Raw genomic sequence first — 113,294 nt, forward strand, 5'->3', positions numbered from 1 at the left:
GTGGGGAATTTAGGGCCCAAACACAAGTCTCTTTTTAAGAGATCAAGTCAACAAATGTTTATTGAACCCTCTATTAGGTACCATGTAGTTAAAATGTGAGAAATAGCAACTAATGACCCGAGGTAATTGTGAAGTTATTTTCTAGAAACTACAACAGCCTTATCCAGATGGATAATAATTGCTACGGGAGTTCAGAGAAAAGGGGGCAGTTGTATGAGTGCCCACAGGAATGTAGGTGTCCACACCACCCAGCACAGAGGGCTGATGGCTGGAGGGGGCTCCTTGCTTCTGTGGGAAGGGGGATGCTTGGGCAGCCCTCACATGCAGCATCATGGGAGGTGTCCTGCCCTACTTTGCTGGGAATCCTTCTCTGCTTGCAAACCAAATGTGTTTGTGACTCTGCATGCTCACAAATTGTCTCCCTCACCATACTGGGTGCCTCAGGAAACAAGGAGATCTGCTCACTACTGCATTTCCGTAGAGGAGTCATTTACAAAGAAGTTGGAAATTATGACAAGATTTTCACTGTTAATTCCAAGCAGTAGAGAAAACGGGCATTTGGTAGGAAACCGTTGTCAGTATATTACAGCTGCCACCTAAGTAATTTTTTCCCTTTAACTTCTTTTATTGTTATGTCAATCACCATACATTACAATATTAGTTTTTGATGTAGTGTTCCATGATTCATTGTTTGTGCATAACACCCAGGGCTCCACGCAGAATGTGCCCTCTTTAATACCCATCACCAGGCTAACCCATCCCCCACCTCCCTCCCCTCTAGAACCCTCAGTTTGTTTTTCAGAGTCCATTGTCTCTCATGGTTCGTCTCCCCCTCCAACTTACTCCCCTTCATTCTTCCCCTCCTGCTATCGTCTTCTTTTTTTTTTCTTAACATATATTGCATTATTTGTTTCAGAGATACAGATCTGTGATTCAATAGTCTTGCACAATTCACAGCGCTCACCATAGCACATACCCTCCCCAACATCTATCACCGAGCCACCCCATCCCTCCCACCCCCCAACCACTCCAGCAAACCTCAGTTTGTTTCCTGAGATTAAGAATTCCTCATATCAGTGAGGTCATATGATACATGTCTTTCTCTGATTGACTTATTTCACTCAGCATAATACCCTCCAGTTCCATCCACGTCGTTGCAAATGGCAAGATCTCATTCCTTTTGATGGCTGCATAATATTCCATTGTGTATATATACCACCTCTTCTTTATCCATTCATCTGTCGATGGACATCTTGGCTCTTTCCACAGTTTGGCTATTGTGGACATTGCTGCTATGAACATCGGGGTGCATGTACCCCTTCGGATCCCTACATTTGTATATTTGGGGTCAATACCCAGTAGTGCAATTGCTGGGTCATAGGGTAGCTCTATTTACAACTTTTTGAGGAACCTCCATACTGTTTTTCAGAGGGGTTGCACCAGCTTGCATTCCCACCAACAGTGTAGGAGGGTTCCCCTTTCTCCGCATGCCCGCCAACATTTGTCATTTCCTGACTTGTTAATTCTAGCCATTCTGACGGGTGTGAGGTGGTATCTCATTGAGGTTTTGATTTGTATTTCCCTGATGCCGAGCGATGTTGAGCACTTTTTCATGTGTCTGTTGGCCATTTGGATGTCTTTGGAAAAATGTCTGTTCATGTCGTCTGCCCATTTCCTGATTGGATTATTTGTTCTTTGGATGTTGAGTTTGGTAAGTTCTTTATAGATTTTGGATACTACCCCTTTATCTGATAGGTCATTTGCACATATTTCTCCCATTCTGTTGGTTGTCTTTTGATTTTGTTGACTGTTTCTTTTGCTGTGCAAAAGCTTTTTATCTTGATGAAATCCCAATAGTTCATTTTTGCCCTTGCTTCCCTTGCCTTTGGCGATGTTTCTAGGAAGAAGTTGCTGCGGCTGAGGTCAAAGAGGTTGCTGCCTGTGTTCTCCTTTAGGGTGTTAATGGACTCCTGTCTCACATTGAGGTCTTTCAACCATTTGGAGTCTATTTTTGTGTGTGGTGTAAGGAAATGGTCCAGTTTCAGTCTTCTGCTTGTGGCTGTCCAATTTTCCCAACACCATTTGTTGAAGAGATTTTCTTTTTTCCATTGGACATTCTTTCCTGCTTTGTCAAAGATTAGTTGACCATAGAGTTGAGGGTCCATTTCTGGGCTCTCGATTCTGTTCCATTGATCTATGTGTCTGTTTTTGTGCCACTACCATACTGTCTTGATGATGACAGCTTTGTAATAGAGCTGGAAGTCTGGAATTGTGATGCCGCCAGCTTTGCTTTTCTTTTTCAACATTCCTCTGGCTATTCGGGGTCTCTTCTGGTTCCATACAAATTTTAGGATTATTTGTTCCATTTCTTTGAAAAAAGTGGACGGTATTTTGATGGGGATTGCATTGAATGTGTAGATTGCTGTAGGTAGCATAGACATCTTCACAATGCTTGTTCTTCCAATCCAAGAGCATGGAACATTTTTCCATTTCTTTGTGTCTTCCTCAATTTTTTCATGAGTATTTTATAGTTTTCTGAGTACAGATCCTTTGCCTCTTTGGTTAGATTTATTCCTAAGTATCTTATGGTTTTGGGTGCAACTGTAAATGGGATCGACTCCTTAATTTGTCTCTCTTCTGTCTTCTTGTTGGTGTATAGGAATGCCACTGATTTCTGTGCATTGATTTTATATCCTGCCACTTTACTGAATTCCTGTATGAGTTCTAGCAGTTTTGGGGTGGAATCTTTTGGGTTTTCCACATAAAGTATCATATCATCTGCAAAGAGTGAGAGTTTGACTTCCTCTTTGCTGATTTGGATGCCTTTGATTTCTTTTTGTTGTCTGATTGCCGCGGCTAGGACTTCTGATACTTATGTTGAATAGCAGTGGTGATAGTGGACATCCTTGCTGTGTTCCTGACCTTAGGAGGAAAGCTCTCAGCTTTTCCCCATTGAGAATGATATTCGCTGTAGGTTTTTCATAGATGGCTTTTATGATATTGGGGTATGTACCCTCTATCCCTATACTCTGAAGAGCTTTGATCAAGAAAGGATGCTGTACTTTGTCAAATGCTTTTTCTGCATCTATTGAGAGGATCATAGGATTCTTGTTCTTTCTTTTGTTAATGTATTGTATCACATTGATTGATTTACGGATATTGAACCAACCTTGCAGCCCAGGGATAAATCCCACTTGGTCATGGTGAATAATCCTTTTAATGTACTGTTGGATCCTATTGGCTAGTATTTTGGTGAGAATTTTTGCATCTGTGTTCATCAAGAATATTGGTCTGTAATTCTCCTTTTTGATGGGGTCTTTGTCTGGTTTTGGGATCAAGGTAATGCTGGCCTCATAAAATGAGTTTGGAAGTTTTCCTTCCATTTCTATTTTTTGGAACTGTTTCAGGAGAATAGGTATTAATTCTTCTTGAAATGTTTCATAGAATTCCCCTGGGAAGCCATCTGGCCCTGGGCTTTTGTTTGTTGGGAGATTTTTGATGACTGCTTCAATTTCCTTAGTGGTTATAGGTCTGTTCTGGTTTTCTATTTCTTCCTGGTTCAATTTTGGTAGTTGATACATCTCTAGGAATGCACCCATTTCTTCCAGGTTATCTAATTTGCTGGCATAGAGTTGCTCAAAATATGTTCTTATAATTGTTTGTATTTCTTTGGTGTTGGTTGTGATCTCTCCTCTTTCCTTCATGATTTTGTTGATTTGGGTCATTTCTCTTTTCTTTTTGATAAGTCTGGCCAGGGGTTTATCAATCTTGTTAATTCTTTCAAAGAACCAGCTCCTAGTTTTGTTGATCTTTTCTACTCTTCTTTTGATTTCTATTTCATTGATTTCTGCTCTGATCTTTATTATTTCTCTTCTCCTGCTGGGTTTAGGCTTTATTTGCTGTTTTTTCTCTAGCTCCCTTAGGTGTAGGGTTAGGTTGTGTATTTGAGACCTTTCTTGTTTCTTGAGAAAGGCTTATATTGCTATATACTTTCCTCTTAGGACTGCCTTTGCTGTATCCCAAAGATTTTGAACAGTTGTGTTTTCATTTTCATTGGTTTCCATGAATTTTTTAAATTATTCTTTAATTTCCTGGTTGACCCATTCATTCCTTAGTAGGATGCTCTTTAGCCTCCATGTGATTGAGTTCTAGTTTCAAAGCATTGTGGTCTGAAAATATGCAGGGAATAATCCCAGTCTTTTTGTACCGGTTGAAACCTGATTTGTGACCTAGGATGTGATCTATTCTGGAGAATGTTCCATGGGCACTAGAGAAGAATGTGTATTCCATTGCTTTGGGATGGAATGTTCTGAATATGTCTGTGAAGTCCATTTGGTCCAGTGTGTCATTTGAAGTCCTTATATCCTTGTTAATCTTTTGCTTAGATGATCTGTCCATTTCAGTGAGGGGGTTGTTAAAGTCCCCCACTATTATTGTATTGTTGTTAATGTGTTTCTTTGCTTTTGTTATTAATTGCCTTATATAATTGGCTGCTCGCATGTTAGGGGCATAGATTTTTACAATTGTTAGATCTTCTTGTTGGATAGACCCTTTAAGTAGGATATAGTGTCCTTCCTCATCTCTTATTACAGTCTTTGTTTTAAAATCTAGTTTGTCTGATATAAGGATTGCCACCCCAGCTTTCTTTTGGTGTCCATTAGCATAGTAAATGGTTTTCCACCCCCTCACTTTCAATGTGGGGGTGTCTTTGGGTCTAAAATGACTCTCTTGCAGACAGCATATGGATGGGTCTGGTTTTTTAATCCAGTCTGATAGCCTGTGTCTTTTGATTGGGGCATTTAGCCCATTCACATGCAGGGTAACTATTGAAAGATATGAATTTAGTGCCATTGTATTGCCTGTAAGGTGACTGTGACTGTATATTGTCTGTGTTCCTTTCTGGTCTATGTTGCTTTTAGGCTCTCTCTTTGCTTAGAGGACCCCTTTCAATATTTCTTGTAGGGCTGGTTTCGTGTTTGCAAATTCCTTTAGTTTTTGTTTGTCCTGGAAGCTTTTTATCTCTCCTTCTATTTTCAATGACAGCCTAGCTGGATATAGTATTCTTGGCTGCATATTTTTCTCGTTTAGTGCTCTGAAGATATCATGCCAGTCCCTTCTGGCCTGCCAGGTCTCTGTGGATAGGTGTGTTGCCAATCTAATGTTTCTACCATTATAGTTTACATATCTCTTCTCCTGAGCTGCTTTCAAGATTTTCTCTTTGTCTCTGAGACTCATAAGTTTTACTATTAGATGTCGGGGTGTTGACCTATTTTTATTGATTTTGAGAGGGGTTCTCTGTGCCTCCTGCATTTTGCTGCCTGGTTCCTTCCCCACATTAGGGAAGTTCTCTGCTATAATTTGCTCCAATATACCTTCTGCCCCTCTCTCTCTTTCTTCTTCTTCTGGGATCCTAATTATTCTAATGTTGTTTCATCTTATCGTATCGCTGGACATGGGTTTGAGGATCTGGAAAGGAGACACCTCTCTTCTGGGAAGCCTGCTGCCAAACCTGCAAAGCACAGAGCAGACGCTGGCAAACAGGGCCCATCCAGCTTGACCTGCGGTTCCCCAACTCTAAGCACAGGCAGAAGTGGCCTACATTGGCATTCATCTTCGCCGCCGCTGCCCAAGTCTCTGGCAGTTGCTCTCCCGGCCCTCAACCCTCTTGGTCAAACTTCACATTTATACATGGGCCTGTTGTTGTTAGTCATTTCGACCTGAATTTCAGTGTGCTTTTTTTAAAATTTGCCGTGAAATACAACCAAAGGCAACCATTGTTCTGCATTAAAGAAGCATCCTACATCCTTGAACACAAGAGGAAGGTATTTTTTGGAGACAGGATGCTGTTGACAAAGGGAAGGAATGCGATGCACCCCTCTCCTGGCAATGGGCCATCTAATCTAACAACTGTTTTCATATAGCATGACACTTTCGCATTACCCTCTCATCAAAAGGACGTTTCTCTCCAGCTTCAGCTACTCTTTTCCTGAGAAAGAGAAAAACCGAGAAACAGAGAAGTTGAGCAATTTGTCCAGGGTCACACAAGCTAAAATGTGGCAGAGCTCTGGTGAGAGCCTGGAACCTGTGGTGCTAGAGTGTAGGGGAGGGAGGAAGATGGAAATTGCAGACGGGGATCCTGGGTCCCCCACTCCAGGCTGAAATCACAGGGTAGGGGTGAGGTGATGAGGGCAAAGGGCCAGGAGCTGCAGAGACACAGAGAGACAGAGACAGGAAGGCAGCCAAGGGACTATTCCCATCAGATGGTGGCTTCCTAAGTATGCAAGTACCAACATGAGTGGCCACTGGATAAAAGAAGGCAGTGCCTGCAAGTCTCCCCAGGTGCCTTGGTGGTGTGGAAAAGGTGACCTTCCAGCATGACTTCCATGGAGGAGCCTGGGACCGCTGTTGGCCACCATGGTGAGGCAGGGTAGCCCACCAGCCATGGCTATGGGTAGGCAGCCCACACCCAAGGGGAGGGGACAGTTGGAGGATGCACAGCATCTGTGAGAACCCAGGGGACCAGTGACAGCAGGGGTGGAAGGGACAGACCCTGGATTTGCCAGTCTTATTCCAGTAGCAGGAGGCAGGCAAAACCCAGGGAGCTGGAGGCTTACAAGGAAGTTCGGATCAACTGTAAAACATAGAGGAAGCTATTGGTTTATTGTACAATTTGAGGGTGGCATGTAAGCTAAATACCAACGTGGGTTATTTTCAGCTACTTGTGAGCTCTCATGGAAGCAGCGTTAGAAAAGAACCTCAGCTTTGGAGTCAGGCAGACCTGGTTCCAGATGAGAAGTTACCACAAGTCTTTTTGTGAGATGAAAGAAAACCTCACTTTCCCTTGTTGCAAGCTGGAAATTCAATGCCTGCCTCCCTGAGCTTAGGGCGTGGGAGGATTAAATAAGACAACTGAAGGATCACTCCAGTGTCTGGCTTCTCCATTATAAACTGATCTGCAGTTTGCTAAGCAAATAAAGGAAGGAGAGTCATTTCTGATCAACTAGAGGGTTCATAAAACATCCTTGAAAGAAAAGTGTCACACAGGTGAAGAATGAAGTGTGGGGACTCCAGCCAAAAATGTTCTACCTGTAAAGGGTGGAGACACTTCAGGCATTTTCCTAATTGACTATAGAAATCACAAATTTGACTTGAAAATTTTTTCTTCCTTGTAAATTCCCCTGCGTGTTAGATGTGTCTTTGGAGTCTTCTCAGGAAGGCTTCCAAGTGTTCAAAATCATCTTTAGAAATTATTCAAAGCCTCAAATCTTATTATTTTTGTACCCAAACTGCATATGCTTAAAACTAACAGGTAGGTGTTCCTATTAAAATGCTTCTCATTTTCACCTCTCTCAACTCAACATGAGATTTCAAATATTCTAAAGAGCCAGAGGTGTTTCTTCCTTTTTTAAAGTAGGAAGTTGGTAGCTATCTTTGAAATGTTAAAAAAAGCAGGTGAAAATTTGTGAACAGTGATTGTCTCTGGGTAAGGGCGGGGGTTAGGTGGAACTTTATGCCCTGTGTTATTTAACTTAGTGGGGGGCCCAGATTGCTTCAGTAAGTTTTCATAAGCATTTACAAAGCAGGGTGGAATTCTGACATCTGAATCTATTCTTCCCGTTTAAACATATTGGTCCCAGGAACACTTGCAAATCTGTGAATTCTATGTGTGAGAGGATAAGGAACAGAGCCCTGGAGATAGCCAGTTCTTCTGGCCCTGATCTGTGATCTGTGGTGAGAAAAAAGCTGTGTTGAGAATCTAACATCTGTTTCTGACTCCACAGTTGCGGGGCTGAGAGGCCGGGCAGAATTACCCAAGTCCAGTGGATCCAGACAAATCTCCCTCTTTACTGGCTGAGAGTCTAAGGTCTGCACCATTGCTCAGCAATTAGAGTTCAGCTTTAAGATTTGGCTGAATCCCTGCCCCCTTGAGCAGGAGGTTGCTCTTTTCTCCTCTGCTGATAGTTTGCCAAAAGCAAAAATTACCTGTTACAACAACAACAGGTAATGGGTGGGTGGCAGCCAAAGGTAGGCTGTTGTGCAGAGAACTTGATGGTGGCACCCCAAATGACCTCACATAAAAACAAATAAAATAGTGGTAATAGTCCTTGATGTGGACCACAGATGCAGTTCTAATTTCAAGAAACATCTTTAGAAAACCGTGTGGAGTTTATGGACCTGTAACGTGCAATCTGAGTAAGAACAGGGTGCTGGCTGGCAAGTGCAGCCTCAAGACCAGTCCCACCTTCTTCCCAGCCCTCTTTCCCACAGTGGCTGCTCAGAAGTCTCTCCTAGGCTCCAGTCCCTGACTTGTCCCTGGTCGGCCCCCCCAGGGTTTTCCCGACCACACCCTCTGGCACAGCCACTGCCTGCTCAGAACACAGCTTAGAAAGGGAATCAGGCAGGGGCTGGGCAGGTGACTCACATGACATAACATACGGTCCTTAAGCCCAGTGGCCCAACCTGTTTCTTTGTGTGGATTGCTTTACAGTTTTTGTAAATGCATAAAAGCTGACTTTCAGAAAACATCCCCAACTACCCATTTGCTCACCAAGCTATCTGAGCATGTGGTTTAAATCGTGTCTCTAATCTCTGGCCAGAGAGGAGGGCCAGTGAAGCGCCCCACTGGCCAGTCTCGGGCAGCAGGGAATGTCTGCATTGGCTGCCAGGAACCAGCAAGACCCTGGGCAGTGGAACCAGATACTGGCATCTTCCCATGTGTCCTTGGAAAATGGAAACCAGATAACCAGTAGGTTGGTTAGAAGGGCACACTCATTAGGGCGCAGGACTGATGGACATGATACCACAAGGGCAAACACAAATTCTGTGTATCTGCACAGCTGCCTCCACCAACGGAGGCTCCCTGGGGCCAGGCACAGTGCCTTTCTGCATCCCCTGTGCACGACCTAGCCCACAGAATATGTCCAGTGAGTAGGTGACGATGGTGGACTCTGCCCTATGCCTGTCCTTGTGAAATGTTTCCTTCCTCCATACACTTGCTCAGGCTGATCCTATACCTGAAGCACCTTTTCATTTCATCCTAAACATCTGTTAAGGTACAGCTGCAGCCCCACCTCCTTCACAGCTCTATCAGTATCCATCGTGTCACCCGCGGCCCCTCACACATGTGTGCTCATTCAGGCTTGTGTCCATCTCACAAATGGGAAGCCGACTCAGAGGCATTTAATGACAAGTCCAAGGTCACACTGCCGTTAGATGGCAAAGCAAGAACTCAAACCCAGTTCATCTGATTCCAGGCTCTCTGCTCCCTATATTTCATGGATTGCTTGAGACTCTTCTCTGAGGCTTTTCAAAGGGTTTTATGGCCCTCCCTGCCCCATCTTAGGAATGAGCAGGAAGATCTGTGTTTGATGGCATGATTACTGACACTAAAAGTTAACCTTCAACACCAGGAAGTGGCCCTTCCCTGATGGGAGTTTCCTGCTCTGACCACCGAGGCTAGCGCCAGGAGTTCCCAGGGCTGGGCATTTAATAGCTCTGTGTGCTACAGTTCACTAAATACTCTCACCTTCTCGAAAAGCTGTTTTTTTCCTCTTGGGAGCGGCTGACTCTACCCTTTATGAGAATTCCAAGGCTGCTGGTGCCCTGCCCATTGGGAAACACCTTACTGTATCACCCTATAAACATCTGAGGTGGCCCTAGGAGGACCTTTGCGGCACAGCTGTCTCCCCACGACGTGAGGTTCCAGCCACCCCACCATGAGGTTTCTAGTCGTCTCCAGGCTGCTCTGCATCTGGCTCCTCTGCTTCTCCATCTTCTTCGTGGAAGGTAGGGCCATCTCCCGGGGTGCTGGCTCTCGAGGAGAATGTAGGGCCTGGGAAGGTTGGAATCAGGAAATGTGGGAGGGCAGGACCCCCAGGAGGCAGTCCTGGGCCTGGGAAGACAGGCTATCACTCCTAAATCTGTAGCACCTCTTTCCACAGTGGCAGCACCCCCCAATCTACATCTACAGCCCCAGCTCCCCTAAACACACACACAAGCTATGTAGAAAGTGATGTGTTTACCGCAAGCATACAACCTCCCGGCAAGATTGATTTGTGCACCTGAATCCTACCAAGCTAGAAACGCTGGAGCCACTCTCGTGTAGGTGTATCATGCTTGCAGGACAGTACATTTGCGTTGAGTAAATGAATGAATGAATTAGTAGACTGAGTCTGAACATCCCCAGATCTTATGTGCAGCAACCACGTGCAGCCAATGCAGCAGACCGGGTTAGCATGTGTGTGTTTGCAAATAGGGGAGATATTCCTTGCACCTCTGTGGATATGAGTATTTAGCTCTTCTGCCTTTATTGTTTCAAGTAGCTATTTTGAGCTTTTTCTCTTGCCTACCCCTCTAGACATTGCCCATTTATTATTATTATTGCTATTATTATTTTTAGCAATTATGGTGATTTTAACATTTATTGGAGTGGGAGATATGGACATAGGTGGGGCGAAAAACACCTGTACTTTCATGACTCAAGAATAACCATGTTCAACATTTTATTTCTTTTTATATTGCAGGCAAGCATTTTTTTGAAATTAATATATCTCTATATGTTCAATGTTGTATCTCTTTGTTTATCACTGTATTATTATAATCACCAAAAATACTTATGACTGAAATTATCCTGGAAGCATTTACACCAGAATGTCAACAGCAATCATCTCTGAGCTGTAAGATTATAGGAAGTATTTGTTTTCTAAAGTTTCTGTCATGAACATTTGCTGCATATGTAATATGGAAAACAGTGATTAGAATTCCTCATCAACACAGTCCAAAGCAGCGCAATCTGTCAGACCTCTAATTTGGGGACATTGTGAGAGGTTGCCACTATTACCTTAATGACAACTCATTGAAGATAAATACTTTTCTGCATAAAGTTTCCAATCCATTTAGGAATGTCCCTGGCATAGGCTTCAACGTAGTGTTATTTTAGTAATATTTTAAGTAATATTTTGAGATATAACTTGCCATCAAGTGAATGTGCTATGATGAATTTCATGCTTAGACATTTAGATGGTTCACAACGTTGCGCTATTTTAAGCATGTAGTAAAAAAGCATATGTGTATATAAAACACGTCTTGTATTTAAGATTATTTCCTTAGGCTAGATTGCCAAAGGGAGATTACTAGGTCAACAGGCATAGACACTTTGAGTGACGGTGCTGTATTTTGGAGGAAGGAACGTGAGGAAGACAGGATCTGCCCACACTAACTTTGTTATTTCTGGAAAAAAAAAAATCACCTCCAGGCCCACCCTTCCCCCTACCCCCCACCTCCGCCCAGCTCTCCCCTAGCCTGGCGCATGCTGAGTTTCCTTGAATAAATACTCCTGACCCCAGCATCCTGGGAGCAGAGGCTCATTCAAGTCATTCCTTCACAGACCCAACCCCATGGTGTCCCCAGACTTGCTAAGGAAGGGTCTCTGCCCCTCTGTGTCCACCCTCAGGGAGAAAGAATTCTAGTCATCTTAGCAAGCCCAGGAAACGCAGGCTCTGCTGTTCCCGAGTTCCTAGCCCTGCCCTGACGACCCAGAAAGGTAAGCACCGCACCCTGTCCAGATGGTAAGAAGACGTTCTGGGGGGGCCGTGGGACAGGTGGTATATGCGGGTCAGCCCCCAGCCGTGCCTGACACGGAGGGGCCACAGCAGATGTGACCTTGGCCTCATGGAACTTCCAGTCTAATGGGGGGAACCGGCCCCTCCCCCCCAAAACAAAGTCAAAGAAGTAATCATTTTAAACCAAATACTTTCTGTCGAGAGAAAGAACAGAATGAGATTTGAAAATGTTACTGGGAACACCCCCTACCCTGGGTGGGAGGCGTCGGGGGAGGCCACATTTGAGACCTGAAGAAAGGCAAGGAGCCAGAAGGAGGAATGTGGAGGGGAGGGTTCGGGCAGGGGAAGCAGCAGGCGTAGGGGCCTGAGATGGGCAAGAGGGGGCCATGGAAGACAGAGAGGCTGGTGAGTCATCGGGAGGTGTTCACGGAAGCTACTAACCAAGGCAGGACTGGCCTCGTGAGTTGGCACATGAGGAAAGGGGACCAATACAGGGATGGAACTCACAGGTTCAGAGAGTCCCAGGATGCAGGCAGTCAGCACGAGTCCCAGTAGCCCGGCTGGAGGAGGAGAGCTGGGCTCCATACCAGGGTGAGACCTGGAGGAACAAGACTGCCCTCTCCCACAAGGCCTGGGCGGAATGGGGGCACTGGATGCTGAGGGAGACAGGCTCAAGGGGGGCTGCACGCCCCCAGTTCCCAGCACTGACCTAGGCTGGGGGCCTGCTGGAGCATGAGAATTGCCTGGCCCAGGTGTGAAGTTAGCATTCCTACACTTTTACTCGCCTTTGGTAGGAGGGCCCTACAGCCTGGGGCAGGCAGACCCCCTGGGGAAAGCTGCTGAGCCTTGAGCCAGCAGGCCTGATACTAATCCAGGGCCCCTGCCCCCCACTGTCTGCAGCCTAAGGCCCCTCCCAGGGGTCTGAGAAGGCCCCAGCCATGCTGGCTCCTCTGGGACCATGGTGCAGGGAGCCCACGACCAGAGTCAGAGCCTCCAACCTGCCCCCCAGCCAACTACTGGAGTCCTGTGCCAGGGGAGCTTGGGTATGAAGGAGAGGAAGGGAGGGAGACAGCACAGCTTAGCCTCAGGCCTCTTCTCTGGAGAAGCTAACAGCCCCTCCTTCCAAACTGGCATCACATCCAGCTGGGGCAGGATAAAAATAACCAGTTCTCACACACTGGACCCAGGTGCGAAGCACCCGCCCAGGACAGGTGAGAGTAAGTCACTGACTGACTGACTGGAGCTCTGCTCCCTGCTGAGACCCCAGCCCCATGGAGGAGGGGCAGTGTTTCCATGAAATAAATAAGGCAAAACTGTAGGCAGAGAGAGGTAGAGTCCCTCCCTGCTGAGTGAGTTTATCCACAAACCCTTCCCCAGGATGGACTCACTCACAGGCAGTAAAAAGAAGTTAAGGATGTGCACACACATGTGCACACATACACACACACACGCACACATGTGCACGCACACACACAGTTCCTAGGAAACACAGCCAGGTTAACTCCTTGTGCACAGTACAAAGGCAGCTGTTTCGTTAGTCACTCAACACTTTAAAATAATCTAGGTGCGAGACTTCCATGTTGACCCCAGATTTCCTTTAGTGTGTGTGTGTGTGTGTGTGTGTGTGTGTGTGTGTGTACACACATATATATATTTTAAATTTTATTATATATATATCTATTTTAATTCAATTGCAGAAACTTGCAAATAACTTTGAACGAAAAGAGCAAAACAAACCTTTTTATTGGGTCCTTATTATATAATCTCATTTAAATCCTTGGAACCACCTCCAGGGAAACATTGTCCCCATTTTACAGATTAGGAAACTGAGGCTCAGAAAGACTCTGACGCAGAGCCAGGAGCTCGGATCTGTCCACCTCTTTCCACTGCAACAAACTGCCTCCTGCATAGAGAGCAGGTTTCCTGTGGCGAGCTTAGGAAGACACGTGCATGCCCAAGACCTCAGATTTCCCCAAAGCAGAGCACCTTCTGGGTTGGAATCCCAGCTCCACCACCTGCTAGCTGCGTGCTCTTGAGCAGGTCACCCAGCTCTGCTAAGCCTCAGTCTCCTCACCTGTGAAAGGGTATGATACTAGAATCTACCATGCCAGGCTCTGGCAAGGTCGTGACTATAAAGCCAGGTGTTAGCCTGGCACCGAGTACCCCATAAACACATGCTGCTCTTGCTATGGAGGAAGGCAGAGCCCTGCCAGCGCACCTGAAGCAGGAGGCCAGTGACTTCCACGCTGAAAACCAAAGCCTAAGCCCAAGCTTGGTGGTTCCACCCGCCATTTTCCCCGGCCTGATCTTGGGACTTACTCAATGCCACGTAATCAACAGCAGAGGGGCTGGGGGTGCCAAGCTCGGGGAATTTGGCCTCTGTACTCAGGTTCCCTGATATATAAGAGCGTCTGTACACCTGTCTGTCCAAAGAGAAAATAACCGAGTGTACCTAGAGGATGTCCCCGAGCTGACACACTCAGCTACGACACACATACACCAGCACGACGACTCTTGAATCTCACATGTCTTTCCGGAGCCTAGCTTCGTATGCAAGTGCAGTGCTAGGCCCGTGGGCATGACGGAAAGTGGCAGGCACAGGACTCTGGGTCAGTTCCACAAAACCAACACCCAAAAATCAATGGGCTGAATGAATGGCCAATTTGCTGAATTTACCACATTTACCAATTTGCTAAAAAAAAAAAAACTTTTCCAAAGTATCTGAAAAGTGTGTATAAATCTCTATAGCAACATGTCACAGCAGCATTTTTTTTCTTTTTATAGCAGCATTATTTTTTTAATGGAGTGTTCAATTTGTGAACTCTGTTCGCACTTGAGGGGCATCAGGGTGAGGCAGGGGGCAGAATGACAGTTGTTTAGGACCCACCTGGGGCCTTTGTCATGTCACCTTCCATCCAAGTGTCCTGAGGTGGTTGGTAAGGAAGCTCTGGGGAAGGCTGGGAGGTCTTTTTAGAAGACCCCTGGAGCCTGAGCGTGTACCTGCCCCTCCCACAGACTGCCTGGGACCCAAGAGCTGCACGCCACCCTCCCTATTTTGAAGACAAACAAAATTACTTGACCCAGAGTGGGAGACGGGGTGGAAGGGGCCCAGAGAGATTTCTCCCCTACCATGGGGTTGTCCTCGTCTTCTGGAAGGGGCCCAAACCACAGAGACAAAGATTACCCATTGAGGACCACCAGTGTGATGACTTGAGCGTTGTGGCAACTTTGGGTGACACCTGGGTGGATAGAGCCAGTATCATGGACCGTGGAAGGGAGGAGGTGAAGAGGGTGCCCCGTCCATCCTGTCCAGTGGGTCAATCAGTCAGAGGCTCTCATATCAGTAGCCTCACTCCTTGGGATTATATTCATTAGCCATAGCTGCATAACAAAACACTCCCAGAGCGCCTGGGTGGCTCAGTGGGTTAAGTGTCTGCCTTCGGCTCAGGTCATGATTTCCAAGTCTTAGGATCAAGCCCCGCATGGGGCTCCCTGCTCAGTGGGGAGCCAGCTTCTCCCTCTCCCACTGGCCCCAACCCTTGCTCATGCTCTCTCTCACTATCTCTCCCTCAAATAAATAAAATCTTAAAAACAAAACAAAACAGGGCGCCTGGGTGGCTCAGTTGGTTAAGCGACTGCCTTCGGCACAGGTCATAATCCTGGAGTCCCGGGATCGAGCCCCACATCGGGCTCCCTGCTCAGCGGGGAGTCGGCTCCCTCTGACCCTCTCCCCTCTCATGCTCTCTCTCTATCTCATTCTCTCTCTCAAATAAATAAATAAAATCTTTAAAAACAACAACAACAACAAAAAAAAAAAAACCACTCCCAACTTCAGTGACCCTAAGCAACATGTATTTCTTATTTGCCATGAATCGACAGGTCAGCTGAGCAGTTCTTCAACTATTAGCTGGGCTTATTCATTCTTCCAAGGGTTGGATACACCACTCTGCTGATCTTGGCTGGGCTCTCTCACATGTTTAGGGGTCAGTGATCTGCAAGGCTGGGATGGTCTCAGTCAGGCACCTGGACCCTCTTCCACCTGGTCTCTTGTCCTCCAACAGGCTAGCCCAAACTTGTTCACAGAAGCTGCAGGGTTCCACCTATGTGAGTGAGAGCACCCAAGGCCTCTCAAGGCCTCAGAACTGGCCCACCTTTATCTCCACGGCATTCAATTGGCCAAAGCAAGTCACCAGGACAGCCCAGATTGAAGGAGCAGAGAAATAGACCCCATATCTTGGTGGGAGCAGCTACAAATTTGCATTGCAAAAACAGGGTGGAGAAAAGAAGACATCCAAATGGCCAACAGACACATGAAAAAGTGCTCAACATCACTCGGCGTCGGGGAAATCCAAATCAAAACCTCAATGAGATACCACCCCACACCAGTCAGAATGGCTAAAATTAACAAGTCAGGAAATGACAGATGTTGGCGGGGATGCGGAGAAAGGGGAACCCTCCTACACTGTTGGTGGGAATGCAAGCTGGTGCAGCCACTCTGGAAAACAGTATGGAGGTTCCTCAAACAGTTGTAAATAGAGCTACCCTATGACCCAGCAATTGCACTACTGAGTATTTACCCCAAAGATATAAATGTAGGGATCCGCAGGGGTACATGCACCCCGATGTTCATAGCAGCAATGTCCACAATAGCCAAACTGTGGAAAGAGCCATCCATCGGCAGATGAATGGATAAAGAAAATATGGTATATATACACAATGGAATATTAGGCAGCCATCAAAAGGAATAAGATCTTGCCATTTGCAACGACGTGGATGGAACTGGAAGGTGTTATGCTGAGCGAAATAAGTCAATCAGAGAAAGACATGTATCATATGACCTCACTGATATGAGGAATTCTTAATCTCAGGAAACAAACTGAGGGTTGCTGGAGTGGGGGTGGGGTGGGAGGGATGGGGTGGCTGGGTGATAGACGTTGGGGAGGGTATGTGCTATGGTGAGCGCTGTGAATTGTGCAAGACTGTTGAATCACAGATCTGTATCTCTGAAATAAATAATGCAATATATGTTAAGAAAAAAAAAGAAGATAGCAGGAGGCGAAGAATGAAGGGGGGGAAATCGGAGGGGGAGAGGAACCATGAGAGACGATGGACTCTGAAAAACAAACTGAGGGTTCTAGAGGGGAGGGGGGTGGGGGGATGGGTTAGCCTGGTGGTGGGTATTAAAGAGGGCACGTTCTGCGTGGAGCACTGGGTGTTATGCACAAACAATGAATCATGGAACACTACATCAAAAACTAATGATGTAATGTATGGTGATTAACATAACAATTAAAAAATTTAAAGGGGAAAAAAAAAACAGGGTGGAGAATTGCAACTATATTTGCAATAAGTCAACTGCTGTATTTGTTGTAGGAGCCAGAGAAGAGAGTCTTAGGGATCTGAGGGGCGCAGACAGGGGGTGGAAGCAGGGTTGAGGAAATCATGGTCCTTCATCAGAAACACTGATGAAAAAAGCTTGCAACATGATATTAATAGAAAAGAGTACTTTATACTGTATACTACTGTGACAATTCTATTTGGAAGATGAAAGCACTTTCAAATAGGAAGAAAAAAGCCACACCAATACTAGCACTGATTTATGATTAAGACATGAGGCCATTAATAAGTTATGATAATTAAATTTAATTTTATAGCCAGTTGTTATACAGCAATTATTGTATAGCACTTATATCTGCTAACTCAACAATAATCTTAAGAGTTAGATACTAATACTGCCCCCATTTTTACAGATGAGGAGCCAAAGCACAGAGAGGTTAAGTCACTGGTTGAAGGTCACCCAGCTGGTAAGTGGTAGAGTTGGGCTTTGAATCCAAACACTCTCGTTCCAGATTCTGCGTTGTCAACTCTCACACCACCTTGCACATAGTAATAATCTGGAAACAGAAGGAGAAAAAAAGAGTAATCTCATCACAGCAATTTAGTAACTCTCCCCATTCATTTGTGTTTCTTTTTTTTAATGCAGCCATGTTTTATTTTTATTGTATCTCATTTTTTATGTTAAAATTAACATTACACCCTGAGTATTTTTCTTCCTGTTGCTACCTAGTCTTCATAATCACAGGTTTTATCACTGCTAACCATTTTCCATCATAAGATACCATTATTAACTTACTATTTCTCCACCATAGAATATTCAGCTTGTTTTCAGAAATTTGTTTCTGGTATCCAAAACCAAACTATAAAGAACAGTTTGATGCATGCAGGGTTTTTTCTTGTGGATTATTCCTCCCATAAGTGGGACTGATCTGTCAAGATGTAAACATAGCTTTGAGACACACATTGTCTGCAACATGCTCTCTGGGAGGAGACAGCCCGAGGGGTCTGAGGGTCTGCGAGGACATGTGGGCAGACCCTCCTACCGTAGCCATCAAAAACAGGCCTCCCAAACCCCTCAAATTTAGTGGACTGTGCTCTTGACAGAGCTAGTTTAGGGCATAAGCCACCTTCCCTCCATCTTCTGCCGGTAAATCAGATTTCTTCCTGATGGGACTAAAATAAACTGAGCCAATCATGTTTGCCATGAAAGGTCTCCTTCTGGGTCTCCAGGAAGGAGATAAGCTCTGATTCTCGCCTTGATTTTTAAAAACTCTTTGTGCCTAGAAATGAACCTTAATTGTGTTCTCTCCATTCTCCACCCCCACTCTGCCTGCCCCTCTGGCTCTTGTCTTGTCTGCCCCTTCCCAGGGCGCCATGTGAAGATCTGCAGACTGTGTAAGTTCAAGCCAGAGTCCCGCATTTGGGTGGTACCTGGGGCTCTCCCTCAAGTTTAATACTCTCCAGACAAGGCTGCACACAGCTGAGACCCTCATGCCCAGTGCCCGAGGCATCCAGAAGTCTCAGGTTCTGCCAGGATGCTCCTCTTGAAGCTGGGGGTGATGGCAAAGATGTCAAGAGCTTTGGCCCATGGAAGCTTCTGTCCATGAACCATGAGTCTCTTCTCTTAAAAGACACAACATTTCTTGCCCGCCGTGTTGACTGTGCTCATTCTGCCTTTTAGAAAAGCCTGAACCAGAATTTTCTGAAAACCACAACATGAATACAAAGGTCAAAACTCTGGAATGCCTGTCTTGCTGTGGGGCCTTGAACAAGTAAGTTAGCTTCTCTGGGTTCATGCTGACTTCAGAGATGTAAAGTTCAGAGAGAAAAAACCCTCCAGGGAAAACCCTGGCATCAGTGGGTTTCACTACCCTTTTCAACCTTCATGGCAATGAACTGGGAGGTTGGAGGGCTTCACCTTGGGCAGGAAGGGCCCTGAGAAAGTTCTGGAATTCCAGATGCCAGTCCCAATCGTGCCACCAACTTTCAGAATTATTCAGGCTCAGCCCACTAGTCTCAGTTCCCACCTGACCCCTACAGTGCTGACGGTCAAAATTCCACTGTAACATGTGGCAGCTGCAAGTCCAGACACTTCCGAGCCTACTAGGGTGCAGGATAACAGGCCCCCAAGAGCAGCGACCAAGTCTGTAGAGGCTCAGTTGTCCCGAGATACACAGAACCTCTAACCGTTCCATGTCTGATGGTCCCTGAAGGAACCCCTTCCTAACTTCCTGATGTGGGTCTGCTGGAAAGAACACTCAAGCACACAAATAATAAATAAGAAGATACACAAAATGTGTGGCACATCCCAGTTTGAGAAAGTCAGCAATGGGGGTCTGAGCCACAACTTTCTGCTAGAGGAGACCCGTGCCCCGAAGCCCCTGCTGCAGGCTGCCCTTCATCACAGCAAAATCTAACTCTGAGAAGGGGATCTGGGCACTACTAACAATAATAGCAAAGGTCCTGGTCCGACACACCAGGACTCAAGTCCCAGGCCTACCCGGGATTTTCTGTGTGACCTGGGCAAGTCAGTTACCTTTTCTATAAAATGCAGAGCCCAGGACCCATTCAGAGGGCTGACATGGGGCTCCCGCACACAAATGGATGTAAAGGGCCCACAAAGGGCACACAGAGGGGCTCGGTTCAAGAAGTCCCTGTCTTCCCTGCCCTCCCCCCGGGGCTGAGCTTCTGCCCACGATGAGCCAGGGCTGCGGGGCTGTGGCTCAGAGGCAACAGATGGCCCAGGTCTAAGAGGCTTATCTCTCTGTAAAGCTACCTTCTTAGCTGATTCTCCCAGCAAGGTGAGAAGCCCCTCCCCACGCCGCCCCCAGCACCGTGTCTGCGAGTGCCAGGCCAACCAGGAGCAAGGCTGGTGGGCAGAGGTTCTCTGGCACGGGGCTTTGGGGACAGCAGTCCCAGGGCCAGCCAGAGCCCTTACCTTGTTGTCGGCCAAATCTTCCACTTCCATTCAGAGGCTGCGTTCATGGGCTGGCTCGTTCACTCACTCACCCACTCCCAGGGGGAGGACGGTGGTCAGACAGTGCTAGGTTCTGAGGCTCAGACATGTACAAATGCGGTCCCTGAGGGCTAAGAAGCACCGGGGTGTGAGCACCAGGGCAGAAACAGAGGGCCAGACACAGGAGAGGGAGGGAAAAGATGAGCTGACGCTTGAGCTGAGTTAGGGGAGAGTTCCAGCTGGAGAAGACATATTTGCAAGCAGGAGGGAATGCAGATAGGAAGGGCCACGAGGAGGAGATGGAATGAGCTAGAACTAAGGCAGAGCCATGGGCAAGGCACAGAGGAGAGGAATTAGAGGGGTTCTGAGCAGCAGTGGAGTGGCCTTAGAGACTCGGTGGCTGGGTGGACTATGGAGACAGGTCCACGGTGAACATTCCCGTGCTGGGTCAGACCCTCACCAGGAACTCCCTCGGCAAGGGGCAGCATGACCAGCAGCGGGACCGCTGAGTATTCCACATCCTCGTCCCCAGTACTTCTCCTTCCACCCCACCCTGCAACACACAGACAGAAAAGGCAAAGAAAACACTCACACCTAACTAAACATGCGTGCTTGAGGGTCAGCCAGGAAGAACAATTCAGAGGCTGTGTGTCCGACCACTGAACCACGTCTAGCCTTATGCTCAGGAAAGCAGGAGCCTCAGCTTCTTTGTGGGCAGGAAAGACCTGTCACTTAATATACACAAATAAAAGGACACAGCCAGCCGTTGGGAAAAGGAGGAGGCTGTCTGTGGGGCAGGAATGCAGTCCCTGCAGCTCGCAGCCCCTGGCTACGGGGGACCAGCCTCAGGTAGGACAGGCAATGATGCAAAGGGACCTTCCAGGGACACCAGCCCCTCGGAGCAGCCCAGGCCAAAGGTGGGAGGCACAAAAGGGAGCCGAGGACCCTGCTCCTGCCTGCCCCCCAACCCCGCCCCATCTCTCTTCCCTCTGGGAAGTGAGGGAAAGCCTGAGACCCGCTCCCAAGCAGAGATTCCCATGCAGAGCTGGAGGCTGGCCAAAGGCCAAAACCTTTCCTTCCCACTCTCTCCCCTGTGGAATGTCACCTCCAGAAGTTGCAACACGAGCTTTTAAATTTGGTGGAAGAACTTTACCCTCGAAGGGTAGATTGGGTCTACAGGGAACGTCCGATGCATAAGTTTATTCAAGGCTACTGAGGATCCCATGAGGATTCCATACATCTAGAAGTGACTTGAATTTATAAAACTTGAACTCGTAGTTTGCCCTTAATTGACTCCCTGAAGAACCTAGACCGGGTGGCAGCTGGCTCTGGTGTCACTAGGGAAAGTATACGGTCCCCATGGCAACACCCTGGCTGCGTGGGACACGTGGCGTAGGTGACAGAGCACAGGCTTCACAGATGTGGGTTCAAATGAGGGGCCTGTCAGGTGCCTACTGGGTGATATCGGGGAGGTCAGGTGACCTCCTGGAGCCCCAGATTCCCCACCTGTAAAATGAGGCTCACTGCCTGACTGCCAGTGGGCTACTGGGGAGACTAATAAAACGAGAAGTGCCTGGCTCTGAAATAGAAGCCGAATTGTGGTCACAGATCCGCTTCCACCAAACTAGACGGATCCAGGTCTCTCCCCCGTCCCCACCGCCATTCAGGATTGGGCCCTCCTGGACTGATTTCATCCCCAGCTATCCACATGCACTCTACAGCGCTGCGTGCTCACCTGTTCTGCTGACTCAGCTCCGAGCTGATTTCTGGGCAAACTGGGCAGAATAGACAACTTTCTGGTACACTGCAGAGGCCATGCCCTGGCTGGATAATGGTCACATAAGAACCCCCCACATGACTCCCCTGACTGACTCCACAGCCCTTTTCCCCCGCCTTGGAAGCATCATAAAACTTCTAGGGTAGGAATGTGTCCAGGGTTCTAGTCTGCTGCCCCAAGCAGTGGCTGGACCTTGCCTGTTTACTAACAGCCTTGTACCACGTGGACAGGTCCAGAGGCATCTGGCAGACTTGTTATCAACAGCTCCATCTCTGGAAAAGATCTTTGGCTCATGGGTTGTTTAGTCTGCCAAACTGCACTGCCCCTCAGGATTTGCAAAGTGTGAACCAGAAGATGGGAGGTGTCAAGTCACAAGAGAGCAGAACAGAAAAATAGGTTCTTTTCCAGATCAAAAGGCAGCCATTTTGCTTGTTGTACTCAGTGTTTCGAGACACTGTGGATATGAACATGTATCCATGTGCGGCAGTCTCCACCACTCCCTGCTGCCTGTCACTCAGCCTCTTGACACACACTAGCCTCCTGCCTGGCTCAGCAGGCATTTCAGTGGATGGCCCTTGGCTACTCCAGTCTCTCAGCTTAAGGAAGGATGGAGTGGGGAGGAAGCATGTCAAAGGCATGCAGAGGATTAGTTGCTGACTAGGACCAGGAAGCAAGACTCATGACATCATCAGGGACCTCTTCATGCATTCATTTATTCAGTTACACCTTCAGCTGGTCAACAACTACCCACTGAGGACCTACTATGTGACAAGCCCTATGTAGATACTGAAGAAACCTATGCATGACATGGTCTCTGCCCTAAATGGTTCACTCGGCAGGAGATACCAAAGCAGACAGATTGAAGCACTAAAGTCTTTTAAAGACCCTGTCAATGTCCCAATCAGGGACCACTTTCACTTGGGGACAGAAGATGCCCGAGGAAAAAACCCTTCTGGAGGAGAAGACATTCTTTGCTGTGTCCCCTACCTAGACTCAGCCAGGAGGCAGGCTGGATGACAAAGGAGAGTACTATGGGGTGAAGACAGGCAACATCGGGTTGGAGCTTCTGCCGAGTGTCACTGACCAAGAGCCAGCATCACAACCCAGGAGTCCGAACAAGTGGGTACTAGTGCCAACTAGATGGGTACTGGAAAACAGTTGTCAGCCCCAGACTCGTGCCTAGTACCTCGGTTAGGGGGACAGGCAGCGCCTTAGACAGATAGGGGAGGAATCCCATCTACATGTCAGAGGAAACAGAGACAGCCACCCTACACCTGGCCTGGACAGAGCAAGGGGACAGGGAAGGCCACATTTCAGAGTAGATGGTGTCCCAGGCTCCCAGGCCCCTTAGCCACTAACCCCAGAGCCCACTGCTGTGGCAAGAGATTCCCAACTTCCAGCCAGGTGGGTATACCCTGAGGCCCACAACCACAGAGGACAGTCGTCCGGACCTTACCTGGGCTGGGATAAATGGGCCTCACAGTCACGTCCAGAGAGTGTACATCCAGCCCTACTGGGATTCCCCTGACCCTATGCCTTCATGCTCTGTACCAAATCCCACCCTGGACAAGGGCTGCTCTCTCACGAACAGTTGTTCTGGAACTCAGCAACTGGACAGAACAGTTCAGGATGCCCAGTACTGGGGCAGAGGTCAGTCTGCAAGATGGTCTTATCTCAGACAGCTAGGGCAGAATCAGAGTGCTGGAGACCTGTCCTTTCCTCCTCCCGGGTCAGGGTCCTTAGGAAGATGAGCCTGAATAGCAGGCACCTGCTGTTCCCCACATCCTCAGCACTAGGGGCCTGGAGAGCTCCTTGCCCTACTTCTCCTGGTGCAGGTGTGCATGTGCTGGGCATGCATGTTTACACAAGGAGATGGGAACGGATTCACACATAGATGGTCTACATGCATGAGTGTGCAAATGGGACCAGAACTTGTGTGTGTGTGTGCAGCTGTCTAAGTGTGTGCATGAGCAAGCAAGGCACCATGGGTTAGCACATTCAGGTAGATCAGACAGGGGCAAAGAGGTTCTGAGAGCTTGAGTTGGTGTGGTGGCAGCTGGAGGAAGAACACACTCACATGCCAGGCTGGCAGCTGACACTTGAATTCCCACGTACTGACAGCTGGACCAGCTGTTGTCAGTCTACGTGAGGAAACGCTGTCAGACCTGACCGAGAGGTGAAACTGATTTGGTGTTTCACTACAGGTGCCATGGCTCTAGGAGGCCTTAGAAGAGGGGGCTTGTCACCCTGCAGGGGTAATAGACATGTGGAGGATAGGCTGACATGTGTCTGAGGCTGCCCAGGGTCTGCAGGTGAGGGCCAAGCTCTGTGTCTCACAGGAGGTGAGCCCTTCCCAGCTTATGATACACTGAGCCCTCCACAGAGCCTCTCATTCCTCCGCGCTAAAGGTCAAGACCATGGTGAGAATCTCCGCGAAGAACTGCTGTTCTCCCGGGTTCTCAAATGCTTTGTGGACAGGGATAGATCTACAGTGGCCCGCTTGTCCCAGTTTACCCCAGACCTTCCTAGTTTTAGCACTGAATGTCCCACATCCCTGGAAACCCCCAGGCAAACCAGGACAGCTAGTCATTCTAGCAGATCTGAGCCTGTACAATTGAAGGGGGATGGCCCCTTTAAGGAAAAAAATATATATATATAAACTGCAAATAAAATTAAGGCTACAGAAGAGACGTGTCAGCCAGGGTCCCAGGCCCTGAAGCTTCAGTAGCTTCATGGTCATCTCCCTCTGCCACCAAAAGTTTCAACTTTTTATGCAGCAGACCCAAACTGGATGTGACTCTAGGCTCTGTCCCTCACTGGCTGTGTGAAGCTGGACAAGTGACTTACCCTCTCTGTGCTTTACTTCTTCTTTTCCAAAGCAGAGACAATCGCATCAGAAGAGATCATACTGCTCACACGAGATAATAGAGGTGACAACACACACACATACACACACACACACACACACACACACGGCATGTGGGGGTACTCCTTCAGTATCCCTCTCCAGTGCAAGTCTGTTGACTGAACTGAGGCCAGAGAAGTCAAGTGATAAGGAAGTAGGCAGACAGGACACAGGGAAAGCTCAGCCCACTGGCAAGATGTTTGCCCCAGGACACCGTTGCTGCCTCCAGCACACTGAGTGATCCACAGAAAGCCTCAGTCTCCTTATCTCTATGGAGACCTGTGGAAACTTGCTTTGGCCTTGTCCCAGCCTTTTGTGACAGAAAGATACAGAAATGTCTGTGCAATTTAATGTGCATTTTCCAGGGTCACCTGGGTGGCTCAGTTAGTTAAGCATCTGACTCTTGGTTTTGGCTCAGGCTGTGATTTCAGGGTCCTGATCTCAGGGTCCTGAGATGGAGACCCAGGTAGCAGTCGGCTCCATGTTCAGCAGGAAGTCTGCTCATCTCAGTCTGCCTCTCCCCCAGCTTGCCCACACATGCGTGCTCTCTCTCAAATAATCTCTATCTCTTGCTAACAGTAGATCAGGGAGGGCTGGCCCAGGGGCATAGGTGACGTTCTGCTCTGATGAAGGCCCCCGCGGAGGAATATCAAGACCCCAGGCAGGGAGGCCTCTCCAGGAGGCACACAAAGGGTCTCCTCGGTCTGTGAACACACCCTTCCAAGACCATCCTGGGACATGATCAAGCTTGGGCCTGAAGTGACCTCCTTGTGCCCCCTGTGAGTAGAAGGGACCAGGATGCTTCTCCATTCAACCAAACTCCAATATCAGAGCAAGAGAATGAGGGTCCAGTCCAGGGAAATCTACCAACCACCAAGAAGGTTTCTAAGCTTACCTGCTTCTCCTACTTTTTAGCATCCAGGGCCCCCATAGCAGCACCTTGCTTTGACTAAATATCCTTCGGGGATAGGGAGCTCACCCCTCCCGGGGGCAGTCCATATGTGTGCTGGCCAGCTCTGCTGGCAAGTCTGTCCCAGGGAGGGGCTTGATTCTGCCTTCAGGCCATTCATCCTTCCTTACAAGGCTTGAGTGGGTCTGCTACTTCTCCCTTGGCACCCACTGGACACTGGGAGTGACAATGGGGATTGAGACCAACCTGCTACCTGATAACTTCTGCCTCCCACCTTAGTGGTGACTTGAACACACACCCCCACCCCTGCTGCCTACCACATATGTGGACCCCCACTAATGATCACACTAGCTAACTACCCCACTCGCTAGGACAGCTGGCTTGGCCTGGGGGGGCAGGACAGGAAAGAGTTGGGGTCCCAGTGAGGTGGGCCTGACAACCGCTCCCCATCTGCTCCTCACCCTACAACAACCCTCCTCTCTGTCTCACCCCCACCCCAAGCCTTCAGAGGCACTACCCCTGGAACCCCACCCCCCCGCCAGTGGATCCACCCCCTTCTGCACATTCCGCCTCTAGGGAGGGACCCCTCTAGACTCAGGCTGGGCTGTTCCCTGCCAAACTCCCTCAAAGTCACAGTGGAAGATCATAAAAAGGGAAACCTCCTGGGAAGCCCAGGCCCACCAGAACTTGGAGACCCCGAGAAGCCCCAATTTTCCAGTGCCCTGCTCAGGGCCCCCTCCCCAGTGGTCCTCCGGGCTGCGGAGCTGGGGACCCCTCGGCGCCTGCGCTCCAGACCTGGGCAGAGGGGGGCGTGGTAGGGAGAGGAGTTCGCCGCCACCACCCCTCCCGGCGCCTCCCGCGGCTGAGAGCCGGTGCCCTCACCTCCGCGCGCACTAATTGGTCTCATCTGGCGGCCAGCGGGAGCGCTCCAGCCGCGCGGATCCTAGCGGTGTCATCCGCTTAGCGCCCTCGCGCCACCCAGCGCCCCCGCCCCGCGCCCCTCCCGCCGCCGCCGCCGCCGCCGCCGCCCCCGCCGTGGGTCGTCTCTGCCCTCCGCGCGGCCCGGGGCATGCTCCGCGCTCCTGCGCCCGGCCGGGCTGCGGCGAGCGACACTCTCGGCCCGCGGAGACATGAGGCGCGGCCCAGGGGCCGCCCTGGCCCTGGGGCTGCTGCGCCTCTGCCTGGGTGAGTGGCCGCGGGCCCCCGAGCGCCGGGTCGGGGCGATGCGCGGGTGCCGGCACTGCCCGGGTGGCCGGCCGAGGGAGAGCTCCGGTCCGCTCACTTCCACTGTGGGACTCGGGCGTGCGGGGGGCGGGGGGGGGGGACGGACGGGGCGGGGTGGGGTGATCCTTCCAGCTGCCGGGCTTGGCAGGTACCCTGGAGACCCCCGATTTGGGGCCAGGACCCCCGCTGCCCTCGGCTTCTTCAGAAGCAGGGTGGGAGGTTTGGTGGCTGCTCTGAAGGCTGCTGGGGCAGAGGAGGGTGTCCCAGCTCCCAGTGTGACCTTGGCCAGGGCATGGTCCCTCTCTGGGCGCGGGGTTCCCAGTCTGTCCATTGGTGGGTTGAGATTGGCCGCTGCCTGGGTTCTAAGTGCCCCAGATGGTGCAAGCCCCTGACAAGCCCGAGCCAAGCCTGAGCGGGAGGAGGTGGTGGTGGAGAGACCCTCTCCGCAGCTCCCAGCCCAGTCTGTCGGTGTGCTGGGGTTGGGGAGGAGACTGCCAGCCTGGGCAGACTAAGACCAGACATGTGACCATGCAGGTGTGAAGCTGTCCCACCCTGTGTCCGTGCTTCTGCCTGTTCTCTTCCTAGCCCAGGCCAATTTCGCCCCGCACTTCTTCGACAATGGGGTGGGCAGCACCAACGGAAACATGGCCCTGTTCAGCCTCCCGGAGGACACCCCTGTAGGTGAGTAGCCCTGGCCCTGGCCCTGGCCCCCTATTGGTTTCCCGGAGGATGGCCCACATTCCCCTGGACGCAAGGACTGAACCCGTGACTCCTCTGAGCCTATGGAGACACCCAGTGCCAGGCTGTGGGCCCTCCCGGGGCACCCTGTTTGTGCTCTGAATTCCCCAGGGCAGTTGCAGGAAAGGAGGTCACGGCTGTCATGGAGACTTAAGCCGAGCCAGTCCTGGAGACCCGGCTGTGGGCCCAGAGACAGGGCCACCCCCAGACAGCAGGTAGCAGTTGGCAGTGTGATGATAACCCCTAGGCTTGGCCACAGCACTGCCCCTTACTCACTGTTGTGACCTTGAGCAAATATACTTACCTCCTGGAGCTTGGGAGCTTCGAAGGCTTTAAACAGGCCTAAGAACCTCCAGCTTGCTGGGATATGCGTGAGAAAGGGCGAAGGGGAAAGAGGAGATTCTCCCTGCTTCCCTCTCTCTCTCTCTCTCTCTCTCTCTGGGTTGGGACCCCTGAGCAGAGGATAGCAGTGTAAAAGACACACCTACTCAGAAGTCCCTGAAGAACCAATCCAGACATGGGGGCACAATGCTGCATCATGGGTCACCCCTCCTGCCTTAATGCTGCCTCCCTTTTGTCCCATCCCCCATACCCAGGGAAGCCTAGTCTCGGCTCCTGGGACAGGAATCGATACTAGACAGAGGCCCTGGAGTTAGGCACAGCAGACCTGAAGCTCCTCTATAATCTGTATTATGGATTACAATCCGTACAGTGGCTGATACTAACATCTCACCGACAGTTATGTAGAATAATGATAGAGGGTGGGAAGCAGCCCACAGGGGTGAGGCCTGCAGCCAATGCTCACTCCGGGGCGGGACTTTTAGCACTGGATTGAATACCCACCTTATAAACAGCTGAATCCTTGGTCCCGAACAGATGCCACTTTTAGGAAAAGTTGGGTCCCAGATTCTAGTCTCCCCTTCTGTGTCTCCTTCCAGGTTCTCATGTATATACTCTAAATGGGACAGACCCCGAGGGAGACCCTGTCTCCTACCACATCAGCTTTGACCCCAGCACTAGAAGTGTCTTTTCTGTTGACCCCAATTTCGGAAACGTCACCTTGGTTGAAGAGCTGGACAGAGAGGTATGGAGAGGTGTGGGAAGTGCTGTCTCCCAGGTGTGCAGACAAACCTCTGTGGGCTGGAAGTTTCCCTAGAGGTCATCCCTGGAGAGGTCCTGTAAGCCACAGAAAACTGACAGCAGATCAGGGCTAGAAAGAGTCTTTTTTTTTTTTTTTTTTTTTTTTAATATAAGCTCTACATCAAACACGGGGCTCGAACTCATGACCCCAGGATAAAGAGTCGCATGTTCTACTGACTGAACCAGCCTGGGAAAGAGTGGTTTAGAGAGTGGGTCTGAGTTTGGTAAACCTCCACTCCTCCATCGCTCTGCACCTTTCTGAACCTACGGGTGCCAGGGCCTGAGCTACGTTTCTCTTTTGAGACCCCACACCAGGCTGCTGGGCCTCGCGGACCACATAACTGGACCTCCACCATGGGCTTACCTCCAGCTCTGGTCCGATGGCCGACTCCACCTGCTGCAGGCCAGGGTAGAGAAAGGAAAGGTGGGTCTCAGAGGCTGCTGTAGGGACCCCGAAGTGGAAGTGTCATCGTGTACCCCTCCCCGGCACCCCGGGGGCCTGCTGATCTCAATACCCTCCTCACTGAGGTCCCACCATGGGCTAGGGAGTGCTTGAGATACTGCAGACCTGGACCGTGGAATACAGAGAGAGGTGTGGGAGAGATGAGGAGAAGGAAGAAAAAAAGGAAACCCCAGCTCCCTGGGGCGTCCAGCACACTAGATTAGCATCTGTCCTCATTCTAGCAGTGGAACATTCTCTCTCAGTGCCTCAATACTACTGTGGATTTATGAGAACCTCTGATGGGCTGAGACCCTCTGATGGGCTGAGACAAGGTCTCAAGCACAGCCAGAGGCAGCTTTTGGTCACCCTGCCTTGCACCGGGGCTCCTTTGAAATGCCCAGGTCTGCTCTGGTGGGCTCCATGGGGGCAGGGAGAGCCTCCCCCCCCCCCAGCCTCAGGGTCCCCAGGTCCATCAGACTCCCAGGCACTCACTCAATCCTTATGCTTTACAGAGGGAGGATGAGATCGAAGCCATCATCAGCATTTCGGATGGCGTGAATCTGGTAAGTGCACCCCTGAGCCAGCCCCCTGGCAGTACTCACTCCCTGGGCTTGCCCACAGTTCCTTCTCCGTCCTAGGGGCTCTCTGGCAAATCTAAGCCGAGGCCCATGAAGATCTGCTCCAACATGCCCCCAGGACAGGGCTGCACCAGGGGAGGCAGTGGGGATGCTTTCCCGTCTGCCTCCTCCGACCAGCTCCTGCCCAGTCACCCAGACCTGGCTGCCCCTTTACCTCCTTCCCCACAGACACCACTTCTGCCCGGCCCTCATCACTGCTTGCCAGGGTGAGTGATCTCAAGGGTTCCCCAGCTTCCAGGCTACCTGACCCCAATCCATCTCTGAAGTTCAGCCAGAGCCATCACCATGAAACGTTAGACCTGGCCAGAGCCGGCTGTGAAAATACTCACAGCAGGCCCCACTGCCCTCGGGATGTAGTCCAAGCCCTAGTTCGGCACTCAGGGCCTCCGCATTCGTCACTATCTGCCTTGCCCACCTTCTCTCCCATATTCACCCTCCCAACCATCTAGCCCCAGATCTGCTTATGTCCTCTGAACTCGCCACACATATCACTCCTCTTTGCCTTTGCATGTGCTGTTCCTTCTTCCTGGCATACCTTTCCACCTCTTTCCCTCTCTCCTGACAAACTCCTGCAGAGCTTAAATCTCACTCCTCTGTGAAGCCTCCCTGCTGTCCCAACCACTGGCTGGGCTAGATGCCTCTTCTCGGGGCCTCTGGAGACAGCCTCCTAAACCATGTACCCACAAACCTAAGGGGTGCATTTACCTAGGCCATAGTGCCCCCAGAGTCATATAGCACAGGGGCCCTGCCCACAGTGCCTGGCATGCCACTGTTAGCACCCTGCATGAGATCACCACCTTTCTTTTATATGAGGATTTGTTCCACCATCCCATTCTGCAAAACACACACCATCAGATCGTGTGTTCTGTCTCTGGGGCGGACCACAGTGCTTGGCACCAAGTGGTTGCTTCATAGTGTTTGTTGCATGAATGAATAAAAGGAGGAAGGAAGGAGGGAAGGAAGGGATGAAGAAGGAGAGACACCAGGCAGAGACATACACCTGGGGTATTAGAGGCCACTGTGCCTGTATTGCCCAGAAAGTCTCACTGCCCCAGCTCCTGTCCGCTTTGCCCCTTCTCAGGTGGCAGAAAAAGTCACGATCCTGGTGACGGATGCCAATGATGAGGCCCCCAGTTTCATCCAGGAGCCCTATGTGGCCCAGGTTCCCGAGGTAAGCAAGAGGCCCCGAGGTGGAGCCCGTGCCTTCCCGCCCTGACGCCCTCCCGACCCTCTGGGCTGCCCTGTGACCTGCCCCAGGAGGCCGGCCCCAGCGTGAAGAGCACCTGCTCACTGCCCTCCGGGGGGCCCTCCCCTTCATGTCCTCCCCTCACCTCTGCCGCCATCCCCTCACACATCCATTTTTATCCACAGGGGTGTCCATTTACCGTTTTCCATTTAAAACCATAATGTATGTTTATGGTGGAAATGTGAAATATATAGAAGAGTAGCAAAAAAACGAGTTTCAAAAATCACCCTCCATCCCTCCAGCTTGAGACAACATTGTCAAATTTTGGTGCTGTTCTTTTGAGTCATTGTGGGATTACTGGATTCATTTTGTTTGTTTTATTTGCATAACTGTGATGATACTAAACATACGCTTTCTGTATGCTGTTTTTCGCTTAATTTACAACATAAGCATTTCCTCAGTGATTGTAAAGTTTAGGTAACTGTCATTTTAATAGCTTCCATTTAGTGCATATTCCATCATTGACTGAACTAGTCCTCTACATTTGGACATTTAAGATGCTTTACATTTTTGCTGTCATAAGAAACGTAAAATTCTGAACATTAACATAAAACCTCCATATAGCTAATTAGAATGATTTCCTTAAGATCTGGTCCAAGATGTGAAATGACAAGGCTGAGAGCATGAGCTGCCTTAGTAGCCCTTGCTGGCTCTCTCCCCTAGGATGTGGGAGGGGCTTTGTCTCCCCATCCCTGACCAACATTGGGGAGTCTCGAATTTTTTAATGTTTGCTGATTGAGTAGGAGAAATATACTTCATTTTGGCTCTGAATGGTATGTACGTGATCCCTGGTTATGTGGAATGTGTCTATTAACCATTTCTCCATTTCATATTTAAACCCTTTGTCTATTTGGAGTCTTCGTTTTGGAGGATGGAGGATGTCCGTTTGTCCCTTTCTTTCCCCTTTCCTTCTTCCCTGAACCCACTGTGACTTTGGCACGTCTCCTCCACGGCTGCCTCTCCCCAGTGGGGTGCTCCCTGGTTAATCATCACCTTTTCACCTCTTTTTAGCCCTTCACTCCCTGGCTCCACCTCTCTATGGCTCCCTTACCCCCAGTCCCCTGAGCATTGTGTCACTGCCCTGGGCCTGACCCCACCCCCCACTATGGCTGTGACCTCTCAGGACATACCTGCTGGGAGCAGCATCATTAAGGTGCATGCAGTGGACAAGGACGCAGGCTCTGGAGGGGCTGTCACCTACTTCTTGCAGGTAAGGTCCCTACCAGAGACCTGGGCTAGAGGGGACACCTGGAGGGCCACCACCTCCATCACCAAGGCCCTGAGTCAGCCTCCACTATTCCCGAAGATTGTGAAAGACGTCACTTCAGCTCCACCGGGACATGAGAGGAGCGTGGGTGGAAGCCGTCTTCCCTTGACCGGCCCACCCTGGCTCCCTCTCGGTTCCCTGCCACCTTCTCCCTGGGTCTCCAGGACCCTCAACTCTCTCCCCCGAAACCCCTTCCCCAGGAGAGGGCTGGGCGCATTGCACCCACACAGGGTGGAAAAACTTCCCTGGGCCTAGAATTGTGGAGAGGAGAAAGGGCAGAGGGGGATCTGTCAGGAGGAACAGAGCAGTGACACACGCGCCCCAACCCCGTCAAAGGCAGAGACCCCCTGCCCGCACCTCGTCCTCCTCTCTGGGCTCCTCAGGAACCCGCCGTGCCTCTCACAGCTGCGCCCCCGTGGCTGCTCCTCAGCCCTCCGAGCTTAGTCCCAGGCTCTCACAACTGTCAAGGCAGTACCGCCTGGTGGCTGACAACAGGGGTTCTGGAGAAATCCCTGGGCTCCACCTGTACTGGAAAGATTCCGCCACCTCCTCGTGGGGCCTTCAGCCCCTCATCTAGCTCTCCCAACTCTCCTTCCTCACGTGCCGAACGGGAAAGGCACAAGCCCATCCTCATGGGTTCTTCTGGGGATTAAATACACGTAAAGCTCCACAACAGCTCGTGACGCACAGTAACCCCTTTTCCAGCTTGAGGGTCACCCCCTGTCCCCACCCACCCTCCACCACCCCCCAAGCTGCCTGTGACTGGCCCGTAGTCCCTTACTTGCTGGGGTGGGAAGATCCTGAAGGCTGTCTCCACCACTGTGGCTTCTGAGCCCCCACTGCCTCTCTGCTGCTAAGTCTACCTGCTAGAAAGTCCAGGCCAGAGCTGAGCTGGAAGCTGGGCAGCAAGAAGCCGGGGCCCTGCCGGGAGCACGCTGAGGGATGGGAGGGGGACCCGAGGGCCAGGGTTCCTGCGACAAAGGACGGTGAAGACCCCCTGTCAGTAAGCAAAGCGGCCTTTCCTGGTCTGGCCTGGGTCCCCCTCCGAGGACCAGCCTGCCCCTCACTCTTACAGAATGTGCAAGCCACCAGATTTGCCCTGGACCGCCACAGTGGCGTGCTGCGCCTCCGGGCTGGGGCCACGCTGGACTACGAGAAGGCCCGGGCCCATTTTGTCACCGTGGTTGCCAAGGTAACAGAGAGGGAGGAAGGCGGAGCATCTGATCTTTCTTCAGCCTTTGTCAAGGGAAGCTGCCCTGCGGCTGGAACAGAGTTCGGTTCTGTAAGGGAGTGGGGGCGCTTTGGAGGGCTGAAGGTGTGATGGCAGTGGGGGTGGGGGTGCAGCTGATCAGAACCTCTGTTGATGTGGACCCTGCCAGGACATGGACATAGTCTCCAGGGACGCTGGAGTGCGTGGGCTGGAGAGGGCATATTCCCTCCTGGAAGAGGGTGTACGCCCCATGAGGACTGACAGGCCAGCTTCCCCTTCGGAGGACCAGGCGGCCATGGCCTAGAGACCCATGCTCCCTCACATCCCCCACAGCCTGGCCTCTGGGCACCTCCCTGTCTCTGCCTGGGCTTGCTCACCTCACCTGTTCCTCTCTGTGATCCTTGGCTTCCTTATCTGCCCACCTGTGAGGCTGAGCTGAGTTCCTCAGACTTCTAAAGTGCGTCGTATGGGATCTGCAAGTCAGCAGGTGCTCAGCCAAGGTGGCCGCTCTGTCCCCTGAGGGCGGGAAACCCCAGCTGTCCCTCTGGGCCCAACATTCTCTTTTCCAGGAAAAGAAAGGCCCTCGCTGGTCACATATTGGCCACAGGCCAGCCCCCTGCGGCCTGTAGCCCCTGCCCGATAAGCCACGGGGGCCGGGCTCGCTGGGCACACACCTGCATCACGCAGGCTCAGGCGTGGGCCCAGGTCGTGCTCTTAGTAGGTTCCCAGGAGGTGTTTGAGGCTTGGCTCCTGGTAGGTGGGAGAATGTTCTGACCCCCTCCTCCTCTGCCATGGTTTCCCTGGAGTGAGAATTCACTCTTTTTTTTCCAAAGGAACACTTTTGAGTGAGCTGACTAAAACCTCCATGCATCCTCTCATTAAAATAACCCCTATGAGGCGGAAATGATCTCCAGGTGACACAGGGCCAAACAGAAATCAGAGAGGGCAGCTGGTCTCAAGGCCAGGACGTGGCAGAAGCCAAATCGCACCGGGGGCCACCCAGAGCCCGACCCCCCTTCACTCTCTGATTCTTCCTCCAGGATGGCGGAGGGAGGCTGCGAGGGGCTGACGTGGTATTCTCCACCACCACCACGGTCACAGTCAACGTGGAGGACGTGCAGGACATGGCCCCTATCTTCTTGGGCATACCCTACTATGGCTATGTATATGAGGACACCCTTCCGGTGGGTGGCTGGCCCCTCAGCCCAGCGTCCCCTCCAGACACCACGGCCCCGGGATCCCCTGTGGCTTGGCCCTGGGTCACCCTCATCACATGGCTGGCTCAGGCTCAGTGCATGAGCTTGTCCTTTTGCCAGTGGGAGTGTAAGGGAGAAGAAGCAGGTCCTGGGGTGTGGAGCACCTGCTGGGCGCCAAGACTGTGACAGGCATTTCTTCACTCATTCAGACTTACTCTCATCCAGCTGCCAGTGTTCTGCCCCTCAAAAGGGCTGAGAAGAGAGGCTGGAAGGTGGTCCATTGCTTTTGGGTGGGGTGGGGCTTTTTCTACACCTTGTGTGGACGAAGAGGGTGAGGTTCCTTTACGCCTCCCCAGCTCCAAGCTCATAGCCTGGGGTTGCTCAGACCAGTAGTTGTCCCGCAGGCCCAGTTCCAAGGATGGCCTCAGCTTCCTCCCCCTCAGTGCAGTCTTTGCCTCTGGTGTTGTGGTGACTATGCTTGTCTTCAGGCCTCTCAGGGAAGGTCCTATCCCTAGGACTGGCATCTAAGGCCCGGCCTCCCCTCCACCCCTGAGTCCTCACCAGCCTCCAAGCACCCAGCCCATGTCCCCACTGTGTCCTTAGCCTTTGCCTGAGACCGTCCCGCGGGCCTGACGCTCCTTGCCCTTGTCAGGCCAGCCCAGGCACTGTTTTCCTTGACATCTTTGGTTGAGATGGGAGCGCTCTTCTCCGTTCCCACGCTATGCACACCCCTCCTTGGGGTGCACCCACGTATTTACATGCCCCCTCACCTCGGGCAGACCTTGAGCTCCCCGGAGGCCGAGACCAGGCTGGAAGCAGACTTCACACAGCCACGGCTCAAGGACTCTGTGGAACTGAATTGCATTATCAATTTTCCTTTCCCTGAGTCTGATGATTCTAGACTTGATGAGATAATGAAAGCACTTACTGAGGACCGCTTACATGCTGGGCCCAAGCTATGATACTGCTTCTCCAGAAGCTGATGGCTGAGAGGTAGAGATGAGCACAGAGTGAGGGAGAAATGGCGGGCTCCTCTGGTGGGGGCCGAAGGCAGGGCTCGGGGGAGGCCAGCTGTCCTGCCAGGAGCTAAGAGTGGAAAGCGTTGCTGAAGGAGAGCAGGCAGCACTTGGACAGACAGGAAGCAGCCACGAGTGTGGATAAGCCGAGGAGAAGCGCCCTAGTAGGGGGCTTAGGAGGGCACGGGCAGGCTGACGTGGAGCAGGCTTGTCAGTTGTGCCATCCCTGCCCAAACCCTTCGAACAGCACCCCAGCCGGAGGCCCCAGGAAAACATCCTCGTTCCTGGACTTCACACTGGACCCCTCTGTGCCCAGCCCCTCTCCCACCTGTCTCTGACTCCCTCCCTGTACCTCTGAAGGCAAAAGGTGGATGAGGCAGTGAGGGTGAGGTTTGTTGGGGGCCAGACAGCGGAGGCCAGAGCTGAGTGTGGTGTGTGGGAAAGGAGGGGTGTGAGGGGGAGGCCCACTTGGGGGGGCCTGAGTGTCCCTGGGCGGCCATGTGTGAACCGATGTGGTGGGGAGAAGCCGGGCTCAGGCTGTCCCTCCAGCCCTGGGAGCCAGTGGGTGCTCCGGTCTCCCTGTAGAGCAGGTGTGGGGCCACACAGAGGCCTGGCCCTTTTCTTGGGTGGCAGTGGCACCTCCCCTCTGATGGGGGCAAGTATCTGGGGAAGGGAGAGCCCCAGCATCACCCACTGGCCTCAGGCAGCTGCTTCTGTCCCCCCGAAGGGCTCGGAGGTACTGATGGTGGTTGCCATGGATGGAGATCGAGGCAAACCCAACCCGATTCTCTACAGCCTCTTGAATGGTGAGTCTGGGGCAACTTTGGGGACAGGCCCATCGCTGGGCTAAAGCTCCTCCTTGCTGGGTGACCAGAGTGACCTGCCCAGACCTCTCTGGGTCCCCGTTTCCTCATTGGTAAAGCCAGAAGTACAAGATGTATTGGGGGGGGTGCTGGGCCCCTCCAGGAGGTGACAAGTCTTCTTGGGCATGTGCTCTGGCTCCTGCTTGTCACTATGTCTAGCAACAGGGAGACAAGCATGGAGTGGGGGCACCGACTCATGTCGCTTCACCCTGGGCACACACCAGTTAACAAGAGGGGGTGGCAATGTGTCTTACACTTTTTAAAGTTACTGGTTTTTTTTTTCTCATTACTTTTTTGGGGGGAGGGTAGGGGCAGAGGGAGAGGGAGAGAGAGAATCCTAAGCAGGCTCCACACCCAGCACAGAGCCCGGCATGGGGCTCGATCCCGTGACCCTGAGATCATGACCTGAGCAAAAACCAGGAGTCGGACGCTTAACTGACTGAGCCATGTAGGCACCCCTCTCATTCTTTCACGCTTCTGGCCTAGAGCATATGGCTGAATTAAAAGAATTAAATGCAACGATGATACGACATTTCCTACTATTAGCCCTATATACGGATGAGAAAACTGAGCCTCAGAGAAGCTAAAGGGCCATCCCACATTCCCATTGGATTTGAACCTAAGTCTTCTGGCTCCAAGACTGTGTTCTTTGCACAACTGAGCAGCAACTGAGCAGGTCACGGTGGCCCCGGGTGGGTTCTGTGGCCCCCAGGAGCCAGTCCCCACAGGGTGGTTGCCTGATCACAGTCGTGCTCACGTCTGTGTGCTCTCATTCAGACCCCATCGCCTCTCCGGCCCTATCCCTAGGATATGCCTTGTGCACACTGTCCCTCCAGCAGCTCACGCATGCATGAATGTGGCACCATCACAAGCAGGCTCCTTTCCGCAGGCACACAGACCCCCCCTTGACGGCTCCCCATCCCCACCCCTCCACCTCTGCAGCCTTCCCACAATTACCCAGCACCCACCATCCCCATCTCTTCTCTCCTCTCCCTCTTCTGTTCCTCCTCCTGCAGCCTCTGCCTCTTTCTTCCCTCCCTCCCTTTCTCGCCTCTCTCTCCCCCTCCTTCTCTCCCTGCCTGTGTGGCTGTTTGTCCCTCTTTCTTGGCCATCGCACACACAGGGCACATAAGAGAAGCCAGTTCTATGAAACCTGAAAGCCAGAGTCAGAAGTGAGTTTAAATCCCGGCTCTACACACGCTGTGTAATCGTAGACAAATAACTTAGCCCCTCTGAAACTCAGTTTCCTCATTGGCAAGATCCAGATGATAGAATTACATTCTATAGAGCCTTCAGTGAGGGAATGCCTGAGGAGCATGAGGCCGCCTGCCTGGCCTGGCTCCCCTGCGCCTCCCATGGCTGTGTGTGCAACTGCAGGGCACATCTTTCCCCCTTGCCAGGGAGTGATGGAGACTTCGAAATTAATGAGACGTCTGGAGTCATCTCTGTCATGCAGAGCGCTGCCCAGCTCAGGAGAGAGGTGTATGAGCTGCATGTACAGGTACCTCTAGCTTGGCTTTCCTTCCTACCCTCCGGCTCTGGGAGATTCCAAAGGTGATGAGACCCAGCCCACTCCTACCACCCACCTTCCACCCAGGGAGGGAGCTAGATGTTGCTCCAAAGAGCACCTGCCTCACATAGCCTGTGTGAATCCTGCAGCAGACGCACACAAAGCCCCTGGCAAGGGGAGATGTGAATTCACAAGGAGGTAGGACTGAAGAAGCAAGGTCTTGAACATGGGTAGGACCCAGCAGGTGGAGATTGGTGGTGGGGGTGAGGGCGGACTGGAGGCAGCGTGGGCTAGGAAAGCCCCATGAGCCAAGGCTGGAGGGGAGAGCACATTGATGTACTAGGGTAACAGCAAGGAATCATGGGGCTAGAGCAAAGGGTCCACAGGCAGTGTGTAGACAGAGAAATGGTTGGATCTAGGCTGGGGCCAGAGGAGTGAAAGCCCTGAATATGAGATATAGTTTTTTTTTCCTGGAACAGGGACAGTTTTATGGGCATGTGGTCTATGTAATTACACAGGCATCACCATTAGAAGGGTCCCATGCTGGGCATAATGCTCTGCTCTTGCTGTCTTGAAATTCTTGATAATTTTTTAACAAGATTTTAAAACAATTTTTAACAAATTTTTTGTTAAAAAATATTTTCATTTTTCACTGGGTCTGCAAATTATGTAGCTGGTCCTGCCCAAGAGCAGTAAAGAGCCATTGAAGGGTTTTGAACATGATTAGAGTCTTGTTAAAAAACTCATTCTGTGTGCTTTAGACTGGCGGGGAAGGGGGCAGGGAGGGTTCTCAGATTTAAAGAGTTTGGCAAACAAAGATTTCCGGGACCTGGTCCTGGCGACAGGAAGTTAGTGTGTCTGGGAGAAACCCAGGACTCTGCACATTCTGAGCTCCCAAGTGATTCTGTGCACCAGTCCCAGCCTAGGGTTTGAGAACGCATGTCCCAACTTGAGTTTGGAGGGAACTGGACGAGAAGCAGGGAGGCAGAGCTATTAGTCAAGGTGATAAATCAAGAGGGCCCTTGGGGAGGAGGGGAGGTGGAACAGTAGAAACAGAGAAATTGCAAAATATGGAGGAGGCTGACACCACAGAATGTGGCTGTGCGGGGTGAGGGAAGGGACAGGGCTGGGGCGTCTGGGGCGGTACCATGACATCAGGAGCACAGGAGAGGAGGCAGTCTGGGTAGGACGGGCCCAGAGAGTTTGGGTATACAGGTTTGGAGCCTGGGGAGACAGTGTCAGCATACGGCGGCTGTGGAAGCGTGGGTTTGGGTAATGGGATCACCCCGAGGATGGCTGTGGGGACACAGGAGCACTCGCTGAGGACACAGCTGTGGGCTCATTGAGGCTGAGTGAGGAGAGGGGTGGGAGCAGGTGAAGCAGACCCGGGAGAGATCAAGGAGGTAGAGAGGAGCCCGCACAGAGCAAAGTCACATTAGCAGAGGACACTCAGGAAGGCGAAGGAGGTGACAGTGCTGCATGCAGCATGGAAATTAGTGTGAAGTATCTCAGTTGGGGATGGGCTGAGAACTGAGTAGGAATTAGGAAAAATAGGGGTGTAGGCTTCTGAGAAGGGCTTCAGGACAGCAGCTAGGCTGTGACGGAGTGGTGTCCGGGGAGCAGGAGTTTTAGAATAGGTAAGGCCAGAGCATGCTTATGGAACAAGGGGAGGGAGGTCCTTGATGGTATCTGTCACAGGGAGTGGTTCACATGGAGCCTGTGGATTCTCGGCCCCGGCTTTGTAGCCCCCCTTCCCTGCAGCCTTCCCACAGCTAAATGGACACTGGACAGAATGTGGCAGAGCTGGGATTTGAACCCATATCTGTCTGGCTGCAAAGAGGGGCCATTGTGGGGAGATGGAAAGAGTGCTGATTAAGGAATCAGACACACCTGAATTCTTCCTGTTCCAGCTCTGCTACTCACTAGCTGTGTGACCCCAGGTGACTACTTCACCCCTCTGTGCCTCATCTGTGAAATGGGATCGGTACTAGCACTGTATTGTTGCCTGTGGCTGTTGTAACATTCCCACAAACTTAGTGACTTAAAACAGTACACATTTATATCTCACAGTGGCCGTGGGTCAGGATTCCAGCCTCAGCTTAGCTGGGTCCTCAGGTTCAAGGTCTCTCATGTAGCTGCCATCAAATTGTCAACTGGGCCTGGGTTCTCATCTGAAGACTCGATAGGGGAAAGATCAGCTTCCAGGCTCACAGGGTTATGGGCAGGATTTAGTTCCTAGTGTGCTGTTGGCTAGAGGTTCACCATTAGCTCCTTGAGACATGAAGCCTCTCCAACATAGCTACTCATTTCATCAGAGCCAGCAAGGGGAAGAGTCTGCTAGAAAACAGAAGTTACAATCTACGTGGTCTAATCACTAAGTATGTCTCATCACCTTTGCCATGTGCTATCAGAAGTAAGTTGCTAGGGCAGGCCCCACTGAAAGAGAGGAAATTATACAAGAGGATGAATACCTCGAGGCGGTGATCCGTGGGGCCATCTTGGAGTCTCCTGCCACACAGCAATAGCCACCTGTCCCCACCCCAGGTGACTGAGGTCAGCTCTTCAGGGATCCCAGCTGCCCAGGCCATGGTCCCAGTCACCATCAGGATCGTGGACCTCAACAACCATCCGCCTACATTCTATGGAGAGAGTGGACCCCAGAACAGATTTGAGCTGTCCATGTATGAGCACCCACCTCAGGGAGAGATCCTGCAGGGCCTTAAGATCACCGTCAACGACTCAGACCAGGTGTGTGGTCCTGCCCTCCACCTGTCTTCCAAGGGTCCTGAGCCGAGAGCTCATCAGCCTTCACTGCTTATGTGCCAGGGGCCTGGCGGGTCACAAAATGAATGAAACAAGAGAGTGTAACCGAGAGAGAGAGATGGGGGAGAGTAGCTAACCAAAGACTCTCTGCTTAGCCTAATGACATTCACAATCAATTAAAAAGTAAAGCCAGCCAAACAAAAGCCCCTCTGAATTTGATCCTCCAGAGGGGTGTTGTGACCACTTCCCATCACCTCCTCTGCCCAGCAGAGGGCTAGGCTGTAAGTGTTTGTTACCTGGCTTAGTCTCCATAGCCTGCTAAATCTTCCTGATTCTCGATGGCCTGGCCGACAGAAAGAAAGAATAATACTCACCTGCCAGGGTTAAGGGCATAGGAACCCTCCTCGCTTAGCATGACTATCTAATGAGTTTCTGTTCTCGTTCATCTTCCCCGTTGCCTTCCTCCAAACTCTGTCACCCAGGGAGCCAATGCCAAATTCAACCTGCGGCTGGTGGGACCTGGGGGCATCTTCCGAGTGGTCCCACTGACAGTCCTGAATGAAGCCCAAGTCACCATCATTGTGGAGAACTCAGCTGCCATTGACTTTGAAAAGTTCAAAGTGCTAACCTTTAAGGTAGGTGATGCTTTGCACCACCCTGAATTGGGGGGGGGGGTCCTAGGAGCTCATAGCAGCTCCTGGATTCATTCCTGAGGGGTCCCTGTCACCTCCTGCCCCTCCTTTATTCCTCTCAGTTTCTCTGCCCCTCCGGCTGACTGGGGAGCATGAGTGGGAGGTGGGAAGAGGGGAGGGTACAAGAGCCTGCTCTCACTGCTCACACAGCCTCACTGAGCCCCGGTCCTAAATCATGACTGTCCCAGGAAAGCAAAGGCATTCAAGGTGCCATGTTAATAGATTGAGACAGAAATACTATCTGATTATCAAGATAGACATATTTCTCACATGCATTTGACATCTGTCATCGATTCTGGTAAAAACTTTAGCAGAAGATGAAAAAAAATACTCCTTTGTATCTGTGATTGTTTAAAATTATGAACATATGTAAATAATGACTATTACGTATAAACATAAATACTATATATTAATAAAAAGGAAAAACATACCTCATTGATATTATTTTAATGGTTATAATTATTTATAATTATATATACATACCATTACAGCGAACATCATGCTTAAAAGCGCAATTCTAAAAGCCTCCTATGAAGTCAGGAACAAATTGTGGATGCCTGCTATCACATTCTTTAGCACTATTCCTGGAGTAATGTTATTCCTCAGATAAAGAAAGGAAATAAGAGGTATGAACATTAGAAAGGAAGAGACAAAATTATCATTATTTGTAGGTGGTGTTATTGTTTGCTTAGACAAATCTAAGAAATGCTGGAAAAATAAACACAGCAAAGTTGCTAACATGATTGATTACAAACTTAATATACAAAATTTGAGAGTGTTCCTACATATGAAAAATAGCAAAGAGAATAATGGAATAAAAGATCCTCTTTCATAATAACTAAGAGATAAAGTTCCTAGGAATGAGGATAATAAGAAATATGCAGCCTCTAAATAACAAAAAGCACAAGAATTTAACAAAGAGATATAAAGAAAGCAAGAAATATAAAGGCGCCCCTTGTTTAAAAAATGCAAATTCTTATCAAGTGAATAAAGAATCCAATATCATTTCAACTAAGTCTTACCTGGAATTTCCTTTGGTGAGGTGGAGGGAGTTTAACGTAATTACACTGGTTTTTGTAGTTGAAGAAATAAACCTATAAGAATAGTCAGGAAAAGAGAAAGAAAGAATATGAGACAGGAACTTCCCTAACAAATATTAAATTATACTATATAACAAAATAATTTTTGAAATTGAAACTAAAAAGGAATATGCAAATCAATGGGATAAAAGAAATTGGCCCAAATACAACTGTAAGAACCGCAAGAAAGCAGGCCTTTCAAGACAGTGGGCCTTAGAGATGCCCCCCTGCAGGTGGTGCCAGGCATCGCAGGCTGGAGACTGAGAGTAAAGGCAGAGCAAGGCAGGCTGGTGCTGGACCCTGCTAAGACAGAAGTGGGAAGGCTTTCTGCTTGGTGACCCCCGCCCAGACAAGCCCTTATTTTCTTTCTTTCCCCAGCTACTGGCCATTGAAGTGAACACTCCAGAGAAGTTCAGCTCCACAGCAGATGTTGTGATCCAGCTCCTGGACACCAACGACAATGTCCCCAAGTTTACCTCCCACTACTACATTGCCAGGATCCCTGAGAATGCGCCAGGGGGCTCCAACGTGGTGGCTGTCACAGTGTGTTGGGAATTCGCACGGGGACTGGGGCTGGGGTTAGGAGCCCCCACTGAAGGGGGCCTGATGAAATCAGACAAACCAGGGTTCCTGTTTGAATCGCAAAGCCCAAACTCATTAACTGTGTCCTTAGACAAGCTACCTGAACTCTCTGAGGCTCAGTTTCTTCTTCTGTACAATGGGGTAACAGTACTTCTCAGGACTCTAAGGAGGACATAGGCATAAACCCTGAAGTCAGGGCACAGGACCCATCTTTTCCTTCGTCATTTATGAAGGAAGGATACATGCCTTCCAGATCTAAACCTTTTGGTTCCTCCAACAGTTGAGACCTCCCGGATAGAAAACTAGGGCTCTAGAGCAGTCCTTTAGATAAGTTTCTCCCCAGTTGGGTAACCCCAAATCCCCTTGTATTGCCATGGAAAGCAGCCCTCAGACACATGAGCTGCCAACATGCCCCGACAAAGGGCAGGGACCTCTAGGACCTTTCTCTCTTCCAGGCCGTAGATCCAGACACAGGTCCATGGGGCGAAGTCAAATACTCCATCTATGGGTCCGGGGCAGACCCGTAAGTAAATCCAGAATCCTGAACAGGGCCTCGGACAAGGGATTTGGGAGGCAGGGGGCAGAGGGGATCTGGGCGGAAGGCAGGAGGGACCTGGAAAGGATAGGACCTTGATTGGAAAAATAAGCGCAAGCCCAAGGAGGGAAAGGGAAGCAGAGAGCCCGAGGCAAAGGTTCTGGGATCTGAGAGAAGAAGGGTCACGGTCATGGCCTTGAGCTAGGGAGGGGCAGGCCCTGGGTGGAGAGGGTGAGTCTGAGCCCAGCTAAGTTCAAGGTTAATATGTGGATGAGTAGATGGATGGGCCTGCCTCCCACAGTCAGACTGCAGGGTCAGGGAGAGGATCAGGTGGGCCACTTTGGAGAAGCTGCATAATGCTTTGGAGGTAGGTCACTCCTGCAGGTGTGTGTGTGTGTGTGTGTGTGTGTGTGTGCGCGCGCGCCTGCGCACGCGCATGCGTGCGCGCGCACTCATGCCTCTATGCACACTCCTGTGCTTGTGCACACCCAAGCCTGAGCTCCCTATGCCTGGCAGCTTCCTGATCCACCCATCCACCGGGATCATCTACACCCAGCCCTGGGCCAGCCTGGACGCTGAGGCCACGGCCAGGTACAACTTCTACGTGAAGGCAGAGGACATGGAGGGCAAATACAGCCTGGCTGAGGTGTTCGTCACTCTCCTGGATGTCAATGACCACTACCCTCAGTTTGGAAAGAGTATCCAGGAGAAGACAATGGTGCTGGGGACCCCAGTGAAAATTGAGGTGAGCTTTGAAAACAATGAAGCTTCCCTGAAAGCCTTGTTCTGGCTGCTGCAAGAGGCACTGTGGCATAAGAATTTATTTCAAAATAAAATTTATTGGCTTCCCACAATGAGCAGGGGTTTTTAAGGTACATTATATATATATACTCTGGTTTCTCTTCATATCGTATAAATCTTTCGCCTTTTTAAGGTACATTATATAGCCCCATGCTCACCTCAACCCAGAAATAACCTCTAAGAGAGAAGATATTATTGCCACTTTACAAAAGAAACGAGGCTCGGGGAGTTTAAGTGGCTTGCCTTTGTTCACACAGCTGGTTGGCCGGCTTTCAAAGCAGTGCTATGCAACACTGTCTTCCCGACGTGGAAGAAGAATGAACTCTGAAACCCACCACACTTGACTTTGAATCCCAGCTCCCCTCCTTCTCTGTATCCATCCTTAGACAAGTTACTTAGCTTTTGTTTAATACTTACTGCCCAGACTTGTTCTGAGGATGGAATGGTGTAACACACGTAGGGGGCCTGGCACGGACCCTGGCTCATTCAATTCTTCTCCCAACTCCAGTTCACTCCAAGTAGGGCTTAGGACCATTTTCCCATCAACCCAGCAAGCCACATACGAGTTATTGGTTTAGCCAGGGTATACAAGTGTCATCCGTGAAGCCCAGCTCTGTCTGACCCTCCCCACACTCAGGCCACGGACCAGGACGCAGAGGAGCCCAACAACCTGGTGGACTATTCCATCACCCATGCAGAGCCAGCCAACGTGTTCGACATCGATGCGCACACGGGGGAGATCCGGCTTAAGAACTCCATCCGCTCCCTCGATGCCCTGCACAACATTACGCCTGGCGGGGACTTCACATGGTCCCTAGAAGTGCAGGCCAAGGACCGTGGCTCCCCATCCTTCAGCACCACGGCCTTACTCAAGATTGACATCACAGACACTGAGGTGGGTACCAAGTCTGTGTTGGGAAGAGGGTCGGAGGACCAGCTCAGGCCTTGCTGCAGTGTGATCAGAGGAAGAAAGACCATCTCCAGTCTTCCTCCAAAAGACACTCAGTGCTAGCAAAGCCTGCCTGTGCCATCAGACACACAGGCTTTAGAATCAGGCAGAAATCCTTGTTTCAACACCTTTTAACACTTCCTTTCCTGTAAATTGGGAATAGTGAAGGTTCCTTCACATGCGTGTTAAAAGGCAGAAGTAAAATCATGATGTGTAGTTCTCAGCTCAGTATCTGGCAGAAAATCATGACTTAAGGGAGCTCCTGATACATTTGGGCAGGCGAGCCCTTCCCTAACCAAAGGTAAGCAATACCCTAATCTCCCAAGAAAAGAGTCCAGCTAATGCAGGAGTTCTTAATCTGAAAAAGGTTGTTTGCATTATCCTCTCTCGGTGTATATTTTTCTGGAGAGCTGCATGCATCACGTTTTCTCTGTGTGCATTTTTTCTGGACTGAAGCCCATAGTGCTAGTCGGATTCTCCAGGGATGCCTGACCCCAGAAAGATGGTTTTTAAACCATCAGGCTTCAGGGAGCAACTCCAAGGACTGGACAGAAGCCGCAGAATGCAAGGGCGTGGCTCTCTCTTCCAGATGCTGTCCCGAAGCCCCATGGCCACCTTCCTGATGCAGACTAAAGACAACCCCATGAAGGCTGTGGGTGTCCTGGCTGGCATCATGGCCATCATTGTGGCCATAACTGTCTTCATCTCCACCGCCACCTTCTGGCGTAATAAGAAGTCCAACAAGGTCCTGCCTGTGCGGCGAGTGCTCCGCAAGCGGCCCAGCCCTGCTCCCCGTGCCGTCCGCATCGAATGGCTCAAGTTCAGAAGGACCAAGGCTGCCGCCAAGTTTGTGCTCAGAGAGGATCCTTCCAATGAGAACTGCAACAACAACAGCCTAGGAAGCACACTGCCCCCCAAAGCCCCAGCTCCCCCTCCACCACCCACAGTGGCACCCAAGATGGGCACGGCCCCCTGGACTGTGCCTACAGTCTCTGGCTCACTCACCCCTCAGCAACCCCAACAGTCACCAAAACCCAAGGTGGGAAGCCCCATCCAATCAGCTCTGGTCTCTGAGCTCAGGCAGAAGTTTGAGAAGAAGGGTGTAGGTAATAAGGCTTACTTTTAGCATGTGTCCTGTGGACCCTCATTTCCCCAGCCCAATTGTCCTACTACTTGGACCATGCTCCCCACCACCCGCTCCTTAGGGTCACCTCTGTTTTGTACCATGATGTAAGCCCCATATCCACGGTTCTGGACATGCCTTGGATGAGGGATTTCTCTATTTATGGGCTGCAACTTGCAAATGCTTCCTCATCACCCAGATTATTGGCACAGTTATGATGCTCCCCATTCCCCAGAGGCTGGAAATCAACAAAGAGCCAGCTCTGGGTGTCTTCTACTCACCAACCTCAGACCTCGTCGAGTCCCTCAGGTCCTCCTGCAGCCTCAGCATCCTCAGTGGAGGATCAGGGCCCTGGCTGCATGTGGCAAGGCCAACCAGAACCTGGATCCTGAAGCCTCCCATTAAGAGCAGGAATAGGAAAAGGAGGTTCAGCCCTGGCTAAGGTTGTGGTCAGTGACCCTTGCAGGCTGTAGGAGAGCAAATGCATCAGGGCCGGGCAGTGATGCCCTGAAAACTCACGCCAACTGTGGGGCTGTTCCTCAAAGCCATTGGAAAGATGGAGGATGGTGTCTGGGCAGAGACCGTGGGCCCCTGCTATATCCGCATGGGACCAGGGGCACAGAGGTATGAAATGACCCCAGCCAGGGCTGTCCCAGGCGGGCCCAGAAATGTCCAAACTGGAGCCATGCAGGAGTCCTAGAGACATCCCGAAGAGCCACAAGCCCCACCCTAAGGTGCTGCCCCATCAGGAGTCCTTGAGGAGACAGTGCAGGGCTGAATTTTGGAGAGATCTGTTTTTATCCTGCTCATGTGGTATAACCTTGGGAAAGCCATTTAAATTCCCTGATCACTCACTTCCTCACCTGTGAAAATGAAGTCGGTTCTCACTGCCTCACTCAGGTCCAAGGTGAAGACTGAAATAAATATGTGGCAACAAGGGCTTTAACCAAGTGCAAAGCAGCACAAATGCAGAGTATTTTTCTGCAGGCCAATCCTCTGGGGTGAAACTCTTCCAGAAAGTATTAGGAGCCTTTCAGGCTATTCTGCCAAGCACCCCCAGGAGGGCCTGTGCTGGGTTTGAGTGCCGCCCCGATCTGTGGCAGCCAGAGCTGGATGATGTCATTGCCCTTGACTGAGGCTCCTCCCATCCTGTTCTCACCTACCACATGCTCCACGCAGCCCTGGCCAGCCACCATCAGAGAGGACCAGAGCTGGGCAGCACATCCAGCCGAAGTCTCTGTTTTGCCAAGATGACAAACGGGTTTCCAAAGGAGGAGTAACTCCTAGAGGCGACACAGCAGGTTGGTAGCAGAGACCTGGTCTGAGGGCTCCTGGCTTCTCGATGCTTGCCCCTGGCCAAGCACACCTCATCAGCTTGTGACAACCTGCCCCAGGAGACAACACACACAGGCCTCTATGTTTAGTGCAAAGAAGTTCTGCCCGACTTTCAGGAAAACTGCTTTATGAGGAATCTAGATGTGTACAGGGAGAGGGTTCTTCACATCTTGCTCCCCTAGTAATCGCTCTAGAGTGTCATCAGTGATTTTATTTAAACCAATTAGATGCACATGTGGTTTTCTTGATTTCTGAGCCTGTGTTTTGAGGTGTTACTCAGATGTGCCAGTGTGTAAGCTCATTGCTGGGGTTTCTGCAGTCCCCACCCCAGAGTGTATTAAGAGATGAAATCCAACAAGCTGGGAGCCCAGCCTGATCAAAGAGGCATTTTGCAGCATATATTTCAGGAGAGGACTGTGCTGGACCATGTTTGCCCTGCACGGGGAATATGGCATCCTTCCAATTTGCCTGTGATCAACCTCTTTTGTAAACGGTCAATAAAATCTGCTAAGGAAGGGCCAAGCTGACCTCCTGCCCCCTGCTTCCATGTGCGTTAGCTGACTCATAGGGACCAGTCTCCCTGACAGCCATGTTCAGCCTGTCTCCTGGCTCCTTCGGTGGGTGGATTCATCCCCTAACTCCCAGATCTGATTCCATGAGAGACTGCAAAATTTTGTCTAAATGGCCACACGTATACCTCTCATGGTAATATTTGCAGGGCTTGTCTGTCTGATCCTGACTCATCAGGGGCCTGGACTGGGCTTTTCTTCTGAGCAGGACAAGCCCCAGCTGGGTTGCTTGGGAAGGAATGGACTCTGGAGCTAGAACCAATTATCCCCCAGCCCAGCCCAGCGGAAGCAGGGATTGGGAGACCTGGCATGGACAGGAAAGCCCGGGCAGAAGTGCTGTCTCTGGGATGGTGGTCATGAGAGCCTCTGGGCTAGAAGCTCAGGCCAGCATCCAGGCCCTGGGAGGGGCATGGGCTCTGGGACAAATCCAGAACTTGAACCAAGATAGAGGCAGTCTTGGAAACTGGGCCTTTGGGGGCAACCTCCTGCACTGGGAAGTATGGGAAAAGTACCTAGCTGCTGGCAAGAGCCATACTGAGAAAGAATAGGAAGATATGGCCAAACCTAGGGTTCCAGCAAATGTGGAGGTACTGGAAGTGACCCCCATCCAGTGGGAGTGAGGCTGGGCCAAGTTCTACTGCATGAGGGAATGGCAGGGGCCAAGGGACTGCTGCTCAGCCATGCTGGGACAGGCCTGGCCTCTAAGCTGGCATAATTTTAAGCCTCCAGCTAAAGAGCTGGGAGGCAGGGGTTTCAGCTTAGGAGGACTCTCCCACTTCTGGGCCCTAAAAAAGGAATGGATAATCAACAGACGTGTCTCCAGGAAACCTGCAGGACAGTGTGTATTTTTTCCTATGGTTGAGGTCAGACTTTCTAACTGTATGAAATAACAAGGTACTTTCCAGTCTGACAGCCCTGGGTCTGAATCCTGGTTCTGCTGCTTACATGTGTGACTTTAGGCAAGAGACTAAGCCTCCCTGGGCCTCACTTCCCACATCAATACGTGGTGTAAAAAATCAGTGCCGTGAAGGTGATGGGAGCTAATCTATGTAAAGCATCCAACAGCAGCTTTGTATCTGCTGATACAAGCTCAGGAGACAGTTGCTATTCTTAGAGGTATGAGAGGATATTTGAGGATGTCAGCATGCTGTAGCACCATATCCTGGAGGGGAGGACTCCTGCTCATGCTGACCTCCAGGATGTTTCCACCCACTGATAGGCCCGGGAGCCTCTCCTTTGCACGAAGAGAGGAGAGGGGAATGGGAGGGAGGTGGGGGAGGGCAGGGCAGATGCCACAGCTCCAGACCTGTGCAGCCGGGGAGGCTGTGTTGGAACATCTGCATCCCAAAGGAGTCAGGAACTGAGGAGACTGTCCCTAAGAGAACCTGTGGGACTCGGGACGGAGCAGCTGTCCCTCAGAGTCCAGCTGGCAAATGTGGCAAAAGCTGGTGCACAGCCGGAGCCTCCCACTTCTCTGAGGCCTTCTGCAAGCTGCTACTCTGAGGACAAGAAGCTTCGAGAAAGCCAGAGTCAGCCCACCTAGCATGGATGTTGGCATCTGTTGGCAGGCAGTGATGCCTCTCTGACAGTCCTCAAGGGCCCTGGCCACAGGAGGGAAGGACAGGGAGAATGGGGAGGAGGCCATGTGAGGACTGAGGCTGCCACAGGCCCGTGGAGAAGCTGCAAGAAGACAGATGTGAGTTTAAATCCTGAGAAAGATCACCAGCGGCAGAGCTGCCCGGGGGGAAAATGAGGTTCTCTGGGGTTCACGGGGAAACCTCCACTCCATGTGCACCCAGATAAGAGGAGACAATCACCTCTCAGGGATTTAATAAGAGAGCTTGAAACATTTAATAGGGGAAGGGAGTGGGGGTTATAGCCTCATTCATGTAATAAACACTTGTGCTCAGTGCTGAGACGCTAGGGACACAGGCCTGGAAAAATAAGCCTGAAGCTCAGGATCACATGAGACTAGGTGGGAATCAGGATTCTGTAGCCTCCCTTTGTAGGTGATAATAATAATGATTATAGGGTCATATGATTTTCTATAGATTCTATTCCTTCTGGGTATGGCCCTTGCAACTCTACTTTCTAACAATCATCGGAGCACAAGCCCTGGGATGTAGCCAATCTCCTGTTCCTCGGTGCTGATGGCACCAGGCTCTCAGGAGCACCAAGGACTGCTCATGCGGACACAGACACCCACACATAAAGGGTCACATCACCCACCAGGCTCTCATTGCCCCACCGGGCAGCTCTTTGGAGCCTCAAACTTAGGTGATCTCATTGGGGGTTTCCAGTAAGAGGAAGAAGAATACTTTCTGAAGGAGACACAAGAACACTGCTGAGCAGACATTTAGAGGAAACAATGGAATGAGATGGGTGACGCTGCACAAGTCACCGTAACTTGTGGGTTAGAAAGGGGTAGAATTCTACCTTTCTCCAATAGGATAGCACATGTGGCATGTTCTATGTAATTGTTACAGGGCTATATATAGGGAAAGAGTAACATTTATTGATTGCCAGCCACCATGTATAATAAGATAATTAATCAGATGGGCCAAAGCTACACTGGCATCCCTTCCATGAAGAATTGTGTCTTCCTGATTATTGTGTCAAGTTCAGTGCCCGGAACAGAGTAAGTGCTCAATAAAGAGTGTTAAATAAATGGGTCAAGCCAAGTTGAGTTGCCACAGAGGGTCAGTCTAGGGACTAAAAGCCCTCACTCCCCCCAGCCCCGCCATGCCCAGCCTGAGCTGTTCAGCCCCAGGCTTCCTCTCTGTCTTGCTCCTCATCCCCTTCAGCCTCTCTGTGGCCCAGGCCATCCTCGCAGACAACTATGTGCTCTCTGTAGGAGCAGTCCCGGTGCTGCGGTGCAGCACGGGGGCACCTGGGGGCCTTCCTGAGCTGAGGACAGCAGTGCAGTCCCCATGCCCTGCAGCTGCAGGGGGCCTGGGCTGCACAGACGTAGGTGCCCACGGGCACCGCAAGCAACACAACACACAGGACCACTGCGACATGCAGCAGGCGCTCCCGTCCCTCCAGCACACTGTGGTCTCTGCCCGTCACAAAGACCACACACCGGCCTCTGCGTGCGGGCTGGCCCTCCAAGCTGAGGCATGCCTCATATTTCGTGCCGGGAAGGAGATCCTCCACAGTGTATGTGTTAATTCCAGGGCCAATGTGCACCACCTCCTTCCAGAGCGTTTCATCTGATGCAAGGTAGAGGGTGAACCATTTCTCCTCAGGGGCGTCTGCCACTGCAAACCACTCCAGCAAAATCCCATGCACTGTCTGCCTGACAACCCGCAGGTCAACATAGGCATTGCCATCTGAAGGGAAAGAGGGAGAATGGGTTGCCGTCAGGGCCTGGGTGGGCTGGACATGGAGGGAGATGACAAGGGTGCTCCTGCCGATGGAGTTGGAGGCCACACAGGTGTAATTGCCTCTGTCTACCAGGTGAGCGGCAGGTATGACCAGTTCCGACAGAGCAGTATCTTCTGCAGTAGACGAAGTCAACACTGTGGGAGAGAGAGCAAAGCAGCTCTGATAAACATGTCTCTGATAGCAAGCTGGACAGTGTTCAGCAATGCCAGTTACCTTTTTTAAGCTGGAAGTGACCATTTATTAAGTATATGTTTGGTGCCCAGTAGTTGCCTCTCAGCAACCCTGTAAGATAAGTACCCCAGTTTTACACATAAGAGGTTGAGGATTGGAGTGATTAAGCAGCTTGCCCATAGAGATGTTCAGAGACAGTGACTGATCTGGAACCTCATTCTTCTGCCTATGAAGACTCCACTTCCAAATTCACTAGCTGCTCCCACCAAACCACCGGAAGCCTTGCTATGCTAACAACATGGTTTTGAGGAGATCTCTTACAATTGTGTGCTATTGTGAGCTTCAAGAATTGCCTTTTGGGGGCGCCTGGGTGGCTCCATTGGTTAAGCATCCGACTCTTGGTTTCGACTCAAGCCATGATCTCAGGGTCGTGAGGTCCAGCCCCGTGTTGGGTTCCATGCTCAGCAGGGAGTCTGCTTCTCTCCCTCTCTCTGCCGCTCCCTCTGTCCCTCCCCCAACTTGTGCTTTCTCTCTAAAATAAATAAATAAATCTTAAAAAAATATTTAAAAGAATTGCTTTTTTACCTCCCAGATATAGAGAGGCTCAGAGCCTGGAGCCCAATGCCTGGATTCTTTCCCTTACTAAGTATATGGTCTTGGACCAGTTGCTTAGATTCTCTTGGCCTCAATTTCCTCGTTAATAAAATGGGATGATAATAGTACTCATTCCCTAAGTTTGATTGTAAGTGCTCAGTGTGAGCTGTTGTTATTACTGAAAGAACACATATAACACGGTAGCAAAGAAACTGACTACAGAGCATTAAAAAAGACATCAGCATGCATCTCACTGTTCTTCAAGATGCTACAACAATAAATCCTACGTTTCTCCTTCACTGGTATTTAATCTCAACCCAATAAGATGTGATCAAAATGATAGGAAAAAGTCAACAGTTCAGTTTGTTAGGTATTTTTTAATCTTCCAGCGGCTTGTCACTATGCTAAGCAAATATATGAGTAACTCGCTGTATTTTACTGTATTTTATTCAGGTATTTCTAGTTGACTTCTAGACAACTTTAAAGATATCCCAAGGGAGGCTATCCCTGGCCTTGTGATGTGTCCCAACCCTGCAGGGTAGCATTAAGGGTGATTCCACCTGAGGTATGAAAACAGAGCATAGAGTTTCAGAACATGAGAGGCAGGTTTGAATTCCTGTGGTGGGGCCCCATGGAGGTCACTTCCTCACGCAGGGTCCCAGCATTACAACTTCAAGCCAATAAGGTCTGAACAACACAGTGGTGGGAAGTGTAAAATTCAGTCAATATCTAGGAATTCCCAATCTTGCCCACCGGTAATTATTACTTGGGAAAGGAGGAGGGGAGAAGAGGGAACACTTGTTAATATATATTATTCTCAGGCCCTCCCCTGGACACAGGGAATCTGAATCTCCAGGGCAGAGGCCTGGAAATCTTATTTCAAACAAGATGAGTCTGCTTCAGCAATTTTAGGAAATAAATAATAGATAATCTCTAGAATCAGTCCTAGTCAGAAATTCTATGATTTAAAAATACACAGAATAGTATTTTGCATCTAGAAGACTCTCAAAGAACATATTTGTTCATATATAATTTTATAATATTTATATAATATGTCAAGTCAACTCCAATATATATATTTGCATATGCATATATATCCCAGAGAGATCTGCAAGCAACCATTTAAAATCATGCCAATAGTGGAACACTATCTTGGAAACTTCCCTGTTGTGGTGGGTATAATTTAGGCCCATCCCAATCTTACCCGCACCCTGACTTCACAATTGGCCCAGTTCAGAACCCTCCTACTGAGGATAAGGTTGCTGTTGCTGTAAGACCTTACTATTAACCCAGATACATTGAGAGGGCGCCTGTGGCTTACCATCAAATTCCCTCCACCTGCTCAGGGGATAAGTCCATGCAATGGTTGGTGAAGGACTGGCTCGTGCCAGGCATCTCAGGGTCACATTCTGTCCCATCTGGATGGTGACGCTGGCAATGGGGGTTGAGATCTGTGGCTTCATGCAATCACTGAGCTCAGTTTCATGAAAAAGCTGCCCCACCTTGGAGAGAGGGCGTTGGCACATCAGGTAGGAATTCACCAGGATGACCGGGATGCTGATGGACTTTACAAATTGGACAAGTCCCCTCAGGCGACAGTCACATAGCCAGGGGTTGTTGTGCAGCGCCAGCACCATGCTGGAGAGAATCTTGGCTCCACAGCCAGGCTGCAGGTGTTTCTGGTAGGCCAGCCAGTTCAAGAATACACTCTTGGATACAACTGTAAGCCTATTGGAGGATAGGTCAAGGTAGGTCAGGCTGACCAAGAACTGAAGAGCTAGCTCAGGGAGCACATCGATCATGTTGTGTTTGAGATCCAAAATCTTAAGGACAGGAGTGGCTTGGAATGCTGTCCATGGTACTGAACGGAGTTTGTTCCCCTCCAGTCTCAGCTCTTTCAGTTCAGACAGGTGCTCCAGAGCTCCTAGATGTATCACAGTGACATTGTTAAAATTAAGCCAAAGGTATTCCAACGTGCTCATGTTGATGAAGGACCCTCGGGGCAGTTCAAATAAGGGTGAATTTTCAATTCTCAACAGCTTTAACTCTTCAGGATGGTTCCTGGGGATCTTTCCCAAAGAGATAGATATGCACCGCAGAGCCCTGTACAAAAACCACAAAAGCTTTAAGGTGAATATTGGGGGGGGGGTGTGCCTAGGTGGCTCAGTCAGTTAAGCAACTGACTCTTGCTTACGCGCAGGTCATGATCTCAGGGTCCTGAGATCAAGCCCCGAATTGAGCTCCCACTCAGCAGGGAGTCTGCTTCATCTCTCTCTCTCTCTCCCCCTCTGCCTCTCCCCCACTCATGCGCGCTGTCTCACTCTCTCTCTCTTTCTAAAATAAATAAATATATCTTTAAAAAAGATGAACATCAGGGAAATGAGATCAGGTTTATTCTGGCATTAGATGTATGAATTAAAAGAAAAAAACAGATGTTATTCACTTGAAATAAAAGAGACCCATTTTGGTGCACAGTTCTCCAAAGTTCAGCACCAACTAGAGATTTTGCTGATTTCCTGCCAAATCTGGGCCTGTTCCCACTCCACATCATCCCCAAAGAAAGCCCATCCCCTACGACCTCCTGGCATCTTGGTAGCACAGCGCACCTGCCGAAACTCTCCTCTGAGCAGGTACATCCTGGCAGACAAGATGGCTGAGCTTCATGTGAATCCAGAAAGAACAGAACTAGCAGGAAATAATGAGAAACTGAAGCCATATTCCTCTGTTAGAAACTACCTTGTAAGTTTTGAATAAGTATAGTCCAAGCTTCTGAGTGGCAAATCCTATTATTGGTAATCCATGGTGATGTAGGTCAGCACAACAGTGGCAAAGCCCCTGGATGCTCTGAGGTCTGTTATGGCCCAAATCACAAGCTCAATAAGAACCCATGAAGAGGGAGCTATGTCTCTTAACTAAGATCACAAAATTCACCCTTTGTATGGTTCTTAAGTCTGGAAAGCAAACTCTAAGCGAATTGTCCTATTTAGCACTGATACTGCCTTACCTTAGTTTCTTACAAAATGATCTGAGAAACCAGCAGGTAATACTATCCTGAGTGCTGTGGTTCAGGTTATTTGGCCAGAATTCATCTAATACTTCATCCATCACAACTGGCTTCTGAAAGCTCAAATTTTCAACCACTCTCTAGAAGTGAATACAGATGGTGGGCGACAAAGATGTGACCACTCCCATCACTGGCTTTCTCCCCACACCTCATGTGATGGATTCATTCCTATACTGCATTAAGACAGCTGCCTCTGCCACATGGATGGGCAGAGTCAGAGAAGCATCACGGTGCAGAAGTTAAACCACAAGACTGCATTTTCTGATTAAGCAAAAGTGTGTTTCTTATCCTGGATCTCACAACTTTCCCTGAATGCTGTGTATTTCACATGATAAAAATTAGAGACTTGTGTTTTAAGGTGAGATATATGTAATTTTGGATACTTGCTCTGTCACTTCTTAATCGTTCAACAAGTATTTATTGACCATCTGCACACACTTTTTAGGTGCAAAGACTTCACTGGTGGGCAAAACTTTATAGATCCTGTGCCATGGGGTCTTCTTTCTAGCTTATGTTTCCTTGTGTTGAGATCTTTGGAAGGTCACTTAACCTCCATGAGTCTCAGTTTCTCCTCTGCAAAGTGAGGAAATTATTAAATACTTTATAGTGTTTCTAGGAAACTTTGAGGCTATATAAAACAAAGTACCTAACATACAGTAGTTAGGTTAATTCCCTTCCTACACCAACAGACTCTTGAAGAGCAGCAAAGTCTACTTCCCTATTACTTGGGGTACTTCCTGGTGAGTATTGACATTCCATGAGTTCCCCTAAGACTCATGATATACATTATACCCCACAAAAGGCCTCAAGGAAGAAAATCCGCTTAGTGGTTAGCCAGTGATGGGGAAATGGGTCACCAACTAAGCTGATTACACTCCAGCCTTTCCATCCAAGCCAGATATATTTGTTCAAGTTTCTTGTCTAGCTCTACAATCTGGCTAGATCTCTGGAATTCTTCTCAAGGTAAAAATCAAAACAAGAGTGCAATGAGCACAAAACTTGTGCTAGACATGATGTGCAGCCTAGACCTCCTTCAAGGAATGGGTTGATGCTCAGCTGCAAAGATTGCTTGCATGAGATCATGCCCTTTCCAAAGCAACCCATATACAAAAACTGAGGGTGAAGAGGACCCAAGGGCCCAGCTAGTTTGGCCTGATGGGGGGCAACTCTGATCTTACTCCAGAGACTTGCACCAAGATTTTGTCAAGCTAGCTTTTTGGGAAAAAATGTGATTCCTGCCAAATCTAGGTTGGCCAAGATTTTGTCAAGCTAGGTTTTTGGAAAAAAATGTGATTCAATTCATTGCATCACAACCCACTAGTAAATTTTTCTCACCTCAAAATATAAAGAGCTAAAGTGATCTCCATTCCCACAATTTCTTCTCTGTTCATCCTGTGTTATCGTCTTCCAATGAATCCAGCTGAACCTAACCTTCCATTGGTTTGCTGAAAGCTTGAGAAGAACATCCACTGGCATGTCATCTGTGGAATTATGCAGGCCACTTCTGCACTCCTCCTTCTCCTCTTCTGACCCCCTTATCTTCTGGTTTCCTTATTTGGCATACGGGCACAGGGGTGTAGCTGTGTTGCCAATTAAGGCAAGGGACTGGGACGATTAAATCTGGGTTATGTCATTTACCTTGAATAAGTAGTGGTTAAGTGGTGTCCCTAAACTCAAGAGATTTAACAACAAGGGGAAGAAGTTTGAGAATATGACACCCTCATCTCCCTTCCTGCAGGATGTTTTCAGGAACTTGGCTCTTAGAGTTATGGTAGAGATAGTCGTGGGAGAGGGGGTCATTCTGTTTATGAAACAATTAGATATAAATAGCTTCTTGGTGGTGGCTCCCTGGCTAGTCTTAATAGAACCTTAATAAGATAGTTTTCTATCTATTCATTTGGAAAATGCTACCCCAACATTAGTAGAGCTTCGGGATGGCTCAGACAGAGAACTGGGTGACATATCAAGAAGCAGACATGCTATCTTTCCTCTTTCTCAAGTTGGTGTTCTTCCCTCACTCCTCCCTCTGCTGCCAACCACATATGAGATGTCTTCCTGGTTACCCATGCTCTGTGGCATGCCTGTGATAGACACACAGATGACTACATTCCCAAGCTCTCTTGAAATAGGCAGGCTATGTGACTGATATTCTGGCTAATGAAATGTTAGAGGAAATAATGTTTTAAAAGCCCCTACATGATTCTCTAGTTTCTCTTTCCCCTTGTTACAGCAATTGTTGACATTCCAGGTGGTGAAGTCTTCACCAGCCTGGGTCCCTGAGTGAATAAATGGAGCAGAGCCCTTCCTCCATCCACATTTCCCACAGACTCAAGAGACTCTGTAAAAACAGGGATAAATCTTTCTATGCTAAGCCACCAAAATGTGGTAATTGTTAGTATAGCATAAGTCTAACCTATCCTGACTACAATGCCTTTGCAATTAAATAACATGTTCAAGTACTTTTAAGTTTATTTTTGTCTCTACTGGATTACATGAGAGTTAAAACAAAAATTTCCAGCTCTAAGACCTCTAAACACACTGTTCACTGAGTCCCTTGAATGATAACCTAATTTCAGTAGCCTACGTCCACTTTGCAGGATGCAATTTCTGTTACTTGCCTTTTGTACCCTGCAACCTACATGTATACTTTGAGATAAGTGACATCAGACATACTCACTGCCTAGGTCAAAAGGACTATAACACGCTGCAGTCAGAAAAAGACATGATGGAGATGCCACAATTCCAATCAACCTCCAAACAAGGCTTCCAAGGACAGCATGCTATAAGTTCACCATGGTGTAGGCTGGACTTCATCACTGGGAGACCAGAAATTATTTTCGCTGGACTCTAAGCAGGTTTTCAGGGACTAACTTATACTAACCAGACTCATGTACCAAAAGACCAATATATAAACCAGACATCATTTTATTTTTTTACATTGGGAATTGATTTTTTCCAGTTACGTGAATATTCATGAGTATAATCCAGGGTGGTTCTTCTCTACAAGAGCAAACCAAGGAAAACAGAACACACAAAGGAAGACTGACAGATGGATATTAGGAGGTTGACCATCTTGGGGGTCATTCTATTCAGACCACCAAAGTGGGTCTTAATGAATCATTGAAAAGTTTGAATTCTCTCTCTTCTTCTCTCTCTCTCTCTCTCTCTCTCTCTCTCTCTCTCTCACACACACACACACACACACACACACACACACACATTCATGTGATATTGGATAAATACTAACAAATTCTTACTTTCAAGTTCCTGAATTTTCCTCAAACAAGGTTTGATAAAACTGACTGGATGTTAGTAGTCTTTGGGCCAATAATTTCTCAATCTTGAATGGCTCAGCCAGTCACTTAGAGGAAATATTTTCACCATTTCAAAAAGTGGCTGATTTCACCTATTGCACTTATATTTGTTCTATTGTTCTAATTTAGGGAGTGCCTGTCAGTCTCAAATATCAAACAATCAGAATCGAGTCTTGGGTCTCAACAGCAGAAATACCTTTATAAATCTGCATCATGGGTTGGAAAACTACAGCCTGGGAGCCAAACCCGGTCTGCCACTTGTTTTTGTAGATCACATTTTATTGGAATACAGCCATGCCCATTAAATTACATATTGTCTACAGCTGCTTTCACATTCCATCAGAGGAGGTGAGTAGTAGTGACAGAGCCTAAACTATTTACTATCTGATTTTCTCTACAAAATATATGTTTGTTGACCCATGATGTAGACAGTGGTTTTGTCATCTTCCAACCAAATAATTTCTCTTACCAATGGCTATGGCCCATAAGTTATAGTCAGATGTACCCTCCAGGTGAAGGGCAGAAAATACCCATATATGGAAATTCCATGCTCATCTGTACTGGTGGCCTTATAGTTCTTATGGTTTTCAATGACTTGGAAAAATCCATTTCCATAGTGAACCTGCTGTAGATTACACTGCAGAGATCAACACTGAATAAAGACCCTCAGCCTGGCAGAAAGTTATCAAAGACTTAGACCCTCCAAGAAAAATCGATCAGTACTTCCTATAAATTATTCAACTCATCAGGCTTCAGTTTTTTCATCTGTAAAATCAAGTAGCTCAGCCTCCATGATGGGTTGTTGTAAAGATCAAATGAGAGAAAACAGGAAAATATGTTGTAAGGTCATATGTTGCAAGGGCTTTTGTAAATATGAGAGGGAGTACAGTAGCTTTAGAAATCACTGCATTGGGACACCTGGGTGGCTCAGTCAGTTGAGTGTCTGACTCTTGGTTTCGGTTCAGGTCCTGATCTTAGGGTCCTCGGATTGAGCCCCAAGTCGGGCTCCACACTCAGCACAGAGGTCAGCTTGTCCCTCTCCCTCTGCTCCTCCCCCTGCTCTCTCTCTCTCTCCCTCTTCTCTCTCTCTCATAAATAAATAAAATCTTCAAGAAAAAAAAGAAATCACTCCATCACACTGTTTCATATCTGGCAAAGGTTCAACACAATATGGAGTCTCTTAGTTGATCCCAGCAAAATAGTTGCCTTGGATCACTTGCTGTCCCCAAACTTCTGCAGTTGTTATCTAAAGGCCTTGGCACCAAACACCCTGGATGCTCCCCTTGTTAGAGCTCAGTCTTGCAGACAAGTCACAACATTGACCCTTTTGCTGGGAACATTCACCTTCACTTGTGCACAGAGACAGTATCTCAGCGCTTTCCCAGTTTTAAGCAAACTGAGCAGGAATCCTACTTTGAAATGGCTTCCTGAATGACTGGGAAGCCCTGAGACACCCTCAGGAACCCAGGTAAGTTTCAGTCAAATAACAAAGGCTGCTACATGGGGACAGAGGTGAGCTGTATGCCCCACAGCATTGAATGTCCTGTGCCACCCACCATGAAGGATCTCTCAGACTCAGATTCCTTCAGCCTGACATTCTGAGAGTAAATAAGCAGGAGTCTCTTTGGCATCATCCAAACCTCTAGAATTTATTGAAAATCAAATGATTATGTAGGTAGAATGGCACCCAGAGAAAAAAAATGTTAGAATCCCTAAGCGTATACGGTGAGGGCACAGCGTGTGTCTCTGCGTGTATATGACTGTACAGATGTGGCTAAAACATAAAGAGATTGTGTATGTGAGTGTCTACAAGCTAGCATAAATGTAATCCAGATGCCAGAGTGGGGAGTGGTAAGGACTGTCAACTCTGGAACCAATTCCTGGTCCAGATTCCAGAGCGGCTGTGGACAATGTAGTAGGATCAGACCAGTGCTCGGCACACTATTTCCTGCCCCACCATCACCTCCCTGGGAGAGCCGTCCTTGTCTGCTCTGTGAAAGTTGGCTTTGGCCATGGGACTTGCTTTGGCAGATAGGATAGGGGCAGCAATGGCAGGGTGCCAGTTCTAAAGCTGAGAACTTAAGAGACGTTGCTTATTTTTGCTCATTCCTCTGATATCATCTGACCCCTCCAAGAAAGAAGTCTGCCCCAAGTAACCAGTGATCTTCCATCCTGGGCCCCAAATAGAACTCATGGAGCAGAGCCACCCCGGTCAACCTGCAGACCTGTCATTGTGTGAAAATAAGGGCTTGTTGCTGTATACCACTGAGATCTTGCTGTTATTTGTTACACAGAAAAAACTGACAGATACAGGCAAGTTGGTTAATCCCCCCGTTTCTTCTCCAGGAAAATGGGGAGAACACGTAGGGCCTGCTGCAAAGGACTGTGATGAGAACGGATTAAGCTAATGTACATAAAGCACTTAGAACACTTCCTGGCACACCGTAAGTGCTTAGTAAGTTAGCAGTCGTCGCTGCGTGTAAATGTATGAGGAATCAGGTACCCGAGCCAGCAAGAGTGGGTGAGTGTGGACTCGGGTGTCCAGGTAAGCAGGTGGGAGGAGCAGAGGGAGAGGGGATGGCAGCAGGTGTGTGGGCATCTGGAGGGAACGCCCCCCTCAGCAGAAGTACTCATTGATCCGCCGGCCGCCCCTGGCGCCCAGGACCTGAGAGTCCGTGCTGGACCGGGCCGAGAGGAGCCTGTCGGCCTCACTGAGGCTGTGCTGGGACAGCTCCTCGGAGCCGTCCTCGCTGTGACCCAGCCTCTCCAGGTTGACGTAGGCGCCCGCGGCCTCGGCAGAGCCCCCCATGGGGCACTTGGCACAGCGCCGCTGCAGAGCCCCGCAGCACACGAGCAGGGTGAGGGGCAGGGAGATGACAACAGCCACACTGATCACCACCACGTTGATGAGCCGTTGGGTGGCCTCGGCGTCTACCACCTCGTCCGTGGAGAAAATGACACACTGCTCCTTCTGGGGCACCAGGTCCCGCACACAGACACACGCCACGTACTTGGTCTTGGGCGCCAGGCCACGGATGGTGACGCTGGTCTTCCCAGGCTGCACAACCACCCGCCGCATGCTGCGCTGCCCAAAGACCGCGTAGAGGACACTGAAGGTGGTCGTGTTGCCAGCCTGGGGGGCCTTCCACACCAAGGTCACGCTCTGGTAAGTGTCTCCCACCACCTTGAGAGACCTCACCATTCGGGCCTCCTGGCGTCCTGCCTGCCCACTTGAGCGCCCTCCTGGGATCCCCATTTGGAAGTGCTGGAGGCTCAGCTCCCCCTTCATGTTGGCCACAGGGGACCTGGTGGCTGGGACAGCAGGTCCGGGGATGTCAGGGACATGCCTGGCCACCATCTTGTTGTACGCGGCAGCTTCTGCCCCCTCGCCCCTTGCCCACAGTGTCCCTGGGCTCCCACTCCGTTCCGTGGAAGCCTGAGGTTCAGTGATGGCCAGGGAGATGACAGTCTCAGAGACTCCTAGGAAGTTCTTGGCCTGGCAGATGTAGTCTCCAGAGTCAGGGGGGGACACAGCAGGCAGGCCCAGCAGCGTCCAGCTTGTGCCATCGCTGGAGACTTCCTGGTGCACTGCGGGGAAAGAGGCATAAGTGGGAAAATGAATGGGCTCCTCGGCCCCCAGCTTCCTGCCAGGGCCAAGTTCACAGCCCTTGGACTGTGCATACTCCTGTATATGCAGCAGACCTTGTCATCCCAAGAAAACACTGAGAGTCATTCAACTGTTCTTAGACTAGCCAAGGGGATCAAGATCTCCGGGGCTCAAGGTAGGGAGACCTAGGCTCAGGCCAAGTCTAAAGATGATCTGCCTTCTAAATCTGAGGTGGTCAAGCAATATTCCTCAGGACCCTGGAGTCCTACAGAACGGACTCCTTGGGGCAGCAGACAGCGCTTGGGGGGTGGGGGGATTAGGTGCATCAGGTGAACATGAGGCAGAGGCCCAGATGGAAGTTCATGACCACCCTGTCCAGACGCACTGCCACCTCAATCCCAGCATTTTCAACTCTGTTTTAACATAATGGAGATCCTGATCCAGTTTTGTTTGTAAACTGATTTCAAACTCACAGTCTTAGAGCAGCACTTGCCAACCTAATTGAAGGAGACGCCTAAGAAAGTAGCGAGAGACATGAGGTTTTCTGGTCAGGCACTAAGAAATGATTGCTCCTCGGCCCCCTTTTTGCCCACAGGTGAGCCGTGACTCCTGCAAATCCCACCAGCCCAGGCCAGAGATGAGCCATCTCTGTCTACACAGCAAAAAGACCACAGGCTCTGTGCTGTAAGCCAAGCATTTAGCCTCTCAGAGTCTGTTTACTTACAAAACAAGAAGGATAATCAGGTTGTTCTTTAAAGTTCAATGACACTGTGCCTAATATACCTAACACGTGAGGAGCTCAAGAGATGGTAACTCATATAGTTAATTACTCCTCGTGATACTGGCTTAACAATTACACTTGGACACTTACTCTAAATACTAAATGTACTAAGAGTCTCTTTCACCAAAATGGCAGCATCTTGTCCCTCCCAGGGTGGGCCCGGATGGGGTGGCTCCTGGAACATGTAAGACAGGTTGAGAGCCACTGTCCCCCGACCTCCCCCGACTCAGCCTGCACGGTCCCTGCAGCTCACACACCTGTGCCGTTGAGTGGGTGCCCGTTGGCTCTCCTCCAGCTCATCTCTGGCCCAGGGACGCCGGTGGCCCCACAACGCAGCAATACCGCACTGCCCAGTGGGGACCTGACGCTGGCCACCCCTGGGCGGAGCTCAGGACTCTGGCACTTCCTCAGTTCCAGCTGGCTGAAGGCCACTCCGGCCAGGCTGCGTGGGCTGGCGCACTTCAGCCTGGCCTCTATGAAGGCCAGATGTGGGGCCCAGCCTTCCAGGAAAAGGGCTAGGTCATAGAGGCGGCAGTCGCAGGCCCAGGGGTTGTCCTGCAGCCCTGAAGGGGCGGAAAGGGAGGCAAGCAGTGAGCACTCGATATTCAGCCCCCCACGGCCAGCTCCTCTTCCCCCTCAGGGAGGACAAGGCGTGTCCTGAGCTCAGAGTCAGCAGAACTGGCCTCCAGGTCCAGCTCCTTGCCTCGCTAGCTGTGGAGCAGTAGTAGTACCTGCCATATTCCAAAATCCATTTCTCAAAATGTTTCATGACCCCTGACCCTTGACTTCTGTCCTCCCAGCTTATGTGGCACTTTCAGCATCACCCCAGCAATGAGGGTGACTGCTCTGGGCCATGGTCCCTTTGATACAAGCTCAAAAGGGGAGGAGTGAGGAGGCCAGGAAATCAAATCCTATGTCATGTCCAGCCCTCTTTACTTTAAAATTGAACTTCTTTATAAAGATGAAAGTAGGTCACTGTACCCACTCTGCCCAAGAACCTTCTATAGATAGAGGGGTATCATGTGTCCTGACTTCTAAGACACAATTCCTTTTTATATGTTTCCATTTCTGAAATATGAAATGAATGCATTTAATGTGGTGTCTTTTTATCCTCCAAAGACTGTTATCAAATTCAATAGTATGTCTGAGAATCAGTGGCTTATGATTTATTTACATACATATATTTGATACAGTTGGAAGGGGAAATGTCAAGGGTTGGGGTTAGGGGGTTAGATTCATCTGCTTGTACATCCATGACTCTCGGGTCCTTCTGAACACTAGCTGGGAGGATGCTAGCTCCTTTCCCCACCCATCCTCAACCCATCCCTCTGGTAGCTGCTACCCTGTGTCACTGATTAAATGCATTTAATGATATATCTGCACCCCAAGAATCATCACTGCCCCGTTGTGGCAGTGAGCTAGCTGGCTTTCACCTGTTGTAACAGAGTCCCCAAAGAATTAATGCAAACAGCAAAGTTAAATGACAGGGAAAGGTTTACCCCTCAAACTGGCAAAAGTTAAACATTCCAAACCTTTTCATTATTAGCCTCATGAGGGAAGAGATTTTCATCTATTTCTTTTCTGCTGTATCCCCAGCACCTAGAACTAAGACCCCACATTCATAGGCAATATACTCTCAGAGTGAGAACACCTGCATGGGTGGTCTCATGCACTACTGGTAGTGCATGCACAGACTGATATCAAAATGTCTAATGTGCATACTCCATTACCTAGAATTCCCCTTTCAGTTCCTATCCTAGAGAAACATTTGTCTGCGTGCACAAGGATGTATTTTCAAGAATGTTCTGTGTCATCATAAGTGTTAGTAAAATAATGGAAACAATCTAAAGGTCCATTGAAGGTAGAATGGCTAAATTAACTGTAGTATAACTCTACTATGGAAAATTATGCAGTTGACAAAAAACGAAATTGATCCATTTGTAGTAACTTAGATCTCCAAGACATATTGCTGAGTGAAAAAGTTAGTGCTAGTTGATATATACAATATGCTCTATACAATATGAAATTTTATGTAAAACACAGAAAGAATTTCTATGTGCATATATATATATATGCATGTAAATGCATTCTAAAAGATAGGGAACATGCAAATAAACATAACAGTAGCTACCTGTTAGAAGGGGGAATAGGAATTAGAATCAGAAGAAGGAAAAAAGAGTCTTTAGCTTTTTCTGTAAAGCATATATATATATATATATGTTTAAAGGGCACTTAGTTAAATTTTATTTTCAAATAACCAATTTTTTCCATGTAAGTAGTATCCTATACACTATCCTTTATCAGGTGAGAAAGTCTGCAGGGTGGATGGAGCTGAAATGGGGCTTGCTGTTCCCTGCCCTGCTTCCAGGCAGTAAGGCCTCTAAATATTCCCTCCTCCTGAGATTCTCCTGGGCCTTAGGGCAGGAGCTGCCCCAAACCATTCTAAGATTGCTCCAGCCCCTGGTACTGAACCCCCTACGAGCCAAGGCTCCAGGCACATCCTGCTAGGAGGTCTCTCTTCTGCTACTACCCATCCACTCCCTACCACCCACCCTCTGCCACCATCCCCTCATAGGACAGAGGAAAGAGAACCAGTCTATCTGACATGAGCCTTAGGCCCAAACCACTACTTACTAACCCTTAGGTCGTGTCTGTTCTGTAAAACAAAGGGCTTGTACTTGTACTATCTACCCTGGGATGTGGCGAGGGTCAAGTTCTATGAGGGGGCAAGAAATTTAGGAAAGCTTCAGGGCCACACTAACGCTAGATGGCCAGTAAGGACTGACCAATTAGCAAAGAGCTAGGACCACCTTCCTGCCATGTAGGCATACTTAGTGCTCCGAGGAGACTCTCAAGGGGATGGGGAGTGTTCACAGGCTTTGAAGATTGTTGGAGGTTGGATTTCCCGGAAGCAGACCCTGAGATGAAGATTAGCATGCAGCATGTTCATTAAGGAGGAGAGGAAGGAAGGAAGGAAGCAGGAGGGAGACATGGAGCTGAGATGAATGGGGGCCTGGTGAACCCCTGGGGGGCTCCGGAGCTGAAATAGCTCATCTTAGTCATGCCAAGTCGCTGGGCCCTTTGACTCCCACCTGACAGGTCTTGGGATGAAAGCTGTGTCCAGAAAGGGTGGGTGGCCTTGGGCAAGGCTACTCTGCAGCGAAGGCTGTCCCTGAAAGCCACTGACAGCACCTGCAAAAGCGGGGCAGCCAGTCCTACCTTGACGGGGACCAGGGTGGCACATCACTGTGCCTGCCACATGTACCTACCGTGAGCTAAGGACTGTTTTTTTACCCACAACTCCAACATTTTGAGATGGATAGTCTTATCATTCTCTCTTCACAGAGGGGAACCAAGGCACAGAGAAGCTAAGCAATTTCCCCAGGGACACACAGCTAGTAAGAGGCAGCGCTGGGATTTGAACTGGCAGCAGCTTGAGCTCCAAAGCGGCCTGTGTGTGCCTCTCACCCAATCTTCACTCGAACCCCCAAGGCAGGCGTGATTTCTATTCTTCAGGTAAGGAACAGAGACTCAGAGAGGCTTAATAATTTTCCTAAGACTCCCCGCCCCCACCCCCACCCCCACCCCACCCCCACCGCCCCGAGGCTCCCCAAAGTGGCTCCAAGTAAAGGATGCCTTCCCTTACCTAACACCAGCCTGGTGCGGTGGCCGGGGAGGAAGGGCCCGGTCTGCAGGTGAGCCCAGGTGGCCAGCAGCTCCTGCGGGAGCCTCATCAGCTGGTTGTTGGAGAGGTCGAGGAAGGTGAGGTTCCCCAGAAAGCGCGCGGCCTCGGGCGGCACGGCGGAGAGCCGGTTGGCTTGCAGGTCCAGCAGCCGCAGCTGGGGGGCGTCCTTGAGCGCCGCCCAGGGGAAGGCGGCCAGGCGGTTCCCGGGCAGGCGCAGCTCGCGCAGGCGGCGCAGGCCCCGCAGCATCAGGGCGCTGAGCTCGCTGAGCGCGTTGTAGGGCAGCCACAGCTGCTCCAGGCGGCCCAGCGGCCTGAAGGCCTCCCCGGGCACCCTGCGAATGGCCGTGCGCTCCAGGCGCAGTCTGGAGGTGTCCGGAGGGACGGACGCGGGGGGCAGGGTCATGTCCGGGTCGCTGCACACCACCGTCCTGGTCACAGAAATGGGGGACATTGGAGCGACGGTCCTGTCGGGTCCGAGATCCCCCCTCTTGCCCCGCTCACTCCCGGACTTCCCTTCACGAGGCCTCCTGGTCTGCACGGAAGACCGGACCCCAGAACCGAGGCTCCGAGCTGCGCTGGGCCCTGGACATGGGCCAGGACCAAGCAGCCTCCTGATTTCCCTTCTCGGGCGGGTGGGGGACGGTTCTTGCTTTCAGACCCTTGCACGGGGGTCCCAGAGGGCCCTTTGGTCTCATCACTGGCCTGAAGCTTAAACTGTTATCTCCTGTTATGCACCTCACACCACCTGCCGTGCACTAAGAATGAAGAGTGTTCATAAATCCTGAGATCATTTTGTGCATTGCAGCACTGCACATAGGTGTTAAAAGTGTTCCTTTATTAAATTATACCTCCGTTTTGGTGACTACTTTGGATTCTCTTCATTAAAAAAATATAAATATAAATTCAAATATAGATATAGATATATATCTATATATATCTATCTCAGCGGGCGTCAGAAATGGAAGCCATACACTGGGTACCTCAGGACTCACCTGACTCAGGGACCAGAGACGATTAAAGCGTTTAAGAGCTAGGACTTTGCGCCCGCAGTTGGATTCATATCTGGGCTCTCTGTTTGCTGGCTATGTGTCCTTGAGTATATTATATAATTTCTATTTCCTCAGTTTCCAGTAATAGACTCCACCTCACAGGGTGGTTTTGGGGGTTAAATGAGGTCATGTTGTGTACCCGCTCTGCCTATCTGTCACTGGTAGGAGTGCAAAGCTATTTATTGACCATTATCACGAATTTTGGTATTCCAGCACTGTAAGCTCCTTGCAATGATCCCTCAGCCCAGACAGTAACTTCCTAAACCTTTTTCTATTAAGCGCTGCATTCTAAGACCAGGTCTGTCACCGATGCTGTGTGACTTTGAGCCCTGTGCTTTCTGTTGGAGGTAGGGGCAGTAGAGGCTCTTCATCATCCTGGTCACACTGACCCTCACCACGGGCTATCTCCTGGCCTGCTCAGGGCTCAGCCCTGGCTTTCCTTGGGGAGAGGATCCTTACGTCTGATGATCCATATGAGTTAGAGCATCAGAGCCTTAGGTCAAGAATGGAGTTCTTCTTGTTTTTCAGACCACATGGGGTATCCTTTGTTGGGGGTGACTCTCCATTCTCTCCATCCCCTCACACCCAATCAACACAACACCCATTGCCAGGATCATTGTAAGAGTCACACTGATAACCTGCTGCCCTGATCAGAAGACGAGGGGAGAAAGGGAGAATGCAACGCCAAAATGTTGAAAAGATGGTAGGAAAGGCCCTGCACCAGGAGCTAAAATCCCTGAGCAAGTCAGGAAATGCAGTGGTCATTAGTGGATAAGTTGAAGATGTCAGGAAGAAGACAGTGTAAAGACTGCCAGAGAGAAAAGGGAGAGTGGGCCTTGGTGGAAGAGCGAGGGTCCACAAATCACAGTGGCTTTGGAACATCCCAAGGAAGGGGAGGAGGAGAGGATGGAGGTGCCCTCGGGGCTCAGGTGGGGCTTGGGGAAGTGAAAGAAAAGGCTGAGGATGGAGGGGTGCTTGCTTGCATGGAATGGGCACTCCTGGGCTTTCAGAGAGCCCATAGAAATGGGTTGAGGCCAAGGCTCCTGGGGGCTGGGCCAGAGGAGCCCCAAAGTGGGGAAAGCATGAGGAGGCAGGTGGTCGCATTATGGGGGGGGTGGTAAGAAATACCTGGGATGTGATTGTGTACCCCCAGGAGCTGAGATAAGAGAATGGAAGCGGCCTGGGAGAAAAGGGGCTGGGGAGACACAGGGAGGATGGTGGAATGGGAGGAAGAAAGGGAGGAGAGGAAAAGAAAGAGCGAATGGGGAGACCTCCCCTGCCCTTCAGAGGCTTCCTCGCCACCAGGATCGTGGAAGAGAACTCAGGACGGATTTCTCGGAGTGGGCACTCTTGTGCCCCCCCCACCCCCATGTGTAAAGGGACTTGGTACTTCCCACGCCCTGCTGGCTGCAGGACAATGCAGAGCAGACCAGCCCCCTAGGACACCGGGTCTCAAGAGCCCAGAAGATGGAGGTCTCACCCAGCCATGTCCTGGGGGCCCTGCATCCAGCCCTCCCAGCCCAGCCTAGCTGCTACAGAGACAGGGGTGGGCTACCGATCCCACACACCGGGTGCCATACCTGGCCTTGTTGCCATCACCCAGGATGTAGAGGCTGCAGCTGCATTGAGAGGGGCAGGAGCCCTGGGCTTGGGGGTGCCCCCAGAGGGCCAGGAGCCAAAGCATGCCCACTGCCACCCTCATGGCTCCTGGCTCCTCTGTAGCCCAGACAGGGGCCTGTCCCTGGACTGCTCTGTCGTCCCAGCCCAGGAAGCCCGACAGCTGCCCACTGGCTCATCAGCCCCCCCACAACCCCTCCTGAGGCCATCGGATAAACAGGGACAGACTGGGGATTAGGGAGGGGAGCCCTGGCCACAGCACTCAGCGGCTTATTGCTCCTGGAATCACCCAGTCCTGAGGGTGAGGGTGGGGGATCCTCTTCGGTGTCAACGGCCCCTGGCACAGAGAGGCCAGGGAGTGGAAAGGTGGGGCGGGTGGGCAGCCACCCAGGGGCAAGTGGCTCATGAACTGGCCAGCTCGGCTGTCCACCTGCAAAGTCGCCCCATGTCAGCCAGGCTGTGGAATACACAGACCGTGTCAGGGTGCCTGGGCTCAGAAGATGAAAACAGACCTGGCCTATGATAAGGGCCATTGGAAATTCTCTCCTGTGACAGTTTTATTGGGAGAAAGAACTGAGATGAAGGTGATAAAGACATTAGAAAGAGCCAAGCTCAAGGGTCAGGGTTCAAATCCCAAGGTTCAAATTCAGATATCTGGGGGAGACCATAGAGGTGTGCTCCATGGACTCATGAACTTTCCCATTCTGCCGAGCAAGCAGCTGCCTCCCTGAATGCCCCGTGGACATCCAGTCTCAGAACACACTGTCCAAGCCAAGCCCTCGTGGGCATCATCATCAATGCCAAAGGTGTGAGGTGTCTCTGTGTGAGGGCAGAGAGCATCCCTCTCCTCTGGTTATCATACTCTGAGGAAAGTCCCAGAGCAGGATCTCAGGAGTTCTTAGAAAAAATGCTTTCAGTTTTTGCTGATTGTTGCCTGCCTCCCACCTCGTCCCATCATAGACATCATCCTTCACTCATTCATTCTTCACGTTTGACCTCAAGGTTCTGCTCTCTGGTCCGGCATGCCCTTCCCGCTTCCTTCAGCTTTTCCAGAAGGTTCCCCAGTCCTTCAAACCTGTAGGCTTAGGCAGGCATAGACCAGTGAGGTGTGACCAAGCAGATACCTAGGGCCCCAGCGCACACATAAAACGCCTAGCTCTGTACCGGGCCTGTTTTGACAATCTTGGCTTCCAGGAAATTTGGTTTCCCTCTCTTCCTCTCTTCCAATCCAGCCAATATGCTTTTCTCAATGTTTCCCACCTGTCCCTCCTCCGCCCCAAACCAAAAAGGGCAGCCCTTATTATTCCCACACCTGCCTTTTCTGCCTTCTGTTGGGGGTGTCTTCCCATCTCTCTCTAGCCTAACGGAGCTCTACCTTGTTTCCTGGCCCTGTTCTGCTTTCCCGTGTCCCTTGAAGTCTTCTGCGGTCTTGTAGGCATGAAAAAAACCTGACATATGGTAATGACACATGGTAATGCAAGATAGAAATTAGGAAAAAGGGGTAACTGGGTTATCAAGAAAGGTTTCCGGGAGGATGGGGGCCGTCAGCTCAGCCCTGCAGGGTGGTTAGGCTTGATTAAGTGGGAACCAAGAGCAGGAAAAGCACAGGAAGTAAATATTTGTGGAATAGAATGAGCTGCTTGACCCAGAGTCTGGGGACAGGAGGTCGGGCTGTTGTTTCAGCTTCGTTCACAGATCACTCTGTGACCTCACGTCAATTCCTAACTGCTTTGAGCCTGCTTCCTCACATGAAATGCAAAGAATTCATGGAGTTGCTGTAGGAATCATTCTCAGATCAGCTAGCACAGTGCCTGGCTCCTAGCGGGGCCTAAACATTAGCTATATTGCTGATGGAGCTCCGGGCCTTTGGTTTCTTTATCTGAAAACGAGTGAAATCACTCCAGATCAGTGTTTCTGGGTGTAATTTTCACTGTCAGCCAATGCGTAACTTCTCATTTGTAGGAGCAAGGCTCTTAGCGGGTTGAGGGGCCACTAAGACGTCAGCCCCTCTGTGCCAAGCTCATGCCTTGGGAGACTTTTATGTTTGTGGAGCGTAAATGCCCTGTGGGAGTTGGGAGCTACAGCCCTGGAGGCCATATCCATGACGTATTCTAACCAAGACTTACGCAGGCCGTGGGAAAAGATGTTTGTGTACCTTGCGAAGGAGGAAACTGAGAAGACCCCAGTGGCTCCACCCCAGCGCACGTAGCTGGTTAATGGCAGGTTCAGAACCACAAACTTCATCTTTGGTCCTGGCTGGGATTCTTTCTATGACAATGGCTGGCTTGCCAGTTATCATCCTTTCCCCTTCGCTTGTGAGGACACACATGGAAGGGCCTGGCTCCAAACCAATTCTCAGGCACAGCTGCCGCCTAAATCCCTCTTTCTGTTCCCCACCCCTCCCTTGGTTATGCAACTCTTTTCTAATTTGGCTCTTAGCCACACACCGTTTGGATTCTGGGACCTTAATCCTGCCCCATTGGGCTGAAATGAACGAGAAAGCGTTCCATTCCAGCTTCACAAAGGCTGCACTGTCCAACTGGTGAATGCGTTCCTTCTACTTGGCCAAAAGCACAGTTTAGGGAAGGGGGCAGCAGGAAGGAGCCCAAGGCCTAGCATAATCACCTGCGTGTGCCAGCACATGGAATGGCCCTTTAAAAGGTGGGGCCTAGCTTAAAGAGCCAAAGAAGAGCTGGGCTGGCAGGGAGAAGGGCCCAGCATGGCAGAATCGGGGTCCCTGCCCAACGGCTTCAGCGAGCTGGAAGTGTTGGCTGTGGGGACGGTGCTGCTGATAGAAGGTGAGCCAGGAAGGACCTGGGTGGAGCGGGGACCCAGTGGGCTCCCCGATCCGGGCCACAGCTATGGAGTTGACAAGACGAGGCCCCCAAGCCCTACTCCTCTGTGCCTACACCCCTGGGGCTTCTGACGGGTGCACCTGTGGGATGCAGGCTGCAGGCTGGGAGCCGAGAGAGAGAGAAGCCAGGCAAGGCCCAGGGAGTGAGGGACATCTGCCCAAAACATGACCAAGAACAAGGTTCAGGCCTTTTCTTGTCCTCCAGCTGGGAGAAAGTTTAACCCACTCCCTGGAAATTCTCCTAAGAATCTCATATAAGCTCAGGCCTCTGGTAGGTTCTGGAGACAGCTCTGTCATGTGACTATAACCAGGTCAGCCAGGTTCTCGGACCCCAAGTGTGTGGTGGTGAAGGTTTGAAGGGGTCATGGGTGTGAAGTGCTAGCCTCGATAGACACTGAGGATTTAATTTCATTTGCCCCCATCCTCTCTGGCTCCACATTGCTCCCACCATCTCCATTCCCCAGCCCAAAGCATTTCCATTCCAGGGGCTGCCTGACTCCCTGAAGTGCCTGCCTCAGCCCAGAATCGCTAAGATGCTCCCTGAGGCCAGAGCTGGGACTAGAGACAGTGGTGCTGGGTCAGCTCAGGACTAGGTTAATCAGGAATGCAGCCCTTGTTCACAACTTATCCAGAGAAATCGTCAGTCCATTGCCTCCCCCAACAAGAATGCATAGCGGGGAGGGAGTGGCAGTCACTAGACTGGTCCCCGAGGTCCCCGACACCATTGTCTGTGGGCCCTGCCCCTCTTCCTCTCTTCTAGGAACCCTACAATCCAGCACCCCTCTCAGTCCTCAAACATGCCTTGAAATTTTACCACTTTAAGTTTCTACACATGCTGCTCCCCTTTCCTAGAATGTTCTTCCACACCCTGTCCTCCTAGTAAACACTGGCAGTTTTTTTTATTCTACATTTTTCTTATTTTATTATGTTATGTTAATCACCATATATATATACCATCATTAGTTTTTGATGTAGTGTTCCATGATTCACTGTTTGTGCATAACACCCAGTGCTCCACGCAGAACATGCCCTCTTTAATACCCATCACCAGGCTAACCCATCCCCCCACCCCCCTCCCCTCTAGAACCCTCAGTTTGTTTTTCAGAGTCCATCGTCTCTCATGGTTCATCTCCCCCTCCGACTTACTCCCCTTCATTCTTCCTCTCCTGCTATCTTCTTTTTTTTTCCTTAACATATATTGCATTATTTGTTTCAGAGGTACAGATCTGTGATTCAACAGTCTTGCACAATTCACAGCGCTCACCATAGCACATACCCTTCCCAATGTCTACCACCCAGCCACCCCATCCCTCCCACCCCCCAGCACTCCAGCAACCCTCAGTTTGTTTCCTGAGATTAGGAATTCCTCATATCAGTGAAGTCATATGATACATGTCTTTCTCTGATTGACTTATTTCGCTCAGCATAACACCCTCCAGTTCCATCCACGTCGTTGCAAATGGCAAGATCTCATTCCTTTTGATGGCTGCATAATATTCCATTGTGTATATATACCACCTCTTCTTTATCCATTCATCTGTCGATGGGCATCTTGGCTCTTTCCACGGTTTACCTATTGTGGACATTGCCGCGATAAACATCGGGGTGCACGTACCCCTTCGGATCCCTACATTTGTATCTTTGGGGTCAATACCCAGTTGTGCAATTGCTGGGTCATAGGGCAGCTCTATTTTCAACGCTTTGAGGAACCTCCATACTTACACTTGCAGTTTTGAAGGCGGGATCCTTCCCCATTTCTCCCTTCCGATGGGGAAGCCAGGGTTCAGAGACCAAAAGGAGCAGCAAGTGAGGGACCAAGCAAAAGCCCCAGGTCTGGTCTGTCGGCTGCCTGAGGTTGCCCCCTCCAGCTCACCTCACCGCTTGCTGTCTCGGGCAGCCCCCGGCTCGTACCTCCACACCCTTTGCCCAGGTTCTCCCTAATGTTGCTGCACAGCCCTCAGAGTGGCCTTTTGGAATTCAACAGACGTGAGTCTGAGTCCCAGCTCCGCCACTCACCGGCTGTGTGCTTAGGGCAAGTTAACTAGTCTCTCTAAGCCTGTTTCCCAGCTGCACGTGGGGAGGACAGCATCCAGGTGAAGACGGAACGGGAGGACCGTCAGAAAGCGCTTGGCCCAGTGCCCAGGCTGTGATAAGTGTCAGCAGCTGTCAGTGACTGTGACTATTGCAGCATGAACCGTGCTGCACCTTACTGGTTTCTTCCTTATCTTTGAGTAAGGAAGGGGCAGGATGTGCATCTTAGGGCCTGTGGCATCTGAGAGCCAGCCCTTCTCAGAAGTGTTTGACGAGCTGCACCGACAAGGTAGCTGAGCATGAAGGGGGCAGGTTGCTGAGGCTCCGTCCACCCCAGGCCCTGGGTCTGACCCCAGACGGCCTCTGTAGCCCTGACACTGGCCTCCCCCTTCTTTCCAGCTCTCACTGGTCTCTGCCTCAATAGTCCCACCATCCTCTCTTTCTGCAAGACCCCGGAGCTGCGGACCCCCATCCACCTGCTGGTGCTGAGCCTGGCTCTGGCGGACACTGGGATCAGCCTGAATGCCCTCATTGCAGCCACATCCAGCCTCCTCCGGTACCCGCTTCCCCCTCCCCCCCTCCGAGCTCAGGGGCCCGGCCTGGGGCCTGAACTCTGGGCACTAGGCAGCCAGGTCAGGGGCATTCTTCCCACCTAGAGAAAACTGTAGGGGACAGGGTGGGCAGGCAGTACGTGGCTAAATCCGAATTCCACACTATCCCTGAAGAGCAATGGCTGATTTCTGGAGCGCAGGCGTTGCTCAAAACCCCCAAAGAGCTGGTTGACTGTAGGGATGAAGGGCACAGGCCCTGCAACCAGGCTGCCTAGATTTGAGCCCTGGCTTCCATGTTTCTATCTCTTGTCTTCTCCTGTAAGTTGAATTATTATTACCTAACTCATATGGTGGCTGGAAGTATTCACTTGTTATTATGTGGAAATAACTGAAAACAATGCATGGCACCCAGGAAGCCCGACAGATGTGTTTGCAAAAGCCCACAGGATTTTGACAAGTGTCTAAAACCTCCTTAGGTGCAAACCAGGATCTTTCAACACGGCGTCTGGTGTTTACAGGATTGTTTTCTTAAGTGAACTGAACATTCCTGCTCTGGTTCCAGGCACTCAAACGGAGGCTGGAGCCCACCTGAGTGTGCTTGCTCAGGGCTGACCAGTCTGTGGGGTCAGAATCCGTGAGGCTTCCTTGCCCTGATCTCCTCCTACCCCTTCCTGGGTTCAGTGAGGGGGCAATGGAAGCTTTTACTTACGATTGCTTGGTCCATGGGGCCGAGAGCTGGGAGTCCTGGGGTCTACCCTCTGACCTTGCCTTCATCTGCTGTGGGACCTTGGCTCAGTGCCTTTTCTTCTCAGAGTCTCAGTTTCCCTATCTATAGAAGAAAGGCATGGGCTTTCTTCCCAGGATGTCCCATTTCCTGTGCTGGAGGCTTCTGACCACACAGAGAGACCCTTTGGTCCCTCTGAATGCAGAGAAAGACATGGAGCCCAGGGAGTTTGCATCGGGCTCCACCTGTTCACCCCAGGAACTTGACCTCTCGGGCCCCTGTTTCCTCATAGGAAAAGCAGACAAAGAAGCCCTCTTCTGGGGAGCCGGGCCAACATTCAGGAGGGTGCCCTCCACGCTCCTGAGGGGCAGGTGTGGGAGTAGGGCAGGGACAGAGGGAAGGGGTCACCGGCCCCAGTGTCTCCCACAGGCGCTGGCCCTATGGCTCGGAAGGCTGCCAGGCTCTCGGTTTCCAGGGCTTTGTGACAGCACTGAGCAGCATCTGCAGCAGCGCGGCCATCGCCTGGGGGCGCTATCACCACTACTGCACGCGTGAGTCCGCGCTTCCAGCGGGGAGGGACGTCTACACCGCGAGGGTGAGCAGGTCAATGGTCTGCTCAGCGTTTCCCGGTCCAGGGGAGTGTGGGTGGGCGTGCATGTCCGTGAGTATGCGGCGTGGGCATTCAGGAAAGGAGGGAGGCAGGGAGAGTGGGCAGGAAAGGTGCCAGGGCACATGCCAGAAAGGCTGCCTGCGCCCTCAATGTCATCGCAGCCTCAGAGAAGTCAGGAGTCCTCTCTGAACCTCTGCCTCCTCTAAGAGCAGATTTTTATAAGCAACCTCCCAGTTTTATTCTGAAAATCAAATGAGATCATCGGTACAGAAAATGCCCTTGCAGACAGGCCCCTTTGAGGCTGTGTGTGTGTGTGTGTGTGTGTGTGTAGTGGGCGTGTATCCCTGTATCTCACACTTCCATGGGGCCTCCACCATGCCAGGGCTTCATGAAGACCAGTCCAGCCCCAGATTTCCCAAGCCGTGTTGTCAAATATCACCTTCATAATCGGCCATGTCACTGTACCACCTGCTCTGTTATTTACTTGATTTTTTTCTCTTAAAAGTGATTCATTTTAAAAAATGTAAACACCTGCTCTAGTATCCTCCTAAACAGTATCTCTGATGTCTTTATCATTTTAGTACACATTAAAATAAACATGTTCACCCACCGGCCGTCTAGAATCCCACTCATACTTTGAGGAGCTGTGACTCCGCTAACCCTTATCGCAAACTCCAACTTGCAGACTGGGAAGCAGAGGCTCAGAGAAGTTAAGTTGCTTCCCAGGTCACCCAGCTAGTAGAGGTTGGGGGGGGGGGGTGACTGGGCGTGGCCGGAATGTCTCCTGAGGCAGTCACTCCCAGGAGGGCCCCAGGTCCCAAAAGGTGGCTCTGCCTGGCATGGAGGCTGCTGTGGGTCCATGGCCAGCATGGCCTGAAGCCCTGGGCATGGCCCCTTTGGAATCTGCTGGTCTTCCCTGACCCCACACGCACAACCCCCCCCCCCCCCCCCCCCCCCCGCCCCAGGAAAGTCACACACCTCTCCCCAGGCCAGAGAGTTGATAGAAGTGATAAGAACAAAGCTTATCATTTCTAGAGGCAGGTTAGCCCCACCTGCCCCACCTGCCCTCGGAGCTCCTGTCCTGCCACTACTGTCCCAGTCTGACCCCCGAAGCTCCCTCAGACCACTATGTGCACACGTATGCGCACATGCACACTCACACACGTGCACATACACAATGCACACCTCCTCAGACAGCAACATGCTTCCCTCCCTCAGTATAGAGCAGCTGATCCCTGTTCTGGGGTCCCTAGAGCAAAGCCTTTCCTGAGCTGGACGGCACCGTGGAGCAATATGAAAATGGGGGAGGGGAATGGAGGGGGCCTGAGCTTATCTACTCCATACTGGGTGACCCTGGACATAGCACCATGGTCATCCACTTCGAAAGCCAAAGAAGCAATACATGGGTCATGGTAGGTACTAATTATTGTGTCCACAGTTAGGGGGAGGGGTGTCTTTGTCAGCTTGGGCTGCCATAACAAAATACCATACGCTGGATGCTTAAACAACAGAGATGGATTTCTCACAGTTTCTCGACACCGGAAGTCCAAGATCAGGGTGGCAGCCCTGCCGGGTTCTGGCGAGAGCCATCTTCCTGGCTTCTGGACAGCTCCCTTCCTGCTGTGTCATCACACAGAGAAGACAAATCATCTCCCTTGTGTCTTCTCACATAAGGGCACTCATCAAATTATGGGCGCTCCAACCTTGTGACCCAATTACCTCTCAAAGGCTCTCCCCAGGAATACCATCCCACGGGGATGAAGGCTTCCACAGAGGAGTCTGGTGGGGGCTTAGACATTCAGTCCATAGCAGGAGGACACATTCAAGCAAACTGCATCCGGGGCTGTTTGTCAGTGGACGCGGTGTCAGGATGAAGGAGGGTGTAGATCTGCTCTTCTCTGTGGACCGAACCCCACACGGAGTCCTGCCCTCTGCCCTGGGACCTTGTCCACAAAAGAACATGACAAACCACAGACAGACAAGGCGCAAGGGAAAAGGCCTCTGAAGCTGGGGCCAGGAGGAACCACTGGATGGGAGGGCTGGATGAGGCTGTTACCGAGAGCGGCATGGGAGGAGGGGATATGGAGGCAGTCAGGTCACTGGGACTGGTCACATGAAAAGATGCTGTTGGGACCAAGCCCCTGCCATCAGCACTGAGATGGCACCCCAAGTCCTCAGAGGGTATCCTGGAAGCAGGGATAGTGGCCTATGTCTGAGCAACAGCTAAGGATGGTGGGAAGTTCAGACTTCTGCCTCCCTCCCTCATGACCCTCACCCAAACCACTGCCCATGCTTCTTCCCTAGTCGACTTGGGGAAGCACCTCTTTCTTTGCTCCTCCCTCCTTCTCTGTCCTCTAAAGAAGATGGTAGAGAGTGTCCACTAGGAGGCTTCACCACGCTTTATCTCTTTTATTCTTCATAACCATCCTCTGAGACAGGGATTATCATTCCCATTTCATGGAGGAGAAAACGGAGGCTCAGAGAAACTTTTAACTTGCCTGAGGCAATAAGCTAATAGCATCAGAGCTGGGATTTAGGAACATTCTGTGTGAGGATGAAGTCCATTCTTCTGCGCCCTGCCTAGCTAGCACCTCCTCCGGACCCTCCTCCCCCTCTCTCCCCTGCAGGCAGCCAGTTGGCATGGAACACGGCCCTCTCCTTGGTGATCTGTGTGTGGCTGTCTTCTGCCTTCTGGGCAGCAATGCCCCTCCTGGGCTGGGGCCACTATGACTATGAGCCTCTTGGAACGTGCTGCACCCTGGACTACTCCAGGGGGGACAGGTGAGGTGGGAGGAGGAGCTCCAAGGCTCCCTTCCTTGGGAACAACAGTGTCACAGCTGAAAACCTAAATGGGGAAATGTCAACATTTGCCAGACAATCTCAACTCCTTGGTCATGATGCCCACTTGCAAGTCGACAGTGGGACTAGGGAAAGCCCATTCTGAAAGGCAGCCAAGTGATGGGCATGTTATGCAAACTGGGGTATAAAGTTGTGCCCAAGAAGGAGTATTACCCCCTGAGCCGTTGGTCTGTGTCAGTTACAACAGTCGCTGAGTCCCGTGACCCCTTTGCCAACTTCAGTACAGTCAGTTGTCCCAGCTCTGACTTGATCAGTTTCTAAAGGGAGTTGTGTCTTTTGTTCAATACAGCCAAAGAACGTTAAGGTCTTTGCATTGGGAGGGACCTCCTTGGCATAGAGTTTAGTTCTCTGAATTTCCCGAGTATCTGCTGTGAGCCAACCCCTGGGCCAAGCCCTAGGAAAAGATTGATGCATGATGGCCCCCACCATCATGGAGCATATGTCTAGTACTGCCCCATCCATGTGGCTCTGGGGACACCAGGGCTTAGAGAGACCCTTTAGGGGACACCATGGGGAGTGGCCACCTGGGCTCCAGCTCCCCTCTTCTACTAGAGGCATGTTGCATTCATCTGCTTTACATGTTTACTCATGGCACACCTGCCCCTGAAGACAGGCTTTCCAGGTGAAATCTACTTGAGAACACAAGTCTGGTACAAGTGTCCTTCCAGGGCACTCCCTACGGGTATCCTCCCAGCCAGTGTCCAGTCCTCTGGCAGGCTTTCCTCCTACCCGTCCCTACTGGGCAGCACCCAGGTAACATGGCCTTCCCTTCACAGAATGGGAGTCTGCCTTTCTGTGACCCCCACCTGTTCCTGGTTAGCCCTCCCACTTTCCCATGACCCTCCCTGGGCGCCCAGGCCCTCCTGTGGTCCTTTCAATGGTTTCTTCGGTGACACAGTGTCCAGTCTCTTTGTCATCTGCAGACCCCTTTCAAATCCCCGTGCCAAGCATTCCTTGAATGATCCTTCCTCTTGGTCCACTGACCTATCTTCCATTTGGCAAACATGTTTCCCAAACTGAAGTGTCCCATTCTCCATGCTTGGGGCACATACAGAAAGCAGGGCTGAGCACTTGAACTGCCCAACAGAGAGTTGACGGAGGACTCTCCCTCATCTCAGCCCCCCAACTCCTAGGGGTAGACTCAAGAAGGACACAGTGGCTCCCTGTCTCTAAGGGGAGTCTGTCTGGGACCCGGGGGTGACCGCACTCAGAGTTTTTGTCTGATGAGAGCAGTTCCTCACATGTGGCTGTCTAGAGCAAAGGCTAATTAAGCCTTCAAGGGCAGCTGATCTCCCCCCGAGAGATGGTCCTGACTCCTCTACCCACTCTGCCTGCAGAAACTTCACCAGCTTCCTCTTCACCATGGCCTTTTTCAACTTCTTCCTGCCTCTCTTCATCACGCTCACATCCTATCGGTTCATGGAGCAGAAACTCAGGAAGACGGGCCACCTTCAGGTGAGGACCAACTCCCGGAGCGGAAGAAGTCCCTCTGTCCCTCTCAGGGAACATGAATGATGTGAGAGACAGCAGTTAGGGGTTTTCTGTGTTTTCAGAAAAAATTCAGCATTTACAGAGCTTGGGGTGTCAGGGCAGGAATGCACCCTCGCCATTGCTGGGCATCGCCAAGACCTGGGAGGAAGGGTCAAGACTGCTCAGGCTTACGGAACCCCATAACCTCGAGAGCCAGGGCACCCTGCTGGACCCCATGCATGCTGTCACATTTCATTCTTCCCAAGGATTTAAGGGTTGGCACAAAATGACATACTCTTCAAATGCTTCTTTTAAATTGCTCCAAAATGTTTAATTGAATCACAGGCACAGACTGTTGTTATCCACAACATAAACTCACACGTGCAAGCACATTTATCCAAGAAAAACAATCCTTCAAAAAAAAGCCCTCCTGGCCATTTCTGAATTTCTGCCTTAATATTCCCTTTCCACAGTTTTCTTTTGTCACCTGGACACTCTCTAGCAGACGAGCCATAACAAGCACCAAGTTAAAAAAAAAAAATCAGATACTAATACTACTTTTCTGTGCACTATGCCATTCCATCTTCCCAACCACTCTCTAAGGAACGTTTCGTTATCACTTTGCCACAGACTAGAAAATTGAGGCTGTACGGGTTAAGTAACCAGCTACAAGCCCTGAAAGTAGTAATCACAGAATTGGATCAAACCCAGGTGTGGGACTCCATGACCCAAGTGGTCATAGTGCATAAAAGAAACAATCTTTGTTGAGACACTTAATCGGCCACCTTATTTTTTTCCCCCGTAAATTGGAAAAGGACTGTACAAATCGATTTTAGCCGGAGATCCAGGCTGCTCTGAGTCAGCGGGAGGACGAGGGCTGGGCCGGGACCAGAATCGTGGCTTTGGGCTCATGCTCCCCTTGCCTCTCACCGCCTCCGGGCAGTCCTCCGCGCCGCCCGCCCAAGCACGACCTGGGCGCTCAAAGGTCGCCACATTTATTGGAAGTTCAATCGGCCAGGAGACAGGGCTGCCACGCCGGTTTTCTCTTCCCCCCTCCCCCCCTCCTGACTTGAACCCATCAGTCCCCGCAGCATCAGCAGAGGTCGCTGCGCTTGGGCGCGGGGACCTCGGTCAAGAGCAGAGCGATTCCCGGAGGCGACACTCTCTCTGCTGAGGGCTCCGTGCTCCTCCGGCCTCAGCTCCGCCGCGGAGCCCCTCCGTCAGTGCGAAGCCCTTTTTTTTTTTTTTTTTCTTTTCTTTTTTGGACGGAGGGGCAATTCAGGAGAATAAATGTCTCCCAACTGACATATTTTTATTTCATCAAAGAAACCTGTCCTCTTTCAACTTAAGTCACCTTCTTCGTTAAAGGGAGACGCGAAGAGGTAACAGGCACTGATGTTTAGCGTCCGCATTTTAACATCCGAGGGTGTAGGGGAAGCCGGAAGAGCCCCTTCCGTCCGGAAATTAGAGCGCAAGTCGTGCGCCTCCCTGTGGCCAGAGGCGGCACCACAGGGCCCGCCCGCGGCTTGTACCTCCCACCTTGGAGAGCCGCTTGGAACCCAGCACAGACCTACCGGCCGGGGCGGGGCGGGGGGGGCGGGTGCGCTGAGGCGGCTGCGGGCTGCTGGCTGCTGGCGAGCCGGTTCTGGGACTGAGGTGTGAGGGCAGCCCCGCCTGGGGAGCCGCATCACCCAGCCACACCCATGGAGCCCAGAGCTCTTCAACCAGAGCGTGGACCAGGAAGGGAGCTCATTATCCGCCCCCTGGTCCCCGCCTCCAGGTAAGTGAAGCATTATCAAACCATTTTTGCAAACAAGACAACTGAAGTCAAGTAAGGTTAAATGAGAGGTTTAGGGTCACACAGCTTACACGCCAGAGAGGTCCATCTGGCCCCGAGGTCCTCCGCAGGCTCAGCGCCTTCCCACAGCTGGGTCACACTGCCCCGCCCGGCTGCGTGCCCACCTGGTCACCCCCGCTCGTGGGGCCACAGCCGGCTAGAGCAAGTCAGTGCCTCCCTCCCGTGACGATCTCTCGGCAGGTGAACACCACTGTGCCGGCCAGGACGCTGCTGTTCGGCTGGGGCCCCTATGCCCTCCTGTATCTCTCTGCCACCGTCATGGATGTGAGCGCCATCCCCCCCAAGCTGCAGATGGTACAGACGTCTCCCGGACCCAGAGTTAGAACTCTCTCCATCTCTGTGTCTCTCCGTCTTGCCCCGTCTCTCTTTCCTGCTCTCTGGCCTCCTGGTAGTCTCTTCCTCTCTTCTTTGGAACACTCCTATTGCACGGGGAATTTGCTTCTCTTGGGGGCCACCCGGAGGGGCACCTTGACATTGCCTTGGCCTTGCGTGAGAGGATAGGGACAGCCACACTCTGGGACCAAGGCTGAGACTGGTGCTCAGGACGGGGTGTGCTTCCATGCGTCATCTGCCAACTGGTCAAGGAGGCCTTGGGAGTTGCAGAATCCAGCCCGGGACAGATGACTGGGGGCTGGCGGGTGGGGGGTGGGGGTGGGACTGGGGTCAGCAAGTGGGACCAGGGAGAGGAGCCAAGGTTGCGAGGCTTCTTCCCCGAACTTTTCTGTCCCAACAGGTGCCTGCCCTCATTGCCAAAACAATGCCCACGATCAATGCCATCAACTATGCCCTGGGCAGGGAGATGGTCCACAGGGGAATTTGGCAGTGCCTCTCACCACAGAGAAGCGAGCTGGACCGAGCCCGGTGAGGTTCTCCCCGGGGGCTGCTCAGACCCAGGCCCACCCCTGACCCCCTGGACTGAGCCCGGTGCTAGGAGGCTGCCCTGGAGTCCTGCCCAGCAGCCTCAGAAGCCAAGCTCCAGACACTCACTCCCCCCACCCCCCACCCCGCCCCTCGGAATGGCCCTGTTGGGCCTGGGCCTCGGTCGGACACGGGGCATTCAGAGAGCACCCAGGCTGCGTGGGAGGACCTGGGACTTTGGAACCAGACAGATACGAGTTTCCATCACAGTCCACCAAACAGAGGTTGAGACACCTTGGCAAAGTCACTCCCTCTGAACTGAGCTTCCTGACCCATAACATAAGGTCTCCACGGGGCCGCTGTGAGGTTTAAGCAAGATAATGTGTACTCACCACGCACACGGAACCTCATTAAAACAGCTGTCAGGGCTCCGAGTCTTACATAGAAAGGCGTGAAAGCCCCTGGTTTCTTGTGGGAGGGCCGATCAGGCTGTCAGCGTTCCAATACCACTTATTAAACTGAGATCTGGTGCAAGCGACTGAGTCTGTGTGTGCCTCTGGTTCCCAGCTTGTGAGACGTGGTGACGGGCATGGTGACTTCACCGTGCAGAAGGGACCAGAACATCACCTGGCGCATTAAGTGCTCACTGACAGTTAGCCACCAGCACCCGCTGGTCAGAGACAGCTAGCTGGGTGCTGCTGAGTTTCCAGCATTAAAAAAATCAAGATAATGTATTTAAAAGTCCAGATGTCTGAAGATGAGGCCCCACCAGCCTGGAGGAGGCTCCCTGGCGACAGTCTGTAGAACTCAGAGCAGCTCTGTCCTTTGCCCGGGGCTTGTCCCCTTCCATTCCCCTTCCATCAGCTGTAGCTTTTATATTCCCTGGCATCTGGGTTTGTGACAGTGATGGGGTTCCCATCCCTGGATGGACATCTGCACTTCCAGCAGAGTCAGCATTTCAGGGACAAGGTGTGGCAGGTGCGCAGACCTGGGGGGACCCGTCGCCCTAGAGGGAAATGGAGGTGGTTGGCAGGGAGGTGGTGGGCTCCGCAGAGGGTCTGATGATGGAGCACTGGCTGCCCCAGGGACCTCAGATGCAGGAAAGATGAAAGCTCAAGCCCCAGCTGCGGAGCCGGGAGGAAACAGGTCCCCAGGGGTTGGGGATAGGATGGTCGTGAGAACAGCGTCTGGGGTCCCTGTGTACCAGGACCTGCCTGTCAGCTTTGCAGATGCAGAAAACCAGGTCACATAAACGTGACTCACAAGAAGTCTGCGTTCAACAGAGGCTGGCTCAGTCATTTGGCAAAGCCAAGTGGAAGGGAGAAGGAAGCAGCCTTCCCCCAGCACGTTTTCTAGACCACGCCCCGAGCTGGGTGCTGTAGAGACAAGATGCCACGGAGCCTCACCCCAGTGACCAGTTGGGTTCCTGGTCTTAGGCCTGCAGTGGGAACTGATTGGGAAAGTCCTGGGGCCTGAGCTGGGCTCCCATACAGGCTGAGTGGGTGGCCACAAAGGTGACAGTGTCCCTAGCCCAGAGATACTGACCCTGTCTGCACAGTCCAGGAGTCCTTAAATTGTCTTTACTGGGGATCCGCCCTGCTCTCCACCATTAAAGACACTAACGCCATAAGGTGGAACAAGGGAACACAGTGAGAAGAGAAGGGAGGTGACCCCCAGACTCAGACAGGTGGGGGGGATGCAGGTTGGCCAGCCATGGTCAAGGACACCTATAGCTCCAGCCCTGCACCCCAAGGCTCTGTGGAGGGGAGAACGTGGGCTCGGGGTATCTCTACCCTGGACTAGGTTGGCAGGAGACGGCAGGGGCTGAAGCAGCGCCCCCATGGGGAATGACCAAAGCCCTATGGGAAGCCCCAAGTCTACCCACACCCCTGCCTCTCACTCATGGAATGAGTTTAGGGAACCCTGCCACCTTGGAGCTTTTCTGCCCATGTCCCAAAGCACTTTCAGGATCTGGAGTCCTTGTGGACACTGTGTACAGAGCCTTTCCTCTGCCCTCCTTGCCACCACCCTCCAGCACCCTACCCTGCACTTCCACGGAGCAGCTCACCTCCCAGGCCAGAGGGACAAAGGAGGTGGCTGGGTCCTTTCAGATGCCCACCTCCCTGCAAGCCCTTGGCACAGGCACCGGGCTGGGAGAGGAAACAGAGCCGGTCCCTGGGAGACAGTCAGCACCTGAAAAAACTTAGCGCACAGCCCCCAAAGCCCTGGAACCTTCTGCAACTCCCCCTGCTCTGCCCGGCCCCCACCCCAGGCCCATACACAGCCCTCAAACTGCCTGCTGATCTTCTCCAAGATCACTGTAGAATACGTCAGGAACTTTAACAGTCAGGAAAACATATGAAGAAAGCAGTTACTTCTGTCTCCTTGACGTGTTTGTTTCCTGGCCCCTTCTGTTCATTTATTTTGGTGAGTGTCCCTCCCCTCCCTCCTCACTCTGCTGCCCCCTCAGGCTCCTGTTGAGCAGTCTGCCCCAGGTCCCTTTCCTCCACATGCGTAGGGGGCCCCCAGTGCCACTAGTAGGGACAATGCCCTGCTCCCCCCACACAGACACAACGGGCCTGGGGGGACATGCCAGCCGGTCCCCCAGCCCACACCATCCATCACTGTTGCCATCATGCTCTCCCCGAGCTCCTGCATGGACCACATGGTGGCAAAGATGCTCTGTCCCCGTCGGACACTGGGCTGATGGGGGGAGACAGGTCCGAGAGCCTTTCCAGTCACCTCAGAAAAGGTCCATGCCTCCTTACCTCTTCCTGGCTTTTGTGAGTAAAACCTGTGCTAAGCTGGCTAAGAAGGTTCAAAAGTAGAGACTAGGGTCCCAGCTGTGTCCACGCAAGTGGAGTCACATAGTCATCAGCATTATTGACATTACCCAGAAGTTTCCTTCAGAGTCTCTGCAAGTCTCTACGTCAAAACTAAACTCTTTTCCCTCATTCTAGGTAAATTAAACATGCCCTCTGAGCTCCACGGTATGCTTGGTTTAGTCACAGGTTTCAACAGAATTGTCCCCCACTGACTTTCAATGTACAGAGAATGTCAGCCCCATTCTGGGTTTTCCTTTAAGTTGCTGTGGCTTGACTTGGTAACCTGTATGTCTCCATTATTTTAAAAATGTAACCTATGGGGGAGGAGAGCCCCGTGCACGCCCTCACGTGTGGTGCTGAGGCTCCAGCCCTGCCACCCTCTCCCTGGGGGACCCTGGGTGAGTCCCACGCCCTCTCGGGCCCATCCTTTCTGTCTTCTCAATCTGAATGGGCTCTGACAAGGGCACGAGGTTTTCAGACTCTATCAAAAGTCTAACTCTTTTTCAAACAAGATGTATGTTATGGATTGTATGTTTTTGTCCCCTCCTAAAATTCATATGTTGAAGCCCTAACTCCCAGTTTGACTATATTTGGACATAGAGTCTTTACAGGAATGATCAAGATGAAATGAGATCATAAGGGTGGGGCCCTGACCTAATAGGACTAATCTCTTTGTAAGAAGAGATACCAGAGAGTTCTCTCTCTCTCTCTGTCTCCTCTCTCCCTTGGGCATCAGGGAAAGGCCATGTGAGGACACAGATGTCTGCAAGCCAGGGGGAGAGCTCTCACCAGACACGAACCCTGATGGCACCTTGATCTTGGACTTCTATCTCCAGAACTATGAGACAATAAATGTCTGTTGTTTAAGCCACCCAGCCAGGGGTATTTTGTTACAGCAGCCTTAGCCGACTAATACAATGTTACCCGAAAGCTCATTGTTTAAAACAGATGGAGTGCCCTGCTGTTGCCACCTGCTCACCAGCACCCAGAGTACCCACCCAGTCTCACTTCTGCAGAACCAAGAACTGCTGCATGAAACCCAATTTAAAAGGCACAAAATTCGCCTTCTAAGGTCACCTACTGTTCTCAGATCCATTTATTTCAGAGTTTATTTTTGTAAGGAAATATAAGTACAGTAGAATAATAGCCCCCGCCCCACCCCATCTTCCCGCTGGGAAAGACGGCTCTGCTTATTGACAAATGGACTTGAATTAAAGTCACAAACAAAATAGCAAGTTATCTCTGAGGTATAGGAATGTACAATCCCTGCCCCCCCCCCAAAAAAATCGCCACTGGAACAATTTTTCTGGGGAGGGGAGGGACTGTGTGCCTGATTGATTAGCAAAAAAAAAAAAGGGATTTTTGAAAATTTTCCACATAGAGAAATAAGTTCAATAGCAAGGTAACAGGCCTCACTTATTTGTATCTTTGTCCTTGCCATGAAATTGATAGGATTTCTGTTGTTTTCTCTGTCAGAGACATTCCTGGTTCAATTTGCTCAAATACAAGCTCACTCCCCCTCCCATAAAACGGCCTCTAGTATTATTTTCCCTATCTCAGTAAATATCATTACTCTCTGTCCTGTCATATAAGCTAAATGAAAAGAAAACGAGGGGAAAATGCAAAGATCTGATACACCTAAATACTTGGCAGTTTAGGACCACGCAGTGCTTAGCATCTACCACAAGGTGGCAGTGTGAACTCAATGATAAATTCATCCTGAGCCGTTGCCCCGGAGGTACCTTTCGGAAGAGCCTGGGAGTTCCCTGGTGAGGCCCTCCGGGTGAATTCCTGATTCCTGCAGGATCTCAGGCAAGCTTTCTTTTCTGCTCTTAGTACAGAAGCCGGATGTCTAGCAGTTTTCTACCTCAGATGATGATGTGATTCCCCATCTCTCCTTGAAGGGAACAGAAATTGCATGCCCACTGGCCAGAGACGGCCCAGGTGGTCCTACAGGGTTGCCCTTTTCTTTGCCAGCAGAACAGTCACTGGAAGTCTTCCTGCACATAGGATTTGATTAGGAGGGCATTCCAAGTACTATGCTCAGAGAAGCCCCCCGAGCCTCCGCGAATGTGCAGTAAATGGCATTTGGTGATGGTAATGTTTCTAAGGTCACGAGTGCTGGAAAAGCCTTGGGTGAAGGCCAAAATCATAATCCCTGAATCTTCCCTCTCCTCTTGGTTGTGGTAACTTGCCGTTCCCCTCGTAAGCCGTTCCCTGGCCCTGACACCGCACACCTGTTCTTTCCTCTAGCTGCTTCTACAGTGGTCTCCATTGTTTCCCTGCAAGGCACCCTCCGCCCAGCTGCCCCTCCCTCTGCAACTGTGAGAACACATGCAAGTCCTTCCCCTTCCAGGTAAGAGGCAGCATGACAGCTTGGAAAGCCCGTAAAGTGTGGGCATTGGAGAGACGGAGGCATGAATCCAGGATTTGCCTTTTATACAGTGTGTGACCAAGTTGGAGCAGGGTTCTTATCTCTGAGTTTGTTCCGTGCCCGCCAAAATGGACTCACCGGGTGGCATAATTTAAAGCACATGGCACGTGGTGGGTGTTCAACAAATATTTCGATTCCCTCCATCAGGGACCTTATCAGCTATTCCTTGCTACCCCCTGATTTTTCTCATTAGTTGCTCGAGAAAGGGGCATATGGGAGAATTACGAGGATTGGGAGACAACTATATGCCACATGCATCAAATCTACTACCTCATTTAATTTGCTGCACATCCTTAGAAACAGTTGTCACACTTGTCTGCACATTGAACCATCTGGGGCTTGGTGATTCAGAGTGTGGTCTCTGGACCAGGAGCAACAGTTCCGCCCAAGTGCTTGTTAGAAATATAGACTCTCAGGCTCCACCTCAGACCTCCCAAATCTGAATGTGCTTTTTAACAAACCCCCACCAGGTAATGTGTGTGCACTTAGAGCTTGAGAAGCATGGTGGAGCTTTACAGACTACTGGTGTCTGGGTTCCTCCCACAGAGACAATGATGTAATTGGCCTGAAGAGCTGGCTGAGCTTGAGACTTTTAAAAGCTCCCAGGTGATCCTACTGTGCAACCAGGATTAAGAACCACTGATGGGGTGGGGGGCGATTACTGACATCCATTTTACAAAGAGTGATTTAGCTGAGATTTACCGAGTCATCTCTGAGACCATTCTCTGCTGTTTTATATGCACATATAACATATATGCATATAATATGTACATACATATACATATATAACAAATACATGCATGTGCATATTAATATACACACACACCTGTACATTTATATCTATGTACACATGTGCATATATAATATATACACACATGCAGATATAATATATGTAGTTTTGCATGTATAACATAAGGCACATGCATATTAATATATATGCATATGCATACTAACATACACACCTGTGCATATATAATATGCACATGCATATTAATATACACGCACATGTGCATATTAATATATACACACATGCAGATATATGTGCATATGCATATATTACAGGCATAGGTGTATGCATGTTGATATGTACACACATACATATATAATATATACACATGCAGAAGTCCTTTATTTTTACTTACCTCCGTCTTATCCTATAGCTTGCTTTCATCTTTCCCTCACTAATTCCCCAAATCCCAAAGTTCATAGATGAGCAGGAGATCCTCAGCCCATGGCTTTTTGTTTTATCACCATGATATCATTTACAAGATAATAGGGTCAGGTCTTGTACATAATTGAGAGACTAAAGCATAAAAAGGTTGAACACCCTGCTGAAGGTCATAAGTACCTGGGGAAGCTTCCTGGCTCAGGGGTTTTCGGGTATCAGTGCAGGCAGTGCATTTTGAGGTGGGAAAGAGAGGCTGGCTTCTCAAATCATAAAATGCACAGGATCATCTGGGAATCTTGTTAAGTGCAGACTCTGGTTTGGTGAGTCTGGGGTGGGGACGAGAGTCTGCATTTCTAACAAGCTCCCAGGTGAAGGGGATGCCGTGGTGTGTTTGGCCAGAGCAGTGCACTATAACGTGATCCCAGCTGCCTGGCCTTCACGTCCCAGCAGCTGACTGGGGTGTTCATTCAGTCTCTCTCACCAGGCAGATGATTCAGACCAACGTTAACGGTGTGTCATTGGCTGTGGAGATCCACTGACGTCCATGCCAGGCCTCAGCCCACCACTGGGTGGCGCTCTGGGAACACCTCCCTACAGGTTTCTTGTTGCTGACCAGCTCTCCGTGTTCATTGAACAAATGTTTATTGAGCCTAATTATAAATCAGGACACAATTTAAACAAGACAGTCAAGGTCCTCATGCGCAGCTGACATTCTAGTAACAATAAACAAGTAAGTGTATAAAGTAGATCATTACAAATTGTGATAGGAACCCCAAAGGAGATAAACACGGGATAATACAGGAAGGGACTGGGAGGGTGGTCAGGAAAGAGACCTCTGAGGAGGTGATATTTAAGCCCAGACTTAAAGGATGAGAATAAGGCAGTCATGTGGAGGGCAGGGGAAAAGCATTCCAGGCAGAAGGAACAAGCAAGTGGGAAACAGCATGACTGTTTAAGGAACATAAAGATTCGTGAGGCTGGAGCAGATGAACTCAAGGAGAAGCAATGAGAGATGCAGGGACCACGTCCAGCAGGGATGCAAGGTAGGGTGGGTGGGAGGTGGTGGACAGAAAAGATGGATTAGGGTTTTTTTGTTTGTTTGTTTTTTAAGAACAAATGAAAGTCTTTGGAAGGTTTTAATGAGGAAGTAGCCAGATCTGATTTCCATTTCTAACTAGTCTCTCTGACTGCTGTGTGGAGACTACACTGGAGTAGCCAACAGTGGAGGTGAGGTAAGAAGGTGAAATGGGTACTGTTATGCTAGTCCGGGCTTCAGGTGCTATTGCCTTGAAATGAGGAAAGTGATGGTGGTGATGGTGGTGGTAATGTTAAGTGAGCAGATATGATATATGTTTTTGGAAGCAAATATAACAATTTGCTAGTGGTTTGAATAAATTCATTAGTTTGGTTCTTTTGATTTCAGGAAACAAAACTCAATCTTAACTTTCTTCAGAAAATAAGGACAATTCACAGACATAAAAATGAAAACTGATAGTTGTAGGCTTCAGGCAAGGTTTGATCAGGGCTCTAGCCTTATTTTTCTGGTTCTCAGTCCAGCTCCATCTGTCCCCCACCCTTTGTGTGTCCATTTATCCTTAAGCTGAGTCCATACATGGTTGCAAGAGGGCTTCAAGAGCAAGATACATACATGGTGGCAGGATGGTTTTATTTGCATGGAGGAGGGGCAGGTATCATTTCCAACAACTGTAAAACAAAAATCTTGATTTTGAGATTGATTGAGCCATCTCTGAACAAATATCTATTGCCAGGAGAATGGATCAGAGAGTTACCTTAATACCCCCACTATACCTCCATTGCCAGTGGACTGATTAGCTTTGATGGGAGTTACTAGACACAATCAGCATGGATAAGGGATGAGATTACCTTAGTTGGCTTGGACCAATGAAGGTATGGGCGTGATCCCATCCTACCCAAATGACATAGGGGCTACATAGAGGGGAAGAACCACATGGATGTTGAGGAGAAACGTACAACTTCCATTATTGTAAACTGTATTAAGTTTGAAGGCATGAAAGAACATGAGGATGACACCTAAGTTTTTGGAGGTGTCAGGCAAAGATGGGGAAGACCATAAAGCTTGGAGGGGAATAAATACAGATGTCTCTTAGGTACTCAAGTATCTGAGTCCAGTGAGCATTTGGAAATATGAGCAGAAGCTAAAGGGAGTTGTCCTGGGTGGAGTCACTCACATCACATGGCATCCTGTAGGTGTGGGACAGAGTGACAAACTTCAAGCCACTGATGCAGTCTCTCCTTGACTCCTAGCCCAGGGATTAGCATGAAGAGAGGGGTGGCCTAGGATTCTGATTAAAGAGTTAGGACTAGTGATTTTTCCAAACCAAATAAAGCCACAAGTATCAGTATTCGGCTACTAAGGGAATAAATGGTGGATCTTAGTAAACATGTGGATGAAAAAAATTAGAATGAAAAATCTTTTTCATGTCTTTTATTTCTGTGATACTTAGAACAACCAGAGGAGGGAAGTAGGAAGTGAATTTGGAGCCCTATTTTTTTCAATGAAAACAATGATTCACACAGGTTAACTGATGACACCAGATCTCGTGTTTGAACCCCATCCTCTTTATTCTAAATCTAACCTCCAAACTCTGTATATCCAAGTATCTATGGTCAGATAAGATATTCTTGGAGATGAGATATGTACATGACTCAAGACAGGGGAGGTAACTTAACAGGGTCACAGCAGATAAGATGGAAAAAATCCTGGTCTCCCCGTCAGAACATCAACCTTGGAGCTTTGCTGCTTCCTTCCTGTCTGATCTTGGGTGACTCATTGAATTTTTCTGATCTTCATTTTCATCTATCGAATAAGGGGCTTGGGGTAGGTTAGTTATTTTCAGAGTTTAAAAAAAGAAACCTTTTTTTCCCCCCAAGAAAAGCCATACTAGGAAGTGTAAATAAATTAGAGAGATCCTAGCACAACTTGTCTCCCACCCTCTTCTCCCAAGACCATCATCCTGGAAGGTCTGAGGACCCCTCTGTTTTCCTTTTCAGGAGTCTGTAGGGTTGCTTCCCTTTCTACGTAAGTCCTGGGGTTGCCTACCTTCCCCAGCTTTAAAGCCTCCAGTCCTCCAGGAAAGCTGCCTCACAGTCCCTGTCTTCATATCTGGCCAGTGCCACAGGGCAGCAAGTGTTTTCTGTTCATAGCTTTGTTAGTGCATGAGCCTCGTGGATGGAGCACCTTGGTTGTTTTCCCTGCATGGGTTTCAAGGAAGGCCTTTGTGGAAGCTCAGGTATGAGGGAGTTAAAGACAGCATTGTTCATCAGTTGCTGTTAGCAAGTGCATTTGCTAAACCCTTGCTCAAATTAAACAGGAAATGATTAAAGTTTCCTGGAGTTAGGAAAGGCAAGAATAATAAACACTCATAATTATGAGCAGCATTGTCGTACACTGTGTTATGGGCTTTATGTGTGTCATCTCATCTAATCCTCTGAACCATACTAGGATCACATTATTATGATCTTAAATATTATTATCCACATTGCATATATGGAAAACTGAGGTTCTAAATGATTATGAAAACTGCCTTAGGACACTCTATTAAAAAGTGATACAATTGGGATAGAAATTCTCAGAACTGTCTAGATACAAATGCAAGAACAGTTTTTCCAGAATTCTCTAGGATTAAGAAATAAGGCCATAGCATCCCAAGTCAACATAAATTTTTTCTCAATGGTTACCTTCTTTAGGGGTTCAATCACTCATTGCTTCAACAACAGCCTGCTATTTGCCAAGCATCTGGTTTTGCTCTGGAAGGGAAAAATAAGGACATGAGTAAGACACAATCCTTTCCCTCTAGGAGCTCACAGCCTAGCTGGGGAATAAAGTAGGTCATACATACCATTTGTTATGAGTGCTATAATAGAGGTTAATTCAAAATGCTACTGGATGTCAGCAGAAATGATAGAATTAAGGGCCTCTGAAAATCTCCACAAAAGCAATGAAAACACTGGTGAAAAATTAGAAAATCAGTGTTATCATAACCCGGGACATTAACAAAATCTTCCAACAATCTAAGAAGTGTTTATTAAGGAAATTTTCCTAAATATTTTCAACAGAAAATTATAACGCATGCAAAGAAACAAGAAAGTATGTCCTATATCTAGGAAAGTAAGTGATCAATAGAAACCAAGAAAGCAAACATATTGGATTTACTAGACAAAGACTTTAAATCGGATATTTTAAACATGTTCAAAGAACTAACAGAAACTATGAGATCAATGTCTTACCATGTATGGAATATCAGTAAAGAAAAATTATAAAAAGAGTTAAATAAAAATTCTAGAGTTGTGGGGTACCTGGGTGGCTCAGTCGGTTAAGTGTCCAACTCTTGATTTCGGCTCAGGTCATGATCTCAGGGTTGTGAAATAGAGCTCCATGTCAGGCTCGGCACTGGGCATGGAGCCAGCTTAAGATTCTCTCTCTCCCTCTCCCTCTATCCTTCCCCCCACCTCTAAAACAATAAATAAAAATCCTAGAGTTGAAAAATACAGTAACTCATATGAAAAATTTGCTAGAGGGGCTCAACAATAAATTTGAGCAGGCAGAAAAAAAGGATTAGTGAACTTGAAGATAGACCACTGGAGATGTTCTAGTGGAAACAAACAGAGAAAAAAGAGTTAAGAAAAATGAACAGAGCCTCAGAGACCTGTGGCATACAATGAAGAATATCAACATGCATATAATGGGAGTCCCAGAAAGAGAGACAAAAGAGAAGGGGGCAAAAACAATACTTGAAGAAATAATGGCCAAAATTTTTACAACTTCAATGAAAAACATTAATCTATTATCTAATAGACATAGGACAAGAATTTAACAACAACAAAAAATCACAACACTTTCTTATGATAGAAACACTCAACAAACTAGGAATAGAAGGGAACTTCCTCAAACTGACAGAGTGTATCAATGAAAAACCCACAGTTAACATTATACTTAGTAGTGAAAGGATGAAATCTTTCTGCCTAGGATCAGGCAAGGGTGTTCACTCTCACAACTTCTCTTCAACATTGTACTGGAGGGCAAATAGGCAAGAAATAGAATGCATCCAGATCAGAAAGGAAAAAGTAAAACTTTTCTATTCACAGATGACCTGATCTCATATATAAAAAATTCTAAGGATCACACACACACACACACACACACACACACACACTATCAGAGATAATAAACAAATACAGAAAGTTTGCAGAATACAAAATCAGAAAAAAATTAACAATTGATTTCCTATACACTAGTAGAGAATAATCTGGAAAATTCAGTTAGGAAAACAACTCTGTTTATAATAGCATCAGAAATTTCTAAAAAATACGAATAAATTCATCAAAAGAAGTGCAAAATTTGCACACTGAAAACCATAAAAAATGTTGAGAGACATTAAAGAAGACCCAAATAGATGGAAAGACAGGCAGTAATCGTGGATTAGAAAACTTAATATTGGTAAAGTGGCAATAATTTCCAAATTAGTCAACAGATTTACTGCAATCCCTATCAAAACCCTGGCTGACTTTTTTTGCAGAAACTGACAATCTGATCCTAAAATTCACATGGAAATGCAAAGGACCCAGAACAACCAAAATGATCTTTAAAAAGAACAACATTGGAGGACTCACACTACCTGACTTCAAAACTTACTCTGGGGTGCCTGGGTGGTTCAGTCATTAAGCATCTGCCTTCTGCTCAGGTCATGATCCCAGGGTCCTAGGATCAAGCCCAGCATCAGGCTCCCTGCTCAGTGGAAAGCCTGCTCCTCCCTCTCCCTCTCCCTGCCTCTCTGCCTACTTATGCTCTCTCTCTATCTCCCTGTCAAATAAATAAATGAAATCTTAAAAAAAAAAAAACTTACTCTATAGGTGCCTGGGTAGCTCAGTTGGTTAAGCAACTGCCTTTGGCTCAGGTCATGATCCTGGTGTCCCAGGATAGAGTCCCGCATCAGGATCCTTGCTCAGCAGGGAATCTGTTTCTCCCTCTGACCCTCCCCACTCTCATGCTTGCTCTCTCGCTCTCTCTCTCTCAAAAATAAATAAATAAACTCTTTAAAAAAAAAACTTACTCTAAAATGACAGCAATCTAAACAGTGTGCTACTGTCACAAGGAAAGACATAGAGGTCAATAAATAGAATGAACTCCAGAAATAAATCCTTACATTTATGATCAACTAGTTTTCAACAATGATGTCAAGATAAATCAAAAGGGAAAGAACAGTCAACAAATGTGCTGGGACAACAGGGTTTCTAGATGCAAAAGAATGAAGTTGGACTCCTACCATACTCCATATACAAAAATTAACTCAAAATGGACCATTGACCCAGATGTGAGAGCTAAAACTATTAAACTATTAGAAGAAAACATAGACATAAATCTTTGCGACCTTGGATTAGGGACTGGTTTCTTAGATAGGATACCAAAAACACAAGCAACAGCAGCAAAACAATGGACAAATTGGACTTCATAGTTAAGAACTTTTGTGCTTCGAAAGATACTCAAGAAAGCAAAGGCAACCTGCAGACTGGGATAAACATCTGCAAACCATATATCTTATTAGAGAGTGGTATCCAGAATATATAAAGAGTTCTTACAATTCAACAATAGAAGGGCATATAACCCAATCTTTTAAAACAGGCAAGATATTTTTATAGACATTTTCCCAAAGAAGATATGCAAATGGAAAATTATTCCATGAAAAAATGCTCAACACTATCAGTTATTAGTTAATAATACCAAACCATAATGAAATATCATTTCTCACCTACTAGGATGCCTATAGTAAAAAAGATTGACTATAACAAGTGTTGACAGAGGTGTGCAGACATTGAAACCCTCATACATTGTTGGTGAGGATGCTAAATGGTGCAGCATTTTGGAAAACAATTGATAAGTTCCTTAAAAAAAAGTTAAATGTATAGTTATCATATGACCCAGCAATTCTACTCCTAAGTATATACCCAAGAGAGTTGAAAACATACTTCTACACAAAATCTTGTATGCTGAGGTTTGTGGCAACATTATTCGTAATAGCCAAAATGTGCAAATAATCCAAATGTCAGCTGATGAATGGATAATATAGTATAGTCATATAATGAAATAGGATTCAACCATAAAAAGGAATGAAGTACTGATGTATGCTACAACATGGATGAATCTTAAAAATATTATGCTAAGTGGAAAAAGCGAGACACAAAAGACCACATTATATATTATTTCATTTATAGGAACTATCCAGAATTGGCAAACACGTTGAGACAGAAAATAGATCACTGGTTGCCTGACGGGGGGAAACGTGGAATGGTGAGTGACTGTTAATGGATACAGGGCTCTTCTGGGGATATTGAAACTGTTCTGGAATTAGATAGCAGTATTGATTGCACAACTGTGCGAATATGCTAAAAACCACTGAATCGTACACTTCAGATGGGTGAATTTTATGGTGCGTGAATTATATCTCAATTTATATCTTACCCTATGTCTTAGTTTTATGGTCTGTGAATTGAAAGTGCTACAGGAGCTCAGAGGAAAGTTAAAAGTTAACAGGAGGATCCAGGAAGGTGTCCCCAAGGAAGTGATGCAAGTTGTCCTTTTCCTAGCTCTCAAGTCTCTGAATATCGCTGGCTTACAATCATGTCCCGAAGCAGTGTCTCTTCAGAGCAGTAAGGTCCTCTGATACTCCTTCCTAGCGCCTTCCTTTCCTCTATGCGGGCTTTACATAACATTCTCACAATCCAAGCCCCATTTGTCCACCCACGTTTCAGTGGATGTTTCTTCTACAACTGAATACATTATTTTTCATAGTCATTTTTATTTCTTTGACATTTCATTGTCTTTTTTTAAAAAAAAAGAAGTATAGTTGACATACTATATTTTATTGGTTTCAGGTATACGACATAGTGATTTGACATTTACATGCCTCGTGAAATGATCACTGTTATAAGTCTAATCACCAGAGTTATTACAATATTCTCTAGACAAATTAATAACAAAGACACAGCCTAGCAAAACAGAGAACTCTTAGACAATGACTGTCCCCCTTCAATCAAACACCATGGAAGAAATTATGGTCTCCTTCCCCACCCACACCAGGAAAAACTGAGTGAGGAGGCTAGGTGTCCACTTTTGTGAGGGTGTAACCATACTACCCCTGCCAAGATGGCATCAGGGAAGGTCAGGAAGGGAGCAGGACTTTCCTCGTCAACTAAATCAATCCCCCAGTTATCAGTGGAGAACATGGTGGGAGCCTGAACATTCACCTCTCCCCAGCAGCAATGGAGAGCCTTCTCCTCACTTGGAACATCAATAGAGGCCAGATAGAAAACCTGAATTCCTTCCTCCACCTATAAATAACAAGGAGGTGTCACCGTCCTCTGCCAGAAAAAGCCAGATAAAACAGACTCAAGTAAGATCCAGAGACTCACAACATAAGAAGAAAATGTCCAGCTTTCAGTTGAAAATCACTCATCATACAAAAAACCAGGAAGATCTCAAACTGAATTTAAAAAGATAATCAACAGATACCAGCACCAAGATGAGACAGAAGTTAGGATTATTAGATGAAGATGTCAAAGCAGCCAGGATAAAAATGTTTCAACAAGCAATTACACACCTGCTTGAAACAGTAAAAATAATTAGAAAACCTCATCAAACAAACAGAAGATATAAAGGGAAAACAAATGGAAATTTTATTTTATTTTATTTTAAAATTTTTATTTATTTATTTGACAGAGAGAGACACAGTGAGAGAGGGAACACAAGAAGGGCGAGTGGGAGAGGGAGAAGCAGGCTTCCTGCAGAGTGGAGAGCCCAATGTGGGACTCGATCCCAGGACCCTGGGACCATGACCGGAGCTGAAGGCAGACGCATAACGACTGGGCCACCCAGGCGCCCACAAATGGAAATTTTAGAACTGAAAAATATAGTGACTGAAATGAAAAGTTCTGTGGATGGGCACCACAGCAGAATGGAGGGGATGGAGGAAAATTTTATCAAAGGAATTCAGGAGTGGCTACATTCATCTCAGATAAAGGAGATTTCGGAGCAAAGAAAATTACCAGAGTCAAAAGAATTTTATATCAGAAGAAAAGTATAAATTCCTCCAAGAAGACACAGCGATCCTAAATGTGTGCACCAAACAACAGAGTTATAAAATATGTGAAGAGACACTGATAGAACTGACAAGAGAACTAGAAAAATACACAATTACAGTGGGAAACTTCAATGCCTCCCTGTCAATAATTGAGAGAACAACTAAATAGAACATCAGCTGGGATGTAGAGGAACTCAACACTCAGGTATGTTCTTTAACATACCTGATCAACACATACAGAACACCCCTCCTACCAACAGCAGAATACACATTCTTTTCAAGGGGTCACCGAACATTCACCAAAGTAGACCATATCTTGGGCCATAAAATAAGCCTTAACAAATTTAAAGTAATGAAAAGCATATACAGTATGTTCTCTGATCACAATGGAATCAAATTAGCAATCAGTAACAGAAAGCTAACAGGAAAACCTCCAAACACTGGGAAACTAAACAAAACACTTCTAAATGATCCATGAATCAGAGAGGAAGTCTCGAGGGACAATTTTAAAGGGCATTTAGCCCAGTACAACATAGGAAAATGTGTGAGACACAATAAAACAGTGCTGAGAAGGAAACTGATAACATTAAATGCATTTATTAGAAAAGAAGAAAGGTGGAAATCAGTATGGATCTCAAAAAATTAAAAATGGAACCAGCATATGACCCAGCAATTCTTCTGAGTATTTACCCAAAGTAAACAAAAACACTAACTCAAAAACATACCTGCACCCCTATGTTCATTGCAACATTATTTATGATAGCCAAGCCCTGGAAACAACCTAAGTGTCCACTGATGGTTGAATGGATGAAGAAAATGTGGTATAGATATATAATGGAATATTATTCAACCACAAAAAAAAGGAAATCTTGCTGTTTGCTACAACATGGATGGGATTTGAAGGCATTATGCTAAGTAAAACAAGTCATAGAGAAAGACAAATACCATATGATCTCACTTATATGTGGAATCTTAAAAAACAAGTTCTAAGAAATTAAACCAAGCACACAGATGCAGAGAACAGATTGGTGTGTGCCAGAAGCAGAGGATAGGGGGTGGGCAAGATGAGTGAAGGTGGTCAAAAGTTACAAACTCTCAGTTATAAAATAAGTCATAAGGAGGTAATGTACACCATGGTGACTATAGTTAACAATAGTGTATTGTATATTTGAAAGTTGCTAAGAGAATAGATTTTAAAAAGCTCTAAACACAAGAAAAAATCTGTAACTGTGTGTTAATGGATATTAACTAAGCTTATCGTGATGATCATTTCACAATATATACATATGTCAGATCATTATGTTGTATATCTGAAATGAGTGTAATGTTACATGTCAATTACATCTCAATTAAAAAAGAGAAAAGGTCTTAACTCACTTATCTAAGCTCTCACCTCAAGAATATGAATAGAAGAGCAAAATAATGAGCAGAAGGAAGGAAGGAATAAAGAGAAGAACATCATTGAAATTTAAAACAAAAAAATAATATAGAAAATCAATAAAACAGATTTTTTAAGTCAATAAAATTGACAAAACTCTAATAAGAGTGATAAGAGTAAAAGAAAGAAGACACAAATTATCAATATCAGGAATGAAACAAGGATATTGCTACAGACTCGGCAGATAGCTGAAGGATTAATATGGGAATACCACACACAACTCTATACACATAAATTTCACAACATAGATGAAATGCACCATTTCCTTAAAAAGCACAAAAGACCACAACTCACCCAATATGAAACAGATAATTTAATAGCCCTACAACTATTAAGGGAATTGAATTTATAATTTAAAATCTTCCAGAAACAACATCTTCAGACCCAGAGAATTCTATCAAATGTTTAAAGAAAAATTAATACCAATTCTATGCAATCTCCTCTAGGCAGTAGAAGAGTAAGGAAGTCTTCTCAGTTCATTTTAAGAAGCTATCGTTACCCTAATACCAAAACCAAAGACAAAACAAGAATGCTATAAACCAGTATATCTCACTAATATAGATGCAAAAGCCCTTAGACTATCAGTAAATAGAACTCAGCAATACATAAAAACAGTTTTATATCATGATCCAAGAGGGTTTAATACCCAGAGATACAAGACTGGTTCAATATGGGAGAATCCATCAATGTAATCCACCATATTAGATTATTAAAGGATAAAAAGCACACAATCATATCAACAGATGTAGAAAAAAAATTGATAACAGCACCCATTCGTAATAAAAAGTCTCAGAAAAATAGGAATAAAGCAGAACTTCCTTACCTTGATAAAGAGCATCTAAAAATCTTAGAGCTAACATCATACTTAAAGAAGAAAAAATAAATGCTTTATCCCAAGACCATGAGCTAAGTAAGGATGCCCACTTTGATAACTCTTATTCAATATAGTGCTATAAGTTCTAGCCAGTGTAATAAGGGCAAGAGAAGGAAGTAAATACCATACAGATTGGAAAGGAAGACATAAACTGCCTCTATTTTGCAGATGACAAATGACCTACATAGAAAATTCCAGCAAATGTACAAATATACTCTTAGAACTAACAAATATCCTACAAGCAAGATTGTAGGATAAAAGAAAAATGTACAGGGGTGCCTGGGAAGCTCAGTTGGGTAAGTGTCCAACTCTTGATCTCAGCTCAGGTCTTGATCTCAGGGTCATGAGTTCAGGCTCCGTGTTGGGCTCCCTGCTGAGCATGGAGCCTACTTTTTAAAAAAATGAAAAAGAAAAAGAAAAACATACAAAAATCAATTGTATTTCTATATATTAGCAACTAGCATGTGAAATTAAGATACAATGCCATTTACAATTGCTGAAAGACAATGGAATACTTAGGTGTAAATCTAACAAAATATATATAGGACTTACATGCTGAAAATCATGCAATGGTGATGAAAGAAATAAAAAAAGACCTAAGTAAATGGAGAAACACATCTTGTTCATGAATTGGAAGACTCAACACAGTAAAGGTGTTCATTCTCCCTAAATTGATATACAGGTATAATGCAATTCCTACCAAAATCCTAGCAAAATTTTTTATAGATATAGGTTTTAAAAATTGTATATGGAAAGGCAAAGGAACTTAAATACCTTAAAATTTTTGAAAAGGAAGAATAAACTGGAAGGAATCCATTTACCCAATTTCAAGGCTTATTATAGAACTACAGGAATCAAGACTGTGTAGTATTGGCAGAAGTTCAGTCACGTAGATCAGTGGAACAGAACAGGGAACTCAGAAAAAGACCCACACCGATACGCCTACCTGATTTTTTTTTAGAGATTTTATTTATTTATTTGAGAGGGCGAGCACAAGCAAGGGGAAGGGGTAGAGGGAGAGGGAGAAACAGACTCCCCACTGAGCAGGGAGCCCAATGCAGCACTTGATCCCAGGACCCCGGGATCATGACCTGAGCTGAAGGCAGTTCACTTAACCGACTGAGCCATCCAGGTGCCCTGCCCACCTGATTTTTGATGAGGGTGCAGAAGCATACATAAATGGTGCAATTGGACATCTGTAGACATAAACAAACAAATAAACAAATTAAAATGAAACTTGACCTAAGTGTCACATTTCATATAAAAATCAACTTAAAATGGGTCATGAACATAAATATAAAGTATAAAACTATAAAACTTTTAGGAAAAAATCTACAGGCTGTAGAACCAGCCAAAGCGTTCTTAGACTAGACACCAAAAGGATGATTCACAGGAGGAAAATCTGATAAATCTGACTTTATCAAAATTAAAAACATTTTCACTGCAAAAGACCCTGTTACGAGGGATTTTTGATAACAACACATTTAATAGTGTCTAGGAAGGGACAGGGAACCTCACTTCAGGTCAATAGAGATTATCATTTGGGACCCTTTGCAAACAACCAATTACTACTATCCCTATGATACTGTCATCCAGCCCCCATTCCTCACTTCTGTCTTTGTGGTAATTAGGAGGTACTCACCTCATGCCTTGCTGAAGTCCAGACACCACTGTGTAAAGCAGTTCTTTAATTTGCCTGTCTAGTGATCCCATCACAAATGGCTCAGTGGAGTCTGGCACATTTTGGGCATGGTGTGATTTTCTACACAGTACACTCATTATAGGTGGATGGGACAAATGATCTAATTAATAAAAAAGCTACTTTCAAAGCCTTCTGTCCCAGACCCAGCTATATGTCTGTTAGGAGGAAAACACATTGCATTTTCTATTTGAGAACCTGTGGAGTTAAGTCTTCAATTTGGGCATTGGAGGGAATACGGAGAAGATGTGACATCTGTTTTATCCAGATATTTTTACAAGGTGAAGATTTATTAACCACTTATTGTTTTGAACTCTCCATATTAAAGTTTTGAGTGAAAAACAGTCTGTGATGTGAAAGGTCCAGTATCTTCTTACCTTGGAACTCATTTGTGCCATTTATGCTATCAAGGAATCAAATGTTTATAATCATAAAAACTTTGTTATAAAAACTGCTTTCAACTCTCCTGCCTTCACTATACACTGCTCTGAAAATGTTTCAAATACTTCCAAAGACAACTGCCTAGGGAGCAGTCCTAGAGCATTTTCCTTCCACCTGGATATTAACCTGGCAAGCAGCAGCTTCAGAATTATGCACTTGTGAATCAAGCCAAATGTGGTAGAAGCATTTACCCTTGTCTCTTCAGAGGCAAAGACACTCTATTTTGCACATCAGCCTTATTTTTTTTTCTTTGCTCTCTGCTCAGAGATCCAGCCCCACCCATGAAAAGGCTGTCTATTCAATCAGAGAGACACAAAGTTGGCTTGTGCAAACCAAGCATAAAAGACACAAGAGCAATTTATTCTGGTTAATAAGCTGGGGGGAAACATGTAGAGGCCAATTGTACAGTGAGCACAAGAAGGGTTTCTTGTCTGGAGAGTGTATAATGTGGCAGACACTGTCATTTGTTTGCCCGTCCAATGACCATCCCCCTTTTTTATTGCTTAGGAAAAAAAAAAACTATTTGCTACAGAATCAGGCAGGTGGCAATGGGATTTAGGAGAAAATGATTTGCTGCCAGTCCTTGTGGATGAGCAAATTACAATCTCTCTATACAAATTTTGGTAGGCAGCCTTCAAGATCTTCAAATAATTCTTGCCTCCTGGTATTTACACCCTCCTGTAGTCCTCTTCTATATAAAATAGGGCTGATGTGTGACCAACGGGATATTGTAGAAATGCAGAATTTAAATCCGACTTTCAAAGCTAAATCATCAAACACATTGCAGGCTTTACCTTGCTTTCTTGGATTATTCATTCAGGAGGAACACAAGTCTCACAGGGTGAAAACCTTCAAGCAATCTGATGATAAAGTTCATGGGACCAGGAACTGACACCTCCTGCCAACAGCCAGTATGAAGTTGCTGGTCATAGGGGTGAATAAACTTTGCTCAGATCCTCCAGGTCTGGCTTCAGACAACTGGAAATCCAGATGACATCTTGCCTGCACTTTTATAAGTGACCCCAAGCCAGAACCACACAGCCAAGTCTCCCAAATTCCTGGTACTCTACAAGTGATAAGACATACTATTGCTTTAAGCCAATAAATTTCAGGGCAATTTGTTACACAGCAATATATAACAAATATTCCAATCATGTTAATTCCCACTTCCCCTGTGTGGTATAGAGGTAGTCAGAAAACCACCAACTAAAAACCAGAGGCATAAATGAGAGACCTTGACATTGCCTATATCTTGTTCTGACAGCCTGCGCAAGTGGTGTGCTCATAAGCCTTACTTCAAGAACAATTTAGAAAGCCCTGAGTCTTAGTATTTACCTAGTTCTGTGGTATAAATATTCCCACCATGGTTAAGCTCCTGCTATCACCACAGTTGGGAAAAGTTGCACACAGTTAGCTCTCTTGAGCCCCTATGAGTCAGCTCTAGCATTGGAGAAAAAATTTAATTCCAGGTCTCTTTCAAGTCAAAGCTCCAGCTCTTTATACTCTGGATGCTGCTATTTCCAAAAAGTTGATAGCACTGAAGACCCTTGACCTAGCTAAGAAGAACTAAAGAGCATTTGGATTAAGTAATAAATGCTTTTGATTACTTATTATTGTAGTGGTCTGATTGAAGCCAGGGGATACTGCTTCTTCCATACCCACTTCTTCAGCCTTAAGGGGAGCTCCGCTTGGTGCTAGAGAGAGCCAGCAAGTAGCTACATTCCTACTCAGTCGGAGAAAGTAAGGTCATCCCTGAAGACGTGGACTGGCAATGTCCTAAGACAGTGACTTAAGAGTGCCAGTGCTTGACAGCAACCTAGGGATTTCCTGATGTGTGGTTAGGTACCCAGTGATTAGAATGGGCTTCACAAACTAAGACCAGGAGCCTCCTTTGAAGCCTAAGATATAGTTGGTTCAGGATTAAACAGACTTAGGGAAGGAACTTTTTATGGTAAGATAATAGCACGGTGGTTAAGTGTCAGCTCAGATTGTCTGCATTCACACTGTTTCCACTAGCTGTGTGACTTAGGGGCATTTACTTAATTTTATAAGCCAGAGCTTTCCCATCTTTAAAATGGGGATAATAGAGTTGATTGTATACAATTGTGTATGTTATATGCTTGGCCTATGGAAAGTATTCAACACAATTTAGCTATTAGTAGTGTTATTATTATTATCATTACCGTGCCGTGATGCAGGTCACTGAAGGAAAAAAATGCAAATTTTTGACAATAAAAGGGAGATACTCCTTAGCATGTCTCCATATTCGCAGCGATGGAACTGGAAAGACAAGATGGATAGGGCCTCAGTGCCCCAGGCCCTCCCCGTGGACGTGTGAGTGATATTCCGCCGCAGAGGCAGCCCCACCCATGTCCTGAAGTATTTCCAACCAGGACAGGAGGACATCACAGCCTCACCCACCAGCTGTGCCACAGCTGGCCCTCCTGTCGGGTGCCCACCGAATCCCTGGTTACCCCTCCTCTTGTCCTTGTCTATCTGACCTGGTTTCCAACTCATTCGCTCTGCTGGACACTTGTCTGGGGCTGGAGCCCTACCGGGATCTTGTGGGCTTTGTCAAGAGGTTGGGGAAAGAGGCTCTCACGCCCTGAGATGACAGCTGAGGTCCCTCCTGTGTGGGTACCAATGGCCGGAAGAAGGGGGGCATCATCTGCTCAATGTGCACCTGTCCCTATGAATCCCTCACCCAGATTGGGGCTTGCCACCCCACTGTGGATCCGCAGCTGCTTTCTAGAGAGGTTCTCCAGTCCCATGAGACCTAACCTGGCATCCTAATCTTCGCCACAATTTGATATTCCTGAAGTTTCTGTGGGTCTTGTAGATGTCCTCACAAAGGACATCTCTACACAAAAGAAGTTTGTTGTAATTAAACAGTCCTGTTCTTCAGTTCCTGGGCCCTACCTCACACCAGCCTGCAGCCAGCTGTCTGAGTTACCCACATGAACCGAGGGGATTCAGAAGTGTCCCCGTCCACACTGAAGTGCGGTACAGGATGGAAGGTGGTAACTCTAATGGGTGGGAAAACTTCTGGGAGGAAATGCACCCCTGTGTTGGCAGTTGTTATCTCTGGGTATGGACATAGAAGTGATTGATTTTCTTTTCTATACTTTTCTGCATTTTCTTATTTTAAAAAAGGCATCTACCATGAGATGCTATTTAACAAATGTTTTTAAATATTAAAAAAATCTATCTACCTACCTATCTGTCTATAAAGTAGCAGGAGTAAAAGGAACCATCTTGAGTTTGAATCACAGTCTATTCTGTTTAGGTCTGTTTAGACACATCTGACCACTGTGGTGTTAGGAGCAGAGGTCACTTTGCAAGAGGGGGCACCCCAGGATGGCAGAGACTGGTCACTGTTGAATGCCCAGCGCCTAGAGCAGGGCCTGGTACATAATGGGCACCCAAAGTATGTTTTTAAAATGCACTGGTGAGTGAACGGGAAGGGAGGAATTCCTGCAGGTGGAGCCTGATCCAGTCAGGAACTTGGTCATCAGGGAGGAGGCCAGACCTGGCACCTCTCAGCTTTGTCTCTCAGCCCCATGTTTAATATCAAGTACCAGGAGAACAGGATGTTGTAAGTAAAACTTCTGGAGACAAACACCCTGCTTTATAGCTACACCAAGAAAAGGCATTACAGGAGGTGGGGAAAATGTATTCATTCCCCTGCTTTGTCAAAGACCACACAGAATCTCTGGCAAGAGGGACTTCCCTGTGAAACCCAGGCAAAGCCCATCCCCGTGGAGCTGAGGCGCCTGGGGAGCAGCCAGCAGGGTGAATGGTTCTGAGGGGCTTCTCTTTCCCGGCATGGGGTACTGTCATTAGAATTCAGCAGGACAGCAAGATGCTCTCTTAAAATTTGCTATTTGTGGGAGGATAGTGGCAGTTTCTAGCATTGTTTTTCTCCCAACTGGCCAAGTCTAATAGCTCATTCTTGAGGGCCAGGAGACAAAACCATAATGCAAAGTGGAACTTTCCACTTCTATCATCCCTGATTGTTACGTCTGTGGCCTAATTTGTCCTTGTTCTTACTTCCAAATAGCTTTGTGATGACTGTATAGGTATTCTTATCATTTTTTTGCCAAACATTATTGCTCAATAGTGAGTGTGACGGAGGCAGGTGTCCCTGGACCAATGGGTCCCCGGATATAAGATGTCCGCTTGAGGTCAAGGAGCAAATGCTTTCTACCTCACTTTTATCTCTACGTTATAAAGAGAAGTGTTGTAGTGAGAAGGACTCCTCTGAATTGTCTTCTCTAAAAATGGAATCAGGAGATAGAAACTGCCACTACCCATGCCGGGAAAGAGAAGCCCCTCAGAACCATTCACCCTGCTGGCTGCTCCCCAGGCGCCTCAGCTCCACGGGGATGGGCTTTGCCTGGGTTTCACAGGGAAGTCCCTCTTGCCAGAGATTCTGTGTGGTCTTTGACAAAGCAGGGGAATGAATACATTTTCCCCACCTCCTGTAATGCCTTTTCTTGGTGTAGCTATAAAGCAGGGTGTTTGTCTCTAGAAGTTTTACTTACAACATCCTGTTCTCCTGGTACTTGATATTAAACATGGGGCTGAGAGACAAAGCTGAGAGGTGCCAGGTCTGGCCTCCTCCCTGATGACCAAGTTCCTGACTGGATCAGGCTCCACCTGCAGGAATTCCTCCCTTCCCGTTCACTCACCAGTGCATTTTAAAAACATACTTTGGGTGCCCATTATGTACCAGGCCCTGCTCTAGGCGCTGGGCATTCAACAGTGACCAGTCTCTGCCATCCTGGGGTGCCCCCTCTTGCAAAGTGACCTCTGCTCCTAACACCACAGTGGTCAGATGTGTCTAAACAGACCTAAACAGAATAGACTGTGATTCAAACTCAAGATGGTTCCTTTTACTCCTGCTACTTTATAGACAGATAGGTAGGTAGGTAGATAGATAGAAAGATAGATAGATAGATTTTTTTAATATTTGAAAATATTTGTTAGATAGCATCTCATGGTAGATATCTTTTTGAAAATTAGAAAATACAGAAAAGTATAGAAAAGAAAATCAATCACTTCTATGTCCATACCCAGAGATAACAACTGTTAACACACAGGTGCATTTCCTTCCAGTTTTTTTTTCCCCCCAATATATGTAAAATTGGGAACATACCACACATCCTTGTATGGGAAGAATTGGCCATTATCTCCCTTTCCTTCAGAAGGACATGGGGGCCAAAGGCTCTTGGCTGAGAATGAAATGAAGACACTGTTGGAAGGGTCATTTCACAGCCCCTCTTGGGGTAACCCAGGGGGCTCCCTCCAAAGCATAATATGGCTTCTTTATTTTTCAGGCCAGCCCCAAGGAAATCAACCAAACAGGACATCCCATAACAATGCAGCGTACTGACTCCCAGGAAAAAGAGAGGTGTGTTACTAATTACAAGACCGGTCAGGGAAGAGCTCTTTCCTCATTGTAGGTTTGGGCACTGTCCCTGACGATTAGCATTGGTATTCGTCCATGGGACATGTGGGTGTTGGCACTGGATTTAATGGGTTCATCATTTGAGGAAGCAGAAGGGCCCAAGGTCATGCCAGTAGAAATGCGACAAAGGAAAGCTGACCAATGGCAGGCAGCACGCACCTCCATCACTGGCCTCTGAAGACCAAAGCCCCTCTTGGCCCCAGGATTCACAGGGCACTAGGTTATGGGGTAGGAGTTCCCCAGAGGGCTGCTTGGGATGGAAAAACCCAGATCTGGGGAAAGGTGCTGGAGCCATATAAAAGGATAGGTGTGGGGAATGAGGTCTTATTCCTCAGATGGGGGAGGGGGTGTTGCTCAAATGGTGAGTTTAAAGAGAGAGACATCACCACAGTGAGGCAGGTGCAAGCAGACGGCCCACAGCAGGATTAGGATGTGGGTCGTGCCCTGGGGGGTCTCCTCCCCTCAGGGAGGGTTGTACCCTGAGGGGCTCACCTCATCAGTGTTCTTTGGATTCTAGGGAGAAGTGCTAATTGCCACCTTCTATGAGACAAAACTTCTTCCTCCACTGCCCTAATCAAAGCCTCTGAATGACATCCCGGGCAGCAGGCAGAGTAGACAGACATATGCACTGGGAGGGGTCTCTATCTCCTGAAAAAAAAAGGAGGTAACTCCATACCTCATACCACGAGGCCTTGTCTTTGTGGTTATCATTTAATGAAAGAAAGGAAAGCATGTTAGGACTCCAGGAGAGGAAGACACAAAGCTATACAAGAAAGGATCTGTAGTCATAACACACTCCCTAGCTCTACCAAGAACACTGTCAACGTAGACATAATAAGGTAGCCTCTGTTTATTGATTTAACCAACAATAGTAAATAGAGCTCTACTGGGAGAATGGAGGGAAGAGAAGGTGACGTAAGAGAGCTAAAATCTATAGCAGGCAGAGAGAATGTCTAAGACTAATGTTGGGATTAAAAGTGGTTGTCCAGGGAGAGCTGGGTGTGGTCAGAGGTGCAGCAAGGTTTTGCTTTATCACTACCATCATCATCCTCTTACACTGGTCCCATGCTTGTGAGGGACTTTTATAGCAACTGTTACCTCTATGAAGTTATTTAGAAAACGGGAGTGTGCCTGCTCTGTATGGCAGGGGTCTCTGGAGAGGAGGCCCTGGGGACTCTACGGGTGTGGGAGAGGAGAGGGGCCTCCGACACGACCCCACCATCTCAGTGCTGTCCCGGATGACAAGGAGCAGCCAGGGCCCAGGTGAGCTGGCAGTAAGTTAGACCTGACATTTCAACGTTTAGCTCTCTCTTCTGTGTTTCTTATTAGAGATAAATCATCCATCGATATTCAGTCTTCTACTTCTGAATGAGGGATCTGGATGGATGGGAGCATAGCTTGCACTGGGGACATGGAGGGGCACATCCTCGGGCAGGTCTCCCAGCTGTGTACTTTGCCACATCTGGCTATGGGGTCCAGCAGGCACCCGAAGTCTTTGCAAGCCCCTCTCTGCCACTGAGACTCCCACTCCCAACTCCTCTGAGTCTCGACACTTTCTCCATCCACCTGCTGGCCAGGCTATCTTCACCAGTGTTTTTCCAATTGCAGCATGCAGAAGAATCCCCTGGAGAGCTTGTCAGAACAAAATCCTGGGCACCACACCCAGAGATTCTGATTCTGGGTTCTAGGGTGAAGCTGAAGAGTTTGCAATTCTAACAGACTAACCGGTGAGGTGGATCCAAACCCATACTTTGTGGAGCCCTAGACCACTTCTCCACCATGGCTTCTACTTGGGGGTCACTTTGCTCTCACGGTGGTATTCCTACGGCTGGCTCATGTGGTTCTCAACTCAGCTGCCTACCCCACATGTTCCTGGGAGCTCAAGAGAATTTCTGGAGTCCTTGTATCCCACAGGAGAAATAGTTCTTGTATCCCACAAGGGGATGAGGGAACACTTCCTCTAGCTGTCCCTCTGATGAGCATTCCATGCCACCTCCTGTCCCCTAAAAGGATGTGGGAGCTCCCTGTGAAAGGCATCCTTCTAGAGTACCAAAGGGGAAGAGAAATACAAGCTCCCTTTGTTTTAGGCTTTCTACCGGAATGGGTAATTTTTCCCTGCCATCTTCCCCCTTTTTAACATTAGAATCCAAATGTGGAGACGGGTAAACACAAGGACACTGGCGCCTGACATTAAATTTATCTGTCTCTCGTCTCTTTCCCCCCAGAAAACCAGAAAGGCTTTCTTTGATTTCCCCTCTGGTCTGGAAATTGCTTCTCCATTGTTAGTTCCTCCTTCTTCCTGTGGTGGACATTTGGCCACGTTCCATGGAACCGTAATGGCAGGGCGGCTGCTGGGGAACATGAGTTAGAGAATATTCAGAAATACTTTGTCCAATATTTTCAAAATATTGTCCTCGATACATGTAGAAAGTATGTTATCCTTTTTCTTTATTACATTTGCTGGGCATTCTTTTATTTGTTTATGCTTCTTGATTTGGGTTTATTCATTAATCCTACTTTTTTCCTATTTTCAGATTGAATAATTTTATTACCTTTATGATGTTTTTCATTTTTAGCTTTCTTTGTTATTTTTTCTAACATCTCAAATGGAAAGCTTTGTTGGTGTTCATCGACAACGTTAAAGGTATATTTCACAATCACATAGAAATCTGTAATTTTACATAAATGGGATCGTGTCATATGTGATGTTTTTATTGCAGACACCTTTGCAAGCCCTCGGCAGTATCCCCTTCCATTAGTACCACACCTTGCATAATCTTTCCTCTTATATAATAAAACATTTGAGGCCAGAAGTTTATCTTTTTATATGATTTGGCCGGATTCCACTGGTTCAACATGTAACATTGTCACTGTCTTTAATTTCTACAGATATTAAAATGCTGCCATAGATAATGTGAATTTGGACATAATCCCAATTTAGATCTATGGAGATTGGTGCTTCCTTTCTTCCCTCTCTCAGCCCTCCTCTTCCTTTACAAAGGAGGCAAGCTAAAATTCTTTTCTTCCTCAGGGGATGGGGGAAATATCAGATTGGGCTGTGAAGTGAAGAGAATATCGCCTCCAACTTCCTGGGATTCCCCTGGCCCTTTCACTCCAGGTCAGTTGGATACCAACCAGCTAAGAGATCCTGGGCTTGTCCCTCCTTTCTTGGATGTCTGAATCAGCCACAGAACCTAGAATCACCCCTGTGAGTATTTAGGTTGAGACAGCCATCTGCTAGCAGGTGGCACTGAATGCAGCCAGGACCTGGATAGATACGTGGTAAAGCTCCAGCTAAAGAGACTCATCCTGTCCTCTCATTAAACTTGCAGTAACATAACCCTGCGTATTTTACAAAACTGAGTATTTGGGGGTCTTCTAAATGAATTGTGGTGGGGTTTTCCTGGGGGAGGAAATACACCAGAGTCTGCTCCTACCCTCCCCCCTTTCATTGTGAACGCGCAGTCCAGAAAATGGCTCCCTGTCTGTGGTATTCTGCTGCTCTTGCTCTCCTTTGGGCTTGCTTCCATCACGCTGTCCTGGCTCCTGGCTTTTCTGCACTTCATAGCCTTGGCTCCTAATCCTATCTGCCATTTCCTCCCTCAATCTTTCTTGCTTCAAACAATGATTCTGGTCATTTCTTTTTTGGTTGTGTATTACTATTATATAATTTTTATTTATTTCCTATTTTGAGTGGTATTTTTTTAAGATTTGTTTATTTATTTTCGAGAGAGAGAGAGCACCCAAGCTGGGGGAGGAGCAGAGGGAGAGGGAGAGAGATAGACTCTCAAGCAGACTCCCTGCTGAGTGGGGAAACAGATGTGGGGCTCAATCCCCCAACCCTGAGATCATGACCTGAGCCAAATCAAGAATCAGACACCTAACCGACTGAGCCACCCAGTGGTATTTTTTTTTTGAGTGCCCCTTGAGTGGTATTTTTTTTTTTTTTGAACATGATATAACATTGAAAAACTACACAAGGTTTGGGGCGGGGGGTCCCTGGGTGGCTCAGTCAGTTAAGTGTCTGACTCCTGATCTCAACTTGGGTCTTGACCTCAGGGTTGTGAGTGGAGCCTACAAAAAAAAAAAAAAAAAGAGAAAGGAAAGAAAGAAAGAAAGAAAGAAAGAAAGAAAGAAAGAAAGAAAGAAAGAAAGAAAGAAAGAAAGAGAAAGAAAGAAAGACTACACAAAGGTATAGAATGAAATAAAGTCTTTCATTCCACATCTCTTAGTAACAGAATCCCCTTTAGGGATGTTAACCACAGTTAACATTTTCTTGAGTATCTTCTGAGAAATGGCCTTTGAATTTAAAAATATTTATGGATATGCATATATTTATTTTTCCCTATGCAAATTGTAGCATACTATACATACTACTCTG

The 113,294-nt window shown here is 48.7% G+C and overlaps 5 protein-coding genes across 7 annotated transcripts; 3 read left to right on the forward strand and 2 right to left on the reverse strand.

The window, feature by feature from the left end:
- The first annotated feature begins 9,628 nt into the window (after window positions 1–9,628).
- On the forward strand, window positions 9,629–19,123 carry LOC141371966 (protein GPR15LG-like). The gene is made up of 4 exons (XM_073890390.1): window positions 9,629–9,786; window positions 11,453–11,542; window positions 17,312–17,365; window positions 18,267–19,123. Exons 1-4 carry the CDS (start codon window positions 9,717–9,719, stop codon window positions 18,350–18,352), a joined length of 300 nt encoding a protein of 99 aa, XP_073746491.1. The 5' UTR covers window positions 9,629–9,716; the 3' UTR covers window positions 18,353–19,123.
- Window positions 19,124–26,558: 7,435 nt separating this feature from the next.
- Window positions 26,559–46,686, forward strand: LOC112830851 (cadherin-related family member 1). Its single transcript, XM_073890388.1, has 17 exons — window positions 26,559–26,631; window positions 27,205–27,351; window positions 28,347–28,492; window positions 29,503–29,553; window positions 30,710–30,799; window positions 31,998–32,084; window positions 33,217–33,333; window positions 34,392–34,535; window positions 36,291–36,369; window positions 37,827–37,927; window positions 40,481–40,684; window positions 41,182–41,334; window positions 42,849–43,013; window positions 43,508–43,575; window positions 44,104–44,332; window positions 45,026–45,283; window positions 45,927–46,686. The coding sequence occupies exons 1-17, from the start codon at window positions 26,577–26,579 to the stop codon at window positions 46,461–46,463; spliced, it is 2,631 nt and encodes an 876-aa protein (XP_073746489.1). The 5' UTR covers window positions 26,559–26,576; the 3' UTR covers window positions 46,464–46,686.
- Window positions 46,687–51,118: 4,432 nt separating this feature from the next.
- LOC141371967 (leucine-rich repeat, immunoglobulin-like domain and transmembrane domain-containing protein 2) lies at window positions 51,119–55,232 on the reverse strand. The gene is made up of 3 exons (XM_073890391.1): window positions 55,123–55,232; window positions 53,838–54,619; window positions 51,119–51,885 (listed from the first exon to the last, which is right to left on the reverse strand). The coding sequence occupies exons 1-3, from the start codon at window positions 55,230–55,232 to the stop codon at window positions 51,125–51,127; spliced, it is 1,653 nt and encodes a 550-aa protein (XP_073746492.1). The 3' UTR covers window positions 51,119–51,124.
- Window positions 55,233–61,096: 5,864 nt separating this feature from the next.
- LOC112830918 (leucine-rich repeat, immunoglobulin-like domain and transmembrane domain-containing protein 1) lies at window positions 61,097–69,718 on the reverse strand. The gene is made up of 4 exons (XM_025881100.2): window positions 69,597–69,718; window positions 66,929–67,395; window positions 63,540–63,845; window positions 61,097–62,482 (listed from the first exon to the last, which is right to left on the reverse strand). The coding sequence occupies exons 1-4, from the start codon at window positions 69,716–69,718 to the stop codon at window positions 61,512–61,514; spliced, it is 1,866 nt and encodes a 621-aa protein (XP_025736885.1). The 3' UTR covers window positions 61,097–61,511.
- A 2,624-nt stretch (window positions 69,719–72,342) lies between these two features.
- Window positions 72,343–83,455, forward strand: LOC141371964 (RPE-retinal G protein-coupled receptor-like). 3 transcript variants are annotated; one of them, XM_073890386.1, is made up of 7 exons: window positions 72,343–72,431; window positions 74,918–75,074; window positions 76,211–76,344; window positions 79,031–79,184; window positions 80,600–80,717; window positions 82,771–82,884; window positions 83,324–83,455. In XM_073890386.1, exons 1-7 carry the CDS (start codon window positions 72,353–72,355, stop codon window positions 83,453–83,455), a joined length of 888 nt encoding a protein of 295 aa, XP_073746487.1. In that variant the 5' UTR covers window positions 72,343–72,352. The 3 variants fall into 3 exon arrangements, with proteins under 3 accessions (XP_073746487.1, XP_073746485.1, XP_073746488.1); XM_073890384.1 differs by having other exon boundaries at window positions 76,223–76,344; XM_073890387.1 differs by lacking the exon at window positions 82,771–82,884 and having other exon boundaries at window positions 76,223–76,344.
- Window positions 83,456–113,294: the final 29,839 nt, after the last annotated feature.

This window comes from Callorhinus ursinus, unplaced genomic scaffold, assembly GCF_003265705.2.
Source record: "Callorhinus ursinus isolate GAN/ISIS: 27379988/994484 unplaced genomic scaffold, GSC_fseal_2.0 scaffold147, whole genome shotgun sequence".
NCBI lineage: Eukaryota > Metazoa > Chordata > Mammalia > Carnivora > Otariidae > Callorhinus > Callorhinus ursinus.

Bases quoted from the DNA above. Each gene is read 5' to 3' on its own strand.
- LOC141371966 (XM_073890390.1), top strand. From the start codon at position 9,717: ATGAGGTTTCTAGTCGTCTCCAGGCTGCTCTGCATCTGGCTCCTCTGC. The intron at 9,787-11,452 runs GTAGGGCCATCT...GTCCACCCTCAG, and splicing joins CTCCATCTTCTTCGTGGAAG to GGAGAAAGAATTCTAGTCAT. The intron at 17,366-18,266 runs GTAAGTGGTAGA...GCCCCTTCCCAG, and splicing joins GGTTGAAGGTCACCCAGCTG to GGCGCCATGTGAAGATCTGC.
- LOC112830851 (XM_073890388.1), top strand. From the start codon at position 26,577: ATGAGGCGCGGCCCAGGGGCCGCCCTGGCCCTGGGGCTGCTGCGCCTC. The intron at 34,536-36,290 runs GTGGGTGGCTGG...GTCCCCCCGAAG, and splicing joins TATATGAGGACACCCTTCCG to GGCTCGGAGGTACTGATGGT. The intron at 43,014-43,507 runs GTGTGTTGGGAA...TCTCTCTTCCAG, and splicing joins CCAACGTGGTGGCTGTCACA to GCCGTAGATCCAGACACAGG.
- LOC141371967 (XM_073890391.1), bottom strand. From the start codon at position 55,232: ATGGCTTCAGTTTCTCATTATTTCCTGCTAGTTCTGTTCTTTCTGGAT. The intron at 54,620-55,122 runs GTGCGCTGTGCT...GTTTTTGTACAG, and splicing joins TCAGAGGAGAGTTTCGGCAG to GGCTCTGCGGTGCATATCTA. The intron at 51,886-53,837 runs GTAAGCCACAGG...TCTCTCCCACAG, and splicing joins CAGGTGGAGGGAATTTGATG to TGTTGACTTCGTCTACTGCA.
- LOC112830918 (XM_025881100.2), bottom strand. From the start codon at position 69,718: ATGAGGGTGGCAGTGGGCATGCTTTGGCTCCTGGCCCTCTGGGGGCAC. The intron at 63,846-66,928 runs GTAAGGGAAGGC...CCGCCCCTTCAG, and splicing joins CCGCACCAGGCTGGTGTTAG to GGCTGCAGGACAACCCCTGG. The intron at 62,483-63,539 runs GTGTGTGAGCTG...CTTTCCCCGCAG, and splicing joins GCACCCACTCAACGGCACAG to TGCACCAGGAAGTCTCCAGC.
- LOC141371964 (XM_073890386.1), top strand. From the start codon at position 72,353: ATGGCAGAATCGGGGTCCCTGCCCAACGGCTTCAGCGAGCTGGAAGTG. The intron at 72,432-74,917 runs GTGAGCCAGGAA...CCTTCTTTCCAG, and splicing joins GACGGTGCTGCTGATAGAAG to CTCTCACTGGTCTCTGCCTC. The intron at 76,345-79,030 runs GTGAGTCCGCGC...TCTCCCCTGCAG, and splicing joins CTATCACCACTACTGCACGC to GCAGCCAGTTGGCATGGAAC.